This window comes from Thermobia domestica, chromosome 11 (assembly GCF_964235325.1).
Source record: "Thermobia domestica chromosome 11, izTheDome1.hap1.1, whole genome shotgun sequence".
NCBI classification, from domain to species: Eukaryota; Metazoa; Arthropoda; class Insecta; order Zygentoma; family Lepismatidae; genus Thermobia; species Thermobia domestica.
This window is the reverse complement of record NC_137464.1, coordinates 3,016,934-3,161,112: the sequence shown is the minus strand read 5'-3', so window position 1 is coordinate 3,161,112 and position 144,179 is coordinate 3,016,934. Positions and strand designations below refer to the sequence as shown.

Sequence of the window (144,179 nt, the reverse complement as noted above, 5' to 3'; positions counted from 1 at the left end):
AGACTCCATATTAATGTAACTAAATACTTTTAAAGTCGTAAATTTTTTCTTCGTATTAATTGGAAACATGCGTGACTTTGTCACTACGCTATAGAGCCGCCCTTGAATAACATATTATTTATTTTATTTTGTCTTGAACATAAGAAAAGTGGAGGATATTCCCCGCAAAATATTCCCACTCTGCCTTCGGTTCAGGTATAATTTCATGACCGCTATTCTCGATGTCGTTAACAAGGGCCTCCTTCTCTCTACCTACGAAGGTGAAGAACGCTAATGTTTTCGGTTACCATTAAGAAACACTAGCCAGCAACTACATTGCGTACGTTGTGTGATAACCTATTGCAAATGATGTTCTCAGTGCTCATGTGACACTATTGGGAGTAAATTTAAAAGCGAACATAGAGTTCAAAAGTTTTTATAGCATCCTGTGACACTTCATAACATCCAGCTGTCTTCCCCATTATGGTTTATTATTTTCAATACTTTGTGAACAAATAGAGGAAAGGAAACTTTTACTGAACTATATGATTTTAACTTTATACCTGAAAATCTACAAATATTTTCTCCGAGTTTTTTTTTTTAATGCATCGAGAACGATCGTACTTTTAATATATAATGATATCCCATTATTTTGTTGGTGGCACGGTGGCTCAGTGGTAAAGCGCTTACTTCTGATGAGTGAGGTCCTTTGTTCGATCTACCGCAAAGTGAGTTTGTGGTGGACAACATCGTGTCCGTGGGTTTTCTCGGGGTACTCCTGCTTCCTCCTACTTTCTCATTCCATCATTTCTTCCATCATCGTTCACTTGCCTTAATCGTAGGACGTTAAACTGACAGATTTCATTTTTCAACAAAGGAAATACTAACCAAAGCTTCAACACGCACTGTATTTTAAACTATAATGTATTACAGTTTCGGATATCTATCATTTCCTTCATCAGACACTATATAGGCACTACAGAACATAAATGAAGATACAGACATAGTCACCCTAATGAAAAAGTCTAAATTCCGTAGGTCCCGTGTCTATTTTCCAACCAATCACGTGCCGTCATTTTTGGTACTTATAAGGACCTTTTTCAATTTCGTCTTCCTGTTTATGCTATCCAAAATTCTGTGCCATAATTCATTAATAGGTAAGCTCCCTGTCCAGTTCATCAGCTTATCTCTTCCTACCTTCTTTATCCAATCTGCTTCTTTCCACTTTCTTATTATCATCCTCTTCTCTATCTCCAATACTTCCGTCTTATCCCAGTTAATTTCGTGATTAATGTCCTTAACATGTTTGTATACCGCATTGGTATTTTTCTTCCTCCTCACATGATCTTTATGTTGTTTATCCTTTCTTTCATTCTCTTTCCCGTTCTCATACATATGACATATCGCAGTCCCCACACCATTTCCTATAGATGACTCCTTCTTCCTCAACACTAATCGTCTTGATGGATTTTCTATTCTTCTTCATTATTGAACTCAACAAGTTTTAGCACTCCCTCTATAAGCTTTAACCCTCCTTTCTTCAATAACTTCTTCAGTTTCTTCTCCCATGCTTTCTATACCATTCCATCTTCTACTATCATTCTCTTCCTTCTTCTTTCTCCCTCTCTTCGTATTCCTGCGTTATCTTTCATCTTTAACTCCTTCCTGCTATAACCGTTCTTCTCTGTCTGTAGAATTTCTCTGTGCTCTCCTTCCTTCCACCCTCTTCGCCCTCCAGCATTTATATTCTTCTTATCATATTCGTTATGAAATTCCTCTTCGTACTCCTATCCACATCGCTCCTCTTGTAGCAGAACATCCCCCCTGAACACTCCTTCTGATACCACTTCGTAACCAGCCCATTTCCTTGTTTCATTATGGTCATGTCTAGAAAATTTATTCTACCATTTTCTTCCAGCTCCATGTCAAAGCTTATAACTTTCTCTTTATCTTTCACTCTATCCTTGAACTTCTCTAATTGTTTCCTAGTCCTTTTTCACAAGCCTAGGCAGTCATCTGCATACCTACAGAACATGGTCAAGTTCTTCCCCTTTCTTCTCTCACCTTTTTCTTCCATTTGTTTATAAATATTTCTGTCAGTACTGAATTCAGCCTCGAACCTATACTCACAAGGAGTCTTACGGAAGTGTCGCTCACCGATTTGGATGAAACTTTGCACACTTCTAGAACATCGAAAAATAAACGACACGTATTTTTTTTATTTCGGCAATAGTGCGGGTTTAAGGCTAGAAACCAACCTTTGAATGTAACGGGTAGTCTCGAAGCATATACAGAAACCAATCATTTAATGTAGAAGAAAACATAATGCCAGGGATTCTTTAGAACAACTGATTCAGAATTTGATGTCAAATTTACAAAATATAAAATGACGGATCCAATATGGCGATTACAATTACAAAAAAAAAATTCTGATTTGAAATGCTGTGCAGTTAGCCAAGGACAAGCATAGTTAGCAGGGGTTACTGCGAGAAGTTTGCAAACCGATATGAAACCCCTTTCTGTACTTATTTTAACATGATACTTGATTAAAGTAAATCTCTGCCCCTCTCACTATTCGGGGTGCTTATGTATAGTGAGTCCCTTCGCCTCTCACTTTGTCAGAACTCCATAGTCTGCCCTCAATTGTGATAATTATGAATTTATTGAGAAAAAGTTTTGCAGTAATGGTGTTAAGTATAAAAAAGTGTGTGATGCACAAACATTGTTTACACCACACATACCTTACTACGGCAATAACTGCCCAAATCGCAGAATGCAGCACAATCTTTGAAACAAAATGTTATGTGATTTTGAAATGCAGGTGGTTTTTCTTCTAAATAACCGCTTTTGTACCACGCATACCTAATAAGCTATGTAAATCTGGGAGAAGAATACTGATTATCAATCAGTGATTGGATCTTAGTTATATTTTACGGAGATGTATATTAATGTTATAGTTGTAGAGAAGGACAATGTCTTAAGTAGTTTTTCTATCGCCTAAACAACAATACATCAAGAGGCTGAATCCTACTAGTCTTTCCTGCAGAATGGTTTTTATTTTGAATTACTCTTATGTTCTTAAAATAGTTTCAAAAGTTGATTAATTGTGACCACTCCACGAAACTAATAACAAAATAGACTTTGCATTAGTCGCTGGAATAAGCACCCGGAATAGTAAGAGGAGAGGGGACTAACTTTAAACATGGACCGCGACCAGTGAAGGTGCAGAGACGCACTTTAATCAAGTGTCCCATTAACTTGAGTACAGAAAGGGGTTTCAAATCGGTCTGCACCTCCTCACAGTAATCCCTGCTAACTATGATTGTTCATGGTTAAATGTACATTTCAAACTAGAATACTTTTTGTAATTGTAATCGCCGTATTGGATCCACCATTCTGAATGTTGTAATTTTGACGTCAGTTTCTGAATCAGTTGTCGTAAAACCTCCATGGTAATATGTTTTCTTCTACATTAATTGATTGTTTTCTGTCTATGCTTCGATATCACCCCTTAACGTTCAAAGAGTGATTTCTACCCTTAAACCTGTACCATTACTGAAATAAAAAAATACATATCAATTAATTTTTTATGCTTATAAGCATGCAAAGTTTCATTCAAATCGGTGAGTGATACTTCCGTAAGTCTCCTTGTCAGTCCTTGTCTCATTTTTCCCCCTTTCCTCCTATTATACAATAACTCTTCTCTTTTGTTCATCCTTTGATACTACTTTCCATCTCTTCCTCTATGATGATTTGATGAGAGGAAGTGGAGACACGGCGACTGCGATATGTCATATGTAAAAGAGACAAGGAAGAGAATGAAAAATAAGATAAAACAACATAGAGATGACGTGAGGAGGAAGAAAGATACCAATGCGGTATAAAAACATGATAAGGAAACTAATCACGAAATTAACTGGGATAAGACGGAAGTATTGGAGATAGAGAAGAGAATGATAATAAGAGAGTGAAAAGAAGCAGATTGGATAAAGAAGGTAGGAAGAGATAAATTGATGAACTGGACAAGGGGCTTACCTATTAATGAATTATGGCACATAATTTTGGATAGCATAGACAGAAAGAGGAAATTGAAAAAGGTCCCTATAAGGACTAAAAATGGCGGCACGTGATTGGTTGGAAAATAGACACGGGGACCTACGGAGTTGGCGAAGACTTCAGCCAATATAATTTAGACTTTTTCATAAGGATGATTATGTCATTTGTTGCCGATAGTTTTTATTCCTGTCTACATTTTGTATATTTATTAATATGTAAAAGAAAATAAAGGACACTGTTAAACGACATATTTGTATATGTATTGTTTTTTCGTCTTCTTCCAATAGTGACACTCATACTCCTTGTAATAACTCTAATATTTCGTAGTCAAAAATTTGGAGAAAATATTTGATGTGAAATGAAAAGAAAAGAAATGAAATCTTTAAGTTTTACGTGCCACGTTTATGCCGGCTAGGCTAAAGAAGATGGTGATGATGAGAAATGAATGAAATGATGGAATGATGAAAGTGGAAGGACACGGGAGAACCCCCAAGAAACCCCACGAACACGGTGTTTACCCACCAGAAATTCACTTGGTGTGAGCGGGGATCGAACCACGAACCCCATGCATCAGAGGTGAACGCTCTACCACTGAGCCATCGCGATCCCTGATGTGAAAATAGATGAAGATTGGGTGACTGAAATATCTTTCCGTTTAACGTCCTACGATTACGTCCTTTAAGCTATGGAACACGGATGATTAAGGCAAATGAATGAAGAATTGGTGGAATGAGAATGTGGAAGAAAACCTACAGACACAGTGTTGTCCATCACAAACTCATTTGGACAGGCCTCGAACCAGGTATCCCACGCACCAGAGGAAAGCGCTATACCACTAAGGCACCGTTCTCCCCATAAGTGACGACGAAACACCAGAATTCTCAGCTTCTGAACAGCTACAAGTCATCAAATATCATCTCTATGTGCAGTTGGAGCGTCTTGAATGGTCGAGACACTTTACTCGGATGATTAATACTTGTGAGGTATATATAAAATTATAGTTATAAGAAGTTTAGAAAACATACCTTTGAATAGGCAAGGACGAAAGTTGTAAGATAATAGAAAACATGATCTCGGAAATGGATAATAGTGCAGATTGTATTGACTTGGCATAGATAGAATCCAATAACGTTGTGTTTCTGTGGCACTGAGTCTTACCTTTCTTTAATTCATAGAATGAGATAGTGTTAAAATGATAAATACAAGTAAATAAAACTAATAGAACAAATCGATAATTTTTAGTAATTTTACTGAAGATTAGAAATGTGAGCTGGAAGTAAAATCGAGAATAGGAATAACAAAGCAAACTTTTAGGAGGAAGAGAAGTTGATTTTGTGGATCGATGAAAAAGGAGCATCGGAAGGTTTTATGTGAAATATTGTACTATTCTGATCATGAACATAAATACAGGGTATTTAAAAAAACTCACATATTTCATTTGGGTCTACAATTTCTATCTGAATTCCGATTTTCATGCAGTTTGTGGCAAATTATCAAGAAAGAATGAAAGTTTTAACGGACTATGTTTACTGGTTTAAATTCATCGGGGGTAATATCGGCCACGCCTCAAGAAAAGCAGCAAATATTCTCCAGTTTACCTTACAATTGGAATGAGGTGCGGTGCTGTGCGGAAATTTAAGTTTTCCTCGTTATATGGCAATCTCGCAAAGGTCAGTATGAAACAGGAAACTGGGTCGTTGTAATGGGAATTGTGCTGTACAGTTCTGCGCTACCGTGTGAGTATGATTAGGACACAGTGAGAATAGTGTACTCTTTAGAGCAACATGAGTTTATCGTTAACAGTTTTTGGAGAATGGAATATGTTGTTGCTACGCAAAGAGGCATTTACAAAAAAATTACCTCACGTTCTGCCCTAGACAGGAAATATTTTTGGTCGCTAGTGAATAAACTGGAAGAAATAGGATCACTTCTGAGTAAGAGAGGGAAACATCGGACCCCGCAGGCGGGTGTTGTAGAAAATATCAGTTATCGACTCCTCAGATGAGGTCGCTTAAAAAAATCTCTCCGTTGTTTGTCGCAAGGAACCGATTATAGCTGTTCAACATTTGATTTATGGGCGTTACCATTAACACTTAATTTGCATTCTGCAATTTCGATTCAAAAATCCAAAACCTCATTCCAATTGTAAGATACACTGGCGAATATTTACTTTTTTCTTGAGGCACCGTCGATATTACCCCGGATGAATTTAAACCAGTAAACATAGTTCCATAAATCTTCCATATTTCCTTGATCATTTGCCACAAACCGCTAGAAATTCTAGACCCAAATGAATTCCGCGAGTTTTTTCAAATCACCCTGTATTATGAAACAGAAGTTCTACGTGTGGTTGTGAAAGATAATGCAGAAATATATCTAAGTCAAACGGAAAACGAATGAGAAAGTTCTAAGAATACTATATTTCACGCAGGAAATGGAGCAGGTTAGAATGCTGTTTGACAATAAATTGTATTCCGAAGGAGATAAAAGGTATGAAGGAAGGAAATGTGAGTGAGAAAAATATTTCAATTGATGGGGGGTGGAGTTTCTAGAGGCTAAATCCTTCTTTGGGATGAAAAGATTAACTGAAAATGGTGTGCAACAAGTGGTCTACCAGTGATACCTGAATGACTATGAAGAGAAAAAATAGTTTCGAAACGTCATCGCAGGTAATTAGTTCCCCTGATAGTTATAGAAACCCGTTACATACAGCTGTTAAGTGGGTTGCATAGTGTAAAGTTAAAAGCGATACCTGTTCATCCCAACCTCAGCAACTCTTTCATTGGTTAGTTAAAGCTTGGTAGGGACGTAAACATGGAGGCTATTTGTTTCCTCCACGAGCAGTTTTTTCGTCTTCTAATTATGAATAAATGCAATGTCTATGTTGACCATTCTAGGTTTCACTGACAACTGAACACAAAATCAAAATACTAATTAGTAATGAGCTTCTAACAACCTTGTTGAATAGCTGAGAAACACTTATCCGAAAACGAACATATCGACTTCACACAAACTTCAAGGCATCTCATAAATCAGAGGTTTATGCAAAACTTTGTTTTTATGAATGGAATATTTATTGGAGGTTCTTTTGTTTTTTATGCAATGTGCAGCAAATGCAAAAACACTTCGAACATTATCCATACCAGTCAAAGCCTGATTTTCGAAGAAAAGTGGACATATCACGTTTGTCCAGATAACCATCGATATAAACTCGGCCAGGTGTTTGAAGTCAGTAGGTGTCAGATCCTAATACGAATTTGCTGTTTTCATATTTGTAATGTCTTTTTCACACCATGTAATCATTCTTTGCAAAATTTAATATAAGGTTGCTCTTTCTGGTTCTAATCTTTCTGCTCTAGCCAAACTTTCAGAAAAAAATTTACAAGGCCCACCTACAACAGAATCATTAAAAACAACAATAAAAACGAAGTAGCAGGAAGTCTACTAGAGCCTTATCTTAAAGGTACTATCCTGGTTTTTGCCTAGTGCAACTGAGGAAAGACTTGGAAACCAAGAATCTCCCTACACCGAAGCAAGAACACTAAGGACCAGCCTAATTGGATAGTGAAAACACTATATCTGACATTACTTGATCAACATCTTCTATGCCTCGAGATCTACATACCTAATTACTATATATTTAAATCAATCTCTGTGATCAAAAATAAAATAAAATATATATTTTACATATCTTCACTTGACATGTCCAATTACTCATTCAGAGATCAGTACCTTACAACTGTTGATGACGTAGTGTAGAAATTTTATATTCATTTTTCACATTCATCTAAGAATAGCCCGCCATCATACCAATAGTCTATTCTAGAATTCTTTCATGACCTGTTCCAGTTTCTCCATGGAACACCCAGGAATCCGAAGAACATGGTATGACAAGCTCTCTTGATCTAAGATCAAACCAGATTCCTCCGAGCAAAGTTGAAAGCTAACTGATCCATCGTGTTGTTCTGAAAGATTATATACAGACATATGAATCATCAATAACAGTGGCGACACTCTATGATTAAGATTATGTATAGCTTTGACGAAAGGTGACCAAATGGAGAAAATTATAGGCTAAAACCGTTCAATCCGAACGAAGAGGGCTGCTGACTACAATACGAAACATTCGAGAAGTCAAAACAAAGTTAGAAATTTGCTTTTAAAATCGTGGAACAGCTTTAGGTTTATAATAGGCAGTGTTGTGATAAAGCAAAAATAAGGAAGAGATCAGAACTGCTATCTTTGGTTTTACGGAAATTGAAGAGCATCAGTTGAATAACGTTTCTCACATTGGATGGATGGAGTGAAGCGCATATCAGATATCTGACGTTCGAGAGCTGATCAGAAAGTAAAGTTACAAAGCCTGCAGTGAAATGTGTATATATTATTTCATACAACTAATACAGCCAATGGACAAGGGCACCGATTTCTCCGTAACTTTGTAGGAGGAGCATTCAGATGTGTGTTTGGTTGCAAAGAAGAGTCTGTCTAAGAAGGGATAAATGAGGATTTTAAGACAAATTGAATTCGAATTATGCAAAATACTGTATATTTATAAAAAAAACATATAACAATAAAAATACTAGGGAGCCAAAATCAGGTAAAATCACCATGTTTACAGGAGAAATGAGTTGATGTTACGTAAGCGTAATTACTAAGTACTAACATAACCTAACCTAGAATAAACCACCAAAAATAGAAAATATAGGAAGAAAATACGAATTTTAAGAAAAGAATTCTGGCTCCCCAAGTCCTAATATCCTAACCTACCTAAACCATCAAAAAATACAGAAAATACAGCAAGAAAGCTCGAAATTTAAGCAAAATATTCTGTCCCCCAGTTCCAAAACTAGGCCAAAATACATATAAAAATACATATTCATAAAAATACATGGGGACCCACATGAGCATTGGGGGCCGAGCACCCTCAGGATCGGCGCCCTTGCCAATAGATAGTACATTCGTTAGATTATCTTTCGACATAGTCTCCATATCGCTTGTAGCATCGTGGGATGAGTTTGAAGATTCCCTTCTGGCAAAAATCCTGTCCTTGCATGCTCAGCCATGTTATTATAACCGCTACCAGGTTATAGAAGGATTTTTTGTGGACACTCTGTATATTTCGTGAAGACAGTGATTATTATTTTCGATTTATACTTTATTCTGCAACGCATATAAGTTCTTTCTTTGGTGGGAATTGTTTCTTTCCCACACAATCGGACAAAGAAGTCTTTCGTCATTTTTTCATATATATATTTAAAACGTTGCTTTTGCTGAGAACATTTCAGTTAGTGACTAACCATTTCAGTGTTTCTCCCTGACTTATTATATGCACAGTATATATTCTGCAGTTATTTGGAACTGAATTAAGTGCTTTCTTTAATCGCTTATGGAAACATTATAATAGATTAGAGAAATATGGGCTGACCAGATGTCCCAGTAGCCGAAGTGGCGCCGACTGCGTTGTATTCCAGTTCGTTATCTGTACTTTCTCACGCCAGTGTTATCGCCGCGTCTAGTGCATTATAGGCAGTTGACTAAAATTAACATAAATTGTTTTCTATATTCTGTTTGTATGTGCATACAGGTGAGTAACTGAGTAATTTTTGAAATGAACTGCCAACACTATTCCGTTGACCATTGCAACCCGTAGCTTGAGCTTGGACGCTCGAAGAGTTTGACTCCAGGTCTGGAAGATGCAACCACGCATCTCGCGTTGAACTTCAAACATAAGTTGTGTTAAGGGGCACAAGCTATTTAGCCGGTGAAGGACGATTTCTTACGGCTAGCCCCAATCAGTGAAATCCCAGGTCCTCAGACCTTGTGCGTTTAAAATGTTATATACGCGCCCTCCAATATCTGTATTCCATTGTGGAGATCTTCTTTTGTGTGTTTGCTGAAGATTCACTTTTACGCTGCAGGACTGTTCAGCGTAACAACTGGGTTCATCGTGGGACGATCCAGACAACTTTTCCCCAGTGCGAATCCCCCAAGTGTGTTAATGGTGTGAGCAAAGTATTTATAGTGATATCTGAATTATAATCATATATATATAAAGGGCTATATTTCCCGTAAAGGGCAAAACGTAATTTCAGCGGCAAAATTTATTAGTGTCCAGTGTTGTATTCATTTCTCTTCGTTATTTTTTTTTCAAAATAGTGTTCTAATAAATAAGTATAGTGTCAATTAATCCAGTGTGTTTTCGTTGTTTGTATGAGTGATGTTTGTGTGCGTTATGGTCTGGATGACCGTCTGATCGTCCGTGAGGTTTTCGAGACGAGACACCCGAACCTCTCGGCGCCTAATGCTCATCTCATTATTGAGACCGACGAGCTTTTTGGGAAACAGTTTGTAACCTTTCTTGGAGAGGTCTTCGTCGTCCTGTCCAGGTAAGTTAAAGTATCAGGAGTATACTTATTGGTAATACCACGAGCCGAGGACAGCGACCAGATTAACCAGGCGGTTACAAATAAATAGCTGCCCGAACATGGACCACGAACTTGAGATTGGTTACATTATCACGAAGAGTTTCACCTCCTTTTCTGCTTCTAGATGCTGCTTTAAGTGCATAAACAGGTGAACGTTGCTTGGAGCAAAGTCCAGGTTGTAGGAAGGGGTCGATGATGTCCCAGCGAAACTGTTTCAACAGCTTGGTGGTCCTCTGGGCTGTATGCGGGCGTTTTCACAACCAGCCGTAAACTTTCGGCGTCATTCTGGTACATACTGACGAGACATTACAGTATCTCCGTAAACCTCTACCAATTGCCAGTGAATTTCAGCTGCGGTTACGTGTTTCGCCCACAGAAATAGAATAATTGAGCGGACTCTTTCACGAGACCAATTTTCCAAACGAGTCACCATTTGTGTTTACCTGCAACTAGCGCCATAGGTGGCTGAAAGTCTGCACAGTTGCCAACTCCATGTATTAAAATTACTACACACTCCTCATTCCTATACAACAGACGAAAATCCAGAAATATCGGCATTGTAACCTGAGTTTCTGATACTCCCTCGTATATGTTATGAGGATAAGTGCTCTGGATGATCTCTAGGGAACGATAAGCACTGCAGCGGATTTTCTATATCCCCACATTTTAAAGAGAACTTAACGAAACATGATAGAACGTTTGAGGAAAATACATGCTGAGTAGCAAAGATTATATGACTAGTTTAATGACATGAGTTCCAGGCCAATTGATAACCTTCGAGAGCATGAGAGGACAATATGCTGTTCATAAGTTCCTCTGTTAGTCTCAGACTTCACAAAATTCCAGTTGAACGTAAGCATACGTAGTATAATTAGTGGTGCCGTTAACTAGTTTGCACTTTTTCGACTGAGCCGGTTGATAGACTTGTCTCTCCACGCCTACACTCAATACTTACAGAAAAAAGAATTAACTAGAACTATTTTTTAAAACCATTACACAAAATATCATTCTAGTCACAATTACTAATGCCATTGAAATAATAATAATAACACATAGTAATGAATACAGTCATCCCCACTTAGCTCAGATAATAATAACCATGTTAGCATGGGAACAATTAGAGTGTAATCTCATAACAAACATAACCATTTATTTTTGGTAGAGTAATCATTTATTAAGATGGTAATGTCTTAATTGAATAAATGAAATTAGAGACATCAGATTTAGACAATTACCCAAAACTGATGCTGTGGCTATATAACAAAATTAATAATAACAGTCATACTGAAATAGAAATAGAATTTTTGATACAAGTGGAATTAGTAATTAAGTCAAATGAAAGAAGTGTCTTACCAATTGGTAACCAACATGTACACTCATGTCCAAAATGATTGTCGCATATCTACAACAGTCTTCTTGTAAAAATATAATTTGATATTGATTTTTCAGGGTACTTTTAATACTGATACTATGTGGATAATCGGGAAATGTATATTTGTGGTAAATTTCATAGGAAAAGAATTATAAATACGAATATTAGAATGAGTAAAACAAAATGTTTCTAAAAGGACAAGAAAGTTTTATTTTCGTTTTATTGTTCTTATTTACTGTTCTTTTGACATGAAATTTTCCACATACATGTCTTTGCTGATTATACACATAGTAACATTATAAGAAATACCGGGAGAATTCGTTATCAAATTATATTCCTACAACACATTTATAGACATGCGACAATAATTTTGAACATGAGTGTACCTAGATTAATCGGAGAGGACAACGAAGACGAACTTCGTACCTTTGTGGTCACTTCAACACTTTCTCGAATTCATTCCTCCATTTCTCTACCTATCTTCTCTTCCTCGTTTCGGGTAACGTCATTCTCTTCCGCTTATCTTGACATTTTCAAGAATCTCCTCATGACTCGAAGTAGGAAGTGTTTGTTATTAAGTTGACACATTGCTACATAACGTAAGTTATATTTCCTATTGAAAGGAATGTTTCATCTGGACATAGTTTTAAGTTGTTACAAGACTTCCTTGTTTGCTCTAAAAAAAATGTGAACTACCTAACAGCACCAGATTGGGAATTGAATTTTATTTCCATTTAAAATATGCAAAATTCACAAAGTATTAAGATCATTAGTTAATAAAATATCCTTCACCCTTATCAAAGAATTTCTGTCACATCACAATATTAATAATAATTAAACTTATAAACTAACCATAGAATCGGCTGTTAAATGACGTCACTGAGTACAACCAATGGGAACAGCCAGTTTACAAAAACAAATGACTGTAATTTCATGTTGTAAACAACTATAGACTATAGGTATCCAAATTATTCCAAACTGTACGAAAGAAATTTTCAAACCAGACGACAGTATGTAATGTTGGAACATGAAGTGACAGTCTCCTACTTCCGACTCCAATAGCGGAGAAGGATAAAGATGAAACACCTATTCTTTGCAACATGACGGACAGTTGAAGCGTTCTAGAACACTTTCCATACTTGAACTTAGCATAGATTGGATGTTTAAAACAGAAACGAATAGTTGCATTTCCAAGCAATTTGCAATTTTTTTTTTTTTAAGTTTTGTTATTAAGAACTGACAACTTCTTGGAGATATTAAAATGTTATTTGTAAAGAAAAATAATGATTGCGAGTCTTAAGATACCTTCTGTAGAGCAGACATGAGATATGTAAATTCTCTTTTCACTTTTCCATTCCCTATTCTTCACGATATTTTATTCATTCTCTCATCCGTCTCCTTCCATTCCACGCTTCATTATACAAGCATTCTAAGAATACAGGATTCATTGTTTCTTTTGTTTTAAGTAACAGAACATTTAATTAATTTCATTAGGCGCTGTGTTTCTCTTTTGTTTCAGTTTAGAAGAAACAATATGAACATTAATTTGAGCGAAAGAATTTTGAAAAAAAAAATCTCCCTTGTTTCTCTCTTTTTCATTTATCCACCTGGGTGTGGCTGCTATAATGCAGCGCCTCTTCAGTATTTCGTCTCTTTTTATTTAGAGGAAATTTTCCTTAAATTAGTGACACAGATTGGCAATAAATCTGGCGTCTGGCGAATTGTGGCAGCTAGAAATTCGCAATTTTAAGAGGCCTAATCTCTGCGAAATTAAAGTACCGCTAATTTTACAGTAATTATGTGATATCTTCAAATAGATAAAAGATAATCAAAATGTGTAACAAGAGCACGCTAAACAAAATTATTTTGCTTGAGGTACCGTTATCAGGAGTCACTAGTAGGTTTCCGTTTGCAGCCATTTAAAAACGCGAAAATAAATGCCGATTATCTTAATGGCTTGAAATCGAAAGCAGATAAGTGAGTCCTGATAACAGTATCTCATGTAAAATAATATTGTTTAGGGTGCTCTTGTTTCACTTTACGATTATCTTTTATCAGTGTTTGAGTACACGGCTTATGTTTTTAAGAACCCTACACTGAGAATTGAAAGAACCTTATCTGTGTCCAGCGTTATTCTTTCCAGAGGGATAACAATGTTGTATGGAGGGCTCCCGCTCTCTAATTGTGCTGATGGTGGTTAATTGTTTTATTTGTTTGTTGAACTTTAGCACCTCGTTTCAGAATCAAGAGTATGTGAGACGTGGACCTACAGTTTACAGTGAAGTTAGAACCAGTACAATGCTTTCAAATTTTAGTCCTGTCGTACTGAGAATCAAACCCTGAAGCACGTGCACCAATGATGTGCTAGCCCCTATACCAGCGGGAAGGGCTGGTTATTGTTATATATTGACATATTTACGTATATATTACTGCAATATTGTGAAGTAAATTGTTGTTCGTAAAAGTGTATGATTCATCCGTAATCTTTCATTATCCCTCAACATTACCATCGATTTTTATGTTTAAATTTTGTCTGCTACAAAACTATATTAATGGTGTTAGACTTAGTGATATATCTTACTAGAACTTATGTCTGCACTTGATGATACGAGAGCGATTTTTTTTAACTTTCTTTAAAGCACCGGAGAAGAGAAAGGGAGATAAGACCGTTTGTTATTGTGAAGTAGAAGCCTGAAAACATCGAATGCAATGGAAGCGCTCACCAAGTGTGAACTACGTGACATAATTTGATTTCTCCAGGCAGAGGGCATAATGCAGATGCAATACATTGCCATAAGAGAAAGGTTTACGGCGAAAACTTTATAAGTGATGACTGTGTGCACAAGTGCTGAAAACAGTTTAAAGGAGAATTTACCGTCGTACACGACCATAATAGAAGAGGGTGGAAATGTGTGGTGGCAGATTACATTGATGAAGGAGTAAATTGTATGGTTCGTGAAACGCATATATTATGATTTTTGAACTGTCTGATCTTGGAATTTCATGGAACTCCGCAACCTCCTGAAGAAATCGTATTAAATTACGCAGTTCACACTTGGCTGGCGCTTCGATTGCAATCGATGTATTTTCACACTTGCTACTCTACAATGATTGAATGAAAATCTGTCTATCGGTGTGCGGAATGCGCGTGTCCAATGAACAATCTGTCCAATTCCCGTTTCGTTCTCTCATGTTCTCCCCTGGTAGCTTAACGGAAGTTGAAAAAATAGTAACTCCTCGTATAAAGCCTGAACTGAGGTTATGGAAGAAGAAGCGCATAATCGATGTACACTGTAGTAATAATCGCATATCCGTCGATTTCATATAGCGTATGTTTAAATAAATGTGGGTAGTTCATAATAATCATAATTAAAAACGATTGTTACTAATTTATTAGTAGAGATATTGATGAATTTGTTTGAGTGCAATAGTTGCAGATATAACAATTTGCACTAAACGTTTAAGCAACTTGACAGAACACCTAATAGTTTCGTTCTTTTAACGTTTTCAAGGATGGTTCACGCCAGGCGCCATGATTCGTGCAGAAATGGACATTTTAGTCTAAGTTTTATGTTTTAAAATGTTTATCTTTTGGAAAACACTTATTAATTTCTTTACCGAATTTAGTAACGAGGCTAGGTGTGGGGATTTTGGTTAGGCAATCCCCCAGACATGTGTTGTAATTCAAGTTGAATTATATAAAACTCTTATTTTCGATATACAAAAAAAAAGGTGTCCCTTAAAAATGGTCTCTGGCCCTCTGCCTATCCCTCCCCTCCTCGCCCCGAAATTAAAACTGGCGTTGTCACTGACTAGATTTCATTTTCGTGACCACAGAGCAGATGATGATAATACTTAGAATCAATGATGATTTCAGGTAGTACCCAAGGGGCTTATCTCCCCGAGCTATACAGGGTGTTTCAAAACAACACCGACAACATTTGGGAGGTGATTCCTGACACCAAGATAAGACAAAAAGTATAGACCAACCTGGGTGCGCAAATGCTTTCTTTCGGAGTCAGGCTGCCAAACACATGAAAAAATTAATTTTAAGGTAAATAGCTCCAAAACTATGGGACCTAGCGTAGTCGGGTCAAGACTTTACTAAGGAACTAATATTTGCTCTATCCAAAAAAAAAAAAAAAAAAAAATACATGTTTCAGAATCCTGCAGTACTTCCGCAACAATTTTTATAGAGGTAGTTAGTGAGTACTTCAGATTATATGCCCGTACCCAAACTGCCTGTACAAAAACTGTTGCGTAAGTATCTTAGGATTCTGAAACATTGGATAGACCATATATTAGTTCCTAATTGAAGTCTTGACCCGACTACGGTAGGTCCCATAGTTTTGGAGCTATGGACCTTTAAAATTCATTTTTTCATTCATTTTAAAGTTCGCAACCTATAACTCCGAAAAGAAGCATTTGTGCACCCAGGTTGGTCTATACTTTTAGTCTTATATTGGTGTTAGGAATCACCTCCCAAACGTTGTAGGTGTTGTTTTGAAACACTCTGTATAACGCCGTTCATGCTCAGTGTGCATTACTAATATATTCACACTACTACTTTCACCCTGTGAAGTGAATTGAAATGAAATTAAATCTTTCAGTTTAACGTCCCACGCTTATACTCTTTAGGCTAAGGGAGACGGATCATTAAGGAAGTGAATGATTATGGAAGAATTGGTGGAATAGAATGTGGAAGGAAACGAGAGAATCCGAGAAAACCCATGGATGTGATCATGTCCATCAAAACCTTGTGATCATGTCCATCATCTTACCTTTCCGGGATCGAGCCAGGGACCCCACGCACCAGAAGTAAGCGCTCTACCACTGAGTCATCGTGCCCTCCCCCCATGAAGTGAAAGCTACCCCTCGGAACCTTCTGAAATCACCTGTGTTTCGAATTGTTATTGTACCTTCTTAAGAAGGAAAATTGTTTCAGAAGAAAACTTGAGTACTAATTCTCATTTTACATAGTTTTCAAAAGAAATTCTGAATAAATATTTCCACTTCTAGATATTGAGAGAAACTGATACAACACACAAACAGCTGGCAGTAATTGTGAATTGCAGAAAAAAAGATTAATTTCAAAGTCAACCTTTCGAGAGATGATTTTTATATCAAAGCGAGTGACTTTATTTATTTATTTTTCTTTCGTTGAAACAAAGAATCCTTCACATGAAAGGAAAACATTACATATTAAGCATAAAAGAGAAAGAGTAAGGTATTTTGTTTCATGAGAGATTTCTTCCAAGATTCCTTGTTCTTTCAACTTTTCCCGTTGTCCTTTGTCTTGAGGAAAAAGAAAGGAATTGCTCGCAAGAGCTGCCTTCCGATTGAATTTCCAGTCTCTCACCGAGTTTTAAAAGATTGAGGAAGGAAAGAGGAAGAGGTCACAGGCCACATCACCCCTCTTCTCTTCATCAGTGTAGCCAACAGGTTACCTCGTTTCCCCACTAGATCAAGCACTCAAAACCACTAGAGTACCATTTAAAAAGTATTGAAAGCCACTAGAAATCCCACCAGACAGGAAATAATGAACAGAAGCCGCACATTTATTTACACAAGAACCTTTCGGTTTACTATACAGGGTGTCCCAAAAGTAATGGCGAAAAATGAAACCACAGTTTACTGGCACCAAAACAAGAAAGTTTATATGACATATAGTCCGGAAGTGGACAGTGGCGGAGCTAGACAGCTTTGAATGCGGAGGAAAAGGAACTTCACAGTTAGGGAAAGGAATTTGCCAATTTACAAAACCGCTTTGAAGATGAGTGTAAATAGTTACGTAACACATCGGGAATGATGGAATGGAGAATCTCTGTCGCATGCGTTTAAAATGTCAAGTCGATATGATTCCTTTCCCCCACGTTTGAAGCTGTTTAGCTTCGCACCTCTCTATTTCTGGACTATATGTCATACAATCATTTGTTTCTTGTTTTGTTGCCAGAAATCTGTGGTTTCATTTTTCGCCATTACTTTTGGGTAATTATATATACTGTAAATATAGTTTCAAGTAATTCCAAGTGAATTACTTAGGTTTACTTGAAAATCAACAAGTAGATCTTATAATGATCACGGCTTGACTTCACTTCCGATTGTCTCTACAGTTTAAGACAAGAATGTTGATGTAAAAGATGTTCCTCTGCGATGCATTTGCTGGATGTGCGTACCAATTATTTCCAGAACATCTAAGGTGATTTTGCAGTTGTGGAAATATTGTTTCTTCCCGCAGAGTGCAGCACGCTGAAGCCATGCTGATTCTCGTTTTCGTTTATGTGAAAGACATTTGAATCAAAATCCGTTCGATTTCTGTATACTATTTGAGCAACAAGGTATTAATAGAGACATTACAAAACATATTAATTTATTGAAAAGATGATCGTTGAGTATCTGAATACTTCACACCAAAAACTTGGTGTCCAGGGGCGTATTTACGCGGGGAGTGCACCAGATATGGACCACTCAAAACATTTCGCAACTCAATATACAGTTGTACAATTTCTTAACAAAACTATACTTTTTTGGCGGAGGAATGAATATTAAAGCCTGAAGATTTTATTTTACATTTCATCTGTATTCCCTGCCCCCACCAAGTGAACTTTGTGGTGCACAAACACCGTGTGCATGGGTTTTCTCGGGGTTCTCCCGTTTCCTCCCACTTTCTTCATTCCACCATTTCATTCATTACTCATCATCACTGTCTCCTTTAGACTAACCGGAATAACCGTGGGACGTAAAACTCAAAGATTTCATTTTTTATCTGTATTCTTTCTTTTCTTACCAAAGCAATCAGGTGGTGTTGTCATTTTTTCTGAAAATATAGGTGACATTAACAATTACCTATCATCTTTTCGAATGCAGAATAACACCGCAACTATACTATATAGACGCAGTGCCTTGTAATATTGGATCACGCCCCCCTCCCCCTTCCGAATAATAATTTCTGGTTGTGCACCTGTTGGCACACAACCTCTAAATTTGCACTATATGCATTTTCTTTAATTTGATAGCTTTGTTATGTAAATTATTTTTGTATTGACGTAGTAAGTTTTTGTTGTTTACATATGTACGAAAAATCAGTCTGCAGTCTTATTGTTATATTTTATTTATAGCATAGTAACGTTTGAGTAGTTAAGATTCTCAGAGCAAATTAATAAGGTACACTAAAAAAAACTGAAAGGAAAGAAAGAAGAAATCGAACTCTTGAACTGCTAAACTCAAGCAATTACTTTCTACATACAAGCATATAATAAGCATTCAAATGTCAGTATTCAATATCGTTTGTTGCTTTTCCTTCTTCTTCTCCTCCTCCTCCTTCTCATTATTATTATTATTATTATTATTATTATTATTATTATTATTATTATTATTATTATTATTATTATTATTATTATTATTATTGGTGGTGGTGGTGTTGTTGTTATTTATGAACTGAAGTTTGTAGTTACATTCTAAAGGTATAAACTGCAATTAGGCGCGGACTCTGAAATTTTTGCGTAGGGTGTCGAAAGTTGGAAGGAGTACAATATTGCAAGACACAGACATGACGTTATTCCGCATCCAATCTGAGTAAACGATAAATAATTTCCAAGTAGCGGAACTTGTGCACTCCAGGAATCCTTTTAAATTTTGCTTAGGAACTAATATGCGCCCTATTCAGAAACACATGTTTCAGAATCCTAAGATACTCATACTCACGTAGCAATTTTTGCAGATGGAGTTTGGCTACGGGCGTATAACTTTAAGTACTCACCAACTACCTCTATAAAAATTGTTGCGGAAGTACCGCAAAACTCTGAAACATGGATATTTGGATAGGGCACATATTAATTCCTAAGTGAAGTCTTGATCCACTACGGTAGGTCTCATAGTTTTGGAGCTATCAACCTTTAAGTTCAATCTGTCATGTTTTCGGCAGCTTATAACTCCGAAAGGAAGCATTTGTGCACCCAGGTTGGTCTATACTTTTTGTCTTATCTTGGTGTCAGGAATCTTGGTGTTTTGAAACACCCTATATATAACGTGGGTTCCTGTCACCACGGCATGGCGCGTCCTCAGGTTGCGGATCGAGGAGAAGGCCTCTAGATATAGAGGTTAGCTGCGAATATACTGAATAAGCAGTCGCGGACAGACGACTAGGAGTGGTCCTCCAGCTTGGGGGTTTGGGTAAGGCTAACACCCTCATCCTGTAAAAAAAAGGTACTTGTTCAGAAACATTCACAAAAGCCTCGGACAAGGACTGATAACTGGGCACGACCTCGGCAAAACAAAATGGACATGGGATTTGGAACATGGAATATTAGAAGTTTTTATAGGGCAGGCGCGTTAAAATCTATTACGAGTGAGTTAGAGAAATACAGGATGGACCTAGTAGGAGTTCAGGAAGTTAGGTGGGAAGGAAATGGATCTGAGAATTCCGGAAATTTTACGTTCTTTTACGGAGAAGGAAATAAAAATCACCAGTTAGGAACAGGGTTTTTCGTTCACAAACGAATATTACCAGCAATTAAAAGGGTTGAATTTGTTACTGACAGACTTTCTTTTATTACTCTCAAGGGACGGTGGTGTGATATTATTGTTTTAAATGTACATGCTCCAACTGAAGATAAGGGTGACGATATAAAAGATAGTTTTTACGAAGAACTGGAGCGGATATTTGACCAACTCCCGCGATACCATATGAAGATTCTATTAGGGGATTTCAATGCGAAGGTAGGACGAGAGGATATTTTCAAACCGATTATAGGGAACGAAAGTCTACATAAGGAAAGTAATGACAACGGTGTTAGACTCGTGAACTTTGCAACATCCAAAAACCTAATCGTGAAGAGTACAAAATTCCCACATCGCGACGTTCATAAATACACTTGGACATCACCAGACGGAAAAACACATAATCAAATTGATCACGTTTTAATAGATAGAAGAAGGCAATCTAGCATAATTGACGTCCGGTCGTTTAGAGGGGCTGATTGTGACACTGATCACTACGTGGTAGTAGCGATAATACGGGAGAGATTATCGTTCAATAAAGGTAATATTCAATGTCCGAAAACAGAGAGATTTAATTTAAAGAAATTAGAAGAGAGCCATGTAAGAAAGGAATACCAGATTGAAGTTTCGAATAGATTCTCGGTTTTAGAAGACTCGGAATGCACTAGTGTTGAGGATACTTGGATTGAAATTAGAGATAGCATTAAAAGTTCAGCAATAGAAAAATTGGGACACGCGGAAATACGTAGGAACAAACCATGGTTCGACCAAGAATGCATTAAACTAGCAGAGAAGAGAAAACAGGCAAAATTACGGTGGCTACAAAATCCGAATGAAATAACTACACAAAATTTCGCAGATATCAGGCGGGAAACTTCCAAAACTTTTAGAACAAAGAAACGAGATTTTTTGAAAGCTAAAATTACGCTACTTGAAGATAATAGTAAAAATAAAAATATTCGGGACATGTATAAGGGGATAAGCGAATTTAAGAAAGGCTATCAACCTCGTGCTTATATATTAAAGAAAGCTGACGGAACAGTTCTCACTGATACGGATAGCCTCTTAAACAGATGGAAAGATTTCTTTGACGATTTGCTGAACACGCAGCCAAAAACTAATGCGCGTGGAGAAAAGGAGATACACACCGAAGAACCGTATATTCCAGAACCCAATCGAATAGAAGTAGAAGCCGCTATAAAGAAATTAAAGAAACACAAATCTCCGGGTGTGGATGAAATTCCGGCTGAGTTAATTTTAGCTCGAGGCGAAAAATTGTGGAACAAGATACACAAACTCATTCTCCTTATCTGGAACAAGGAAGAATTGCCGCAAGAGTGGAAAGAATGAATCATTGTTCCAATTCACAAGAAAGGCGACAAAACTGACTGTAATAATTATCGAGGCATTTCTCTTCTGTCAACATCCTATAAAATCCTTTCAAATATTCTATTAGCAAGACTGACCCCATACGCAGATGAAATTATCGGAGATTATCAGTGCGGATTTAGACGAAATCGATCAACTATCGACCAAGTATTTACCATTCGCCAAATACTCGAAAAGAAGTGGGAATACAATATCCCGGTACATCAACTATTTATTGATTTTAGAAAGGCTTACGACTCGGTTATTAGAGAAACATTGTACAACGTTCTTACAGAACTTGGAATACCGAGAAAGCTAATTGGATTAATTAAGATATGCTTAAGTGAATCCCAAAGTAAAGTCCGGGTAGGAAAATTTTTGTCCACGAGCTTTCACGTCCAAAATGGCCTGAAACAAGGAGATGCGTTGTCGCCATTATTATTTAACTTTGTGCTGGAATACGCTATAAGGAAAATCAAAGATAGCAACCAGTGCCTACAGTTGAACGGTATTCACCAGGTGATGGCATATGCTGATGATGTAAATTTAATAGGGGATGATAGGAGAACAGTAGAAATAAATGCAGAGATCTTATTAAATGCTTGCAGGGACATGGGTTTAGAAGTAAATGCAAAGAAAACTAAATACATGGAAGTGCGTCGGGACCGTAATACGGCAAATTGTGGGGGCGTTAAAATATTAAATAATACTTTTGATAAAGTGGATACTTTCAAATATTTAGGATCAATATTAACAGACGAAAACCATATTCACGAAGAAATTAAATGTCGACTAAAAGCAGGGAATTCGTGTTACTATTCGGTTCAAACCTCTTGTCGTCGCGAATTCTGTCGAAGAATTTGAAGCTTAAAATATACAAAACGATAATCATGCCTGTTGTTCTGTATGCTTGCGAAACATGGTCACTTACTCTGAGGGAAGAACATAGACTGAAAGTATTTGAGAACAGGATCCTGAGAAGAATATTCGGACCCAAGAGGAACGAGAATGGGGAATGGCGGAAACTTCATAACGAGGAACTACATAGTTTATACGGTTTACCCAGCATTGTTAGGGTCGTCAAGTCTAGGAGGCTTAGGTGGGCAGGTCATGTAGCTAGAATGGAGGAAAATAGAAACGCTTTCAAAGTCTTGACTGGAAGACCCATAGGAAAACGACCATTAGGAAGACCTAGGCGCAGATGGGAGGATAATATTAAGATGGATCTCGCAGAGATCGGAATACAAAGTAGAAAATGGATGCAATTAGCTAAGGATAGAAGTCAGTGGAGAGCTTTTGTGAACGCGGCACTGAACCTCCGGGTTCCATAGGCCATAGAGTTATATATATATATATATATATATATATATATATATATATATATATATATATATATATATATATATATATGTATATATATATATATATATATATATATATATATATATATATATATATATATATATATATATATATATATATATATATATATAAGCAAATTACGTGAGACTCTGGAATACAAACATATTAATACAAAGGAAACTTAAGCACGACTATCAAAAAGATATATTACCATCAGAAATATAAGAAGACATCAATCTTAAAACTAGTGAGATATTTCTCTCTGGCGGCTTTTGCAAAGCATATCAATGCGTGGACGAACTCTTTGAGAGACACACTCTCATGTCCAGTGTTTCTTTCCATAGAAAAATGAACAGCGTTAAAAGCAAACTTTCCAGCTTTAAACTTGGAAGACAAGTGTGAAATAAAGTCGATTGGCGATATTTTTTTATTTTCTTTTAAAGATAATTTCTTTGCGGAAGATCTTAGAAGGCTTTAAAAATCTCGAGACACACCTGACATGTATTCGCGACACACTGATGTGTCACGACACAGCGGTTGAGAAACACTGCACTAGACCCCCATCTAACACGATTTACGACCCACTAGATTCTTCTACTAGCCACTACACGGAAAGTTAACTCACTAAACTAGCATCCAACATCACCAGATTTGATGGGAAAACCACTAAATTGTCAACGCTGCTCCTCACACAAATGCACTTATACATAAGAAGTGTTGCCACTTCTACACAAAAGAAACAAAATGCAACAGCCACATTCACAAGCGCAGACAGAGCTTTGTTCTGGGGATGGATAAGATAAATTCTGTGCTATTGTATCACTATGTCTTTAATTCACAAAGAATTCAAATTAAGCCAATTTTTTGTAATTTGTCAGCTAATTTTTAATATAAATAACATTTTGTAAATTATATATAGTTGAGAGGAATATAAAATACAAATATGATTATTGATAATTATTGTTATTCTTTCAGAGTTAATAGTCTTTTATTTCAGCACTAAAGCTGTATGAGATATCACTCTGCCTTATTTACTCATTTCGCCATTGCCGTTGCTCCTAAGTGATGGTTTCGCATTTCATGGACCACTTCAAGACGGCATTTCTTTCTTCAAATGTTGTCCTTGCAGCTATATTACTTCACTCACGCCACCTACACAAAAGAACAAAATGAAACCATTATCAGGTTGTAAGCTAATAACAGAACATTAAAATACCGTATAACACGTTTCCGTCAATTCAATTCAGGGTTATTCACAATTACACAGAGCATACATTTTCTTGATCAGTCTGTATTGCATGTTATATGTTTATTTTTGTTCATTTGAGTTAATCTGTAGATGATTCTATTCGCTGGCGCAAATCATGAGGGATGAGGGGGACATTCCCTCCCCCCAATAATCCGACTTCAAATGTGATTTTCATCTACATTGTGGATGCCTAGTAGAAACATACCAATTATAAATATACATGTACGAGGTGCTATCCAAAATATTCGGGACTGGTGCTGCCATCTGGAAAGTAGTAGTAGTAGAGCTTTGTACCGATAGGTGGCAAGACTAGCATATCTAATGAGTGAGAGTGCACATTTTCATGTAGCTAGGTCGATGTGTTGAGTTTTCACAGTGCTTTTCATGATACTCTGTGTATGGTGTGTGGCGATTTTATGATGGATCCGAGAATACAACAGCGCTTGCTTTTAGTATATTGTTATATATTATTATATATAATATTATATATAACAATATATATATATTGTTATATAAATTATTGCTTTTAGTATATTGTTTATGTACTTAAGTAGTTATTTTTAAAATATGTAAATTGCGTTCTTAATGTGTGTGCTTTTGAACTAATCAAGATGGTGAATATTATGGAATTGTATGTACTTACATTACGAAATTCTGATTACTCTGTAATTCTTTAATCATTGTTTCTAGTTTTGGAATAAATACACGAACAAAGTGAAAATGATTTAAAACTAACCAAATGTTGCAATATGTTTGTAGGTGTTAGGAATATAAGTGTCATAACTAGTAGTGTCTATATTACTATTAGAAGCACGATCCAATATTTGACACTATATTTTTATATATAACTACATAACTAAAACTATAAATTACCTGTTTCAACAGAAGTAACTAGCTCACTCAATGGTCTGTGGAACCCACAGGTTCAATGCCACGTTCTCAGAAGCGCTCCATTAATTTCTGTCCTTAGCCAACTGAATTCAGTTTCTACTTCCTATTCCAATCTCTGCGAGATCCATCTTAATATTGTCCTCCCATCTGCGCCTACGTCTTTCTAATAGTCATTTTCCGATTGTTCTACCAGGTAAGACTTTGAAAGCGTTCTTACTTTCTTCTATTCTGGCTAAATGACCTGCCTATCTGAGCCTCCTGGACTTGATGACCCCTAACAATGAATTATACAGTCCCTCCTTATGAAGTTTCCGCCATTCGCCATTCTCGTTTGTCTGGGCCCGAATATTCGTCTCTGGATCTTGTTCTCAAATACTTTCAGTCTACTTTCTTCCCTCAGAGTAAGTGACCATGTTTCGCAACCATACAGAACAACAGGCATGATTATCGTTTTATATATTTTAAGCTTCAAATTTATCGACAACACGAATTCCCTGCCTTTAGTCGATATTTAATTTCTTCGTGGATATGATTTTGGTCTGTTAATATTGATCCTAGAAATTTGAAAGTAGGCACTTTATCAAAAGTATTATTTCATATTTTAACGCATCCAATATTTGCTATATTACGATCCTCACGAACTTCTATATATTTAGTTTATCAAATTATTTCTTTATGATAATAAATTTCGACAACATGATACTTATCGGAACAAGAATTTGTGTAATTAAAGTTTAAATCGCGACATTTTCTGTACCCAAACAAAGTAACCACAACTTCAGATCGCTATCGTATTGCAAGATCATCATGCTCTATGCTTTCTAATCAAATTACCCGTAATTAGTATACAGTGCCTTGATGACTGTATGTTAGGTCAGTTGGAGCTAGCAACAAGCGACGTAGCTACATTTTAGCGTAATGAAAGTTCGTTTTCTCGGAACCTATGCATCAGATTTTACACTATTATTTTATTAAGCTTCGTGTGATTTAACAACTTTAGACAATATAGTGCTTAAATAAAAATTAAAATTCAGAGTTTATCGTAATTTAGGGCTATACTTCATTAACCATACAATATACTGTCATCTTGTAAATGCCATGACGAAGAGCTTGATGAGAATAGTCTCATATTAATGGCTGAGAGCTATTACACTGATGCACGTAATTTTGTTCTGCTTAATGAGTTCTATCGATTACTATATATATCTGACATTTTTTTCCGTTGAACGCTAAGAGTATTCTGGAATTTTCACATTTCACTTAAATATAGTAGTAATAGTAGTAGTAGTAGTGGTGGTGGTGGTAGTAGTAGCAGCAGCAGTAGTAGTAGTACCAATGTAGGTCTTAAAACAGTGGAGTGCCGAAGTGAAACAAATTTATTAATTAACGACTTAGACATAATTAACAGACAAGGTAGTTAAATGTTTAATCATAAACATTATCAGTGCTTTTTGTAGAAACAGACAAGCGTTCTGTACTTTTCATACTTGAAAAAATACCTCATTTAAGGTTTTAGATATACAAATAGATGGTTATTTGAGTATTTAATGGTATGTAATGAGAGCAATTTTATTTATTGCTACTATGATGCAAGTGGTTTAAGCTGTAGAGTTCGTGCGGAGATACTTGAAGTTAACCTGATAGTGAATATTAGTTAATGGATGATAATTACAGTTAGTAATAGAAGATGTTGTTGTATTTTTCTGGTGAGTCCATCTTAAATTTTAGGTAACTAAACATATTTCTGTCTGATATTCAATGAAAAACTTTTTTTAAGAAGAAAGGAAGAAATAAACTAAATATTATATCATACGGAGACATGAAAGCTCTAATTTATCCCAGTGATCACAGAACACTGCTGATAACGATGATGAGATTTTTTTTTGTCCTCTGCTGGTTCGAAACTAGAAAACTAAGCAAGTGGAATGACCGGTCTCTTGGTTGCCAATTCTGATGACGTCATCTGTGCTTTTGTAGAAACAACAAGAAGCACACGTGAAGAACATTTTCAAGTGTTTCATCTGTGACGTCACAGTTCGATGCTATAATTCTCAGTAATACATACGGAGAGAGCAAGGAGCAAAGAAATATTTGTTTATAAAGACGTGAGAACATGCAAAGAAGACCACCGATGCTTTTCCAGATCCAGGACTGCTGGTGCACTTGCAACCCTTCTCAAGTTCATTGTTCTGCCTTTTCCTCTCCTCCTCCTTGCTCTATTTAACTCTCTCTGTCTTTCTTCAGAATACGAGGGTATTTCCAAATCTTACCTGCCTGACACTGCAATATCGTGGCACTGCTAATAAATCGTTCGTAGCATGTAATGATATCTGAGGAAGAAATAATGTATTAGTTTCAACTGTCGAACTGCGTCAGTTCGTCGGAGGCTGTCATTTGAAACCATTGTATATTGTGTCACAACGCTCCCCAAGTAGTATTTTGGGTTGCCAAATGGTTGGGCCAACCGACCATAGTTGGTTGGGCAACGGTGATTTTGGCGGTACTCTAAATCGTTATGCCAACAATTATTTGCAACTTTGGGCCAACAGAAGATTGTGTATAGTTGGCCAACCTACCAATGGGTGACAGTGTGCCAACCATGGAGGAGTTGGGCCGACGAAATTCCAACAAAATGCCAACGAGAAAATCACATTTGGCCAACGATCGTTATCCTACAATCTACCAACTATGGTATGGTTGGGCCAATGGAATGCCAACAAAACACCAATGTGGAAAAAACAGTTGGCCTACGATCGTTATCCAACGGAACGCCAACATGGTGACAACAAAATAGAACATCGTCTTTCGATGCGTTGCCGAAACAACGATGCACCTACGTTGAATCACTGTTTTGTTTTCGCTTGTTGGCATCGATGGTTGATGGATTGTCGAATTTGCCGTTGGCATTTTGGTAGTGGCTTTGCCAACGATGGCTACAAATAGACAACGGTTGGCACACCGTTTGACAACGAAAATGTTACTTGGGTCCAGTCTATACGGAGTTGTTGCCAAGGCTGCAATGTTAAATGGGGGTAGTGGTTTGGACACTGAATTTCCTTGAAGCCGCACTCTTTCACTAATACCTCGTCAACAACAGCCGTGTGAACTGAAACATTGTTATGCACTATGCGACCTCAACGTACAGCAAATGATTGAAACAACTACTTCCATCCAACTGACGAGCTACGCTTGAAACTGATACATTATTTGTTCCATAGATGTCACTACATAACACGAACGATTTATTAGCAGTTGCATAATATTTCAGTATGAGACCTGAAACTTTTGGAAATGCCCTTGTAAAAGAATGCTCTTATGTCATAAATTGGCCAGTCGGAGGTGACTGGTGTACACTACGTTCTTTAACCTTTCATATTTTTAACTTTAAATTATCAACAATGAAATAAATTCGAGTTTTCCTCTTGATCTTAGATTTAGCTATGTATTTCTGTCGTTGAAGTTTATGTGCATATGAAGTGCACGCTCTGTCAATGTCAGATAGCAACCATATATAAAAATATTGTACTTTCGAATTGCACGCAAACATCTTGTAAAGGATCTATAAGACGTCTAGCATATATACATTTAACAGTTGATAACGAACAGTACGACTAGCGTGTATACAATTCAAGCATAGAAAAAGTTTTTATGGAAATGTTAACAGATCTCGTACCACATATAATCAGGGATCTGGTTTTAATTTACATAGAAATGACTCAACAAGTTGTTTTAAAAGGTACAACTAACTCTCTTAGACTCCCAAACTGCGCTATGCATAAATGTTGGAAGTTTCATAGAACGGTTCTGTCCGTCTGTCTGTCTGTGGACAACTATCAGTCCAAAAACGATAAAAGATATCGTGAAGCAGTGGCGGATCTGGGGGGGCGATCGGGGCGATTCCCCCCCCAGAAGAGGAAACTTTCTTATTTTATATATAAATAAAACAGAGTTTGGAGCTCTTAGAAGTAGCTCTAAGTAGCAGTATTACAACCCACCGCCCCCCCAGAAGTCCATCCTGGATCCGCCCCTGTCGTGAAGTGATTTATTGCAATCGATTAACCCTAGGAAGTCCAAGGGGGGGTTTCTCAAACCCACTCGTTTGTATTTCTTTAAAAAAAAACCGTCGTAAGTCTTGATTAAAATAATGAGAATTTTATTTATTTTCTATTGTTACTTCTTTGATAAATCCACATCATTAATGTGAATTTTTATTTAGTAACTTGTAAGTTAAAAATTATTTCAAAGTAGTAGGCTCATCGAACCCCCTCCTTGGACTTCCATGTGACATATTTTCTACAACTATATTTCCTGAAGTTAGATTTTTATCGTGTGTATTTAACAAGGATTGTGTTCTTATGTTGGGAAACAACATATCAGCCACGAGTAAGTTCTGAATGCTTATTCTATATTCATTTCTTGTTAGATGGCGTTATGTGAGTTATAGTATGTTATACTGTGGGTTCGAAGAGCTTCCTTCCCCCCCCCCTTGGACCTACTTGAGCCAAAAAAATATATATATATATATATATTGGACTTCCTACGGTTAAGCGTCCCAAGAATATAAGGTTTCATTTCCTTCACTAACTCTTCTTTTCAAATCGAAAGTGGCAAGAATCAACCCTTTCCGGTTTCAATGTTGAGCGCCATACAACAAAAATAGTAATGGATAATGATAAACGATTTTCTGGATTCTATTCGTCGTTCAAAAAAAAAAAAAAAAAAAAAAAATACCATACTACCTGTAACCTACTGAAAATTGAAGTGGTTCAAATTTATATTATTTTTGGTTTCAATATTGACTTCGATAGACGAATAACAAGGGATAACGAGAACCGGTTTTATGAAATTGATTCGGCGTTCCAAAAGCAGGCTCATCTCCTGTGATAACCCTATATTAAAACCAGAAATGGTAGAAGCGAACTTTTTCCGGCTTCAACGTTGATAACTATAAAACAAAAATTGTAATATATAGCAACAAACGGTTTTTAGGAATCCATTCAACGTCCCGAGGAAGGATACCATTCCTACTCGTATTACTGTACTAAAAACATGATCTACAATATAGAATTTTCCTTTCCTCTACCAAATTGAAAAACAGTAATGCACCTACGTTTTCTTGAAAAAATGTTTTACGTAGCTTCTCATTTCTATTTCGTTATCAATCCCATTTTATCATGCTAGCTACCATACGTCTACTCAGATACATGATTGGGGCCGCGGTGGCTCAGTGGTAGAGCGTTCACCTCTGGTGCATGGGGTCCTGGGTGCAAAGCCTGCTCCCTCCAAGTGAACTTTGTGGTGGACAAACACCGTGTGCGTGGGTTTTCTCAGGATTCTCCCACTTTCTTCATTCCATCATTTCATTTATTGCTCATCATCACCGTCTCGTTTAGCCTAGCCGGCATAACCGTGGGACGTAAAACTCAAAAATTCCATTTCATTTTCAGATACATGATTGGTTGGAGTTTAGTGTCCCGTGCAGCACCAAGGGTACATGAGACATCGACCAATAGCTTAATGTGGTATTTAAACCACATGATCTCTCCTATGAGAATAGAACTTGGGTCTCCGGCGGCAACCATAGAGCCAAGAGGGAATTCAGGCACTTGTTTTCTATCCTTGTGTTGTATTTTGCTCTTGTAAATCCATGTGTTTCAAGTCTTTCCGCTTGCTACGATTACTGGCATTCAACTCTACTGGTTGCATTTATTCTATAATGTCAGTCAGGAATTACCAAGAAATGTATGTAAACCATTGATTGAAAATGTTTATACTCTCCCGTCTGTCACTTGTTCCTAGCAACAGTTATGTTAATTATATACTCTAATTTTATTCTAATTTAATCTAATTATATATAATATAATCGGTTGTTATAAAATTAGAATAACAGATATACAGGGAGACTGACCTACACCGCATCTTAATACAAGCTAGTATGACGAAGTTAGGTACACCACTGGAAATATCTTGGAAACGAATTATCCAAGATAGATGCTTGTCAAAAAGAATTGGAAAGACCTTAATACAGCGATGGATCGACAATTGTTGATCATGGAATATATACGTTTAAAATATAAAAAACCCTCTCCACTACACTCATGTGATCTCAGTTCTCATTCTTAATATCTGAGCATTTGCGATTTAGAAATAAACGTTTATACCTTGTTCTGAGAGATCGTGTGTTTAACCCTGTAGCTGTAAGAATTTCTAAAAATAAAGATAACTAAACTCAAATGTACTGATTCTGGGTAAAATTTACTGTTATATCTGGTTATAACAAACGGTTCTGCAAACTCGAAATATTTTAACAACCGATTCTAGCGAACCGGCTGAATAGCACCACTGGCTGTTTTTCATGAAATGAAATGGATTAAGATTTCCAGTTTAACGTCCTACGATTATATACCGAGCCTAAGGGAGATGGTGATAATGATAATGAACGTAATATGAAGAAGGTAGGAGAAAATTTGAGAACTTTTCCATACATACGGTATACAGTGGGTCAAATAAGTTTCCGTACAGCAGTGATTAGTAATTTCAAAATGTTATAATATCTTAAAATAAATAAATAATAAATCGCAATTACATTAGCTGAATTTGTTCGTGTCTTTTTATAATGTGTACACATTATAGTGATGGTATTGAATATACCGATAGTATAACTAACAATTTAAGTTAAGTTGCTGAAAATTGAGGTCAAAAAAGTTTTCGTACACGGCACAAATATACAAAAAAGGAAGCAAAACACACACCAAACAGTGTCTGCAGTGGTTACAGATGACAGTAGCGTGCTCTACTAGTGATAAGGTACTTCTGCAGTTAAATTTGGGCAAGGAAGACCTACAGGGGCAGTAAAACGACTCGTCAAAATGGAAGTGCTAATTCCAATACGTGAACTAATAGTAAAATTAAGACAAGAAGGTAAATTTCTTAGAAACATAGCAGAGACAGAAAAGAAATCACATTCTATAGTACAATATATTCTAAATAGGTGTATTGCAACAAATAGTTGCAAAGTTCGACGGCGCAGTGGCCGTCCAACAAAGCTAAAGGATAATCATGAACGTGTTATTCTAAGAACTATCCGAAATGAACCCAAAACAAGTACTCCAAAACTAGCTAGTATGGTTGAAACTGACTATGGTGTAAAAATGGTTCCTAAAACAGTTCGCACTGTCATCAGAAAAGCGGGCTACAACTGTCACATAGCCAGAAATAAACCATATGTTATTAAAGCAAACGCCAAGAAATGTGTAGAGTTCCCAAAAGCTCATGTGGACATGCCAATTAGTTTCTGGAACTGTTTTATTTAGTGAGGAGAGCAAATTCAACATTCATGGATTCTGCGTAAGAGTTATTGTGCGGAGGAAACCAAATACCGAAGTATCTGTGTCCTATGAAGCATGGAGGTAGTGGTGTGCTCTTCTGGGGGTGTATGAGTGCAGTTGGAGTAGGAAATTTAGATTTTATCAAAGGTACAATGGGCCAACATGTTTACCTAAACATTCTGAAACAGAATCTCCACAACAGTGCAAAGAAACAATATGGGAGCCTCTTTTATATTTCAGCAAGATAACGACCCTAAACATACTGCACGAAAGTAAAAGACTGGTTGTTGTATAATGTGCCGAAACAACTTCATACTCCTCCATAATCCCCTGATTGTAATCCTTTTGAGCATCTGAGGGATGAATTAGGGATGTACACTAGGAAACATAATATTAGAAACAAGGGCCAGTTGAAAAATGCATTACGTGAAGAATGGAGGAGCATCTCCCCTGTAACTACATCAAAATTGGTCACTGCAAAATTGGTACAAGAAACGAATGCCAGAAGTACTTAAGGCCAAAGGTGGCCAAATTGATCACTAACTGCGGTCGAAACGCAAAGTGATGCCCTTATTTATGTGCATTTCTTTATGTGTACGGAAACTTTTTTGATTTGTAATATGGTCAGTATTTCGTGTATATTTGATTTTCTTCTGAATTAAAAATTCCAAATATTTTATTTTCTTATGTATATGTTTATTATGGAGTTCCTTAAAGAAAACTCATAGAAACTGTCATTTTCATTCTGTACTTTGTAAGATATATTACGATACATCACCGAAAAACTTCTGTACGGAAACTTTTTTGACCTACTGTATATTAATCACAAAGTCTATTTATCTTAAAGTAGGATTGAACCAGGGACCACACATATCAGAGGTGAGCGCTCCATCACTGACCTACCGACCGTGCCCCCTAATTGTTTTCTGTATTTATTCTTGTCATATTTTGTTAAAGGGGTTAAAATCAATTTAAAATAAAGAGACTCTTACAAATATTCAAACTGTAGTTTTGTGTTAATGAAATAAAATGAAAAATTTTCCAGTTTAACGTCCCACGTTTATGTTCTTGAGACTAAGGGAGACAATGATTAAAACAAGTGAATCATGATGGAAGAATTGGTGGAATGAGAAAGTGGGAGAAAACGGGAGCACCCCGAGAAAACCCACTACGACTTACTTCGCCGGAGATCGAACCAAGGACCCTACGCACCAAAGTTAAGCGTTCTACTGTACCACTGAGCCATCGTGGCCCCTTTTTGTATTAATCTAACACATAATGACATCTACTCTTGGGAGCCACAGTAAATCTCAAGAGGACAAGCCTTCCCTCCCCTCCTCTTGATTGTGGGAATGGTTAACAATGATATGACCTTGCCCTTTAGAGGGATTCGAATGATCCATAGCCAAGGTCCCGAAACCATTTGAGCAGGGCCGGATCTAGGGGGTGGCAATTCGGGGCATTTGCCCTGGGGCGCAGCTGATTGAGAGTATGCAGGGGGCGCCATTTCGATGCAAAATTGGGAGGAAGGGGAAAGACATACGTCTTTGCCCCGAGCGCAATATTTCGTAGATCCAGCCCTGCATTTGAGTATTGTCATCGGAACCAGCAGGGAAATTGTTTTCGAGCACAACTGTCAGATAAGACAATTTGTTTTCCTCCTGAAAAGAATATCTTAGTTCCCTTGTTCACCTGATGATTCAATTACTGAGCTTTCAAAAGTCAAGGTTCTGCATAGAAGCTTTTCTTAAAACTACAATGAAGTTGATACGTTCACTTCGAGTACTGGATTCAACTCAGACCCAAATTTCCGTATATGTTTTAGGTACAAGTGAGTGAAGTAAATACTCTGTACTACAACATACAGAGGAAAGTTAAATTCCTTTGGCAACACTGCAAAGAAAGCAATGAAAGTGGAAGAATAAAGAAACCAAGAAATGTCTCCCAGCGAGAGACAAACACTTGTAATTCTGAAAAGAGCGTTTCAATAATGAACGAAACCATAAAAAATGTTTCGTTGAAACAATGGGAGTTGCGTCACCCGCACACTCATAAATAGCAGACATTTGGAACGAAGCCAAACTTCTACTCAACAAATTGAGTTGCAATTGCATCATCAAACAAATTAAATTTCCCAATAGATATCAACCTGTTTACTTTTTCTCATTACCACCATCATCGCTGCGCCCAGCTTTTTTTTTTCTTTTTTTTACAAATTCTCGTCTACACTCTAAGATAAAGAGAGAGACAAATGCCATCACAGCTATTCTTTCATTCAAGTTTAAAATTGGTATTAAATTATCAGGTTTTGTGGGAATGATAACCTTCACAAGTCTGCTTGAAACCCTAGATTTCATGTAAGGTTTTCTAATAACTTTTTCACTTTTTCTTGCATTATTTTTTTCTTACAAGAAGTCGATATCATGAAGACAGTAGATATTGTATATCCTCAGTAGAAGCCATCCCATCTTTATCACACGTAACATAGTGGTAGACATTCACCTGCTTAGTACGCATACGAAACACACTGCTTGCAATTGAAAATGAAACACTAAGATTTAGACATCGTCCTCTCGTCGTATCCAATCGCTTAACTCTCAACGTCTCGCCACGTTGTAGCCGTTCTCACCGCACAGGATGGGTCCGCAGCAGTGATGCCAGCCTGAAACGTTATAAAATCCCACCCCGAGAGGCAGAAATTCCCATTTCGCTCTTGAATTTCCTACGCAATACAAATAACAAAATTTTCTAAACTTAGAAAACATAAAGAGTGAAATTAGTGTACATCAGGGGTAAAAGTGAAGGGGAACGCGGGGAGACGCCGTCCCCCCACTTTCAGAAAATATCTGTGGCGTCCCCCAGGTTTTAAAAAAATACAATGGGTAAAGATAGGCACGGGGGACGGCGTGCCGTCATGCGTCCCCCTACCTTTTCAGATCCCCTTTTACCCTTTTTGTGGCAGTTTTGAAGGACTGTCCAAATTTTGTGATAACCATGTTCTGGAGAATTTATGATAGGTACACCTCCTGCTACTGTTTTTGAGTTATCTTGTTTTGGGACGAGTTTATTAAAGCCACTCCACGAGAAGCAAATCTGGTCTTCAGAGTCTTCTAGTCTGCATAAAATCCAGAAGAGATCCTGGTTAGCTGAATGCTTAATTTGATTTGTGTCTGCTTCAAAGTGTTCTAGTGCCACTTGGCTTAGAAGTTCGGAAGTTGGTTTCTTCTTCATTTTAGCATCCCTTAGCTCGAACATCCTTGGCCAAATAAGTAGAGATTTTAGACTGAAACTCAATAATAGAGGTTTCTTCATGTGGTATACTCCGTCTAATAGCAGCAGTCTGAGAGACATGGAAAGTACCTTTGCCATCAAGAGTTTCTTCATTATTGTTAATGTCGTCATTTGAATACGTGATGTATCCAGGAAGTTTAGCCCCTATAAAGTTGTGTGGTACAAAAATTTCACCATTGTTATAATAGCGCTTAATTGCTTCATTCGCTATTTTTGAATCTATCCTTAAGACTGACTCGTAGCTTATGCTGTGTCCAGCTGCATGAAGTACCTGCAGTAAGTCTTTTGAGTGTGTGGCCTAATGTACAGCAACTCCATTTCCAACATATTTCGGTGTTGGTTTGTGACCACCAGAACTGAAAAACACTATATCTTGCTAAACTCAAAAACAATGCTAAAAACAATGCTAAAAAGCTTTTTGTTGAAGGTTTTCATCACATACTGTACATCCTCAAGTTCACCATACGTCTCTCCGAGACAAAGAAGTCGCAAAAGCAGAAAAAGACTATTAGAAATAATGGATTCGACATTTTCTTGATTAATACCACCAATGATATTATGGCTTGGAGACTCTCGTATGTCGGACTTGATCTTCAGAGCAACCCACTAGAGCCAACTAAGTCTCTATGTCCTTATCGTCCCGATCTTCGCAATTACTTTTAATCATATCATTCCATTGAGTATCATCTTATGAATCTTCAACTGTTTTTTTTTCTAAGATTAAAAGTTTCATACGTCATTTCAGAGAATATTAGTAACTGATCTGTTCGATTCAGTGAATGTACAAATGTAGCTTTTCCTTGTAGCAGTTTTCGAATTTTTGTTTTGAAGTGCTGACTTCTATAAACACCCTCCGTGGCTAACCGGTTAGCGTACGCGCCTTTGGCGCAGGGAGACGTGGGTTCTATTCCCGGCGGGAGCTCATGTGGTTCGGATTCCACGTTAATCAGTAGGTCCACGTCTCACATAGCCTCGCTGCTGAAAGGGACGCTAAACTGAAATCCACTCCACTCTATAAACACCTGCTTCTGTACCAAAGTCTTCAAGGATTTCACAATATCTATCCTACACGCTTTTTAAAGAGTGAAATTTTCCTCTAGCAAGCCCCATTGTGAGTTCATCAGCCACATTCTGAAGGCACATACTGTGAGGTACAATGTCATTGGATGTCGATGCAGTATTTTCATATTTTGTATTGAATCCTGTATAGCAACCAAAAATGATGTTTGTCTTCTGCAGCTATCAAATCACTTCTGCCTCCAAGACAGTATCCAGTTTAGCGAGATGAAGGATCTTGTCAGAATTGCCAAGGCTTGAATATTATGAAGTTTTTCTTTAGACTTGTCTTCTTAACAAAATATGCATTTCTTCCAAGTTATTGGAGTCAAAGTATTTCTTGAGGAGGAATGACAAGTTCTAGGTTCTTGCACGTTCTTCTCTCTTGTGTCATATGCGTTTTTTCTGGTATTCTCAAAACATTTCTTGAGATGGTTGATAGCAGTAACATTTGTAAAAGTAGCATAACATGTTTTATGTCATTTGACCTTCTTTGATATTCTTCAATTCTATCAAAATCATCCGCCTACTCCATATCTTTGTATTTCAATCATTCATTTGCCTTTAGCTTCAAACACTTAAGTCCATCTTCAGAGGACCTTCTCAAACGTTTATCTTGCTTGTTTTTACTGTAATCATTTTGACAGATGAAACATTTTCTCAAGTTGATATCAATTGCTCTTGGGGTCGCGGTGGCTCAGTGGTAGAGCGTTCACCTCTGATGCTTGGGGTCTGGGTTCGATCCCAGCCCCCGCCAAGTGAACTTTGTGGTGGATAAACACCGTGCTCGTAGGTTCTCCCGTTTTCTCCCACTTTCTTCATTCCACCATTTCATTCATTACTCATCATTACCGTCTCCTTTAGCCTAACCGGCATAACCGTGGGACGTAAAACTCAAAGATTTCATTTCAATTTTTCAATTGCTCTTTCTCTCTTCCTACCAATAGCCACTGCTCCCATTGGCTCCATCCTAAACTGTACAGAAAAACGACGATTTCATTTAGTATGACTACTGCAAGTACTGTTAAATATAAATGCAAGACATAGGAAAAAATATATATACATCTGTGGTATGAAGTTTATCAATACAGATTATATCTCATTTTACTAAAAGAATAATTTAACAAGAACTGATTTACCATCGAAACTTACAATCATTATACCGCAATTAGAAACATGCTTTCTTTTCTCAACTCTTCCGGGTGAAACGCAATTCACGCATGGAACATATAGTTTGATTTTTAAAAAATAATAAAATCATAAAGATCAGAAAGTAAACTCGGGTGACTGTTACTCATTACACATACTATCTGGCATGTTACCCGTTTGTCCAATTATACTGATGTAGGGTGAATCGGGGATCGCATATGACGCAAAAAGGTAATTTTTTGAAGGAATTTTCTGCCAAAGTACAGCATTTTTCCACGTGTGACGTCACACCTCTATAAGAATGATATTATTCAAAAGCTTGTTGAATAAAAAGGTGTATGAACCATAAGCCTACATTAATTCTGAGAGGAATAACAGCCATTTATATTAGAGTCCGACTTTTCCCGAAATTGGTTCACCATTAAAGAACTGATATTGAAGATACAATTTAGGAGTTTGATCCAATAAGGTCGTGTCTGAAACATACAGTTGGAGAAAAACGATGTTGACAATTTAAGTACTATTGTTTTTTCTTACATAAAACAATGTAATATGCAGCATTTTATTCCGATATTGAATTGAAATGTTACCAAGAGGCTAAACAAGCATAGCAAAAGCCAAAAAGGGTGTAAACTCGCTTATGCTATTATCACTGGCGCAAATCCCGGGGGGGACGAGGGGGACATGTCCCCCCAATCTTGGACCTGGGGGGGACTGTCCCCCCCAATAATCTGATTTAAAAAGTGCTTTTTCGGATAAGTGTCATTATTTATGTCCGACTGCTCCAAAGGAATGTAAGATGAAATTGATTTCTCTTGGCTTTTCCATTTTTTTTTTCTAAAAAAGAATCGTATTCTGTAGTATTTCAAACTGAACGTCGTGCTGTAGTGAGTTTAGTAGTCTCATCAATATGTATTAATTCCGCTTCCGCTATTTGGGCACAAATTGCAATAAATGCCAGAGGAGGATATGCCCCTCTCCTCATGCTGGAAAGTTGTCTCAGCTGTAGGTACGGGCACACATTCCGGGGAAATGGGGAGACATGTCCCCCCCAACATTGGAACTGGAGGCTCTCCCAATAATCCGATTTGAAAAGTGCTTTTTGCAGATAACTGTGATGAGTTGTGTCCGACTGGCACAAAGGAAAGTGAGATGAAATTTGTTTCTCTTGGCTTTTCCATTTTTAATGAAAATGAAGGCGTGCGACTGTGCGTGACGTAACCTGATATGAAATCTTATCTCCTCCTCTCCCCTAGGCCCTAGCACACGAAGAGTATATAGACTATCCAACGTCAGTAGAACCCATCTTTTCAGTAAATGCGCATTTAATCTATTTGTAGTATCAGCCTAGGCATCTACTCATGCTTCGTAAGCTAACTAACTCTATAGCCTATGGAATCCGGAGGTTCAATGCCGCGTTCACAAAAGCTCTCCACTGACTTCTATTTTTAGCCAACTGGATCCAGTTTCTAGTTTGTATTCCTATCTCTGCGAGATCCATCTTAATATTGTCTTCCCATCTGCGCCTAGATCTTCTTAAAAGTCGTTTTCCGATTGGTCTTACCACTAACACTTTGAAAGCGTTCCTACTTTCTTCCATCCTGGCTACATGTCCTGCCCACCTAAGCCTCCTAGACTTGATGACCTTAACAATGTTTGGTAAGCCGTATAATTTACGTAGTTCGTCGTTATGAAGTTTCCACCATTCCCCATTCCCGTTCCTCTTGGTCCGAATATTTCTCTCGGGATCTTGTTCTCAAATACTTTCAGTCTATGCTCTGCACTCAGTAAGCGACCATGTTTCGAAACCATACAGAACAACAGGTATGATTATCGTTTTATACATTTTAAGCTTCAAATCCCTCGACAGAATTCGCGACGACAAGAGGTTTTGAACTGAATAATAACACGAATTCCCTGTTTTTAGTCGACATTTAATTTCTTCGTGAATATGATTTTCGTCTGTTAATATTGATCCTAGATATTTGAAAGAATCCACTTTATCAAAAGTATTATTTAAAATTTTAACACATACATGAATTGCCGTATTACGGTCCCGACGCACTTCCATGTATTTAGTTTTCTCTGCATTTATTTCTAAACCCATGTCCATGCAAGCGCGTCTAATAAGACCTTTGCATTTCTTTCTATTTTTCTCCTATCATCCCCTACTAAGTTTACATAATCAGCGTACGCATAACCTGGTGAACACTGTTCAGCTCTAGGCCCTGGTTGCTATCTTTGATTTTTCTTATAGCGTATTCCAGGACAAAGTTGAATAATAATGGCGACAACGCATCTTCTTGTTTCAGGCCATTGTTAACGTGAAAGCTCGTGGCCAAAAATTTTCCTACCCGGACTTTACTTTGGGATTCATTTAAACATGCCTTAATTGATCTAATTAGCTTTATCGGTATTCCAAATTCTGTAAGAACGTTGTACAATGTTTCTCTCCTAACCGAGTTATAAGCCTTTCTAAAATCAATAAATAGTTGATGTACCGGACTACTGTATTCCCGCTTGTTTTCAAGTATTTGGCGAATGGTAAATATTTGGTCGATAGTTGATCGATTTCGTCTAAATCCACACTGATAATTTCCAAACATTTCATCTGCGTATGGGGTCAATATTGCTAATAGAATGTTTGAAAGGATTTTATAGGATATTAACAGAAGAGAGATGCCTCGATAATTATTGCAGCCAGTTTTGTCGCCTTTCTTGTGGATTGGAACAATGATTGATTCTTCCCACTCTTGTGGCAATTCTTCCTTGTTGTAGATAAGGAGAATGAGTTTGTGTATCTTGTTCCACAATTTTTTGCCTCCAGCTAAAATTAACTCAGCCGGAATTTCGTGTACACCCGAGATTTGTGTTTCTTTAATTTCTTTATAGCGATTTTTACTTCTATTCGATTGGGTTCTGGAATATATGGTTCTGCGGTGTGTATCTTCCTTTCTCCACGCACATTAGTTTTTGGCTGCGTGTTAAGCAAATCGTCAAAGAAATCTTTCCATCTATTTAAAATGCTGTCTGTATCAGTGAGAACTGTTCCATCAGCTTTCTTTCATATATAAGAACGAGGTTCATAGCCTTTCTTAAATTCGTTGATCCCTTTATACATGTCCCGAATGTTTTTATTTTTACTATTATCTTCAAGTTCCAAAATTTTAGCTTTCAAAATATCGCGTTTCTTTGTTCTAAGAGTTTTGGAAGTTCCTCGCCTGATGTCTACGAAATTTTGTGTAGTTATTTCATTCGGATTTTGTAGCCAACGTAATTTTGCCTGTTTTCTCTTCTCTGCTAGTTCGAACCATGGTTTGTTCCTACGTATTTCCGCGTGTCCCAATTTTTCTTTTGAGAGAGGATGTTTCGTAAGCAAAGAAAAGAATTCAATTGCTGGAACATTTTTCTCTATAATCTTAAGGTTACATCTGTTAAGTAAAGAGTATAACATGCGTCAGATTTCCGAAACGATTCCTGTAATGTTATTGAGATTATAATCATTTTGCTCAAAGAGTATTGTTGCGTCATACATAATTGATATTCTTTCTTCATGGTTTTGGGGAAGGCGTCATTTATATTATTATATTACTATAAAACAATTTTAACGTGGATCTTTGTGGATGCCTAATTAGAAACATACCAATTATAAATATGCGTGTATTCAGATTTCAGAATGTTTTCACATCAGTGATTTGTAATACTGATATGTACTACTACTTCATCTACATCACCTAATATATAATATACTCTACAACAGTTGATCAGATTCATCTACCGTAATATGAGTTTCATCTCCCTTATCTAGAATAAGCCTCAAATCTGCCCACCTTCCAATGTTGAAGACAACCAATGGCGTATTTAGGATTTTCTTTCAAGGGCTATGCCCAACACAAGGAAAGAAGTGGGCAATTGCCCACCTGAGTTTGAGAATTAAATATATTTTAATTTATGCATTTTGAAGTTATAATGGCAAGAATTACAGATCGATAAATCCTATATGATATGATACAAAAATTTAGAGGTGAATCTAACCCTTTATTCTATTCATACAAGAAAAAGAAAACATCCTCTTGGCCGTCCTAATTTCCCGGGCTAATTATTCCCCCGTTTTGATTTTCTTTAATGCAAACATTTCCTTCATTTAAAAATAACTAAACGATATAATTGTTCCTTTGTTATAATAACTAAAGTCCTGTCATGTTGATATCCGCGCATGTTGGTGTGGTACATTAGTTTCGCTTATCAACTCTTCTTAGTTTTGGTGTTACTGTTGACGGCCAACTTGAATCACAACTGACAACGGTCGATAAAGTATGATAGGCGAAATGAAAGTAGTAACGTCAAGAAAAAGAAACAGAAAAATAGAAAGGATGACAGAAAGAACTATTAAGGACGCAGTTCTTATATGGAATGAAATTTGACAAATACAGTATTATTTCTGAACAAAAAGCATAAGAAAATGGAAAGTCAATGACATTCTTAAAAATGGTAAGAAGGATTATTGTTGTACGTGGAATGCGTAAAACTAACAAATTATTTCGAGGGGAGAATGAGCCCGATAGCCTCCTAAATACGTCACTGAAAACAATTCTGCTCCCCTGATCCGTCAGAGCATTGTTTTTCAACTTCATAAATATTTTGAACATCGTATATATATATATATATATATATATATATATATATATATATATATATATATATATATATATATGGGAACGTCTTACCTGTCCCCCCCAATGTTGAAGACAGATTTGCGCCTTTGGCTATTATTACATCAAACTCCTCAATTGTTAAACGTATACCTGTATTTAAACCGAGCAGTTTGCAACCATAACATTTATGTATATTTGGTTGTAAAAATGAAATGAAATCTTTGAGTTTTACGTCCCACGGTTATGCCGGTTAGGCTAAACCAGACGGTGATGATGAGTAATGAATGAAAAGGTGGAATGAAGAAAGTGAGAGGAAACGGGAGAACCCCGAGAAAACCCACGAGCACGGTGTTTATATATTTGGTTGTAGGACAACGAGGCCATAGACTACGTTCGATTAAAAAAGCGGGTCCAAGAAAAATGGAAGAATCGACTCTTAGTCCCCGGCTACTTGTAGCGTTTGCAAAGCGTTTTATTACTCATACGTATGCTATGAGTACGCTGACCATGTATTTAAATGTGGATGGCTAATCACAAACGCGAAAGCAATAAAAACGTGGAGAAAACTTCAGCTCGGGCATATTTGGTGCGTTTCGGAACAATAGACCGCCTGCTGTTTAAAAAAGATGTCAAAAGGAAGGAAAAAAACGAAAGACGTCTTGCCAGGCAAAGGGTTTTTAGCAAGAAACAGCTGCTTTGAGGATGTTTTGTGCAGAGCACTGGAACTCTGCTATTATAGACCAGGACTTGGCAAAAAAGACCTGGAAACCCTGACTGGCTCACAGTATGATTTATAACTCTGGCGAAAGTGAAGTTACCAAATAGCCACCTTGGTCGCGTTCGCTCTAGGGGGTAACGCTTCGAAAACGCATTCTCAAATAGCCACAGACTTATAGGTGAAATAGGCCTATCAGTACAATATTTAACTATAACAAATTAGTTTTGCAGGCCCCATAATTTCGTCATTCTGCTCATTTACAATATAATAGACTAATATTCTATTTATAATTTAATTAAAACTTGGTTTTTCTAAACTTAACTAATACTGTACAAATCATTAGGAATCATATCAAAAAGAAGCTATGTATATTCTCCGGAAACATAAGTAAAGTTCAGTGCAAAATTCGACCATCAACGGAAAACCTGTCTGGAACGTCAGAAGAGAAAAACATTTCTAATTAGTTGCCAGAACAATTGACAAAGTTTTAATCAGTTGCAAAACGCAGTCAGCATCCAACAATTAACGCTTATTCAATATTTCGTGATATTCACTACCTTACACCAAATGATATAATAATTGTCTGGAACTTTTAAGCGAAAAACATCAGAAGCAGAGAGTTTTGGTATCTCTCATGATCTATTCTGGTTATTTATATATTGGTGTAGGCGTTGGTAAGGTTGCCAGATTTTTATGAGAAAAGTCTTTTGGCGATACGTGCTATTCAAAATTTAGAAATAAAGAACACATGCGTCTATATAATTTCACATAGCAGAATAATTTTAACTGCTAACTGGAGTATTTTCATTAAAAAAAAAATAGTAACACCTAAAACACAAAGAAATTACATTACACAAATATGTTTGCCTTTAAATTGTATTTTAATGAAGACTGCATGTCTTAACAATCCAACGTCCTTTCTTGTAACTAAACTAGAACTCGGCTCCTATCGTTAACAACTTTTAGGGAGGAACAGTTATGGCACTTATGCCTTTGGGGTGGTGTGTGATCAGCACATTGCCTCCTCACGCGTATAATACTGTTATTCTAGACCGAAGTCCGCTACTTCTTTCGTTTAAGTTACTCCCCAATTGTCCTCACGATGCTGTGTGAACGCCGCAATCCCAGCACTATCTGGTGAAAATGAAAAGAAATTTTTAAGTTTTACGTCCCACGATTATGCCGGTTAGGCTAAAGAAGACGGTGATGATGAGAGATGAGTAAAATGGTGGAATGAATAAAATGGGAGAACCCCGAGAAAACCCACGAGCACAGTGTTTGTCCACCACAAAGTCCACAAGGCGCGAGCTGGGATCGAACCAGGGACCACAAGCACCGGAGGTGAACGCTCTACCACTGAGCCACCACGCACCCTCACACCATCTGATCAGTACGAATGATCACCCATCATCATCTTTCCTGTGCCCAGATCCTCACTGCTTCACTTTACTGATCTTATGATCTTATGAATTAAAGCAAAACTAGAGATGAATTGATACCGGTACTTCGAAACCATGTGGATGTTGAGAAGTGAAATCTACGTAAGGGATCTGAAAGAAGAGCCAATCATAAACGTCGTAGAGCAGTTACAAATGAGGGTTTCCTATACAAAGGGACAATAACATTACAATGTTGCCGAATTGTAATACGTGTCAAGAACTAATTTATGAACCGAGGTGGTAGGGACACAGTGGACGCCTCAGGGAAATACTCACAGTGTTACAACAGGGTAACACGTGTCCTTCCAAATGACAATTGGTTCTTATTTTGGTCCGACTATAAAGAAAATAACGTGCTGTTTGTTTTTTCTTAACTTATTGTATTATAACTTTCATCCTGCAGCTTGTACGTATAAAACCTAGTATATATTATTCAATTTTGCTTAGAATTATTTTATTACGGCGTTTATTAATTTATTTATTTTAAATATATGTCTGGCCAGTTTGAAAGAATTTATTAACAATTACTTTTGTGCCGAGATATATCGTCACAGGAAACCGTCTTGAATAATTCTTGTAATGTTTCGCACAAGTTAGACCTTCGACCTTGGAAGCTTTATAAATCTTGATTGTTGCGCAAAAGGGTGGAAGAATCTTCTATAGATATTATTAACTAAATTTGTAGTAACAATACCCTGAGAGATTATTGATCTAATATACTGACAAAAAAATTACTCTTATCTGTTCGTATCCTTGAAATAACATAAAAAGAATTATATTTTTCCTCGAGTAGGAGGCGCGTACCCCCTTTTCGATCCGTCACTGAATGAGACATTAGATGTCCTCCTTGTGTACGGCCATCCATGCGTCTGTGACACGTTGCCAAAGCTAGTTTCGAGGAGTCTGATAAAGGAAGGGTTTCGAACCATGTCCTACAAATGTTCAATCTTCCATATTTATAGGAGGCGGTTGCAAAGTCATCCAACCAAACCCAAGACCAGCGCCAGATTGATATTATAAAAAGATTAATGAAATTGCTTCGAAAAGTTAATACATTTCAATATTAACGAGAAATGCCAGCAATAATATAGAAATGAAGTATGCAAAGGAACAGTTATAAATATTAATATATAACTATGCAGTAATTAATTAGTTTCACGTATTTACGGGGTGTTTCAGTCAATTATCTCCTTTCTCATTTTATTGCTATGACCAAACGAAATATGATGAAACTCAGTTAATGCTATTGCCATGTACACTGGACTTCAAATTTTTGTTTTGACATCTGGCATCACTTGAAACCTATACTGTACATACTTCAAAATGGTGCCGCCCTTAAAATGTTCAGAAAGGAGTATAAGTGTTCATGTGCTCCAGATAAAACTGCAATCAAAAGGTTTGTGAAGCAATTCCGTGCCACGGGAAACGTGACAGGAAAGAAAAAAAGGCGGGAGCAAACTTCACGTTAGCCCATCTGGAAACATCGAGACCTTTCATCGCATTATTGTGGATTCTTCAACAACAACAACAACAAATCGTTGAGACGTTTGTCTATGGAAAATAATGTATCGTTGTCCAGCACCTTGCGTATTCTTCCACAAGATCAACAAATGTTACCCTACAGAAGCCATGTATTTCAAGTGCTAACGAACACTAACCGTGTTAAAAGGGAGACGTTCGCACTGAATTTAGTAATCACATGGAAGAAAGTCCTGATGTGTTGGATAAACTGTGGATGACAGAAGAAGCGTACTTCCACCTACAGGAGACGTAAACAGACTAAATGTCCGTTTCTACGGACTGCAAAATCCACACGTGGTTGAGGAGCCCAGTCTTTAACCGATTAAAATTTAGTGTGGTGTAGCTACATTGTCAACGAACGGGTTGATTGGTCCCTTGTTCGAAGGACAAGCCACTGTGGAAAATTACCAAAAAATGCTGGCGACCTTTTTTCTTCCTGAATTGCGACCGAAAAGATTCTCATTACATCCACAGTGGTTACAACAGGACGGGGCTAGACAACACACAACTGCAGAAGTGCTCACTTATTTCCATTCCAAATTCCAGGATCGAGTGTATCAAATCAATCTCCGACCCTCTTTGGTTGCGGATTTTCCTGGCCTCCCACCAGCCCTGATTTGAACCCCTACGATATTTTCCTATGAGGATTCCTGAAGGAGAAAGTGTTCGCTAGGACTCCTCGTACACTGCTAGATTTGCGGGTGGCAATCATTGATTGTTACACACTTGTCGATAGAGATATCTGTAGACGGGCTTTCAAGAGCTTCACTATTTGCGTGTGGGAGGTTCTCTGAAACTCTGTAACAAAGAATGGGTAAAAAGAAGTTGAGGACAGTGTCTAGCTTGGAAAAATGTGTCGAACAATCCATAGATCAAGTGCGCGAACAGTAAATGTCAAGGCTTTATAATAAGTAGCTAGCATCATCAAATTTTGAATTCCTATAAATCTGTACCACGTTCCTAACATTCGCTTTTTTTGGGGGGGGGGGGTGACAGTGGCAATAAGTTCATCGAAAGAATGCTTGTCATCAAATACAGTATAACACCAAGGTCATTATGAGCCTCTATATTTTGAACAATTCTATTACCAATAGTGTAGTATTGTTAAATACAATTTTTCATAAGAGAAATGATAAGAGGAGAGCCTTTAATAGAATTTAACTTGAAACGCCAAGTTTCCTACCAAGAAGCAAGCCTCTAAGAAATCAGTTTGATGATTAATGGAATCTTGGTGTGTAGTGATTTCTCTTAAGAGTTTGCAATCATCATCAAACAAAAGATATAGTTTGAAGATGATCGAAAAAGCCACTTGTGAGTAAGAGGAAAAGGACAGTCTCATGTGAAACACCAGCTTTAACTGTAGGAAAGGTGGATGTATTCTCGTTGTTGTCTCTCAGAAAAATAATGTTAGCTTGCAATGATCTTTAATAATATAACATGTATATTAAAGCTGTTGGTTAATTAGTGTGTGCAAAAGAAGTGAGTATAATTTACGGAATCAATCTAATTATATTGGGTCTTATGCAGAGTCGTTTTCACGTATGATTAGCGTCATACTAAAGGCCTGACTAGACTACTGCAAGAAATATGTGTTAATCGAACTCTTTAGTATGGCACTAATCACGCGTCAGAACGACTCTGCATAAGGCTCATTATGCCTAATTCGGTATTATTTGATGTACAATTCATAACGTGAGAAAGTACAAGTGCCAAGTTTGTTAAGCAAGAACTCCTAGAAAGAAGACCATGTTGCACTGAGTTAATAGATGAATTTGAAAATTCTATCTTTAATATTTTTGTCACAGATAATTAACAGAGGTGACACTATCGATATTGGTCTATATGAAAAGATATTTTTTTGTATTGCCAGATTTATGTATAGGAGTTATGTTCACTTTCTTCCATGAAAATGGAAAAAATCCTTTAGTAGCTACGATAATGGACAAGACAAAGAGGCGGCAACTCTGAAAAGTATTGTGTATATACGCTGTCCAGAGATAATTCCCTATGAACAGGTAAGAATAAGAAAAACTTTCATCTGATGTGGTAGCAATGCATGAAAGAAGATCTGAGCAAGTAGGTTTGACACAAAGAAGGAGGTGTATGGAAATGGAGAGGCAAAGAAACTACTAAAGAACTCATGAAAAGCTGCGATCTACTTCACAAACTGCAGTTCTATTGTTATAAATAACCATAGATGGAATGCGAAATGTTTTCCTTCTATAGTTTATCAATGACCAGAAGCGTCGCGGAGTTTCTTGTCTCAGCTGTAAGCAATGCAATACACGGTATATTTGACACTTATACCAAGTAACGAACAAAGTATTATATTTCACGTTAACAGTTTTATAAGTTTATAAATGTTCTGGCAGGATTTACATTACACAATTGCTGCCATTCGTTTTCCATGTTCTGACACTGTTCTCGGTGTATTTCAACACATAAAGATAATGTCAGGTAATTGATTTAACGACTACCATTTTAACAATTTACTCCAAAATCAGGTGGAATTGAAGTAGCACCAGGCATGAGTCAAATTTAACCCAAGTCGTGTAACACAGGACAATTTCTATTAGGTGCTGTAGAAACAGAGAATAGGTAGTATCTTTACGCGACAATCTAGACATTTCTATGGATTCTCAATAATTATTAGCACACATAAAATAAAGAAAATGACACACTAAGCCAACAACAACAACAACAAAAATAGTTCCACTACTCGCTGGAAATAATGTGGACTTTATCTAAATGCTATTTTCTGTCCCAGAGATTGCTAACAGAATTTTAAAACAACGAGATGAGGTTATGTACATAGATGGCAATATTGTTTCTAAGAGAAGAGTGCTGCGCTGTTAATGGTCTCCACTGAAGCCTTCAACCGCACGAATAATCTAATTTCTGACAAGACTTAGTGGGAAATGGAGAGCCAAAGGTAGCCGATTTACTTAATGGAGTTACATATCAAGGAACGTTACACAGTCAATGCATTCGAAATGATTAGCAAATACCTTTGCAGAACTCGGTTTTCGAATTAGGATAGTTTACATTCAATAGAATCCATCTTACAAACCGTTGATAGACGATTGCAATTTGTTCTCGCTGCAAATTGCTGTCTGTCTCACGTACGGTGGCTTAGTGGTAGAACACTCTACCCTGATGCAACAGGTCCATGGTTCGATTCCACTTCACGTGAGTTAGTGATGGACATCATCGTCCATCCCGTTTCTTTACACATTTTCATTCCAATAATTCTTCTGTAGGCATTCCAGTGTTGCCACATTAGGCTATAGGTTAAAGATTGGGCAATTTTTGAACTCTCCTAGCTACCAAAATTTCAAATTAGGCGACACACTATTTTTTGGGTTACTTTTAATTATCTGCAGGCTATAACTCTTAAGAATGCACTACTTTCGTATTTTCAAATATATAATTCTAGGACGGATCCAGGGGGGCGATCCCCCCCTCCCCCCAGAAGAGGAAACCGCCCTTGATATAATTACAAGCAATTGCGCGTAGTTTTATAAAACACAACTTGTCTTGTTTGTTGAGTATCCTATTTACAACAAACAATAGTTATACTAAAACTAACATATTCGATACTAGTCCAATTCCTGTTTCAGTACTTTTTAATCTCCAGATTGCACAACACTAGACTGCACTGTTGCAGTGTCACTGACCGTGTTACTATCTCAGTTAATGCCTAAGCCTAATAGTTGCGACGAGCTGTGTAAACGTGAACATCACATTTAGTTGTGTTATTGTATTACCAATATTAACATGATGAATAAGTGGAGTTGCAATTTTGGATTTTTTTCAAAATTGTAACTCCACTTATTCATCATGTTAGTATTGGCTCCTAAATAAAAAAATTAGCAAATAAATGAAAGAAGTGGGAAATAACAGTGAAAAGGAATACTGTAAACCTTGTAAAGTGTATTTCAGGGCCCACAAAACTGACGTAAATAAACATATTTCCTTGGAAATCAGAAAGATCACTCGTTTTATACTAATCACCGTCTGCTCCGTTCAATTAACATTGCAATTCTACTGCTCCTGATGTAGTACGCGTATAGAGATTGCCCTAACACATCACACCCTAACTGCTTTCGCCGCCTGACCATTGTGCCTGACGTTTGACGTGCTTCCAACTTCTGGTGTTTCCATTATATCGATTATGTAGGTATGTACAGAGTGCCCCAAAAGTAGGTATACAGAACTACATATATAAAACATACAGGACTGTATATCTACTTTTGGGCCACTCTGTATATCTGCAAAATAATTCATTTTTATCTTTGGCCTACAAATAGTTCAAATCAGCTACTTTTAGAGCACAACTACGCTACTTTTTTAATCTTCAAATCTGGCAACACTAAGCCACACTGTGCCACTTTTTTTTAAAAAAATCATTTGTCTCCTTCAGTTAAAAGAATATTACGAGATGTAAATTTGGATGTTTAATTTAATTTCAAGAACTCTACGATTATTAAACTAACTTATTTAATATAAGGCACATTGGAGATTCCATTTGTCTCATCTTTGAGTGATCTTCTCCTTTCGTATACGGGCACTTACATGGAAATCAATGAACAGAATACAAAGTTTGGATCTAGTTGCTAGCGCGCGTATCTTAGTGCACGTAGTCCTGGGTTCAATTCATATCTTAAAATTTGAAAACATTATAGTGCTTTGTGTTCCACCTTAAAATTCATATATCACATAGCCTTTGTTACTGAAAGCTATGCTGGTAGCTGAAATCTAATTCAACCACTAAAAGTTATAAATATCGAATGTATATTATTTGGTTGTGTAAAACTGCTCTGTTGATTAGTAATTTACAGATAACGAAAAAATATGTATAGAAACTTGAAATAAAAATCTCAAAGACGTGCAGGGTTGTTGGATTTTCCCCTATATATATAGGGAGTGTTCTAAAAATGGCGCCCACTACAACGAGCACTATTCTACAGGCCAAAATAAAGCGAAAATATTATATGGTGGTATGTCCTCGGGGGCTTCCTTTAGCAGCTATGGAGAATCAAAATTTCACAGTGGTGGCTCAGTGGTAGAGCGTTCACCTCCGGTGCTTGAGGTCCCTGGTTCGATCCCACCTCGCGGCGTGTGGACTTTGTGGTGGACAAACACCGTGTTCGTGGGTTTTCTCGGGGTACTGCCGTTTCCCCCAACTTTCTTCATTCCACCATTTCATTCATTTCTCATCATCACCGTCTCCTTTAGCCTCACCGGCATAACCGTTGGACGTAAAACTCAAAAATTTCATTTTTCATTTTCGATTCATCCAAACGTGGCCTTTACTTGTCAGTCTACACTTTGTGTGTAGGCTAGTGGCAATGAAACAAAATGTTGTGTTACGAGTGCTATTTATTGCTTCGAAGTGTAAAGGTGATTCCGATTGTGCCAAAAGATATTCACCAAATTATTATCATTGTTGTTTAACGTTTCAATAGCTCTGATCAGAATAACCATAGCTTCGACAATGCTTTCAATAATTAACTTTGTTCTTAATTTATCGTTTGGCGTCAAAGACTGTTTTTTATGACTTTCCGCCGTCAGCCACGTTGTCATCATTCGTGTGCAATCTGTTCTCTGTTACAGAGCTATAGAGGTGCCTTTACTGAGAATCATGCAATATCCTCATAATTCAGCATTGTCTCAAGTTACTATCATTAATTTTGGCTGATCAGTCTTTGAGCTACAATCCTGAAGCACCGCCCAATGTATTAAACATCGTATTCTTCCTCTGCCAAATCTATCTATTGTAATCTATCTTTTGCACCTATAGTTACATTAACCTTTCTTGTACAACGGTCTGTTGACATAAAACTTTTAAATAAATTCCTTTGCAATTAAATCGTTCTGGTATCGCCTACCTCATTGAACATTAACAGACCGTCTATCAAAATTCCAAACCTTCCTTTACTATCCTATCTGGCGAAGCCTCCGATGTCGCAAAGTTTACACTGTGAGTCTATCGAGATGCAGCATGCCTTGTTTAAGGTACCAAGATGGCATTCCAATCCTGAGTGCCGCATCTACGAATCTGCTTGTCTATCTTCGTGACTGAGGTTAGTTCTGGAAAAGAATTCGTTTAGATATCTCGCTCTACCGTTCGCTGACGCCACCTTACCACCTTTACCACTGAGCCATCAAGAAGCCATCAAGACCTCCAGGTAAGACACGTCACAGAATTGATTGTTGTCTTCCGCTTGGCATACAAGCTGTTTTCCATCATTAGTCGTCTCTCTTCGAGTGCTTACAGGACATGCCAGTTATTTCTTTGAGTGTGTACTACCGTTGTGTCAGTGAAATGTGTCATAGTTTTTGCGAAATTGACCCAAATGAATCTAAGATCAACTGATTGGTAGGAAGACATCTCACTGAAAAGGGTCATTTTATCACCACCATTATTCTATTGTTGTCTTATTCTTTCGTTCGTAACCTACTTAATATATTTGTTTATTAATAGAATCTGTTTCGAGTTCCCTTGTTTTGTTAAAGACCGTTCTCTGAGTGCCACGTCAGTGGTCTGGATGAACTGTCTAGTGATACTATTATAATGTGCACTGGACTCCCAAGGGATATGTAAATTGATATATTAGTGGAAAAGGGACAAGCTACATCTAAGTATCTTAAAAATGTCACCTTACGTATAATCTGTGTCGGGGTTCGATAATTTATTACGCCATTATTGATTGTTTTTGTATTTCAAACATCTAGATATTAATCTCTAATATTAAAAGGATATATCACATCGTTTCATTATAACTCCTATCTCTCTGGTATAAATTCTAGTAAATTAATCATGACTTTAGATTTGTCATACTTGGTCAGTCTTCAGGACATTGTGGCCAGTTGTCAATTTAAGGAAATGATTATTCATAAGAGCTATTTTTTCAGAACACAAGGAACAGAAACAGTGTATCAAAATTATAAACACTGAAATTCCTACCAGTAGATTACGATCGAACACGTCCTCTTAGAGACTCGCCGAACGTCAATTACGCTCGGATATATATATATATATATATATATAAACAAGTGTCAATTATGTTATATAGATTTCAGTTACGTGGGCAGCATTAGTATGTCAAAGTCTGAGATCTCAAACACTGTTTCTTTGTGGTGGACAAACACCGTGTCGGTAAGCTTTCTCGAGGTTCTTCCGTTCCCTCTTACTTTGTTCATTCCACCCTTTCATTCATTTCTCATCCTCACCGTCTCCTTTAGCCTAGCCGGCATAACCGTGGGACGTAAAACTGAAACATTTCATTTCAAACAGTGTTTTAGTGATACATGAGTCATAGTATAAATTGATAAAGTGAGCGTACGAACAAAATGAAGAAGATTTATCAACTTTTACAAATAGCAAGTCATTACACAATATACTCCAATAATTCATATGGTTTAAATGTTGTTATATCAAATTCTTTGTAAACCTCTCGTGATGCAGAAGAATTTTGATAACTTCTAGATTAAATAAAGTAAAAACTCAGAGCATAAATTTTGCACACAAGACGAGAAACTTTCGAAAGGGACAAGAGAAAATTCTTCAAGAATTGAGACGAGACGGGACAAGAAAGTCTTATTTCTCGTCTCGTAAAGCAACGTACTTATAAAAACTTCAAAAAAAAGTTAACTACAAGGATTATTGCGCCACGAACGCTTTAGCAACAATTAGTACACTAAGTAAACTTTCTTCCCTTACCTTCTAGCAATAAATTTTAAGTTTTATGACTTCCCTCAAGATCCGCCTCTGGATAAAATGTAAACAAGGAGAGCTCTCTCTCTTTGCTTCCCCTCTGTAGTAGCGAGGACATATCGTTGTTTTAGGGCAGCCGTCAATTCCAATCAGGGTTTGGACTGACTCCGCTGCAAATGAAATTACTTCCTCTGACCCAACCGCAAATGACTTTGTAAGTGCGGCAGAACGAGACCCGACAGACTACGGCGAAATCTCGTTTTAGTAGCTTCCATTCGAGTAACACGGATTTCAGAGAAACACAGCATTCAAATACAAAGTAAGACGCTTCAAACATTTTTTCCCATCGCCGAATGCATAAATTACTCTCACAATCAGTTTCAGCTACTAAAAGAAATTTCATTTATCTTTCACTTTCACAGTTCAAGCCAGCGACGGAAATATTTTATTTGATTTTAGCTCAAAACTTCTTTCCCTTTCTTTTTCTTTCCGGAACAAAATACTCTTTACGATCTTCACCATACTTTCCTTACTTCTTGTTTTCTCAATAATCTAAAGCTCGTCGTTATATGGTCAGCGTAGGCTTCCTCGGCGTCGAGAATCGAGTTCGATCCCTGGCGGGAGCAGTGTTTCTTTCAGAAACTATGTTCCGGGCAGCACACTTCGTATTCCAGGGGGCATTGCTGGTACTATTCTATTTATTATTATAATATAGACGTATTGTTTTCGTCTCTTCCGGAGGGGCACTGTCAGAGCTCCGAGGGGCAGTGCCCCCCTGTCTGGAAGAAACACTGGGTGGGAGATAAGATGCATCGGATCCCAAGTTAAACCGTAGGCCCACGTCTCATATAGCCTCGGTGCTGATAGGGACGGCAAACTCCAGGCTAAGCAAGCACCCAGAAATTTTTGAATTGAGTTGAGTTGCTTTAGAGTTTAACGTCCCTTTCAGCAGCGAGGCTATATGACACGTTGACATACTGATTAACGTGAAATCCGAATCACATAAGCTCCCGCCGAGAATCGAATCCGTGTCTCCCACGCCAAAGGCGCTTACGCTAACCGGTTAGCCACTAAGGAGCTGCCGTAAATTTTTGTTAGGGATCCTAGCTTTGGAGGAGTCCAATCGTACAAGCCACTAAGTCTGTGTAGTATTGAACGAATACAGGGGCGGATCCAGGACCGACTTCTGGGGGGCGGTGGGTTCTCATACTGCTACTTTTAAGGGCTCCAAACTTTGGGATGGGTTTTATTTATATATATAAAATAAGAAAGTTTCCTCTTCTGGGAGGCAATCGTCCCGATCGGCCCCCCTGGATCCGCCCCTGAACGAATATTATTCTGGACCCGAAAAGACGGTAAGTAATTGTAAAATACTTCCATCTATATTGTTAGGAAATAATGATAGAACTAGATTGTTTTTATAAGAGAAAGAGTACAGATGAAGTGTAAGATCAAATTTTCATGCTATATCAATCATTTCCCTGTTAAACAAGTATAGTTTTATTATAGTATTATAGTATAGGTTATACTTCCATCTATATTGTTAGGAAATAATGATAGAACTAGATTGTTTTTATAAGAGAAAGAGTACAGATGAAGGGTAAGATCAAATTTTCATCCTACATCAATCATTTCCCTGTTAAACAAGTATAGTTTTATTATAGTATTATAGTATAGGTTATACTTCCATCTATATTTTTAGGAAATAATGATAGAACTAGATTGTTTTTATAAGAGAAAGAGTACACATGAAGTGTAAGATCAAATTTTCATGTTACATCAATCATTTCCCTGTTAAACAAGTATAGTTTTATTATAGTATTATAGTATAGGTTATACTTCCATCTATATTTTTAGGAAATAATGATAGAACTAGATTGTTTTTATAAGAGAAAGAGTACACATGAAGTGTAAGATCAAATTTTCATGTTACATCAATCATTTCCCTGTTAAACAAGTATAGTTTTATTATAGTATTATAGTATAGGTTATACTTCCATCTATATTTTTAGGAAATAATGATAGAACTAGATTGTTTTTATAAGAGAAAGAGTACACATGAAGTGTAAGATCAAATTTTCATGTTACATCAATCATTTCCCTGTTAAACAAGTATAGTTTTATTATAGTATTATAGTATAGGTTATACTTCCATCTATATTTTTAGGAAATAATGATAGAACTAGATTGTTTTTATAAGAGAAAGAGTACACATGAAGTGTAAGATCAAATTTTCATGTTACATCAATCATTTCCCTGTTAAACAAGTATAGTTTTATTATAGTATTATAGTATAGGTTATACTTCCATCTATATTTTTAGGAAATAATGATAGAACTAGATTGTTTTTATAAGAGAAAGAGTACACATGAAGTGTAAGATCAAATTTTCATGTTACATCAATCATTTCCCTGTTAAACAAGTATAGTTTTATTATAGTATTATAGTATAGGTTATACTTCCATCTATATTTTTAGGAAATAATGATAGAACTAGATTGTTTTTATAAGAGAAAGAGTACAGATGAAGTGTAAGACCAAATTTTCATGTTATATCAATCATTTCCCTGTTAAACAAGTATAGTTTTATTATAGTATTATAGTATAGGTTATACTTCCATCTATATTTTTAGGAAATAATGATAGAACTAGATTGTTTTTATAAGAGAAAGAGTACAGATGAAGTGTAAGATCAAATTTTCATGTTATATCAATCATTTCCCTGTTAAACAAGTATAGTTTTATTATAGTATTATAGTATAGGTTATACTTCCATCTATATTTTTAGGAAATAATGATAGAACTAGATTGTTTTTATAAGAGAAAGAGTACAGATGAAGTGTAAGATCAAATTTTCATGTTATATCAATCATTTCCCTGTTAAACAAGTATAGTTTTATCATAGTATTATAGTATAGGTTATACTTCCATCTATATTTTTAGGAAATAATGATAGAACTAGATTGTTTTTATAAGAGAAAGAGTACAGATGAAGTGTAAGATCAAATTTTCATGTTATATCAATCATTTCCCTGTTAAACAAGTATAGTTTTATTATAGTATTATAGTATAGGTTATACTTCCATCTATATTTTTAGGAAATAATGATAGAACTAGATTGTTTTTATAAGAGAAAGAGTACACATGAAGTGTAAGATCAAATTTTCATGTTATATCAATCATTTCCCTGTTAAACAAGTATAGTTTTATTATAGTATTATAGTATAGGTTATACTTCCATCTATATTTTTAGGAAATAATGATAGAACTAGATTGTTTTTATAAGAGAAAAGTACAGATGAAGTGTAAGATCAAATTTTCATGTTATATCAATCATTTCCCTGTTAAACAAGTATAGTTTTATTATAGTATTATAGTATAGGTTATACTTCCATCTATATTTTTAGGAAATAATGATAGAACTAGATTGTTTTTATAAGAGAAAGAGTACAGATAAAGTGTAAGACCAAATTTTCATACTACATCAATCATTTCCCTGTTAAACAAGTATAGTTTTATTATAGTATTATAGTATAGGTTATACTTCCATTTATATTTTTAGGAAATAATGATAGAACTAGATTGTTTTTATAAGAGAAAGAGTACACATGAAGTGTAAAATCAAATTTTCATGCTACATCAATCATTTCCCTGTTAAACAAGTATAGTTTTATTATAGTATTATAGTATAGGTTATACTTCCATTTATATTTTTAGGAAATAATGATAGAACTAGATTGTTTTTATAAGAGAAAGAGTACACATGAAGTGTAAAATCAAATTTTCATGCTACATCAATCATTTCCCTGTTAAACAAGTATAGTTTTATTATAGTATTATAGTATAGGTTATACTTCCATTTATATTTTTAGGAAATAATGATAGAACTAGATTGTTTTTATAAGAGAAAGAGTACAGATGAAGTGTAAGATCAAATTTTCATGCTATATCAATCATTTCCCTGTTAAACAAGTATAGTTTTATTATAGTATTATAGTATAGGTTATACTTCCATTTATATTTTTAGGAAATAATGATAGAACTAGATTGTTTTTATAAGAGAAAGAGTACACCAGAAGTGTAAAATCAAATTTTCATGCTACATCAATCATTTCCCTGTTAAACAAGTATAGTTTTATTATAGTATTATAGTATAGGTTATACTTCCATTTATATTTTTAGGAAATAATGATAGAACTAGATTGTTTTTATAAGAGAAAGAGTACACATGAAGTGTAAAATCAAATTTTCATGCTACATCAATCATTTCCCTGTTAAACAAGTATAGTTTTATTATAGTATTATAGTATAGGTTATACTTCCATTTATATTTTTAGGAAATAATGATAGAACTAGATTGTTTTTATAAGAGAAAGAGTACACATGAAGTGTAAAATCAAATTTTCATGCTACATCAATCATTTCCCTGTTAAACAAGTATAGTTTTATTATAGTATTATAGTATAGGTTATACTTCCATTTATATTTTTAGGAAATAATGATAGAACTAGATTGTTTTTATAAGAGAAAGAGTACACATGAAGTGTAAAATCAAATTTTCATGCTACATCAATCATTTCCCTGTTAAACAAGTATAGTTTTATTATAGTATTATAGTATAGGTTATACTTCCATTTATATTTTTAGGAAATAATGATAGAACTAGATTGTTTTTATAAGAGAAAGAGTACACATGAAGTGTAAAATCAAATTTTCATGCTACATCAATCATTTCCCTGTTAAACAAGTATAGTTTTATTATAGTATTATAGTATAGGTTATACTTCCATTTATATTTTTAGGAAATAATGATAGAACTAGATTGTTTTTATAAGAGAAAGAGTACACATGAAGTGTAAAATCAAATTTTCATGCTACATCAATCATTTCCCTGTTAAACAAGTATAGTTTTATTATAGTATTATAGTATAGGTTATACTTCCATTTATATTTTTAGGAAATAATGATAGAACTAGATTGTTTTTATAAGAGAAAGAGTACACATGAAGTGTAAAATCAAATTTTCATGCTACATCAATCATTTCCCTGTTAAACAAGTATAGTTTTATTATAGTATTATAGTATAGGTTATACTTCCATTTATATTTTTAGGAAATAATGATAGAACTAGATTGTTTTTATAAGAGAAAGAGTACACATGAAGTGTAAAATCAAATTTTCATGCTACATCAATCATTTCCCTGTTAAACAAGTATAGTTTTATTATAGTATTATAGTATAGGTTATACTTCCATTTATATTTTTAGGAAATAATGATAGAACTAGATTGTTTTTATAAGAGAAAGAGTACACATGAAGTGTAAAATCAAATTTTCATGCTACATCAATCATTTCCCTGTTAAACAAGTATAGTTTTATTATAGTATTATAGTATAGGTTATACTTCCATTTATATTTTTAGGAAATAATGATAGAACTAGATTGTTTTTATAAGAGAAAGAGTACACATGAAGTGTAAAATCAAATTTTCATGCTACATCAATCATTTCCCTGTTAAACAAGTATAGTTTTATTATAGTATTATAGTATAGGTTATACTTCCATTTATATTTTTAGGAAATAATGATAGAACTAGATTGTTTTTATAAGAGAAAGAGTACACATGAAGTGTAAAATCAAATTTTCATGCTACATCAATCATTTCCCTGTTAAACAAGTATAGTTTTATTATAGTATTATAGTATAGGTTATACTTCCATTTATATTTTTAGGAAATAATGATAGAACTAGATTGTTTTTATAAGAGAAAGAGTACACATGAAGTGTAAAATCAAATTTTCATGCTACATCAATCATTTCCCTGTTAAACAAGTATAGTTTTATTATAGTATTATAGTATAGGTTATACTTCCATTTATATTTTTAGGAAATAATGATAGAACTAGATTGTTTTTATAAGAGAAAGAGTACACATGAAGTGTAAAATCAAATTTTCATGCTACATCAATCATTTCCCTGTTAAACAAGTATAGTTTTATTATAGTATTATAGTATAGGTTATATTTCCATCTATATTTTTAGGAAATAATGATAGAACTAGATTGTTTTTATAAGAGAAAGAGTACACATGAAGTGTAAAATCAAATTTTCATGCTACATCAATCATTTCCCTGTTAAACAAGTATAGTTTTATTATAGTATTATAGTATAGGTTATACTTCCATCTATATTTTTAGGAAATAATGATAGAACTAGATTGTTTTTATAAGAGAAAGAGTACACATGAAGTGTAAAATCAAATTTTCATGCTACATCAATCATTTCCCTGTTAAACAAGTATAGTTTTATTATAGTATTATAGTATAGGTTATACTTCCATCTATATTTTTAGGAAATAATGATAGAACTAGATTGTTTTTATAAGAGAAAGAGTACACATGAAGTGTAAAATCAAATTTTCATGCTACATCAATCATTTCCCTGTTAAACAAGTATAGTTTTATTGAGAAAGTGTACAAATGTATTTTGAGATAGGAAGTTTTGGGAGATGCAGACCCTTTGGACCCTCCGTAGGTGAGCCTCTGCTCCAACTCAAACGATCTCAGTAATTTAGGAAAAAGTGGACGGTGGGGTGCACAAGGGGATTAGGGGTTTAAACTCACCCTTCAGTAAGGTATAATGGGAAAATAAAAATTTACTATATATAGTATATAGAGAAATCACTCATATCCTGAAAGGATAGACGAATTGAGAGCATAACTCGCCCTTGATGAAATTCTGCGACACCACTGCAATGAGTATTGTGACAGCAGTCTTCAATTTGTTAGGTATGGATATTTATATGGATTAAGCACGGTATGGTTCATAACAAACTCCTAAGCCAAGTCAGTTTGTGGTTGACACAGATCCGTAGCCTGGGAGGGGTGGTTGTCCCGGGTGCTGATGGCAAGAAGACGCCGAACGAGCGAGAAGAAAGTAAAAGTGTTGGAAAAGAGTAAAAGATGCGTCACCCCGAAAAACTATTGGTACCCTATTAAATCAATATTATTATCGGTTTCAAAGAAATAGATTTGTTAAAAATTTCTCTTGCTCGCTGCGCTCGCAATCCCAACGTTTCAATCATAGTCAGTACAAGTTTTTACTTATTACTTAAAGGAAACCGCCAAGCAATGACTTATAGTATACGTAGAAGCGCTTTCAAAATCAGAAACGGTCAAAGTCTGAAATATGTGTTCGGCGTTTTGATGGTGATGATGATGAGTTCATCTTTTTCAAAGACTAATCACTATCAATGATTTCTTTCCAATTTGAAGGAATTTATTGGGATCATTTCTCCATCTACTAATTCTATCGGCAGGATTATTTTGTGTATGTGTGATATTTTTATCTATATGCACACAAAAGTTATACACACATTATATATATAAGTGGATGATATACGTGTGTGTATATGAGTTAGTACAGGGCGCAAAATTTAGACCTGTTGACCATACCAGTGTTCATTAGAATGGTTTCTGCCTAAACTTACAGGGCTGCACAGTTTCTGTTTCGCACGAAAATAATTGTCACTGAGTGAGAGAAAACACGGAATGTGAAGTCTTTCTTTATGAAACCGAAGGCCAAGCGGTGAAGGCTCTCATAATTTGTACGTGAGAGATACTGGCAACCATCATTTTTGGGTTGGCGAGTGCGTCTGACTGAAATTTTGCGCCTTGAGTTAGTGTATTTTTAATATGTTAATTAATAATAAGTAACCTTAAATTCAGAATTTTCATTCATTAAGAAATTAAGTAATTACTATAGTTTCAAACATGCAGTAGCCAAACTACATTTTGGATTTTAGATAAAAATATTTAACTCTTCACCTCCATTGATCAATATTAAGAAATTCACAAAGAAGACTCCTTCTGAGCTTCAGTTACATTTCACAAAACATATTTTTACTTAAAAGTGTCAAAATTAAAATTATAAAGTTTTTATACCGTAAAGAATCGAATCCTATTTGTATGGCCACATACAGAATTAAATTACAAGAGTTTACAATTATTACTGGAAATTGATGCTGTCACCCATTTCCTATTGAAATTTCATTTCTTATCGATAGTATGAAACGTTGTAAATAGTTGTAAATTTCCATAACTTTTCTCCAAATGAATTTGTATACAACGGAAGGTAGTTTTGTCAAGTTTTAACAAAATATCCAAATTAAGCCTCTTGAAAACAGCTGAACACATATATATAAGGTAAGGTGATTGTAGGGGGCGCCGAAATCTCTAGCTACGGCTCTGGGTGGATAATATTGTGATGATCAACATAGTGAGTTATTACCTTTCCTCCCACATTATCATTCTATCAGTTCTTTTATAATCGTTGACTTTCATAAATCATTATTCTCCTTTAGCCTAAAGGTCGTAAAACATTTAATTAAAGATTTAATCTTCTTTACTTTAATACCGAAGAACACGAATTATTTTTCGAAATATTTATTGCGAGATATGATCACAAACAAATGGAATTTACTTTATACAGCCTTATTGTGTTATGGTTGAGAAACATAGTCGCTTACTCTGACAAGTAAAGGTTCTCTCCCAAGAATCGGGGATCCGGAAACTGCACATATATTTAGATAGAGGAGGGCCACGAAGCAATACTGGTGAAATATGCCGGGCCGACAGCAAAGGATAAATCCAATATATCCGCCCGAAGGTCATGCCAATCGACTTTTGCCAGCAATCTCTCATCCACTTGTCATGGGCAGATTGAATTAATCTTTTGAAGATTGATATATGTGTGAACACTACACATCTTTTGGTTTGAAATTTCGCGGACATTGACGTATTGAACCCAATATGGCCGATCAAAATGTCAGTGTGTCAACGACTCGTGTAATGTTGCATAGTTTTGCAATTTTTGCAATTCGTTCTTGTACCCAGAATTTTGCATAGACTGGTACGAAATGCCACCCCAAGAAAACAGGAGCGAAAACAGGAGGAAATAGGAAGTTAATACAAATATCTCTCCACTCGAAATACGAAGAACACTCAAATTATTGGATTAGAAAGTGAGAAAACAACTATTCTTTAAGAAAATGATGTTTTTAAAAATATGACAGCTCACGCACCCATCCACCTGTGAAATATCTAGGTTCGCCCATGCAAGTACAATTCTCAAGGCCTACCACAAAAATTCTACGGGGAGCTTTCCCGGATTTGATTCCCGGTGGAGGCACTCGGTCGAAAAAGTGTAAAATGCTTTTTCAGGTCAGCCACCCTGAATGAGGTTTTCCTGGGTTTTCTTCATTCACACCAGGAAAATGCCGGGGTGGTACCTAACTTATAGTCCCAGGACGCTTCTTTCCTTCCCTTTCCCCGGATTGTGTGCTTGCCGAGGGACGTCATCCCTCAAAACGTGACGGGCTAAATGGCCTTAGATGTCGAAAGCCCAGAAATCTAAATCTTAAATCCCTAATAATTTTACATTTGCGCTGTTTTACCTGAATATATGAATATGAAAATATTGTATATTCAGTAAAAAAAAAAAAGAAAAAAAGAAAAAAAAAGAAAAAAGAAAGCATCAATTAAATTAGAGACCAAACTACAATTAACCAAGTTAGCAATCTGATTCTTACTACGGACATGAATTTCAATTATACGAAGATGAATTTTCTCCCTTTCAGTCAAAAGAGTGGTTGATTTTGTTTACAATTTAATACTATTCCATAGTTTCAATTGAAATTTGTACCTTGTTATTTGTGAATGCAAAATTAAACAAAATTGCCTCAAACTGTTACAACTTGTCACTCAACATCGCTGTCTAATAAAAAAATCAATGACCCTATTACAAAAAAGCAACGTAATAAGAATATAGTTAATGAGATAGTAAATTAAAATATAGGTATACAGACAGGTGCGCACCAACAGCAACTTTTCTAGTAGTTCTATTTCTGTTTCAAGTTTTAATGCAGTAGTTTATCCACCAAACCATATTTAACACCGTAGAAGAAATTAAACCGTGATATGAGGCATGACTAGGCTTGCCAACATTGGAAAATAAAATGGTGATTAAAGGCCATATATAAGGCCCTAGAGGGAGTTCAATATTTCTGCCAAAAATATAATATCTCATGAGTCCGTCAAGTTAGGAAGATGAAACTCGGTTTATAAAGTCTTCATTACTAATGAGGAGAGACGTGTTTCACGAAATAGGGTATTTGCCCAACCTTCTAGTTTTTCGTGTCTCTAAACCAGAGACATTTCCTACAGTGGTTATCTTTTTTTTCTTAATCTGATTATCATCAACCGAAACAGAAGGGACACCTGCTGCATTCTTAGCAACACCAAAAAGGGGGTGGGTAGTATTTCGATGCACGCTATTATGAAATGTCTCCGATAGACAGGGTTGCAGAGTGTTAGATAAAATTGTGTTGTTTTTAAAAATATGGTAAACTAAGCATAGTTGAACTAGTTCAACTGGAAAAGAAGCATAAACTAAGACTTTAAATGTAAAATGTCTGTTTTACAATAATTTTAAAGAGAAATCACAATCTAAAAGTACTGAATGATCTAGGCGATGATGAGCGAATCACTTCCACTCTTTTATATAATAGTACTATATAGATTATGGTATTAGTGTTATCCAACATAATGTCAAGATAGAATTTTCGAGATGACACCGAACTCTTCCAATAAACACGTTTTTAAAGACAACACTTCCATGCCTCCTTTTCAAGACGAAGCAGTCTTAAATCTCGTCTCTTGGTTAACACTATTCTTAATCTTTGTTATACTCTACGTATAAAACATTTTGTTTCAAACAATGGGAAATTTAATACAATTTCCTTCAATACAGCCTATCTGAATTATACTGTACATAACCTAAGAAGAGGGCCGCGGTGGCTCAGTGGTAGAGCGTTCACCTCTGGTGCTTGGGGTCCCGGGTTCGATCCCAGACCCGCCAAGTGAACTTTGTGGTGGACAAACACCGTGTGCGTGGGTTTTCTCGGGGTTCTCCCGTTTCCTCCCACTTTCTTCATTCCACCATTTCATTCATTTCTCATTATCACCGTCTCCTTTAGCCTAACCGGCATAACCGTGGGACGTAAAACTCAAAGATTTCATTTCATTTCATAACCTAAGAAATTAATGTGATTTATTGAAGAATCCGTACATCCGGTGTATTGTCTGTAATTAATTATTCTCTTTTTCTTAACTCTTTTAAGCAATGAAAGAAATCCAGTTTGTACCTTGAATTGCTCAGATACAGTATTTTGCCTTCGTAATATGAAAAATATAATACTGAGAATATGATGACTGCTAGGATTGAGTCCTAAATTGCAAGCGCATGCCACATACTTCAGGAATATTTAGATCTTCTTCGACATAAATGATTCATGAAAAACATTCAATCTTATTAATAATAAAAAAAAAATCATAGTTAAATTTTATTTAACTTGTGGCAACCCTGCTTATTTTATTATGAAAATCTCAACCCCCCGTTCTGGTCATTAGCCAAAATTTTCCCGTCTGTCATGGATTTCCAGTTCATGATCAATAGCAAGATAAGTTACTTGAGCAAATGTCCCACATTTTAATGGTTGGGCAAAATATACTTGAGCATCTGACCCGATCCCGTATTTCCTATTTTTGGAACTTTCCGTTTTAACGGCAGAAAAGCGGCATTTTCTGTTATTTCCTTCACATTGAAATCGAAGTTGGCTGTAACGGTTGACCCGAATAAAAATGAATTTTTGACCATAGTTAGTGCCCCCCCCCCTCAAGCTGGTATTTTATCATATCACATTAAAAAGTGTATCCTAAGAAAGTAGGAGTTCAAAATTTCTGCAAAAATAGGCCTAAAGTATCTCATGTTTTTTTTTTTAAAATATATAATTACGCTTTCATTCAAAAGTGTGTCCTAAGGATGGTTCAAATGTTTTCCATAAACTTATTCTCCCCGTGCGAAGAACGGACATTTCAGCTAGCGCAGGGTCTAATTATAAAATTTATGATCTCTATTATTTACTTCACATTTCCGGAATGTTTCAGTAATTCGTTAAAATTTACTACACGTAAAACTCTCACTGTACCTAAAGGGCCGCGGTGGCTCAGTGGTAGAGCGTTCACCTCTGGTGCTTGGGGTCCTGGGTTCGATCCCAGCCCCCGCCAAGTGAACTTTGTGGTGGACAAACACCGTGTGCGTGGGTTTCCTTGGGGTTCTCCCGTTTCCTCCCACTTTCTTCATTCCACCATTTCATTCATCGCTCATCATCATCGTCTCCTTTAGTCTAACCGGCATAACCGTGGGACGTAAAACTCAAAGATTTCATTTCATTTTTTCTCACTGTACCTAAGCCAAATAGCATGTTATCTATCGTAAGCAAAACTCTATCGAAGCATCAATAATACGAGTAATGCATTAAGCCTAGCTAAACAACCTCAGAAGCGGAAATAACAAGAATGTATATGTAAATAATAATCCATTTTGAAAGAATACCATATATGGAAATGAACTCTTTGATGATTTGCTCACAAATTAAGTTAGAAGCTATCTCTTTACGTGTATCGATCTATTCCCAACAGATGCCCTAATTTCTGGTTACCCAAACAAGAAATACATTTATATTCAAGGTACATTATTCGATTGGATTCATACAGATTGGAAGAGTAAGACAGAGCTTGTGACTTAATTCTGAAATCAAGCCTCCCCCTTCCACAAATAGTGCGATCGTGTAGTCATGAGCCGTTCCAAAACTCTCCCCCCCTTCTTCCTTCTTCTAGCCTTTCATGGAATACGTAAAACTCTTTCCCTCCAGCAGCCGAATACTAATCACAGAATGCTTGCTTCGGAGCTTAAAAACAGTTTTGCTTTACTCTCATCCCTCTGTCCTTACATGCTTCACATGAATGAGTTTCCAATAATTTTATGCAAGGGTGAGTATGGAAATCACATAAAACAGACTAGAAACTACATTAATTACAATTCGATTGGGTTTTGGCGCATAAATCCAAACATTCTGACTTGAAACTTGCATTTTAATTATATGCGTAAAATTGCACAAAAATTGAATCATATTACGAAGCGTTTGCAGGGTTCATTATTTTTTTTTAAATTTATTTCAAATATTCTCTGATAACGAAATATTTATTAGTTATTTTATTATTTATAACTGTTCATTCTAATTATGGACTACACATTAACAGCGGAGGTTCTTGATGGAAATAACTTCGAAAAAAAAACGCTACAAAACTAAGGGAAGAAAATTCACCTAACACACTAATTGTTGTATATAAGGATTGCTAAGGTTCCGCTCGTGTGTTCTCTTGACTATATTGATATGAGCCTGTTTTCAACGTTATAATCTTAACTAGTTGTGGTTATTTAAGACTAGCTGAAATGCCCATTCTTTGCACGGGAAGAATAAGTTTATGTAAAATATTCGAACCCCTTCATTCCCTTAGGATACGCATAGGGAATGAATTTGAACTTAAAGGGCAACAGGAGTGTCACTATTCATCGCATGCATCTCGTTTTCTACTATGATGTGGGGACTTTCGTCCATATATATACTAATAAAAAACGTGAAACTTCTTGGAGAACCTTGTCACCACCCCCCCTCCCCCAAAGCAAAATCTGAGATGACTTTATGTTGGATTGGCAACAGTGCGAACTTAGTGGTATCATAGAGTATGCCAATGTCCCCTCTATCGATATTTGCATAGTACAAAATTTCAGGAGCTTTTGTCCATTAGTATAAAAGTTACAAGGGCATTTCAAGATAAATGGTCCACCCTGTATACATACATAGAAGCTGAAATGCCCGTTCTTCGCACAGAGAAAGTAGGTTTATGTGAACTATTTCAATCCCATCCTTCCCTTAGTATAGACATACGTGGAATGAATTTAGATTTCAACGGCATTAGCAGTGTCACCATTCATATTATGGATTGGACACTTAATATAGGTTTCCGATTATTTTTGCATTTCATCATCTTCTGATCCCACCAAAATATACTAATGAAGGCCAAACTGGAACGGGAGCGGGCGGAACAACACCAAAAACTATAGATTGGACACTTAGTAGGGGTCGTTTTCTATTACTTTTTACATGTTATCCCCTTGAAACCTTAATCTTCTTCTTGCCGAAAATACGCGTATGCTAAGTTAGGCCAAGTTACAGTCAACCATCAGAAATTACCAAAATCGTCGCAGCGATCCACAATTTCGCAGATTGTTACATTCGTTTATATATATATCGGGTATTTTAAAATGGCCCACGGACCACAGAGCATTATTCTACAAGTCAAAATAAAGCAATATATATATATATATATATATATATATATATATATATATATATATATATATATATATATATATATATACTTGACCTTTCGAGTCATCGTCTGGAGACACAAATTGCACTATGTGGCAACGTCGCAAATAAAGAACCGTAGATTAGATGTACCAATGTATCAAATAGCTATATCGATTCTTTCCAGATGGTAACTAAAGTTGATATTGATTGATACTAGCATCATTTATTAGTGTAGCAATCGATTCAACTGCTTTGTTGAATTCGTAGAGTAACGCTAATGACTCCAAGTTAATCTGCGACGTTGCCACATTGTGAAATTATGATTCCTCATAGCGGCTGAAGGATGCCCCGGAGGGCATTTCATCACACAACATTTTCGCTTTATTTTGACCTGTAGAAGAGTGCCCTGTGTTCCGTGGGCGCCATTTTTAGAACACCCGATATATATATATATATATATATATATGTGTGTGTGTGTGTGTGTGTGTGTGTGTAAATTATTCATTGTAGCTTTGAAAATTCAAGATTGCTAATAAAAGTCCAACTGACCAAAGCAGTATATATATATAAACTTAAAATATATACACTGCTTTGGTCAGTTGGACTTTTATTAGTAATATATATATTACAGGCCCATATTTAGGTAAGTGCTATTCTGTGCTCGAGCACAGGGCGGCAGAATTTAGGAGGCGGCAAAATTTTCGATTTTTTAAAATTCACAATAAAGTAATATTGAACACTAGCAAGCCGTAGAGTCCCGCGCAAGCGCGAGAAAATATGTTCATGTGTTTAATTCGCACTATATTACAGTAGTTACTAAATAGCTAGCTTATCTGATTATTTTTAAAAAGTCATCCTCTCCCATCCCCACCCCAAGGGGTGAGAATGAACTTGAACATCATGAAAACTGATACTGTTAAACTCAGAGACCTCAAAAACTATGAATTCAACTGTCGTTTTCGATCACTTTTAAAATCTCGCTTCCCCGCTGCGGAGTGGAGTATTACCTTGAATTCATTAAAACTGTCACTATTTGTATCAACGACCCCAAAAATTGTGAATTCAATTCTAATATAGGTCGTTTTCGGCGAGGGAGGGGGGAATTTTGTGCGAGGGGCGGCAAATAATTTAGGGGACAGTGGCGCACAATATATATATAAGAACTGGCAGTACTGTGCCTTTTAGTGTTGCTAGAACTGGTAAGCATGTTTTCGTACGTGCTTTAAGAGTTGTTTATTGAATGAAGTTGTGTCGAGTAATACAGCTGTGAGATTCGTAAATTAACACAGAAATAGCGTGCTTTCATCAAGTCGCCTAGCTTATTGTATTTCTTCACATATTGGGGAAAGCAACTTCGTGCTTATCCTGATATATGTAAAATGCCCCTCCTTAAAACGGAAAGTCTCAAAAACGCTGGGACAGAGGTCCACTTGTTCTAAATAAAGAATTTATATACTAATGGATATGAAACCAGATAAACTGAAGTCACTAGTCATATACCTAGGTATTGACAATGTTCATAATTAATTGTTACATTTAAATTGTGCTATACTATTTCGGCACTGTCGCTTGATATCTTACAAAAGCATTTAAAGCGTGTTTCAAATAAGGGCACTTATTCAGAACTTCCACATATCTACATTATTCGCCCGAATATATGCCACACTTTATATAAATTTCAACTGTGGAAACTAGGATGCGACTTATATTCGCGACCTTACAAAAATTGCGACATTTAGTCATATCTAATGCACTTAGAAATTTGCTAATTGCTCATTTGAAATAACAATAATGCAACAATAGCATTATAGAAACCGCCTGCTATGTAAGTACCGTATTGTTATCTAGTAATAGAATTATTGAATCTGTGCCTTGATAACATATTCTTTGATGTTACCTTTAAGCTTATACTGGTATTCATTTCTACTTAAGTGGCTCTAATGGTTTGTTGCCAATTTGAGCGGTTGTGTAGAGAACGGAGAATCATCATAAAGGCTAAGGATATAGCATAGTTACGTAAATTTCCCTCATTCTGCTGGTAAATGATTGATTCCCAGCATTTTCTTTTCTTCCCTTGGCTTATATTCGGGTATAGTCTTTCTTTTGCGCTCCTTCAAACGGTAGGATGTGCCTTATATTCGGGCCAATACGGTGAATAGAATCCTTTCCCACACTGATTTATTTTTGTAAGTGGGAAATTTGAAAGCGTAGTACCATAAACAAAAATTTTTCGCATCACTCTTATCGTTCCTGGGATATTGGCCAAAAAATGGCCGATTTCCGGAGATTTAAGGACCTATGTTTCGGGAACCGTAAGTCATAGAGAGATGATATTGGTGTTCATTAATACGTACAAGGATGGTGAATATTTTGGTACCGATATTAGCTGGTAGCCACTGGCCAAATCAGTGACCAGTTGGACAGTAACCATCGGTTACTATTTTATACCAAAATATTCATCCTCCTCTTAGGTATTGTTTAACACCAATATCATCTCTTTATGACTTACCGTTCCTCAGATATTGGCCAAAACAGTTCGAATCTCGGGAGATTTAAGGAGAAATATCTTGGGAACCGTAAATCATACAGAGATGATATTTTTGCGAGAAACAGAAGAAGGTGCGGATAAAAATATTTACTTTTAGATGTAGGAAGAATCACAGTTATCTTTCCCACTCCATCTCTCCATTCTTTTTAAGTGTGTTCTGGCAATGCTCTTGGGGCATTCTCAACTGGTTTTTATATGTAATTATTTTTTGGCGCCAAAATACTTTAACATGTCGCACTTCCTGACTGAACTTATACAGAGAAGTATTCTTAATGGTATCAAAATAAAACTCGGTGTATAAAAATAGGAATTTCATTTATTTATTTATTTATTTTTCAGGTACAGCGAAACAATGACCATCACATAGGAAATTGATATCACAGGATAGGATTCAAAATAAAACAAAAGATCAACGTTATAGTAGGAACTCACTCACAAGGTATGTCTTCGTCCTTGAAGTTTACAACCAACAACGAGGAAGAAAAACTTAATAAAATAACGTGACTGAATTAGTGAAAACCATAACGGTGTTAACGTATAAATCCTGTCTCCGAGAGAAATGGGTTTACAGCTGGCTGATCGAATTTCTTAACAAAACTGCGATTATACACAACTATACGTCTCTCAAATAACATCATTTTACTTAGCTATGTTTGGTATACAAACCGTCTTGTGTATAAATGTCATTTAAGAACCTGTCTCTATAGTAGAAGAACTATAGTTTGGGCCAAAATGTTAAGTTATACCATTATGGTTTTTATCCATTCAATTATGGATACAAATTGCGATTTATTAAAAAAAAAGAATAACCAAAGGTACTTCTCACTATTCGACATATGCATCGCATGTCTGTCGGTCTGTCTGTTTTACGGTAACTTTCGTAAACATTTTAACCTTTTTGTTTTAGTAGTTTTGATAGTAAGTACATTAAATACATAGTAGTTGAAAAATACCAGTAGAATATACAAATAATAGATCAATAAAAAAGAACAATTGTTGCATCTATTTTGCTTGAAGTATAGTTTTTTTTTTCAATATATAAAATGTGAATACAATACATAAATAAATAATAAATATATATAACAATCTCTTAAAAATCTTTCAATTTTACGTCTCACAGTTGTGCCCTTTATGCTAAGGGAGACGAATATATAACAATCATTCATCATATATATATATATATTTAAAAAAACTTGCTTTACCCGATGATAAACAACTCTAGTTCATACGTTATACAAAATTACGATATAAATATGGTACATGATGCCATCAGAAACAAGACTGCATTTATTTTTATTAATATACGAGGCGCTTTCGGAAAGTAACCTCCGATTGGTCACTGTACGTGAAGTAGTGGGGGCAGTGTTACAATCTTTGCACAGACGTGCGCGGTAGATCAGTCTACAACCAAACGTGGTAAAGTGAGGGTTGTCTGTTCACTAGTTCCACTTTTGTAGCGTCTCAAAATGTCTGCTGCAATAGAAAACCCCGACAAGTGCGAAGTGCAAGCTGTTATACGTTTTCTTACGGCAAAACAATATTCGGCAGCAGCTATTCATCGGAAACTTTGTGCCGTGTATAGACCAAGTGTGATGAGTGAAGATGATGTTCATAAAAGGGTTCGTTCATTTAAAAGTAGATGAACAAACGTTCATGACGAAGAGAGGAGTGGTATTGCCATCAATGGTCACTGATAAACTCGTTCAGAAAATTGATGGAAAAGTTCCTGAAAATAGACGTTTCACAATCTCAGCGCTTTAGTGATGATAAGGAGCTGAAAGATGCGGTCACAGGCTGGCTCAAGGCACATACGGGAGATTTTTATGCTGTTGGATTTCTAAGCTAGTGCAGAAATATGGTAAGTGTTTGAATGTTTATGGAAACAGTTTTCTGATGTATAAAATAAATTCTTCTAATTTACTTTTTTGGTGTTTCCTTTTTTAACCAATCGGAGGTTACTTTCCGAATGGCCCTCGCACAACAGATCTGGGGATTTAGTTGCAACTTTTTGAGTATCGTGTAAATGTTGTACACATTTCTTAGTGCTATCAAACTTCTGTTTGACTGACCATGCTTAAACTTGATAATATTTCAACTTTTCTCATTAAAATACCAAAATTAATTTTGTAGCGTTGAAAAATTCGTTAATCTTACAATATTTCTTTTATGAATGAATTCTAAGAAACTCCATATACATTGCATCACGCATTCTTAAGTTATTGAGAAGATAATATTTATCTCAAGGAAGGCATCTTCTGGATGCAACGGCATCAGTGAATCTGTTTCAGCAATCGTTTGGAAGTCTAAGTTTACAATTTAAATCTCAATATTCAATAATAAATCTCAATTTAAATCTTGAAATATCACATTTTGTGTCTTTTGCCTGACACATATTGGTTTTATTTACTTTTTATTACAGACCTTCATCGAAAACAGACTTCTAATCTAAGTGTAATGCAATATTCAAACAACGACGGCCTCCTCTAGCTCTGTAACAGCATCATATATTTGTTTAACACAACTATTCGCTTAAAACATATTTGTAGTCAGTATTTACAATTGCCATAGTCTGATGTGCATTGAATAATAATTTACTTCCAGCGAAGATAAAGCAATAGTTAAACAGAATGTTTACAAACAACACCGACAAGTTTGGTAGGTGATTCGTAACTCCAAGATAAGGCAAAGTATAGATCAACTTCGGTGCAGAAATCCGTCATTTCGTAATTATAGGCTGCCGAAAACATGAAAAGATGGAACTTTAAGGTCCATAGCTCCAATCTACCGGGTCAAGACTTGCCCTATCCAAATATCCAAGTTCAGAATCCTGTAGTATTTTCGCAACAATTTTTATAGAGGTAGTTGGTCAGTACTTCGAATTATATGCCCATAGCCTAACTTTCTCTATAAAAACGGTTGCGTGAGTACTTAGGATTCTGAAACATACATTTCTGGATAGCGTACATACGAGTTCCTAGGTGAAGTCTTGACCCGACTACGGTAGGTCCCATAGTTTTGGAGCTATGGACCTTTAAAGTTCATATTTTCATGTTTTCGGCAGGCTATAACTCTGAAAGGAAGCATTTGTTCACCCAGGTTGGTCTATACTTTGTCTTATATTGGTGTCAGGAATCACCTCCCAAACGTTGTCGGTGTTGTTTTAAAAACCCTGTATATTTCAATAAATAATATTGACAATCATATAATTGAAAACATAACTACCTTAGGAAAAGCAAAAATTTAATTCCGTATAGATCTATTATTTTCAAATTATATATTTTTAAAAAAAAAAAAAGTATTTACAATCTAAACAGTACAACATCGTGCTGTTAAATTATTTCGTTTTTGATTATCTTAAAATTTCAAAGATAATTTGGGATTCGCTTCAAATACAATGTAAAACCGGAAATAATCAATGAAGGTATTTGACTTAAATAGATTCAAAACTTAGCCTACTCCTCACCCGCAATGTGAGTCATAGGATATTCTCTTATTATTAATAATACTGTCTACATAACATTGGCTTGAAACTGTACACCTTTAGTTTCATTATATTGGGTCTTGTAGAACATTCCTGTCACACATTTTAAGGCTTATTGTGTTGCTTACAAATAGGATAAAACCAACTTACAATATTTTTATTCCACTAAGCTTTTTGTCTTAGGTAATCGCGGTACGCAACTACTATTTTCTCTTGTTCATACGTTTCTACAGACCCTGGTCTCATTAAACGAATATTGATAACGGCTCGTTCTGGTGACAGGTCATAGAACCGAACGAGATAGCAAGCGGCCATCACTCCTGTCCTGCCTCTGCCCATTCGACAGTGGATTCCTACTGGCTGCAACAAAAGATTGAAACAAAATGTACATATAACATGATGAAAAGATATATTAAGGTATTAACTGTCCTACCTCTTTAATAGAGAACAAACTACTGATCTTTATTAATCTCGGTTAATTCCCTCCGAGATATGTAGAATAAGAAAAGTTTATTGGTTAAAAATAATAAATAAAAACTTATTCTCTGAATATTTAAATAAAAGAAGCAAAATATTTATTTCTGGTTCATAAATTTTGTATTTACAAATCAAAAGGTGAATCAAGTGTTGTCAGATGTATTGACATTTTTATTGCCAATATTTATTCTTAAAATTATTTTCTTTAAAAATATACTTATTATGCGTGAGACGGTTATGTAATGATCTTTGATAAATCTTTGTAACCAACTCAAGTTCGTGGTCCATGTTCGGGCAGCTATTTATTTGTAACCGCCTGTAGTTCTGTTCGCTGTCCTCGGCTCGTGGTATTACCAATAAGTATACTCCTGATACTTTAACTTACCTGGACAGGACGACGAAGACCTCTCCAAGAAAGGTTACAAACTGTTTCCCAAAAAGCTCGTCGGTCTCAATAATGAGATGAGCATTAGGCGCCGAGAGGTTCGGGTGTCTCGTCTCGAAAACCTCACGGACGATCAGACGGTCATCCAGACCATAACGCACACAAACATCACTCATACAAACAACGAAAACACACTGGATTAATTGACACTATACTTATTTATTAGAACACTATTTTGAAAAAAAAAATAACGAAGAGAAATGAATACAACACTGGACACTAATAAATTTTGCCGCGGAAATTACGTTTTGCCCTATTCGGGAAATATAGCCCTTTCTATATAAATGATTATAATTCAGGTATCACTATAAATACTTTGCTCACACCATTAACACACTTGGGGGATTAGCACTGGGGAAAAGTTGTCTGGATCGTCCCACGATGAATCCAGTTGTTACGCTGAACAGTCCTGCAGCGTAAAGGTGAATCTTCGAAAAAAAGATCTGCCCAGTGGGATACTGATATTGGTGGGCGCGTATATAACTTTTTAAACGCACAAGGTCTGAGGACCTGGGATTTCACTGATTGGGGCTAGCCGTAAGAAATCGTCCTTCACCGGCTAAATAGCTTGTGCCCCTTAACACAACTTATGTTTGAAGTTCAACGCGAGATGCGTGGTTGCATCTTCCAGACCTGGAGTCAAACTCCCTGAGCATCCAAGCTCAAGCTACGGGTTGCAATGGTCAACAGAAAAGTGTTGGCAGTTCATTTCAAAAATCACTCGGTTAACTCACCTGTATGCACATACGAACAGAATACGGAAAACAATTTATGTTAATTTTAGTCAACTGCCTATAATGCACTAGACACGGCGATAACACTGGCGTGAGAAAGTACAGATAACGAACTACGAAAATTGTGAGGCTGGTGCCACTTTGGCTACTGGGACATCTGGTCAGCCCGTATTTCTCTAATCTATTGTAATGTTTCCATAAGCGATTAACGAAAGCACTTAATTCAGTTCCAAATAACTGCAGAATAAATACTGTGCATATAATGAGTCAGGGAGAAACACTTAAATGGTTAGTCACTAACTGAAATGTTCTCAGCAAAAGCAATGTTTTAAATATATATATGAAAAAACGATGAAAGACTTCTTTGTCCAATTGTGTGGGAAAGAAGCAATTCCCACCAAAGAAAGAACTTATGTGCGTTGCAGAATAAAGTATAAATTGAAAATAATGATCACTGTCTTTACGAAATATACAGTGTGTCCACAAAAAATCCTTCTATAACCTGGTAGCGGTTATATATGGTGTCCGAAAGTGGAACGACCTGTCAAGTGCACACGTAGACAGGTTGAGAACCCTTGGCCGTCTGCCGAGGTACGAATAAAATTAGGTTTTTCACCTGAAAATTTAAAATAAGTTAGTTGGCAACACTGTCATATGGTGTGAGACTTACGTGTATGAACGTTGAATGGTTTTTCACCTGAAAAAGGGCTATTTAAAATAGTTAAATAACTAGTCCACTCACTACAACATGATGAGGTTCCTGCATGAGCAATGTCCAATCCAAACGTTCCATGAAGTAATAAGATCCTCTTGAACAATTGGTGCAGTTGGGTTTCCTTATCTTCCGTTTCTTCACATGTTGAAACCATGCTGTCTTCCTGTGTAAGTATCCTCCATGATTCTCCAACGATGAGTTGATGAGGGGAGAAGGGGAGTTTTTTTTTTTTTTTTTTAACACTGGTGTGAGAAACGAGATATGGTTATAACACCTGTATGATAACTTTTTTTTTTTTAAGTTCGCAGAAAGCGTTTATAGGGCTATTAAAATTCTTATTAAAAAAAAAACACACACACACAAATACTTTTTGTAAAATGTTTAAGTGTTCCGTTTCGATCACTTTATTTGATATAATATGAAGTAAATACGTTATAGGGCTATTTAAATGCTTTTTTTTTGTTTTTTTAACACTAATAAATTCTTTTCATAAAATGTTTAAGTGTTCCGTTTCGATCACTTTATTTTGTGTAATATGAAATAAATATACACACACGATAACTATTCATGAAAACATCGACTTGAAGAATTATCAAATATCTCAATAAAAATTAGTAAATATACTGATATCTGTATTTAAAATATAATAATATGAATGAATAAGCAAATAGCAAAACATGTTAAAGGTACTAAAATATTAAAATTATTGTTAAAGTTTTGATATCACTCTAATATATTTGAAAAATATGAAAATCATTGAAAAAGTAAAATGAATGGAAATGTAAACACATGATAAACTGACAATATATAAACAAAATAAGATTTTCACCTGTATGTCCCTTTTTTTTTTTAACTGTGCCTCGTGTTGTTTGGTAGAAAAGAACGAAAAATCGTTTTTCAAAAAATAAATAAATAAATAAACTTAAGTGTCAAAATTGACGTTCATAGTAATTCCAAGAAATAAGCATGATTCTGCATATCAAAGAAAAGATCGTGATTTCGTTGACATGTATGAAGAAAATTTGGCACGCCATAAGATCAAATGCCATCTGCTCGTCGTGAAAATCGAGACTTTAATTTAGTAATGCTCAATACAACAAATGGTTTCGTTCTGAAACAAAGTTATTATTAGCGTAGGCCTAGAATAATGGTTTTTGTTTACTTCCATAAACGTAAACATTGTAGGGTTACCAAAATAGATGGGTATTATCTGCAAAAAATTTATTAATTAAAATGTTGAAAACTATTCAATATTGATCCAAGTTTTTCAAAGGTCTGAATCAAGGAAGTTGACTCGCTAGTCCAAACATTCCTGAAAATAAATGGTCATTATGCCATGAATTGACCAAAACCATAGGTGGGAAAAATGTGTAATACTACACGTACTTACACACACAATATGCCATCGACACCTGCGAGGGAAAACTAGAAACGTGGAAAGGCCTGCGACCATAGGCACTTACAAAATGTTTCTATACATAACTGAAATATCAACACTAATATTCAGTAAAATACACGTATGTTCCCTGGAACATAACGTACATCATCCACCTGGAAAAAGATGTGTAAACACACGAAATACAAATGCTCTCCTAGCATCGTAAAGATATGTCTCTATAAGACAAAATACATGAGACCGGTGAAAAGAAAAACATGGGATACAAACAAGAATATAGTCAACGACATTACAACTTTCTGGTCAATCTAAAACATCAAGATTAAATTCCATACAAGACAGTTATGTCACTCCATGACAGTTAAACTTTCTTAGGCATCTTCGCTACAAAATTTTCAAAATGGTCTTATTAACATATTAAAATTCAGTCATCGAGCATATGAAATAATTAACAAAGTAATTTTCAAAAAATCGTTATGGCTTCATGCTGTTGGAAAGAAAGTAAGTTTATCATTCGGGATCTATATCAATATCTGTAAGACGGCTGAAACCTCATAAATAATGGGCCATGTCGATTTTTGAAGAAAATCATCCGTCATTGGCAGTATGGCTGAAACCTAAAGATTTATATTCTAAAACCTTTGGCCATGTTGATTTCTAAAATCCTCCATACTGTTTGTTATGGCTGAAACCTAAAGGTTCGTTATCCAAAACCTTTGGCCATGTTGATTTTTTTTTTAAATCCTCCATAACAAAAATAATTTTACTAAAAAAAATTCCAAATAGTTTTGGGACATACTGTGATTAAAATATAGCTTTCAGAAAATTAATAAAAAAAATTACAACACCTTAACATACAAGTACACAATATAGTTACGATTCATAAACATTAAAATATTCACTAGAATATTACTAGACGTATAAATATACTAAAAAAATTAAACTAAGAATACACATATCTAGTTACAGGTTACTATTAAAATGAAAACGAAAATCTAAGATTAACACTGAAAAGAAATTTAACATTGATTATAAATGTAAAGTTTCATATTCTACGCATGAGATTACATACTAAGTTTCATTTACAAATACAGAAATATATACGTAACTAACAACTAAAATTTTTCTTATCTATATATTCTCCTTTTCTTAAAAGGAAATCAAACTAATTGTAAATCATACGTATGATAACATGTAATAGCATATTTAAGAATTTCAAAAGTGGGAAGGGATCCTGAAAGAATTTTTAAAATTTTAAAACACAATAAAAATATATATTATAACGCCAAAATATCTTCCCACTGGCTGAGGGTACGGAAATCTCGCCAAGATTTCAAATTGCTTTTAAAATGCAATTCCCCTACGTATGTGATACGTTAATTATTTATTAAGAAATCTAAATTCAAACATCTGAAATAAAACAAGAAAAAATTAATAACATTAAACTAATAGTAAGTCAGTGATAAAGTTTGCAACACAAATGCACAGCTGACTGAGGCATGAAGTGCTACACGGAGCAAAGACAAAAAGAGGAAAAGAATTAATCAGCTGTATATCATCCGTTATTCGTAACCATAAGCACAGGTGGTCGAGAATGCAGCGACTATCTTATCAAAATAAAGAAAGAAAAACGTGTTATCTGCTCATTGCCGAACAGTTAAAAGCTGGAAGCAAAAAGGAGCATTAAAAGAAATGCGTAATTCTTCTTTTCGTATCCAGGTGTTCTATCAAAAACTAAAAGCAAAAGAAAGAAAATGAATACATGTTTATCGCTTAGAAATGCGTCGCTCTCCTAGGAGAAAAATTTGTATCAACACACAAAGTCTTGGTTACTTTTTTTTTTTTTTTTTCTATGATTACTGTTTCTGCTTTGATAATTACGGTTTGTTCGTCTATTTCTACGATGTTTACCTCTCCGTACAAATCTATGTTTAATGTCACACAAATTGCGGTTCCTGTCTAGTATGTGATAACTCATATTACGTGGTCGTGATTTACAACTCCTTCTCTTTCTGTTACTACCTTTTCGAGTGCGGTCTTGGTTCTGATTCCCTTTAAATTTCGTATTGTTTACGCTCCGGTTTGTGTATCTTAGCTTATTACAATAACTGTAACCTCGTTTGCGCTTTTTTACTCTGTGGTTAGTGGTAGTTATTTTTGTGCGTTTACGACCTCTGTCGTGCATAATCATATGTTCGTAATTTTCACTAGATTCTGAATGAATAAAATCATTGTCAGATTTCTTACGAGGTTGGTTTGGACTACCTGTCTCTGGTTGGAGTTCAGATTCCTGCGTTTCCTTTTCATTAGCAATGTTAGTCTCTAGCTCAGGTTTCAATTCCAATGTTTTGTTTACGCTAGGGATATCAGTCACTAATTGAGGTTCAAATTCCGGTGTTTCGTATCCAGTAGGAACATCTAACTGTAACTGGGGTTCGCATTCCGGTGTTTTGTTTTCAGCATTTACTATTTCCTGGTCGTTTTCACAACATTCTTTCGGTACAGTGTCTAAACTCTGACCTGATTCATTATTAGGCTCGACAAAATTATCTTTATTTTCATTCCTAACTTCTATCAACTGATTATGGTTCTTTCGCCCTTCTTCTACTAATTTGTTAATATCCTCATTAGTTAAACCCATTTTATGTAAGAGTAAATCTAGTTTCTCATTAAATAAAGCTAGTTCTTCTTGTGTGTATGGCATCTTGAACAAGAATAAACTTAAAACGTACCATAAAATATACTATCACTAAAGAATATGATTAAAATCACCTGAAAGAGATTTTTTTTTTTTTTTAATTCCTGGTACTGAGCTGAAAGAGAAATGGTATATTAAAATATTGATCTTATGAGTATTCGAGCACCAACGGTCTCGATTCGGGTCGGTAGTTCGGGCGTCATTTATTTGTAACCAACAGGAGTTCGAGTCGCTGTTCGGGCGTCCATTTATTTGTAATCGATTGAGTGTTCAAGTCCTCTGTTCGGGCAGCTATTTATTTGTAACCAATCTCAAGTTCGGGGTCCACGGCTCGTGGTATTACCAATAAGTATACTCCTGATACTTTAACTTACCTGGACAGGACGACGAAGACCTCTCCAAGAAAGGTTACAAACTGTTTCCCAAAAAGCTCGTCGGTCTCAATAATGAGATGAGCATTAGGCGCCGAGAGATTCGGGTGTCTCGTCTCGAAAACCTCACGGACGATCAGACGGTCATCCAGACCATAACGCACACAAACATCACTCATACAAACAACGAAAACACACTGGATTAATTGACACTATACTTATTTATTAGAACACTATTTTGAAAAAAAAAATAACGAAGAGAAATGAATACAACACTGGACACTAATAAATTTTGCCGCGGAAATTACGTTTTGCCCTATTCGGGAAATATAGCCCTTTCTATATAAATGATTATAATTCAGGTATCACTATAAATACTTTGCTCACACCATTAACACACTTGGGGGATTAGCACTGGGGAAAAGTTGTCTGGATCGTCCCACGATGAATCCAGTTGTTACGCTGAACAGTCCTGCAGCGTAAAGGTGAATCTTCGAAAAAAAGATCTGCCCAGTGGGATACTGATATTGGTGGGCGCGTATATAACTTTTTAAACGCACAAGGTCTGAGGACCTGGGATTTCACTGATTGGGGCTAGCCGTAAGAAATCGTCCTTCACCGGCTAAATAGCTTGTGCCCCTTAACACAACTTATGTTTGAAGTTCAACGCGAGATGCGTGGTTGCATCTTCCAGACCTGGAGTCAAACTCCCTGAGCATCCAAGCTCAAGCTACGGGTTGCAATGGTCAACAGAAAAGTGTTGGCAGTTCATTTCAAAAATCACTCGGTTAACTCACCTGTATGCACATACGAACAGAATACGGAAAACAATTTATGTTAATTTTAGTCAACTGCCTATAATGCACTAGACACGGCGATAACACTGGCGTGAGAAAGTACAGATAACGAACTACGAAAATTGTGAGGCTGGTGCCACTTTGGCTACTGGGACATCTGGTCAGCCCGTATTTCTCTAATCTATTGTAATGTTTCCATAAGCGATTAACGAAAGCACTTAATTCAGTTCCAAATAACTGCAGAATAAATACTGTGCATATAATGAGTCAGGGAGAAACACTTAAATGGTTAGTCACTAACTGAAATGTTCTCAGCAAAAGCAATGTTTTAAATATATATATGAAAAAACGATGAAATACTTCTTTGTCCAATTGTGTGGGAAAGAAGCAATTCCCACCAAAGAAAGAACTTATGTGCGTTGCAGAATAAAGTATAAATTGAAAATAATGATCACTGTCTTTACGAAATATACAGAGTGTCCACAAAAAATCCTTCTATAACCTGGTAGCGGTTATATCTTCAATGAATAATCCTTTATTTACCTAAATTTAGAAATTTATCTAATCACTTTTGAAGAAGTTTAGTCGTGCTGAATGTATGCATAAAGCAATAGTTTGCTACCGACAATACACATACGAACAATACTACAACCAGTGGCGTATTTACGATTTTATTTCGGGAGGGGCTTTGCTAACTTTCGGGGGGGGGCTTTGCCTGAAAATGTGAAAATTTTGCAAGATATTTCATATAGTTGACTATAGTAAGTAAGATTTCGGGGGGGCTTAAGCCCGGAAGCCCCCCCCCTAAATACGCCACTGACTACAATATACATGAAACAATTTCTTACAATTTACATACATAAATAAAACAATTAGACATTTAATTACTCAAGAGTTGCTATAATAATTTGTAGTAGATTTTATCACTTAATTGTCTATCCACTTCATGAAAACAAATAAGTAAGCTGTGATTAAATTGACTTTGTAATACTATACTTGATACTGATAAATATGTGCAGGCCCGTATTTAGGTACTATTCTGTGCTCGAGCACAGGGTGGCAGAATTTAGGGAGTGGCTTGCTTTTTTCTTTTTTTTTTTTGTGTGTGTGTGTGTGTGTGTGTGTGTTAAGATTCACAATAAAGTAATATTTAAAACTAGCAACCCGCAGTGTCCCGCGCAAACGCGAGAAATATGTTAATGTGTTTAATTTGCTCTAATTACAGTAGTTACTAATTTGCTAGCTTATCTGATTATTTTTAAAAAGTAATCCTCTCCCACCCCACCCCAAGGGGTAAGGATGAACTTGAACATCATAAAAAAAAAAATGATACCGTTAAACTCAGCAACTTCGAAAACTATGAATTCAGCACTAATATCTGTCGCTTTCGATTACTTTTAAAATCTCGCCTCCCTCCCTGGAAAGTGGAGTATGACCTTGAAATCGAATTGGATTAAGACTGTCTCTATTCATCTCAGCGACACCAAAAAATGTGAACTGAACTCTAATATTGGTCGTTTTCAGATGGGGGAGCGGAAAAATTTTGTGCGGGGGGCGGCAAATTATTTAGAGCACAGGGGCGAACAATATATAAATACGGGCCTGAATATGTATGTTTTTTACTTGACTGTTTCTTCACTATTTGTTCGCTTTTGTCACAATTATTTTGTTTATTGGACTAAGTGTTTTATGTGCGTGTAAACCGAGATTTACTTTTTGGTTATGATGTATTAAATTACTGATATTTATTTTAAAAGATGGCTGCCATGTACCAAATGCTGAAATCCGTCGAGTTTTCACCACAACATGGGCACGGTGTAGTGTGCATAAATAGATTGAGATGTTCTGAAATGGACGGACAAGTACCGCAAACACGAGGAAGGAGCTAGACTCTAATCACAGCCATTATAGCTGCTGGCGAACTTGAATGAATGCGTGCTATGATCTACCGACGAGTAACCATCAATGATGTGCACAAGCAACTGCAAATTGATCATGGTTCTGAATATGAGATTATTTATACATATTTGTAGAGGTGGATCTTTGAAACAGCCAAATGAACACTACAAATGCAGGAATGTGGCTGTCAACATCTGTTGTTTGGTATGGTGTCAGGAGAGGATGCATAGCCATCGTAGCGAAACAAGAAGTACCATCAATAGTAGTATTGGTGGTAAGGGTAACAGTAATGTTAGTAGTATTTGTATTTTACTGCAGCATTCTATCATTAATAATTATCGCTCATATGTCTGACGTAGAAATGCATGATATGCCATAATTGTATAATTAGCATTTATTTTAACAATGTAAGTGTAGAAGATATTTTATGCTATTTCAATTACTGTAACTGCTTGCATTAGTTTTGCTTTATTATTTGCCTACGCACATAAACGAAGTCAACTTGTTCCATAAATATTTCATTGTCATTACATACGCGTAGCCAAAACCTTTCCTTTTAATTTAATGTTATCTGCGCTTCCTTTCGAGATGCGGATGTCGCATAGCACTCGAGGAGGAAAAAAAAAAAAAAAAAAAAAAAAAGGCGCTTACATGGGTGTTCAATAAAGACGTTAACAAATATTATAGTGGTAACTATACTCCTTTCTGTTTACTGTAAAACTAATACTCTTTAACTGAGAATTACAAGTACACAATACCATTTCTAAAGTTCGGATAGAATTTGGATGAATCCTTGTCAAATTAATAAAGAGAGATCTTAACATATTGTATTTTATATTGGATTTCATTTGTGTGACTTTATGAAGAAGATTTTCTTTCTAGTCCTGAACGATTATAATGCATGATAAAAACAATGCAATAATTTAGGTGAAAACATTCAAACTGACGTTTGCTTGTTGTTAATTAATTTTCACTGTTATTTCTAATTAAATTAATAATATTCCGGCCTTCTGATAAGATAAATACTCTTCAACGACGGATCGGAAACTGAATTCAATAATATTTCCGTCGTTTTTTACTTAAACTTTACCAGAGATTAAATATTTGCAAACAAACTTCATATGTATTGATGCAGTATATCTTCTGTTTTCATTTTTCTTTTTTCCTTTCAGATATGGCTTGTGTGTGAAAATCTTAATTATTTTACACCCATATCAGCAAATTGCAAAACTTCAATTAATCAACGTTGACAACAACAAAACAACAAATAAACTGGAAATATTTGTTTAAAATACAATAAATAACTTTGGCATCATCTTAAATTAAATATACAGCTCACAGATGACGAGAAGAACCCTAAAACAGGGGAAGCGGGGAATGGTCAACGACACGGACAAGTCCCTTTTCGGTTATTGAGGTGTGGTCTATACTTAGATGTCGTCTGCTACTCTGGTTAGTTATCTGTGTGCTATTCCGTGGTGTCATTTGAAACCCCCGTGCGAAAAGTGGGCGAGCCCATACCTACGCCACACTACTTCTGCTAGAGTTCTTCTCGTCATCTGTGAGCTTTAACTTGTAGTGCGTTCCCGAAGGTGAGGTGGGAACTCACTACAACATCTCCAAGGGAACTCTTACCAACGAAATAATATTTATATGAAGTGAGAAAGACTTTTCTGCTTATTAAATTGTTTCAGGCCAAATCTTAAGTTATATTTACTAGAAGTTTATTCTGCCTCTGGAATAAACATGAAAACAGGGGGGGGGGGAAAGAAACTTATTCTGAAAGGCTAAAGTTTTCGATTTCAGATAATATGTGAAAGGCTAAAGTTTTCGATTTCAGATAATATGCCAACACGTTCAGGAATTTTAAGCATAATTTTACTTGCTTGTAATTGCAATTTCTGAAAATATATTGAACTTCTTTGCTTTCGGCTCTTCTTTAGAGCCTTGTTCACGGGGGATAAAGACAGGAGAAAAACAAAACGTTGAGTATAAAATACAAAGGAATGGACTCCCCGAGTACAGCAGTACGAAAAGTACCTTGTATTAGCTGCTAGTCACGCGTCGAATAATCGTGCACAACACTGTGGAATGGCGGGCTCAGTTTCAGCATTCAATCCCCGAATCGTGACATTATTCAGCCTCTATAAGGTTTGTTAGAGGAAACGTTTCCCTCCACCATGAGCGCGCCCTGAACTTGTCACTGCGCTTCAACAGGAATGGCTGAAAAATCCCTCCGCAAACTGTGAGGACCTCTATCAATCCTTCTCAAGTCGTGTTGCTGTTGTACTGGCTGCCACAGGCGCTCCAATGCCTTATCAAATACAAATTATGGCTTTCTACCAGATGCTTCTACCTGTATCAGTACTTTGTGTAATATAAAGTCCTATAATTGCGATAAGACTTCTAATGCACCGAATTCTTCGTCAGAAATGATTTGCCGGAAAGTAAAACTAACTACTCTGTGAGGTTGAGAGTAATTAAGCTTTTCGGAAACGAAAACTTTTTTAATAGATATAAAAGGCGAAGAAGCAAAATTGGGGACCTTACAATGCCTCTATATATTAAAAATAAAAAATAAACAAAACACATTCAAGTATAACGTGCATATTATTTAAATGTGTGATGCCCACTAACATTTGAAATATAACAATTAACACACGTGTATGACAATACTGCGATAGCTGTGACAGAAAGAGAAATTACTATGTGCTGAGAAAAAATATCCCGGAAACAGAAGTTTCAAGCAAAGGAAAATGTTAGAAGTAAAAATAGGTATTTTATGGGATTGGCTTGAAGTACTACTGAAGGTGAACGTGACCAGAAGAGAACGTAATTAAAATAAAACAATGTAAAAAAAACATCTTTTTGTATTTATTTTGTTAGATTATTATTTCGCCTCCTTGCTTATTGCTAGAACCTTCATCAGACCCTCCTTCTTTCCTTGTAGTAGAAAAAGTGTTTTACCTACATATTTTGTTGTTACTCTTCATATATGCAAATTCCCAATATTCATTTTGGCATATTTATTCACCAACAAAACTATACCAATTCATGTCTTGGTATGGGGCCGCGGTGGCTCTGTGGTACAGCGTTCACCTTTGGTGTATGCGGGTCCTTGGTTGGATCCCAGCTCGCGCCAAATGAACTTTGTGCTGGACAAACATCGTGCGCGTGGATTTTCTCGGGATTCTCCCGTTTCCTCCCACTTTCTTCATTCCACCATTTCATGCATCCCTCATCATCAGCGTCTCCTTTGGCCTAGCCGGCATAACCGTGGGACGTAAAACTTAAAGATTTCATTTCATTTCATTTCATGGCTTGGTAGCATTGTCCTGGTAATGCAAAGGAAATAAAACAATGCTCAGCAAACCACATAAGGCCATTTCAATTCATTTCAAAATCTTAATTAATTTTAGTGCATTATTTACCCTATTAATCAAGTTTGTGAATAAATATTGCAGGAGCCAAAGTAAATATTGGAAAGTTCAAGATATGAAGAACAAAGACATAAGTTCCAACGAAAAAACGGAATCAATCAATCAACAAAATAAAATAAATACGCATACGCAAAGATATGCTTTTAAATTCTTTTATTATTAACAAAAGTGCATTAAGTAAAAATGAAGTGTTTAACTATTTAATATAATTAGAAGTTAGATTGTTCTAACAGCTATCGTTATCAACTTAAAGTCCGTTCAGAAAAATGTTTCGAAAATTTATGAGCTATCTATTCAAATGTGTAGTAATCAACTGAAATTGATATGTAATGTACAGATGAAGTTTATAATTATTATTCCCACTACGCACCGAGGCAAATAGATAGATAGATGGATGATAATAGATAGATATATAGATGATAGATGGAAAAAATGAAATCTGTAAGTTTTACGTCCCACGGTTATGCCGGTTAGGCTAAAGGAGACGGTGATGATGAGAGATGAGTGAAAATGGTGGAATGAAGAAAGTGGGAGGAAACGGGAGAACCCCGAGAAAATCCACGAGCACGGTGTTTGTTCACCACAAAGTTCATACGGCGTGAGCTGGGATCGAACCAGGGACCCCAAGCACCAGAGGTGAACGCTCTACCACTGAGCCACCGCGCCTCCCATAGATAGATGGATGTACAGATGAAGTTTATTATTATTATTCCCACTATGCACCGAGACAAATAGATAAATGGATGATAATAGATAGATGATAACTGTGGCCTGACGAAAGCGAGAGAAAATGGGAGAATCCCTGGAAAACGCAAGCACATAGTGTTTGTTCGCCACAAAGCCCACTTGGCGCGGGCAGATGAGTTCAAGCAGTAATATGTATAGGATGCACCATTTATAATGTCCAACCGAGATAACAAAGAAACCAAAAGAGAGAGAAAAGCAAAACTTTGCACGAAGCAACTATAAGGAGGGGGATCTTTGCATGTATTAAACAGAAACAGCCAACGGTGTAGCCAAACTTAACATAAAGTTATATTTTTTTTTTCAAATATCATTACGTCAGATTATCAACATATCGCACAAAAACTAAAAACATTTATTATTCAGTGTTACAGTATCTGAACTAAGGATGTTACAGTATCACAAACATCCAAAGTTTAGAAGCTTCTAACTCAGGACAGTACAACGAAGATGCATAAGATAATGCACATCGAAAGTACCTTAGCGCTGGATACCCTGGGTCATGGTATGACTTGTTTCGAATAAATAGGAACGAAGTTACCTTTTTTTTTTTTTTTTTTTTTTTGATAGGCTTTATTTTTAAACAAATGCTTAGATAAGTATCATACCTAGTTACTTGTATGGTTTGCAATTGACAAACAAATTATTTTTCCGTTTACAACACTTCGATACCTCAAACCGTTCCGGAGATATAATAAACATTGCTGAAGTTTGCAACATGTTTAACCTTTAACTTACCGCCGGCCAGCAGGCTAGCCAGAAGGCATACCAAGGGTCATATCCTTTTAGGATCTTGGGTTTTTGGGGTATTTTTTAGACTTTCAGTCAAGCAGATACTGCATCGTCACTATTTATCCTAGGATCATGGTTTATACCTCATTCTCTTCAGAATGGAGCAGGCTTTCAAATGGTACCACTTACATACCCATACCATATACCAGGAGAGGGGAAAGTGATGTCAAAGGGATTTTTTTTTTCACTTTGGGCGCCTCTGGAACGGCCCTGTGTGAACGTAGAGATCTTAAAAAAAATCTGATAAATACTACTCGGTAGACTGAATGTGTGTGCCAAATTTCAAGTTTTTATCTTGAATAGTAAGGGCGGGAAAAATTTTTTTCAAGAATCCCCATAATGCCCCAAATTACCGCAAAAGACCCTGATCTCAGGTAAAAAAAAAAAAAATCCTGAGACATCTCTGTTTACCCTAGGATTATCATCCGCCAATCACTCTCTTCAAAATAGAACTGCCTTTCAGGCGGTACCATTCACATGTTTCCATCATGTATCTAAGGTGGAAATATGCCGAAGAAAGGAATTTTTTGGTAAAAATATACCTTTTTTCAACTTTATTCTCCCTCTGGACCTTCCCCCTCCCTGTTTTAACGCAGAGATATGTTAAATACTACTCGGTGGACTGAATGTTCGTGCACAATTTCAATCTTCTAGGTGTAAAAGTAAGCCCGCCAAATATATATATATATATATACTGACAATGTCCCATATTCCCGTATACAGAAGGATATTTTGTAAAAATTCCCGGAGACATCCCTAATTACACTAGGATCATGGTTTGCACATCATTCTCTTCAGAATAGAACTGCCTTTCGGACGGTAGTATTTACGTGTCTCCATCATGCATCTGAGGCGTAAAAGTAGTGAAAAAGAGATTTTTTGGTAATTTTTTTTACCTTTTTGCTCCCCTGGACCCCCCTTCTGCTAACGCAGAAATCTGATAAATACTACTCGGTGGACTGAATGTTTGTAAAAAATTTCAATCTTCTACGTGCAAAAATAAGGCCCGCCAAAAAATTATGAACATAGGCTTAATAAAAGAAAATATATTTTTTAAAGTTATGACGTCATCAACTCTTATGTCTCGACGCAGGAAGGTGTGAAACCATACGTAACGTCTTCTACAATGCCTCTGGACTTGAAAGAAAAAAAAAGACGAAAAAGCTCAAATAGGCGAGTTATAACGCAATGTACCATGAAACACCCGTATGGTACATAAGATCCCATCGCGTGTGTCACCAACGAATATACTCTTTTGGTACAATCGTGTCACGCGGTAAGTTAAAGGTTAATACATGCAAAGATGTGTCCCTCCTTATAGTGCTTTTCGTGCAAAGTTTTGTTTTTCTCCCTCTTTTGGTTTCTTCGTTATCACGGTTGGACATTATAAATGGTCCACCCTACGACTTTTAAATGATAAATTTAGTATGGCTGAATTTTGTGCTGAACAGACACAAGATACATCCGATAGTGAACATTGAAACATAAGTATTTCTGTACAATGGCTATTTATAATCTTCGGTCACTACATTGCAAACAAAAAACATGCAAAGGTAGGCTTATATATATTTTTAATTATTTTGTACTTTTCTACCTGCAAAACATTACTTACTTGATTCTGAATTCTTGATCGCTCACATAGTTCGATGAATTTATTGATCTGAGCAATAGTCGGAGACTCGAATTCCTTCACCTTGATTTCAGACCATTTTAGATCAGGGAACGCTTGGATTGGAGGCCTTTTCTCTGGAGAGAGCGTAATTAGGTGTTTGATTCCTTGTTCCACCAAGTAACGAAGATTACCCACAGAGCTTGGGCACGACATGGCAGCCAATTCATCACGAACGACCCACGAGAAGTTCCATGGAGGATAGCTCTCTGAAGACGCCATTGTCTATGAAAATCAGTAAAATAATAATAGATATAGTTAGAGCAAGTGTTCGTCCTGAATATCTTATTCAACTTCATATGGCTTAAAACTATTATAAGCAACAGTGTTGCCACTTCTAGAAACTAGTAATATACAGGGTTAGCATAAATGATTCATTCGTTTTGAGGACGCTATATTTTCAAAAGTATTACACGTACACACATGAAAGATATAAGAAAAAGAAAGATATATGAACTCAACAAGCTTGTACTGTGTGGCAGCACGAATCCATTATCTTTCCGATCGAGTGTAGCACTGTGGCAGTACGAGGTTGGTACCTATCGAAAATGGAGGGAAAACAAGGAAAGAGACGTTGTCTGGACTAGGGATGGCCACGAAGTTCCGGTTCCGGCGGAACCGGTTCTCGGAGATCCTGATTTCAGAACCGGTTTCGGACCTGGATCCGAAAACCCGGTTCCAGAACCGAATTTTGGGAACCGGTTCCAGATCTGGATCTGAAAACCCGGTTCCAGAACCGGATCTTAAGAACCGGTTCCAGATCTGGATCCGAAAGCCCCCAAAGACCCGTAAAGGAGGCACAAAGTTCACCTTTAAAAAATGCAAAGAGGACCATGCGCTTGTGCCCTCCCCGCCCAAACCCGCTTGTGACCCCAGAAAAAAAATTTTAGTCCACCAGTGGGTGTTTAGCCAAATGAGTTGGCAAGTTTGCCTGTTTAGCCAATGAGTTTGCCAGTTACCATTTATTTAGCCAAATGGTACAAGCGGCCGCCGCCTGGGCGCCTACCTGTCGCTTCCACCATTTCATCTAGCATACTGTTCACAGCCTGCCAGAAGCTCGGGTTTAGCGTAGGGATGGTAACAAAGTTTCGGTTCCATTGGAGATCCGGTTTTCAGAACCGGTTCCAGACCTGGATCCGAAAAACCGGTTCCGGATCCGTTCAGACCCGAAAACCGGTTCCACTAGGAACCGGTTCTGGCCATCCCTAGTCTGGACGTGGGTCGTATCACAAAAGGGCACATATTCAACATTTATAGAGGGTGTATAAACTTCGTGAGTTTGTTGTTCTTTTCATAGTACGTGTACTACTTTTGAAAATATAGCCTTTTCAAAACGAATGAATCGTTTATGGTAACTGTACTTAAATTAAAAAAATAACGTTTACTAGGTACAGTTCAAGATAAATGTCACTTCTTTCAGTATTTTCTTCTGGAAATTATCAATACTTCTAGCTAAAACACTACTTCAGGAAAAAATAGATACATACGTTAATATTTAATTTCTTTCTGATCTAATGAGATGAATATTCAGTATTCCTTAAAAAGTACTTACCCCAAAATTGACTAATTGTGAATCTCGGCAAAAATATTATTCCCTTCAACGCAAAAATATTGATTATTTCCATATATCTTTTCAGAAAACAATGTTGTCAGTGGAACCACATTTCGTTGATCTTACTTCCAGTAGTTCTTCCCTTGTATCTAACCGATATCTTATATAATATTTTTTTAAAAAATGCTTCTGGTTCTCACTCTACTAATAATGTAATTGATCGAAGAAAAATGATAGAATTGGAACCGTATGTAGAGAACTTTGTTATTATCTGGCCTACATATTGGAAATGTGTGCTCTTACTCCAATAACTCCCTTACTTCGGTTGACAAAAAATTACTTGAAACGTGTTACGTAATTAATCACCAAGCTTTCAATTATGCCTTGGGAGTATTTAAACAGAAAAAAAAGAAGAGGACTGCTGGAAGTAGAAAACGAATTACATTCGAAAGATAATCAGCGAGAAGTAGCTCCACAAACTATATTAGTTTTCTAGAAGTATATGAGCTGATGAAGACAATAACTTTTCTGCCGAAACATTTACAGTTAATTAATTATAAGTGTTTTTGGAGTAAGTACTTGTAATGAATATATAACTCCATGATACGATATTATCTGATTAACCTTCAGAGATACATGTTATTTGGTAGATTGACATAGGCTATCACATTGTTTCCAGATTTTATATAGAATATAAGCAGTTTTAAAAGGCACCTTTTCGTTCTTCTAAAATTTCAATGATACACTTGGGTCTTACACGCGCGAAGGCATTTCTGGTGTACCCAACTCTTATGCAGTAAATGCTAAGATTACCAAATGTGTTGTATAATGAAATTATCTTAGTAATACAAAATGAAGTTGAAAGGCCTCCCAGAATTAACTGAAAAGCAAAAATTGGGTCATCTTAAACTATACTCTATATCAGTTTCTTATTTTGTTCAAATATTATTTTCGTTTTGATTTTACGCTAAAGGCAATACGGTAATCTTAATAAGAAATTTGTACCCGTCACCGGCTTTAATCAAATACAGCAATATATCCGGCCAGTTGGTAACCCTACGTACTAACATGGTAAAGAGCACACTTTCCATTTCGTAAATGAAATGGTCTTTGACTTTTACGTCCTACGGTTATGCCGGCTAGGGAGACAGTGATGATGAGAAATGACTGAAATGGTGGAATGAAGAAAGTGGGAGGAAAGGGAGAACCCTGAGGAAACTCACGCATACGGTGTTTATCCATCACAAAGTTCACTTGGCGAACGAGGGACCCCATGCACCAGAGGTGAACGCTCTACCACTGAGCCACCGCGGCCCCATTTTCCATTTCGTATTTCTATCTAATAATACATGTACGAGGTATGATTCCGATATATTTTCATTACTTGTGAAGTCAAGTAACTTTTCTTCCGTGAATTTTACAAATTTATGCCCCTATAAAATAGGATAGCACCAAAAATTCCGCTCCATTTCATCATATATAGTTTAGAAGCAACTTCGCTCTTATTAATTTCCGACATACATTTATGTATTTTCCTTAATTACTGCAACATACACGTTCTAGGTTAGTTAATAAGACAGTGGGTTTGAAACACTGCCATATTTTCTCTATTGCTTGTTTACTTAATATCGCATCAATACGCCAACTCATATAGACCAGAGTTTAACCTCGCTTTTCTCCCTAAGTAATAACCTTACATTGATGAATTTAATAACTTTTTTTTATTACTCTCTCGTTGACATTTCGTCTGATTCTGTTAATTTCTCTGTAAATGCTGTATATCGGGGCCGCCATCTGCGGCAGTTAATCCGGTGAAAAACACAAACCCCACCTTGAATTACGTAACCATTAAAAGAGTGAATGTTATACTGTATAACTGAATCAGGGTAAGATCACAAGAGGGGCTCATGCGGGTGCAGGCGCGTTACCGACGGAGCATGTGCATAAATGAGAATAGTGAAACGAACATTTGATAAAGCACGGACTCATTTCAACCCTACTACACCCCTTGTAATGATTTGACACAGTAATATTAGAGGGTTTAGGATATTAGATTTCTGGACTTTCGACATTATGACCATGTTACCCCGTCACGTATGAGGGATGATGTCGCTGGGAAAGGGAAGGAAGGAAGCGGCCTGGGACCTATAACTTAGGTACCACCCCGGCATTTGCCTGGTGTGAATGAGGAAAACCCAGGAAAACCTCATTCAGGGTTGCTGGCCTGAAAAAGCGAGTTACACTTTTTCGATCGAGTGATCCCACCGGGTCAGTAATATTAGACTTGCAAACATAAAATACCGAATTCCTACCTTGTGCCGAAATGCTAGAACAGTGGAAATTAATATCCTAGACAATTCTTTTTCCCATGCACTCATTTTACCGATAAAATTACAATTTTCATGACGGACTCTTTTTAACCAGTACCAACAAATTTACCATAGTGATCGTCATTGTTTTAGGAATACACGTACTTTCTATTTACATATTTCACTTTTGACAGGAGGTGCATTCAGATTCTGGCGTGGCCTACGCGCTTTTGCTGGTCAATTCCTTGAGGGATCTCATGTGGTTGGGATTCCACGTTAAGCTGTAAGTCCACGTCTGATATACCTTCGCTACTGAAAGCGATGCTAATTCAAATCAACTTAGATTTTGGCGATTGAGGGGAGCCCCCAACATCAAAAAGGCCGAAAACCCGTTTTACGAAAGCATTTAGTAAGTAAAGTAAAGTTTTTTTTTTTTTTTCAATTTTTCCGTTAACCCCCTGCCAAATTTTCAACATACCAAGAATGACTTATGAATGAAATGGGTTACTTTAGCCTATATTGGGCTAGGATAGATTAGATTTCCTTCACTTACATTACCCCACATTGGTTTGGTTCACCAGGCGTTGTCGGAACCATTTTTTTTCTTTCCTTTTGATGGGTTATTCTAATGCTGCAAGATAAATAAACGGTGCTGGTCAAGTTTATTCATCCACATGTTGGAAAATTTACAGGTAAAATTCAATACTGTGCCTGGACAGACATGTTTATAAGGAACAAATTTCTGCAGGTAGCACAATTAAATAGTGAGTATTAGAGCTGTTTTATCTTTACAAGTTATCATTACAAGTGCTTTACGGTGGAAAAAATCTAGATAGCCCCTATTATTTTCCGACAGAGAAGTATTTCTCCAATGTATAAAAGCTGTAGCTCATGTTTAGAAGTGCAACGTTACTAATCTGAAATCGTTACAAATGTTCCTGCCGTTTTACTATACGGATCTATAGCATCAGTAGTAGTAGAAGAAGGAACGAGCTAGAAGCCCCGCAGAGTTTGGTTGGGTTCTGTTCTCGACATAAAATAGGCAAACTAAAGACCTGCTTAAATTTTTCTGTACATTTTACACATGGATCCATACAGTAAAACTGCACCTACATGTTATAGGTACTTGTTATCACAGTGAAAACCCACGTGTTCTCACAAATTATGATTACGCAAATACCCACCATCGTTGACCGCCAGCTCTATTCGGACATACCTCGAGATACCACGCGGGCCCAGTAGCTACCCCCTGCCCTGACTAGTGTTGTAAAAGAATGGGGGGGGGGAGGGAAAAATTGGGAAAATTTGAAATTTTCTAATATTTTACTACATTAAGCTTTTAAAATGAAAACTATTTTGTATTTACTAGTTTACAGTTAAGATCACTGAGTAGTTATGTTTCTTATATTAGAATAGGGGAATTTTGTGGCAAAAAATATATTTGTATCACTCCTTCAAAGTTAGCACTGTGCGTGATAGAATGGTGTTAATGGCTACAAAAGATAATAAAATATAATCCTAGTTAGACTAATTAATATAGACGCATTTAAATTATCTTAAGTAATCATATAAAGTTATCGTTGTATGGCAGGAAGTGTTAAAATAACAGGGCCAGAATCATTTTAGTTAATACCAGTATGTTAAAACCAAATTATATTTTATGGAGATGCGGATCTTCCTTGTGCTGTGTAAAATTTCCGAAAATTTTGAACTCATTAGAAACAATCTTCTGTTCGGAAATATTGGCAAAACTCGGAAAATATCATTCAAAAACTATTTCTTCGCCCGATACTAATCTTTTGTGCTGTAACGTGTTTGCAGCATATATATAACGTATTTCGCTAGCAGGAAAAATACTTAAAGCAAGAGCTTTTAATTTTACTTTTTAGTTTTCTGATAAAAATCCCTCTTTATTATTTGTAATTATATTTTTCGGACAACTCAAAAAGAGATATTATTTTATTTACATACACACACACACACCGCACAAGTGCGTAAATTTAAGCAGCGACAAATATATTAAAGAATTTAACATATGAAACTGCCGTTCGTTATTATTAAAGACTAGTAGGATACCCGTTCTTCGCACGGGGAGAATACATTTCATTTTGGGTATAAAAGGCACCAAAACTGTCACCAATGAACTTAGAGACCCCAAAAGCTATGAATTCGACACTAGTATAGTCATTTTCAATTTCTTTTACCTGTCACTATCCCCCTTTAGGAGTAACTAATGGGGGCTGAATTTGGATTTAAACGGCATCAGAAGTGACACTGTTCATCTCAGCCACCCCGAAAACTATGTATTCGACACTAATATTGTCCATTTTCTATCACTTTTATATATCCACCCCTTCTCCCGCCCCCAAATTGCGGCGTTGAATTTAAATTTAAATGGCATCGAAAGTTAATGTTCATCTCAGGACCCCCAAAACCATAGATTCAAGAGTAATATCAGTCATTTTCGATCATATTCATATATTTATATTTTCCCGCTTTCAAGGTGCAAGGATGAATTTTGATCTAAACAGAATCGGAAATTTCACTGCTCATCTCAGCGACCTCGAAAACTATGGATTTGACACTAACATCGGCCACTATACTACTTTATGTCTCTCTTCCTACCCAAATTGCGGGCCTGAATTTGGATTTAAATGGCATCGTAAGTGTTACCCAAAAAACTATGGATTCGACACTAATATTGGTCATTTTTGATCATATGTGTATCTCCCCTTCCTCCGCCTCCAGGTCACGACGCTGAATTTCAATTTAAACTTCATTAGAAGTGTCACTGTTCATCTCAGCGACCCCGAAAACTTTGGATTCGACACTAATATCAGTCATTTTCAACCATTTTATATATATATATATCACCCCTTCCCCCTCCCTAAAGTTTCGGCGTTGAATTTGGATTTAAACTGCATCGGAAATGTCACTGTTCATCTCAGCTGCCCTGAAAACTATGGATTCACACTAAATCGATCATTTGTATATATTTCCCTCTTCCTCCAGTTTGCGGGGATAAATTTGGATTTAAAAGGTATCGAAAGTGTCATTGTTCAACCCACCGACCCCGAAAACTATGGTTTCGACACTGATATCAGCTATTTTCATTTTTATGTATCTCCCCTTCCCCTCCCCTGAGTTGCGGACCTGAAGTTTTATTTAAACAGCATCGGAAGTGTTACTGTTCATCTCAACAACCATGAAAACTATGGATTTGATACTAATATCGCACATTTATGATAATTTTATGTAACTCCACTCCCCCAACTTGCAGTGCTGAATTTGGATTTAAACTGCATCGGAAATGTCACTGTTCATCTCAGCTGCCCTGAATACTATGGATTCACACTAATATCGATCATTTTACATCATTTTTATATATCTCCTTCCTCCCCCACTTTGCGGGAAGCAAAATGGTAAGATCCATCCCAGGCCCGAACCTCATCTGTTGAAAATTTTTATCGGGATCAGTCTGATGATTCAAGAGTTGTTAAGTTACAAATATAGTCAGTTTCATTTTTATATATGTAGATAATTTGTCGCATTAGAAAACAGGTATTTGTTTACATACATAATTTTGTACATAAAGTTTTTATTAAAGTCTGTATTTGAATATTAAATAATAGTAATTGTACGTCTTAGTGCATCAGTATTAGTGAAATTTGCCTACTGCTTTTTCCTTTTAAATGTAATTTGGTTAAAATTAACAAAATTTTACCAGATCAAAGAGTACATTAAGAACTCAGTTTCATTCAAGAGATCTTTTTGTTGCAACAGTAACGCTTCATGATGGTAAATGTGCATCCAATTGTAAAAGTTTTGTAATTAATGCACAACCAGAAGTAAACGACTAAAAGGCACATAAAGGAAATGAGTGCAGACTATTAATTTTCAAGAATAATTACAACAGTTTTATTTTCGAATGCTTCCTTTCTAAATATTCACAATATTGAAATTTCTCAATTTACATTTTTCACGCGCCTGAAAAAAAAAAAACGGTTCCATTACTAGTAAAACTAACCCAACACGAAGATTTCTGTTATTTTCCCGATTTTTCCGGAAATTTTACACTAGCCCTGACTCGTTTAGCATTCGTGCTTTATAGTGACTACCTAGCACAAGTTCGTTTGTATCCTCTGCGCTATATTTCTTTTTGTCCGGACGCTGTATTTATACGCAAATCGTAAAAGAATTGTGAAGTTCACTAATTACTTTTGGTGGTTCCAAGGTGACCAGACATCCCGTTTTAGCCGGGACAGTCCCTTATTTTTAACCGTTGTCCCGTTTTTTCTAATTCTCAAACGGGACGCCTAAATGTCCTGTTTTTATGCAAACATGACCCAGGTGTCCCGTAATTATTATTCAAAATATAAATGGAAAATGCTAATTCTACACTTTTCCGTACCAATACTCATTGCGAAGGTTTAGCCGTGCCTAGAACTTCTGAATATTCAAATGAGAATTGAGTGTTCTGTGGTTCAAGTGGGTATTGAGTGGGAATTCTGAGTGTTGAAGTAGTTAAAAGTACTTGTACTTTGGGTAGTACTTAAGTTAGAAATGCTGTTATCACTCTTACTTCTGTATTTTGTAAAATTGAAAACTGCTGAGTCCCAAAATGCAATGTGGAAGTCACTCCCCCTTCCCCGTCCACGATTCGTATGCGTCCCGTTTTTGAAAGTAAAAGTTCTGGTCACCTTGGTGGTCCTCTTATTCATATTGTCTAGTCACCCAGCGCAAATACTTTGGAGAACATTAAGAAAGAAATTAGTGAAAGAATCATAATTTTCAACATTTCTAATGGTGTGCCTAAACTAGACGTACACGAAGCATACATAAATTACAACAAATCATGCAATCACATATGAACTCACATATAAAAACAGGCTGAGGAAAACTACGAAGGCTACCTCGCATTAACAATATGTCAACTATTCTGTGGTGATTTCTCGAGACAACTGTAGTACAGACAGGGATACGTTTCTTATAAATATGACAGCAAGGAACTTATATTTCATCACGTTATATTATTTGCAACTCTCTGTGATTATGCGGTGCTGCCTGTACCCTTCCATCCTTGTCATAGACCATTATCGGTCAAATATGTAGGTGCATCAGCTATATAGTCATGTGTACTACAATTCAAAAATGTCTTATGTGCACCTCACACGGAGGATGTGTGATTCAGGAACAAAATTGAATAAAATACACGACACAATTGGGAAATAGGTCAAAATCAGGAAAATTCCGCCAGGCTCGCAATAGAAACGGCCGTTTTAAAAAAAGCGCCAATACTTTTAATTGATTACGATGTTTAAATTTGACACATAATTAAATATTAAAACAAAACATTAATATACAACTATGGCCTCTAGCGGCTGACGTATTCTGTTGGGCCCCAAATCCTCAATCTCCCCTGCCACTTCCATTAGCCAAATTGCCCATTGCTTTCCTACGGCAAAAGCACACTAGCATCTTGCATGAACACATAGGTATATTTCTTCAGTAGCCACATCGAACATTATACGATCATAACACGAAGATCATAATATAGAATCAAGCTATGTGTTATGTAACAACCTTTATGAGAGCAACATAGACAGTAATCATTAGCATAATATATATATTTTTTTTTCATCTTGGGATGGCTGAGATTCGTAATTTGTTGATAAAGAACTACGGACGAATTAATTTAAAGTCAGCGCTGATGGATTCAGTACTCGTGAACAAGGGATATAAGAAGCTGCAAAACAGCGCCCTCTGCACGTAACCCGAACTATTTTTTCAGGGAGGATATACCCTCCGGAACGAGCAAGACAAAAAACACAAGGTAAAGGCGTGAATATCAGCAAGCTCTTGTACGAACTAGTATGTCAAGTACAGTGTATGTAAGTCAAGAACTAGCACTGAATGTCAAGTACCCAGATTGAGTGTAGTTATGCGAATCGTGTGCACATATAAGCCAACAGAGTTGTTGTAATGGAATTGCCTACTATAGTTCCAATATGATATCAGGAAATCAGAAAAGGAATTATCAATAGTAAATCTTAACATTACTACCAGAAAGTGGTTAATGAATTTTCATTTCGATTGACGTAATTTTATTCCAAATTTATGTGTATAACTAATTCTTACTTTAATAGCAAGTGAAGTATATGAATAGTAATGACAACTGTGAAACCGGATTCAACAGCTGCCACAGCTTTATTTAAGAGAAACACCTACATTCAAAGAATTTACTAATTTTTCACTTATCAATGCTGTAGATTCAAGAATCCACTCATTATAATAGCAATAACCTCCGTTCCCACGGTCAGTTTCGAAACGGCACGATAAGGACATACACTACATCATAGTAATACACTTTGAATAACTGATCGCCGTTCCACTACTTGGCTGATAAAATCGGCGACTACTGAAAAATGAAAGCAAACACTCATGAGTGATTTCATTGAACCTCTGCGGTAATTTTACCCGCAATAAGGTAATTTTTATATTCCTCTATGGTCTTTGCGATCTTATATATTTCCAACCCTGATACTGTTGAAGAGAAAGATAAGTATAAGTTATATATACTGTGTATCAATGTGAGTTATATAAAACTGTAAATCCCCGTAAATATATTGTAATAAAGCTCCATTTTTCACTTAATATGTGGAACATCGAACTACTAATTCATCGAAATCAAAATTAGTGTTAAATGTCTTGCACTAAGTTTAGACAAGTAGAAATTCGTTAATTATTAACATCTTTCTGTGAGTTTGTTGATTACAAAATTTTGGTACAGATTGTTCTTGGTTCTTGTACCTTTCGATACTTGCATAAAGAAAAGGAAGAAGAAAAATGGCGGCTTGCAGGTGTTGGTGTGTGTTAAGGAGGAATTTTTTAAGAAAAAGCTTTCCACAGTTATTAAGAAATGAAGCTATTATTTTAGGAGCAAGTCAAAACTACATTTACACACACTTTACATCTAAAGAAAGTCTGGCTAGTAAAATTTCTCATTCATATTACTCGACAAAAACTGATGCCAGTGCTGGTACAGTGAAAGGGTTAGCTGAAGAAATCTTGAAAACTAAAGTGCAAGTAGATACTTCAACAAAAGAACAGAGCGGAAAAAGTGAGAATGACTCAGAAGAAGAACGAAAGAAGCGTGAAGCCTCGTGGAAAGCAATGAAGTACAGCTTTATAGCGTTTGGTGCGAGTTTTGGAACTCTAGGAGTATATATTCTAGTGGATTGGGGTAAGTTCTGTGTATATTGTGACTTGCACTTAATCATAGTAATTTAAGCTCCATGGTATAAGACTATAATTTTGTGCTACTGAAGTGTACCTTTTTTGTGCAGATAAATTCATTAACTGCCGCAGATGGCAGCAACCAAAAGACAAAATTTACTGAGAAATTAATAAAATGAGACGAAATGTCAGTATAAGAGGGTACTAAAGGTAGCAAAGGTCATCACTGTAGGCTGATTGATTGGGAGAAAAACTATGTTAAATTCTAGCCAATACTAGTACGAGTAGTCTCAACTGCCGCGGGTTAACTGCTGTATCGCCGGACCAGTTTTAGGAAATATACCGGGTCAATTGGAGAATTTATTTAAGTTTGTGATAAAAATTGAGTAAAAGTCAGGTAAGGGGAATAGTAAAAGTTAAGAAAGTGGTTGTATTTGCTGATTGTTTTTGATGTAAGCGGCACTGTATGTGGAGGCGGATGGGCTATTTCGCGGAGAGGTACACTTGTTTTATTATACAGATCCATAGATTGTAAAAGGCACAGAAAAATTTGGGCAAGTCTTTAACTTGCCCATTTCATGTCGAGAACAGAACCCAACCTAGCATAATGTAAGTAGTTAATCTAATCTAACCAAATGTACTACATTTTACTTTTTTCTTTATTTTCGTATGATTCGGCGATACAGCACAAATACTCTTATTTTCAACGTTGTATTACTACTTCTCTGTTCTTTCTCTATTACACCTTACCCCTGTTTCATTTCAGGCCTTCCGTATTCACTGTTAATCCCAAATATTTCTAATTTTCATCCTTCCATTGATCTTCCTACATCTGTATGCATCCACATAGTACTTCTGCGAAAAATTAGTACTCTCGAATTGTTAAGTCTTGTTAAAAACTACGCACTACTCAGAAATTACTAAGTATTACGTAAACATTTTCAGGGGCGTTTGCGGGTGCAGTCCCCTGTCAAAGACATTACTAGGATTAATAGTTATAAAATGCATACGGAAATACTTCTTTTCTGCATGCTAACCATTCATTCCTACATGAAAAAGTGGACTTCTTTCAGCATCACGTCATGTACTCGTACTGCCTTAGAAACTGTTTTTTAAAGGAGGATCTTCATTAATAGATGCAGATTGACTTCATAAGGGTTGAGTATAAATAAAGTGTGTGAATGAATTGCATAAGAACGAACCAATTTGTGCTAGGTAGCTACTAAAAAGCAGGAATGCTATATAACCGAGTCAGAGCAGGAGACCCGAGCTGTAGCGAGGGATGTGTCCGTAGGGAGCATTCGCGTCAACGACGGTGAATGTACGCATGAATGAGGATTGTAGAAGAACACTTCGTAGGGCATAATACAAATGAATTATATGTTGCAAAGCTTTGAGACACTTGCATTATCAGTTTCCACACTGCCTTCAATAGCATTCCTTTCTTCATGTCTTTCTTACGGAGTATTATGTGATACTAGCACACTTTCCATTCCCTACTTATATCTTATACATTTATTGTGAAACATTCCGATATTTTTCTTCTTTATTCCTAATGATAAATGAAGTACAAAACCTCTGCCATGTACTTTCAGCATTTATGCCCTCATAACATGAGATATCACCCAACGTTTTGTCCCATTTCACTGCACTTATCTCAGATGCAAATCCACTCTTACTAGTTTCCGCTGTAAATTTATGTATTTCCCTCCATTACAACAGCATACACATTCTACCTTAGTTAATAACATAGTGGATTTGAAACTATCATATTATACTCTACTGCCTGTTCACCTCATATTGTATCATTTTGCGAATTGCTACAATCCAGATTTTTAACTTCCGTTCTCTCGCTTATTACTCACCTACACTAATGACTATTAACTTTTTTGTTACTCTCATTTCATCGATTTGGTTCATTTGTTCCTAAATTTTGCATTTCGCGGCCGCCATTTGCGGCAGTTAACCCGTTCTCGTATTGATGTGATATTAGGTAAACAAGCAATAGAGCATAGTGTTAGTGTTTCAAACCCACTGTTTTATTAACTAACCTAGTACATGTATGTTGCAGTAATAGAGGGAAGTACGTTAATATAGAACGGAAATTATTAAGAGAGAAGTTTCATCTGAATCAAATGTGATGAACGGGGGGCGCGGTGGCTCAGTGAAAGAGCGTTCACCTCCGGTGCTTGGGGTCCCTGGTTCGATTCCAGCTCGCGCCGTGTGAACTTTATGGTGGACAAACAGCGTGCTCGTGGGTTTTCTCAGGGTTCTCCCGTTTCCTCCCACTTTCATCATTCCACCATTTCACTCATTTCTAATTATCACCGTCTCCTTTAGCCTTACCGGCATAACCGTGGGACGTTAAACTTAGAGATTTCATTTATTTTTTTTTCAAATGTGATGAAATGGGGGGGAAATTTCGAGTGCCATCCTATTTTATGGAGGAATAAATTTGTAAAATCCACGGGGAAAAAAATATTACTTGATTTCATAATAAGATTGAACAAGTAATCAAAATAGATCGGCAATCTTACATATTACTTGTATTATAAGATGGAAATGCGAAATGGAATATGTGTTCTTTACTACAAAGTTCTATGACCCGATAGTCTCGGAGATCTGAATAACAGGAGCAGGACTCTTTTACCCCTTTAGAGGTTGCATCTTGGAAAATCCCGACTTATCTGCAGCCTAGGATACAAGGATATTATTTCTACAGAATTTCAATGAACTGCTCTTAATAGTTCCGTACACCTGGAGAACCCCAAAAGAAAGTTTCAAGCTCTTTTTTTTTTTTTTTTTTTTTTTGTTCTCTGTAGGAGTTGAATCTTGTGAACTCCCATCTTACTTGCAACCTAGTATGCGAGGATATTATTTCTACAAAATTCCTATGTTCTACTCCCAATAATTTCGGAGATCTGGAAAACGCCAGAAAATCTTACAAGTCTACCTTTTCACACTTTAGAAGTCACATCTCACAAACTCCTGTCTCATCTGTAATTTAGAGTAAAGGAGATTGTGTCTGCAAAATGTCAAGCTACACAATAAAAATTTTCGTAGATATCAGGCGGGAAACTTCCAAAACTTTTAGAACAAAGAAACGCGATTTTTTGAAAGCTAAAATTAAGAAACTGGAAGGTAATAGTAAAAATAAAAGCATTCGGGACATGTTTAAGGGGATCACCGAATTGAAGAAAGGCTGTCAACCTCGTGCTTATATATTAAAAAAAGCTGACGGTACAGTTCTCACTGACACGGATAGCATCTTAAATAGATGGAAAGATTTCTTTGACGATTTGCTTAACACGCAACCAAAACTAGTGTGCGTGGAGAAAAGGAGATACACACCGCAGAACCATATATTCCAGAACCCGGCCGAATAGAAGTAGAAATCGCTATAAAGAAATTAAAGAAACACAGATCTCCGGGTGTAGATGAAATTCCGGCTGAGTTAATTTTAGCTGGAGGCGAAAAATTGTGTAATAAGATACACAAACTCATTCTCCTCATCTGGATCAAGGAAGAATTACCACAAGGGTGGAAAGAATCAATCATTGTTCTAATTCACAAGAAAGGTGACAAAACTGACTGTGATAATTATGGAGGCATTTCTCTTCTGTAATCCTTAAAATCCTTTCAAACATTCTGTTAGCAAGATTGACCCCATACTTAGATGAAATTATTGGAGATTATCAGTGCGGATTTAGACGAAGTCGATCAACTATCGACCAAATATTTACCATTCGCCAAATACTCGAAAAAAACTGGGAATACAGTAGCCCGGTACATCAATTATTTATTGATTTTAGAAAGGCTTACAACTCGCTTAGAAGAGAAACATTGTACAACGTTCTTACAGAATTTGGAATACCGAAGAAGCTAATTAGATTAAGATATGTTTAAATGAATTCCAAAGTAAAGTCCGGATAGGAAAATTTTTGTCCACGAGCTTTCACGTCATAAATGTCCTGAAACAAGGAGATGCGTTTTCGCCATTATTTTCAACTTTTTTTCTTGGAATACGCTATAAGGAAAATCAAAAATAGCGCAGGGCCTAGAGTTGAATGGTGTTCGTCAGGTTATAGCGTATGCTGATTATGTAAATTTACTAGAAGAAGATACGAGAACAATAGAAGGAAATGCTGAGCTCTTATTAAACATTTGCAGGGACATGGGTTTAGAAGTAAATGCAGAGAAAACTAAATATGAAAGTGCGCCGGGACCGAAATACGGCAAATTATAGATACGTTAAAATATTAAATAATACTTTTGATAAAGTGTATACTTTTAAATTTTTAGAATCAATATTAACAGACGAAAATCATATTCACGAAGAAATTAAATATCGATTAAAAGGGTGGTGAATGGCGGAAACTTCATAATGAGGAACTACATAATTTACCGGACATTGTTAGGGTCTTCAAGTCTAGGAGGCTTAGGTGGGCAGGTCATGTAGCTAGGATGAAACGCCTTCAAAGTCAGACTGGAAGACCAATCGGAAAACGACCATTAGAAAGACCTAGGTGCAGATGGGAGGACAATATTAAGATGGATCTGGCAGAAATAGGAATACAAAGTAGAAACTGGATCCAGTTGGCTAAGGATAGAAGTCAGTGGAGAGCTTTTGGAACGTGACGTTGAACCTCCGGGTTCCATAGACCATAGAGTTTGTCAGTTAGTTAAAATGTCAAGCTTTTGCTCGTATTAGTGTTGACTGAGTCAGTCAGAAGATTTACTCGTATGTATAGATCTGAAAGTTGAATCAAGATCTGTCTTTCTTCATTCAGTTTCAGTATTACTGGTTAGGAGCATTGTGTCTATGATAATTGTCTTGTTTGAAGCAGAGGTATTAACTTTTAAAGTCCATTAAAAGTAATGTATATTAAGAGAAATTATATACAAGGTGTAACAGCTCATTGTTTACATCTATCTTGAATCGGCTTACACTATCAACATCCATCGAAGCATGTCGTATACACTGCAGCAAGGTGTTACATTTCGCCTATTTTGGTCCATGTATCATTCTGAACGTTATTGAGAATCCTTCTCTTCTTCTGGGGAATCCTTTGCGCCCTCAGTGTATACAACCAATTACTGCACTTTTAAGTTCTCTGTGTACTGTTTCTTTGTGAACCGCCTGTGGCCGAAGTTCAATGACTCGTCGTTTTGTCACAATTCCATCTGGATGTTCATTTCTTCCCAGTTTCAGATGCCCCAAACTCCGGATAGATGCGGTATTCGACTTTGTGTTACATAGCTCCTTTTCCTTGTTCTCATGTCTAGAATCTCCTTCTAAGTGCTGTAAACAGCGAGCTATTACACTCTGTATGAATGAAACTTTTTTTTTTTTTATTTCCAATTTTCTCGGAAATGTTACAACACTAACTGTGATTCCTAAAACTTCGTTGCACTTTCAAGCTTTCAGCTCTTCTCTAGACCCTTGTGTAAAAATAGGAGTAAAAGTGGAAATAAAAAGAAATGGATTCACCAGATAGAGCAGAGCAGTAACACTTTGTAAAGTGACCTGCGTCTTCATTCCTGGGCGTGTTCTTGTACTTCTAGGAATGAGCCGAAAGCTTCAATGTACAAGGATCATTCAGGAATCAAAGGTAAAGTAGGGGAGATCAATTCAATCAATCCATAATTAAACTAGTTTTTATAAGGTGTGTAGTAGATTTCATAAATGTTTCATTTTTTTTTCAGGTTCTCCTAAGAAAGACGAACACGGTAACATCATTGAAGATGAGTTCTCGCACATGCCACTAATTCAACAGTATTTCCTGCGAACGTGGAGAGAAATAAATTACTACAAAAAGGTGAGGTACAAGTATGCAAAACAACTACTATAAATGTTTTGAGATGTGAATTATTATGTCGTGATGTGCATTCAAGAAAATAGACTGTTGTGATATATCAAGTAGAATAGAATATTTTTATTGTCGTTAAACAACATTTGTTGCAATAGACAACGTTAAGAGAGTATACAAAATATATACATTGAATATATAGGTACATAACTAGTCATTTTTTATTTTTTAATTCTTTCTCAAATTCTAAAACGCTATACACAGCTGTTTTAATGAGCCAAGATTTACAGTGTTTCTCAAAGTTTCTATTACACATACCACGAATTTCTGTAGGTAGAAGATTATACATCTTCATCGCTGTGTATTTATAACTCTTTTGTGTTTTGCTTAACCTGAAATATGGTGTATCGAGGTCGTCTCCATATCTTGTTATAGCAATGAATTTTATTTCGGGTACTGATATTTTCCAAGTTTTCTTTAATATACATGAGACAGCTATAGATATACATTGAGGGTGTCATGATTTGCACCTCTTTAAAGAAAGGTCTGCAAGAGTCATTATCACGTAGTCCCTTTAACACTCTTATTGCCTTTTTTTGCCATTTAAAGACGGTTTGAGTACCAGTTGAATTACCCCATAATAATGTACCGTAGAGTAATAGAGAATGAAAGAAAGCATAATAAGCTGACAGAATTATTTTTTCACTAACAACAGTTTTTAGTTTACGTAATAAATATATAACTCTAGATAGTCTTCTACATAATTTTCAGTATGTATGTTCCAGTTTAACTTTGGATCCAAGTGGATTCCTGTCTATTGAGTTGATTGTGAGTTTAATGTCACGTTCAGCAGCGAGGCTATGTGAGACGTGGACCTACTGATTAACGTGGAATCCGAATCGAATGAGCTTCAGCCAAGAATCGAACCCGGATCTCCCATGCCAAAGGCACTTACACTAACCGCTTAGCCACGAAGGAGCTCAGGGTTAACAAAGCTTAAATCGTGTTACATAACTGGCAATTACATACTGAGACACGGATCTTCAGTGGTAATAATTATAAAAGTTGATCCCGGTAATTGAATAAGCAACAGAAAACTCTCTATCGAGAGTGTTATATTACTTATTTTAGGAATTAGGATTTAGATTTCCCGGCTTTCGGCATCTATGGCCATGTTAGCCCGTCACGCATGACGTCCCTGGGAAAGGGAAGGAAAGAAGCACCCTGGGACCTATATGTTAGGTACCAGCCCGGCATTTGCCTGGTGTGAATGAGGAATGGCTGACCTGGGAAAGCTTTTTATACTTTTTCGACCTACTGCTCCCACCGGAAATCGAACCCGAGACCACTTGCCCCGAAGACGAGAGCTTTAACGATTACACTACGCGGGGCCACTACTTATTTTAAACCCCAGTTATTCTATAAACGAAGACATTTTGTGAATACTGCATTGAGCTTAGGGTTTCATAGGTCGTAGAGTTAGTTTGGGGAACATTACTTCAACTATTGCCTGCAAATTTCTAAATAATTAAATGAAGTATTTAAAAACAACATTCTGGGCAATCTTATGTGGTTCTGGAAAATTCTCGGGCACCAAGTTGCCATGGTGACTAGAAATACTAGTCTGCCGCATAGCTTTTATAGACGTACTATTCCCAGTTTTTATCTGCCAGTAGTTCTAACTCATATATTCTTGGATGGATTGAAAACAAATTATAATAAATTCATTTAAAATTTCCAATTTATTGTGAGTCTCAAATGTATTTAATTCCATTTAATTAAGAGTATTACCTATTACGTCCTTCTGTTGAATCTGTGTGCCTGTGTTTTGCTTTAGAATATTTACTTTCAGATTAACCATGATAAGTGTTACATCAAATACTCAAAACACAGGATTTAAATTAATTTCAACTGACAAATTATTTTAATATGTCGATGGGAAAGAAAGATTCGTGTTCAAGTGTTTGTGGAAACAATTTGACGCAAGGAGTGAAATATCAGAATAGAACAACGTTACTATTTCAATTGTACTATAATTTAAGGCCCATGCATCAAATTGAATTCGTATTGTTGTGGTGCTTAGTTTCTAGAACTGACAACTTAGATGGAAAATTTTTTTTGAACCCTGCTCTTAAGGAATAACTTTGTAGTTACAGATAATAAAGTAAATAAATTAATTACACGTTCAGAGTCACTGCAAGATGTTTTAGTGGAATATATTGATAGCGATAAGAAACATGTAAATATAAACTCGATTCATATTCAAAGATAAAGTTTTTCCTAAAGAATTTATAAAGTCTGTTTCTGTTTCTGGGCATTCGATATCTGCGACATTTTAAAGCCCGTCACATAAGAGGGATAACGTCCCTCGGTAATCACACTACTCGGAGAGGTTGTGAAGGAAATAAGTATTCTGGTGCATTTGCCTAGTGTCCCCTCCAGGAATCGAACCCAGAACATCTCGCACCAAAAGCAAGAACGTTAGCGACTACACTATACGGAACCACTCTCCATGACAGAGATACCAGTACAAGTCTTTCTATAGTACTGGTATATCCTTATTAACAGATCAAAACCATATTCACCAAACCGTGGAAAGCATGAAAGTAATTAATTTCTGAAACAAAGAAGAAGGCATCGTTGTTAAAAAATGAGAAAGGAATTCTAAACTTTGAAATTACGAACCAAAGACTATCAGAGAGCTCGCCAATGTAGCCGAAAATTCATTTTCTTTTAGAGTAAAGAGATGAATAATAGATCCCTGTAATTTTCATATTGTGATGTAATTTGTATCATAATGTACCACTACATTCTTATTTGTTAATTTAGATCGTTACATGTTTACCATTAGATAATATAGCATGCACTTTAATGTTTAAAAGACAAAGATATCTTACTTTAATGTACCTGTATTCATTTTTTTTAACACACATTGTTTTAATTCTCCTCTCGTCCTTCTTCGACGTGTATTATTCCACTACAATGTTAAACTTATAATATGATGCATGGATTTTTCAGTCCCACTCAATAACTCAAATAAAACACATTTTTAAATTAAAACTTATACTACAGCTCCCTCGAGGTTATATGATTAGAGTGCGCGCCTTTGGTAGAGAACACTTGGGATCGATTCCTTAAAGGAGTTGTAATTGAACTGCAGGTCCATGTCTGATAGTATTCAACTGTATTTCTTTAAGAGTTTTATTTATCTAATCTGGTGGGCATGCAAGTTCTTTGCAAATTAAGCTAGTTTTACCATGTTGACCTTAGTAATATATTTTTGAGATAATTTTAATGAAAAAGTTACCAATTTAAAGTTCTTTTAAATATTTAAATCCGTCTTTATTACACCGTCTTCTGATGGTTATCACGCCTTGTCTTCACTATCATCATCTACTTCTCTTACTGGAATGGAACTGAATTCTTTTTCAGATAGATTACAATTAGTCACATTAATTTTAGGTGTCAGTGTAATCGAACATCATCACGCATTATCTTTACCTATTTACTGTGTACATGTGGCTCTGACGATCGCGGAACAGTTTTTACACTTAAAATATTCTATATTTGGGCAATATAGTTCGAAAGTTATTTTTCCCTAGTTCTTCTGTGTGTGTTCCGTTTAAAGTAATTCTTCTTACTCCTGAGCAAGAAGAGAAAAGTGACAGGTGATTTTGTATATATGTGTGTGTCAGTCAGGAGAATTGTCTAGTTAGTGGAGCTGAGATTCGAGAAATGACACAATTATTTTCAAATCCACCGTCTAGCTTTTCTGTATACGAGTTTTTTTTTTTTTTCAGGTACATTCTTCAATATGAATTACTGTGTGTATGATGTAATATTTAATAATACGATATTGGTTGATTTCTCAACAGATGATTCGAGATCCATCGCGGGATAAACTTCTGCCAGATCCTGTTCAAGAGCCCTATTACCAGCCGCCATACACATTAGTCCTTGAAATGACAGGAGTTCTCGTACATCCAGATTGGACTGTAAGTAGCGTTATATGTATATATATTAATATATATATATATTTAAAGTGAAAAATTAAGTATAACTTGAGGTTTAAATATTGATATCACACTTCGACTTGATAGTCTCGGGAAGGATTCCTCACGAAGGAAGTTGCGTGAGAATGGGTAGGACACTCACTCAATAATCTACTGCAAGCAGCTTGTGGTTAGGAGTACCGACAAAGCTCCACTGTAAGCTAAGAGGTTGTTGTGATAAGAAATCTCCGAATGCTGCACTGCAAGCTAAGAAAGGCAATTTGACCAGCCAAAATTGATATCAGTCGTTGAAATTAGGGATGGCCACAAAGATCCGGTTCCACGAGGAACCGGTTCCCGGAGATCCGGTTTTCAAAACCGGTTCCGGACTTGGATCCGAAAACCCGGTTCCAGAATCGGATCTTAGGAACCGGTTCCAGACCTGGATCCGAAACCCGGTTCCAGAACCGGATCTTAGGAACCGATTCCAGACCTGGATACGAAAGCCCCCAAAGACCCGTAAAGGAGGCACAAAGTTCATCTTCAAAACACTGCAAAGAGGACCATGCGCTTGTGCCTCCAGAAAAAAAATTGGTCCACCAGTGGGTGTTTAGCCAAATGAGTTGGCCAGTTTGCCTGTTTAGCGAAATGAGACAAGCGGCCGCCGCCTGGGCGCCTGCCTGTCGCTGCCACCATTTCATCTAGCACACTGTTCACAGTCTGCCAGCATCTCGGGTTTAGCGTAGGGATGGTCACATAGTTTCGGTTCCACCGGAACCGGTTCCAGACCTGGATCCTAAAACCCGGTTCCAGAACTGGATCCCAAGAACCGGATCCGTTCAGACCCGAAAACCGGTTCCGCCAGGAACCGGTTCTGGCCATCCCTAGTTGAAATGCTCTCGGTTATATTGGTGCTCCAAGTGAGGAGATGGCGCTCTTGTTCCTACGTCGTCACTGTTGTCTTCGTCGTCTGTAGTACGATGCACATGGTTGATGTTTGTAAATAGAAGCACATGTCTCGTGTTTGTAAACACAACCATGTGGGATATTACAATATAGTAGCGGCAACAATATGTGGCCATCATCTCCGTTTACTGGTGACATTGTAGCTTAATATACGTCCAAAGACGTTACCATATTTTTACTCCTCTTTTAACCATGATGAATGACTTACACAAGGGGCTTAAGAGATCACTTTCTTTTACATGGCTTTTCTCATACATTTGCTTCCTTATTTTACTAAGAACACTTCATTCAGCATTTCAGTAGATGATTAGAGAAAAAATCACCATTGAATACTAGAATTGTCGTATAGGATGACAGCTTAATATTTCATACAGAAATCTTGCCTTTATTATGAGAAAAATAGTTTCAAAACGATGTTACATTAATGAAACTCTACTTCTGTTTTATGAGATCGCAATTAGAATATGCGACTCAGTCTTGGTTATCAAAAACACTAAAACACACAATTTGATTGAAAGGTTACAATCAGAATTCATGAAATTATTTGCTTATAGAAAAACTGGTATGTATCAAAAATGTGAGTCATATTCAGAAATAGTACAAAACTTTGAAACAACGGAGAGAACATACGGATCTTTTTATTTTTACACAAATTACTATATGGTAAAATTGACTATTCCAATCTTAATTCGAAGGTTCAATTGCATATCCCGTCAGGTAAAACTCGCGTAGGAAATAACAGTACATTTTACTGCAAAAAGACAAGAACAAGTATCCTGCTGAGTCTCTTGTATGCAGGATGAATGCTTCTACAATGCAATTGAAAGGATATCAGCTGTAGATGTTTTTTTGGAATGTTACAGACAGTATATAAGAATAGACTTAAAACTATATGTGATAATGAAAATGTATAAATGTTAAAAAACTATATATATAACTATAGGTAAATGTATTTCTAAGGAACAACACTGTAACTGTGCCTAAAGACTGTTGTGTTGAATAAATAAATAAGATAATAATAATAATAATAATAATAATAATAATAATAATAATAATAATAATAATAATAATAATAATAATAATAATAACTATCGAAACTGTATGGGACAATTCTAGTAAGATGCACTCAAGCTAAGATTTTTTTGTAATTATTTTTAAACGTACTTTCAATTTCTGGCATTAATTGTTCATTAAATGATATTATTAGTGTTTGATTTAATAACTGTCTTCTTTTACGGTTTGCATCGTAAATAATAGTTTATCGTAATATTAAATAATTTGTATTTTATTTTCAGTACAAAACTGGTTGGAGATTTAAGAAGAGGCCAGGAGTAGACTTCTTCCTGTCACAAATTGGACCACCTTTATTCGAAGTAGTTGTCTATACTGCAGAGCAAGGTTTCGTAAGTACAAAGTGAAAACCATCACTCTAACAATGAAGAGCAGAAAAATTGTCCTCTACCCTCACCCCCTTCTCCAAAGAAATGCGTTCTTGACTTTATTTCAATTCCAATAATTTAAAAAATAAAATAAAATAAACCGTGCTTTGAATCCAGGCTGCATCTTTTACTGCTTAGAGTATGAATTTGTTTAAATTTGATCCGTACATTGATGCCGCGTGTTCCAAAGCTGTTGTCTCAATAATTTCAACAACGTGGGTGATGTTTTGTACTGAAGATGATGCTGCTTATTAACTTAATTCTTGTATGTACTGTCATTATTTGATTAAATAAGGTGTTTTTTTAACGGATTAAGCATTATAATTACAGTACTTGTAATTGTGTTTGGCTTGCACTTCTTCTACGTAATTCACATATTGTGATTTGGTCTTTAACTGTATTCTATTTACAAGTAATGATTCTCCGAAAACACTAACAACTACAGATTCAAACATGTATTTGAAACTATCGTTATGTTGTTTCCTGTTCTTTGTTTTTATATATTTTCAGTACGTATAGGGAACCAATACATCTTATAAACAAATTATTAAAGTAACATTTACCTTTGCCTATCTCTTAAACTGAGAGTGCTAAAATTTGATTTTAGTTTATAACCCAGTTCTTATCTATGTTCTGTTGGGAGTTGTTTCTATATATGGTCTAACAAGGAAACGGATTCAAGTGTGACACGAAATTGTGGACGAGGTTATGAGCAAACGAAATGTTTTTGTGTACAATTAAACTCATTGGAGAGAAAAACCCTCGATCTCAACCGTTCCGGAGGTACGGAGGGGTAAGGAAAAAGCTGAGGCTCTGATATTTTGTGGATGTTCGGCTGTGTTGCGAGTGAATATGTTTGAAAATTGCAATTAGATGTTAAGAAAGATGCACCAGAATGAATAAAAATGATGTTGAATGTTGAGGTGAGTGGCGTAGCTTTTACCCGGGGCCGAAAAAAAAAGGGGGGGGGGGCTATAAGGAATAATCAATGTAATTGACACGAAGAACAAAATTGTATGATATTACATGCTAGAAAATGAGAAAAGGTGATATGAAAATGTATTAATTATATTGCCAAAGAAACAGAGACGTTATTATGTGAATAAAAATACAGGGTCATATCTGTGCAAAAGCGCTATAGAAAAACAAATCAAATAATATGAAACATAAAGACATATTGTTGCAAACGTAAGTACGACAGTGTGTAGTTGTGTGACATACGTATATTAAAAGGCAAAATATAAATCAGTAAACAAAAATAGTATCTTCCAATTAAAAAACGAAAACCTGTACGCCTTATATACTGTACATCAAATACAGTTCCGATCGGTTAAAAATTGTAGAAATTATAAATGTTTGGAAAGTTCGGATGGCCACCTTTTTTTACATTTTTTATTTTATTTGATTGATGGTGCTTTTATTCGATTCAGCGTACCAAGAAACCTACTCATAGACACCTTACACGCCTATTTTAGGCAACAATGGAACTCCGGTATTTTCGCCTTCCCCCTCCAAAACATTGGTCCCTTAGAATTTTTATGGACTTTTCGGTTTTGTAACCCTCATGTCTAAGGCGACTTACTACTACAGTTTCGTGGATGAAGGAATTCTTCATTTTAAAAAGTCTCTTTTACTTGAACTATCGCTACTAATAAAAAAAAATTGCAAAATATCGGAACACTAGCCTTCCCCTTATTCCTGTATATCTTCGGAACGGTTTAGATCGAGGGTTTTTTTCCTCTAATGGATTTAATTGTATACAAAAACACTTCGTTCGCGCATAAACTCGTCCACAATTTCGTGTCACACTTCAATCAGTTTCCTCGTAAGTATGTTTTGCTGTTGTGCATATGTTTTGTTAGATAGACAAGATATACATATATATTCTGTGTAAACAGATTTGGTAAGATTCAGAATTGCAATATTTGATGTAGTTTTGAGATATTAAATACATTTTGAAGGTAATGGACTCAGTTAGAGGAGATATAAGCATGTAAGGATCAAAGTGAGATTCTATCGAAAAATGTCGGATTCTATCGAAGAAATATATATACACAGGGTTTTCAAAACAACACCGACAACGTTTGGGAGGTGATTCCTGACACCAAAATAAGACAAAGAAAAGAAAAAAGACCAACATGGGTGCATAAATGGTTCCTTTCAAAGTTATAGGCTGCCGAAAACTTAAAAAAAAAAAAAAAATGAACTTTAAACGTCCATAGCTCCAAAACTATGCGACCTACCGTAGTCGGGTCAAGACTTCACGTAGGTACTAATACGTGCATTATCCAAAAAAATACATGTTTCAGAATCCTAATTTTTATAGAAAGAGTTTGGCTACTAGCATATATTTTGAAGTTATCACCAACTACCTCTTACATAGACACTAATTTGCTGAGCAAAACCATGTATTTTCATTAAAAATTAAATGTGTGTTACAGTTTCACCAGCTAATCCTTTGGCTTCATCAGATACTATGAGATACAGGATAACTGTACAATCTTATATATTTACTTATGGAAAATATTAAAACTGCCTCTATAAAAATTGTTGCAGAAGTACCGCAGGATTTTGAAACTTGATATTTGGATACTAGTTCCTAACTCAAGTCTTGATCCGACTACGCTAGGTCCCATGGACCTTAAAAATTCATTTTTTTCATGTTTTCGGCAGCCAATAACTCCGAAAGAAAGCATTTGTGCACCCATGTTGGTCTACACTTTTTGTCTTATCTTGGTGTCAGGAATCATCTCCCAAACGTTGTCGGTGTTGTTTTGAAACAGGCTGCATATATATGGGGGGATGGTCTGCAATTAAGTTTGGTGATAGCCGTGACCGTTGTCATGCAGGATGATGACGCCATCCTTCACTGTCTGTGGCTGTTTTCTTCCCAAAGCCTCGTTGACTTTGGTCCGGAAGAGGTTGCTGTAGTACACCGCATTGATTGTGGTTTCGCGTTTCAGGAAATCAGTGCATATCATCCCGTTTTTGTCCCAGCATACCATCAGCATCACTGCCAGCAGACGCTTGTGCCTTGATCCGCGGAGGCGAGTCTGGATGCCTCCACTCCATGTTGGAGCTCTTTGAATCTGGAGTGTACTGATACACCCAGCTGTCATTGCAGGTGATTATGTTTCCGAGGAACCCTTCGCCTTCTTTCTGAAATCGCTGCAGATGCTGAGACGAGACGTTTTCCTTCGCTGCTTCTGGTAGAATGTTGGCATTTTTAGGACCCATCTGGCTGTGATTTTCCGGTAGTGCAGGTGTTCGTGGATGATCGTTTCCACACTTTCGATGTTTGTTTTCACACTGAAATCTCTCACACTAATGCGTCGATTACTCAGAATGAGCTGCTCCACCTGACAAATGTTGGTTTCGATGACTGCAGTAACTCGTCGTGGAGTACCGGCCACGTTGAGAAGGGATTCTCTTCCTGTCTTGAATTTTGACTGCCTGCACCACACTGCCAGGCTTGTTGCTGTCGTCCATCACCGCTGCCCGTTCTCGCAGAAAATTGTCAGGACTTTCCTATCACAGGATGGGACACGGCGCCAACTGTGCACAGCAACGCCTGAAGAAAAAAAAAAAAAAAGTTGACATCTTCGGTTGTGGTCACTCGGATGGTTAAACCATTTTTCCGACTGTGTTACATTCTGTTTAACGAAAAATGTGCGTGGGAAAGAGCATGGTGGTTCTTTCCCAATAACGGTGGCATTTCACTAGCAGCCGACACTTTGATACTTGGAATCTGAGACTGCACTGACAACGACGCCGGTTTCGTGGCTCTAGCGTAATTACACACGTGACAACAGTGTTGTCAAATTGGTCGGATATAAATCGATCGACTTTCTGTATATGTATTATTACCATGACGTTTGACTTCATAAGCGGTCCCGGGTTCAATTCTCGGCGGGAGCACTCAGTCGAAAAAGTGTTAGAAGCTTTATCAGGCTAGCCATCCTGAATGAGCTTCTTCCTGGGTTTTCCTCATTCACACCAGGCAAATGTTGGCGTTGTACCTAACTTATAGGCCCCAGGCCGCTTCCCTTTCCCCGGATAATGTAATCGCCGAGGGATAATCGGCGGGCTCATACGTGACGTGCTAAATGGCCTTAGATGCCGAAAGCCCAGAAATCTAGTTCCTAAATCCTAAATCCAGTTTGACCTTATGAAAACCAGAACGAAAACTTCTTTCTAACAAGCTCTTACCGTATTAATGGACTGTTTTTTAAGGACGGCCGCTTTATTCTACGTATTATTTAAAATTCCACCCGTAGTGCTATTTTTCATATTACGAATTGTCTTATGTTTCTTGTTTACCTTGTCAGACAATAGACTGAAACAGCTGTTGCCAAAGATTTCTTCCTCTTTCACAACATAATGATTATAAGTGTATACGTGACAACGTTTTCATTGTTTTTCTTGCGGCACAGAGTGGTGGTGGCTAAACTCCTCGCTACTATTTCGTTACACTAATTAGCTCGCCGATTAGAAACGTTGTGAGCGCAGCTATTATACGTAGAATAAGTAAAGAATAGACAAAAGAAAGGCATGGAGTAGTTATTATAATTATTTATTTTCAGACAGCATTTCCTATTCTTGATGCCCTAGACCCCAATGGTTTCATCACCTATAGACTGGTCCGAGATGCCACGCGCTATGTGGATGGACACCATGTTAAGGACTTAGACTGCTTGAATAGAGATCTCAGCAAGGTTAGTAGAAAGTCTTCTAATGCTTTAGTCTGTTTTCAGATTCTTCCTGCCTAAAAATTTGTAAATAGAGATTTTCTGGTGGCTGCTATAAGATGCATATTTAACATTTAAAGACACCTTAACACAAATGGTTAAATGGCTTCTCTCGCCTCTTCTTTGGTTTGTGTTATTCCGTTGCCCTGCTAAGCTTATGGCATGACATGCGGTAAGCAGCGCAGCGAAATAATAAACACTGAAGAAGATGCGAGAGAAATCTTGAAACTGTTATTTAATCCAGGAATGTTTAAGATAAGGTGTCTTTGTCTTCAAGAATTGAAAATGATTGAATTGTTAAGTACATGAAGAGAGGTACTTAACGTGAAATAATATCTTATGAAAGAAATACACATAAATAGAGGAAACAGCCGTAGAGTGAAGATATTATGACTGAACTGAGAATCGAAGCCTGATCCCGAGCTTACTATGTCGCTGCACTTTTGAAAATATTCCATTTTAAACATGAGACGGAAAGATTCTTCATTGAGAACAATGGAACAAAAGACATTTTGAGACAATGTTACCATATCTATACATATTCAATATGTCTATCAGCTGATAACCTAATCTTATATGTAAAAAGCTGAATTTATGTTTATCCGTTATATAAATTCACAGCATGGGCTTGGTATATTTGTAAGTAATTATGGAAGAGACCGTAGCCTATTTTTAGAATTTTTAAAATGTAAGGGGAAACAGTCAAAATTTGTCAAAAAATACAGTATGTTACGAGACCCTCAAGTTAGGCAAATGAAACTTTTGGTATATAAACTTCCTGTTGGAAATAAATTCACACGTTTTCGAAAATTCTGCTTCTAATGGGAGAAGAGAGCAATTTCTATAGTGCTTAAATTTGTTAGTTTATCACTTTTCGTGTACGGTAGGTTTTTTGTGTGTCCACCGAAATTAGCACTTCGGTGGACGTGGCTTTTATGATTAAACTTTGATTGAAATGCGTATTCTAATGGGGAAAGTAGCTTTTAGATTTTTGAAAAGAACAAGGACTGTGCCGCTTTAAATGAATTTTTGATTATAGCACTTGGGTCGTTCTGAAGTTTTATCGTTTTATTTCGATTCAGGAACACATAACACATCCTAAGGGAAGAAAAGAAGTTGAAATATTTTTTATAAATTGTATTTTTTCTTTCCTGGCAACGCTAAATTACTCTATAGACACAAACTTGTTTACTTTGAATTGTATAAGGTTTTAGTAAATTATTCTGGGATTTCAACAGAATTTATTCCAGGAATTTATAGAATGACAGTAATTATGTCATCATTTGACAAACATGTTAAATAATATGTACGGTATCTCTCTTTTTTGCGACGTTTTGTAGAAAGGTTCTTTGCTTAATTGTTAGTAATAAAAACTAGTCGCACTCCATGGTGTAAGATGACCCTTTGCTCCTGCAGTTTAATGTGAGGTCCTCTATAGCTTTTTTGGAACTTAAACAGCCTTCTTGGATAATAATCCAAGTGCTCTACCGCAAAAATGCATGTCAATGTTATAAAGTGTTGTAGGAAACGTGTGACAATGATGCATTGCAGTATCGGACAGCTGCACGACGGGTAAAGGCATTTCGTTCAAGCCGGGAGAAGTTATCAGTTTGGACTCGTAATGGTGATCATCCGTTACAGAGGAACGGGTTCAGTTAGTGAGAGGTCTTTTTGAAGCGATCGTCACTGGACTGCAGGGAAGTATCCGGCTTAGGCATCAAACTGTGAAACTCATCTTGAATAAGGGCCCGCGCGGCTCAGTGGTAGAGCGTTCACCTCTGGTGCATGGAGTCCTTGGTTCGATCCCAACTCGCACCAAGTGAGCTTTATGGTGAACAAACACCGTGTGCGTGGGTTTTCTCGGGATTCTCCCCTTTCCTCTGACTTTCTTCATTCCGCCATTTCATTCGTTTCTCATTATCTCGTCTCCTTTAGGTTAGCTGGCATAAACGTGGGACGTAAAACTTACAAGATTTCATTTCATTTTTCATTACTTTCGATGAGAAACTCCAACACTCTTTGTCACATGACAAGTGCAGTGACCTAACTGTTGGCCAGGTCTCACCAAGTGTTGGCCTGTTACCGCAGTAACCCCTCCACTGTGTCTTGTAGAATTGTCTCCAGCAGACGAGGGCCACCACGAAGGGCAAGGAGATTATATCGGTCCCCTGTAATGTGATTGTTAATTTTACGTTCAATAACATGTATGTACTACATTGTCAATACTATATTTATAGCCCTCGTGTATGATAAGTGGAGGATTTAACTTATTGTGTATCATTGAATTGGCACGTGTAGAGTAATTGGTGTGATATAAAATTGGTTCCTTCATTTATCATATATAACTATTGCACCTAATTAAACAAGTTCTGTACAGAACACAGTTCGATATATTATAGATTCTATAAGAGGTTATAACAATGTTATTGAAACCGAAAATTTCCTTGGTTGTGTTTTTATTTCAGAGAGTAAAAAAGGTATTAATGAAATATGTGCAATCTGTAATAACCTTTTGATTTTTATTGTAAGCAATATATAGAAGTATTTGATTTTGTGAATGTTATTACCATCTTTTCTTTCCGTACGTTACAGGTAATCGTAGTGGATTGTAGTTCTCATTCAGTGAAATTCCACGACCGGAATGCGATTGTGCTTCCCAAATGGACTGGAAATGACGACGATCATACGCTTATTGATTTAGCATTCTTTCTAAGAAGTAAGTTCTCTAATGGATGAGTGAAGGAATTTCGTCACCGCCGGTTCCAAACAATACCAAGACTAGGCTGGATGTGTTTACATATTGTATTTTTCATCCAAACACGTTTCCTCATCTTTCATCCATCTTCTTTAGATGAAAATTAGAATGTTCTCCTTCACTCTGGTATACTAGTATATAAGTAATTACAAAGACATAACTAATTGAAATTCCAGATATTGTAAGCTTTTCACAGGTCACTGAAAACAAGTTGTGGCGATGATACGTCATACTTGACCCGTCTATATTTGTATGTTTTCTTTACATTCATTTTCAACTGGCCAATATATGACGTAGAAGCATGGTTTGGCCGTCGGAGAATCAGTTGAGAGAAGCGGGTAGAGCAAAGGAGGGGAAGAGAACGGAATAAGCAAGGTTGGCGGTGTACGAGTACTCATAGATTCACAAGTAGCGTATCTTCAAAACCACCGATGATGTTTGTTTGTTACCACTGTCTTTTATGAACACCAGGTTTCCCCTGCCTGTTCCTTGTTTTCTCTGTGCGGTTTACTAAGAATAGGATTAGCAATTTCTAACGTTACAGAGCATCCAGTTGGAAATGATTGCTGTAAGATATCTAAACACACTCGGGCGCCCTGGGCTGTCCTTCAACAACCACCCTTCCCCATTCCCTAAAAAGTGCAGTTCGTGTGTTATAAGTGCCGACAGTGGATCCAGGATTTAGTCGCTGCTACACAAAATATCATTGTTGGTTACACTCTTTTGTAGCATGTGGGGCAGCTTTGGATTAGTGGTAGAGTGTTCACTTCTGGTGCATGGGGTTCTTGGTTCGATCTCTGCTCGCGACAAGTGAGCTTTGTGGTGGGCAAACACCCATGTGTGTGTGGGGGTTTTCTCGGGGTTCTCCCGGTTCCTCCCACTTCTTCATTCCACCATTTCATTCATTTCTCATATCAGCGTCTTTTTTACCGACGCCGGCATAACCGTGGGACATACAACTTAAAGATTTCACTTCATTTTCTTTTATAACAGGATCACTCGAAAAGGGATAAGCATATTATAATATCTAATACGGAAACCTAATATTACTTTCATCAACAGATTTTGTGCAGAATAGGTTCTGTTTGCTGTTTGAAAAGCTCTTTATTTGTTGAGAAACAAATAATAATTTGTGTTTGTAAGCTAACGAATCGAGAATATCGAACCTTCATGTCTGTTCTATAAATTCCTTTGTAGTAATTTTCCTTTAAGTTTTTAAGCTTCTTAATGAATTTGACAGAAGATACAAACTTCTAAGAATTTTAAATTATCTAAAATGTAACGAAATAAGAACACTAAAGTTTTCAAATGACTATTGCTGCCAGAAAAAAAAAGAAGAAGAAGAAGAAGAGCTATCAGTCTTTGAAATATATCGAAAATGATTATTCACAAAAAATTGTCCTCACAGAACATAGAACTGGGTGTTTAAAATTTTCACTAGACTAGTCCATGATGAGCAAAAAGGTAAGATAAAATTGTTGTGAAGGTTGTACGTGAAAGAGATGATTAATAAAGAGTTTTAAACCTGTGTGTAAAAATTTTGCCTATCCAGATGAGACAAGCCTCCTTTATTAAATTAACGATTAGGTATTTAGGATTTGTAACTACTGAGTTTATATATATATATATATATATATATATATATATATATATATATATATCGGGTGTTCTGAAAATGGCGCCCACGGACCACAAAGCACTATTCTACAAGTCAAAATAAAACAATACATACTATAATATATATATATACTGTATATTTGTGTACCTTCCGGGTCATGATCTAAAGACACGAATTGCACTATGTGGCAACGTCGCAGATAAATAACCATAGACTAGATCTACTAATCTGTTAAATGGTTACGTCGGGTCTTTTCACTTAAGTTCATATAGATTGACACTAGCAGCATTTATTGGCGTAGCAATCGATGTAACTGCTTCGTGGATTCGTAGATTAATCCTAATGGTTCGAAGTAAATTGCGACGTTGCCACATAGTGAAAATTGATTCTCCGTAGCAACTGAAGGAGGCCTCGGCTTTATTTTGACCTGTAGAATAATGATCAGCGGTCCGTGGGCCCCATTTTTAGAACACCCAATATATAAATTGTAGTTATGGAACATATAGTATGCATATTTTATCTGAATTCCCTTGGTCGGAGTTTAACTTTGAAATTTTTATTTTATTGAAAATTGATTCGAAACTTCCCTTTTAGATATTATTTTATTGAAGAATGTAGAATTCTGACAAATACAAGATTGTGGTTTGTTGGACTCAAATGGTGTAGAAAGCCCTGGTATTGAGATACATGTTTTTTGACATTCCTAATGTGTTCACGATCCTGGTTTTATTCTTGCATTTTCTTACATCAATATAACTCATATTTAAAGTTGCTGATAAAGATAAAGCACTACAGAGTAGTGTAATAGCTTGCTGCTAATATACACGCTATACGATACATATTCTAAATTAAGTGACCCCGCATATCGTAGTCGCTAACGCTCTCGCCTTCGGTGCGAGCGGTCCCAAGTTCGATTCCCGGTGGGGCCAGTGGGTCGAAAAAGTGTAACAAGCTTTTTTAGGCCAACCATCCTGAATGATTTTTTTCTCATTCACACCAGGCAAATGCCGGGATGGTACCTAACATATAGCTTCCTTCCTTCCCTTTCCTCAGATAGTGTGATTGCCAAGGACGGGCTAAATGCCCATCTAAATCCTATATTCTAAATTAAAACTAAGTACTAATCTTGTATCCCAAATAATATATTATATTAAAATTATTTCAACCCTCTCTGGAGTTTTCTTCAGTAACCTTCCGTAGTCTGCTATGCGTATTGTTGAATGTTGATTCACATGGGAAACATTCTTGAACGACCAAAATTATGATTTTTTTAAGAGTTTCTAGAACTTCGCATACCTTCACTTCAGGGCTTGTATTCTTGAAAAAGAATGGTAGGCGATTAAATTGAGCCAAGTTTTCGCAGGAAGAACAAATGTGTTTGTTACAGCCTGAGTCTTCGAACTGTCACAATTTCGGTTTGTTTTGTTGAAAGTACTTAAAAATTTTCATTTATTTATTCCGAATCCTAAAATGAAAGGTTAGATCGAATTTGTATATAATTTGTTATTGTTTATTTATTTCACACACACACACACATATAGCTATCTATATGTATCTATGTATATCTATCTATCTATCTATCTATCTATCTATCTATATATATATATATATATATATATATATATATATATATAATACGGATGTACATATTGTTAACTGAGTGGAACTTTGACAACTCCTTATGTTTACATTTCCTGAATGTTATGTTATTGTTCTTTCTAAAACATGTAGAGATACCTTAGATTTTGTTTCTGTATTTTTAAGTTCAATTGTTTTGATAAAGTAAAGTCTACGCTAATTTATTGTGATTTTAAAAGATAGGTTAGGTTTTCCTTGGAATTGATAATAATCAGATGCATAGTACTTTAATTAATAATGCATTAATTATTAAGTGTTAGTAATGTGATTAGTGTGCATTGCTAAAATACATAGATGTCAACATACAGGCCTTTCTAAATAACTGAGCACAGCAAGCCATAAACAGACTGTCTCCTCAGCATCATTTTTAACTACTATATACAGTAATAAGGTAGAAACATTATAGTATTATCTTTTGATTTTCGTAATATTTTGAACAATGGGATTTGGACTAATAATAATCATTCTTAAGTAGAGCTTAAGTGACTTTAAACCACGTTTTCTTACTTGCAGCAATAGCAACGTCTGAAGTAGCGGATGTAAGAGAAGTACTAGACTTCTACCATCAGTTTGATAATCCAGTCGAAGCCTTTAAGGAAAATCAAAGGAAATTGCAGGTAAGGATATAGTTACTTTTTCCCCCTCAGGAAAGTTAAATATACGTAACTATATCAATGCTAGGACAAAACTTGGCTAAATGGCGCTAGAGTTGGTGAATCACAGTTGAGTTTTATATCTAAAAAAAATAATTTTGTTATGTGTTGATTAACAACCACATAATGCTGTGTTACATAACACAGACGAAATGGGCAGTTATGAAAATACATTGTAGCTGAGTGTAACTCACAAGGTTGGAAATCACCACACGAGATTTTCCAAACTTGGGGAAGGTGCATGTAGTAGAGCGTTTATGTACGGACTGTTCAGAAAGTCACAAAGACTGAAACGATCGATGACCACCCAAACGCTAGTAGTCTACGAAATGTAAGGACATCATAGCTTATGGAAACAGTGGTGGCGAGAGATGGTCGAAATCTCATAAAGTTTAAAAAAAAAAAAATCTTAGAGTTTTACGTCCCACGGTTATGCCGGTTAGGCTAAAGGAGACGGTGATAATGAGAAATGAGTGAAATGGTGGAATGAAGAAAGTGGGAGGAAACGGGAGTACCCCGAGAAAACCCACGAGCACAGTGTTTGTCCACCACAAAGTTCACTTGGCGGGGTCTGGGATCGAACCCGGGACCCCAAGCACCAGAGGTGAACGCTCTACCACTGAGCCACCGCGCCCCCCTCATAAAGTTTTAGTCGGTAATGGCATCGCACATGGAGGTTCCAAAAATATTAATTTCCCATGTGCTTCGTAGCAATTTGCGACTAGCGGCTTAAAGGAGGGACCACAGATCACTTTCTCAGTCCTCAATCCAGTGGGAGCAAGGGCGTCATGAAATACAAGTCCCTTTTGAAACAGTGTTATGCTGAAAGTCAACATAGCCAAACCATCTTCGCGAAAGAGTGTTTTTTTGATAATCGAACCAAGTTTTAAGCAGTAAAATGTCAGGGATTATGCATTAAACTTTCGCATTCCTCTTTAGAAAGATCGTGTTTCAATCATGGGGCATGTAGTATGACGGCGCTACTTAGCTGCGTTCTTTGTAACCATTACAGTGGTTCAGGTCTCATTTTAAATTGTGTTTGTCATATATAATTTTATTGCTGACAAAGGACATAATTACAGGGTGAGTCAAAAGTCCTTGGATATCCTTTTATTTTGAAACCCAAAGGGGAAAATGTGAAAACTGTTAGTGGGAGATGATAGTAGAGGGAATGGAGCGCAACTTCTTGGGTACATGGGGATCATGGCCACCATCTTGAATGTAAATTCAAAATTTTAAGTGGGAGGCGAAGGGATATCGCATGTTAAGAAACTTATGAGCTCAGAGATCCAAGGGTGTAATTGTTTCTTTGATATCTTGTATGGTTTGTTCGTTATGAACACTAAAAGTTTGAAAAGTCATATTTACTGACAGAATCGCGTATTGTTGCAGGTGACCTAAAATGTCTCTGACAAAGGAAGCGAAGATAAAAAGCATCCTAGTATCTGGGAAATGCAATTCCAGAGACATTGCAGAGGACTACAACAGACAGCACTCAAACTGACATCCAGTATCGCAAAGCATGATCACGTATGTAATCGCCAAATTTCAAGAAACTGGCACTCTGAAGATAGGGCAGTAATGGACAACCAAAGACTGGCACCATTGAGGAAATGATTCTAGCATCGTTTGTGGAGAGTCCCAACCGTTATCTCTCACTGGAAAGTGGAATCAACTAGTCCTCCATTGTGTGGATTTTGCATGCCAATCGCTGGCATTCTTCTAAGCTGCTTGATTCAGAATGACGGGTAGAGTTGTGCACATGGGCTATAAACCTTACGAATTAGATTCCTTGTTTACTGTTTTATCTACGAGACTCATTTCTATTTCAATGGGGGAGGTCAGTCAGTATAATTATTGGTACTGGTGTGAAAGCAATCCGAACTGACTCGATCCTAGTTAAAGAACATAGCTCTGCAAACGTAATGGTGTGATGTGATATATGGGACACTTGCATTATTCTTCCATTTTCCTTCACTACGTTAACGGCGCTTCTTCAAGGACATGTTTCTTTCCCTTTTCAACCCAGACGACAAGTTTTCTTTTTGTTTTCAACACGATGGAGCCCCTCCATATTATGACATTGATATACATCAATAACGAAGTATAACTCCCGGGGAAGTGTTATTGCTCGACGTAATGCGTGGAATTGCCAGCCAGATCATTTGACCTCACACTTTGTGATTTTTATTTTGGGGCATGTGAAGCAGAGTGTGTATCCTGAGAAACCCCGCGATATAAGGCAGCTACAGCAACGCCTTGATCATGCGTATGACCACATTTCGCTGGACATTCTCTTGCGCGTGCATTCGGAGTGGACACAGCGACTGCTATTGTGCTTAGACGGGGAGTCTACCACATAGAACATGTGCTGTAACTCCGTTGGTAAGTGGTTTTCAATTTTTTTGTCAACAACATGCAAACCATACAAGATAAGAAAGAAACAGTTACATCTTTGAATTCCCGAAATCACGCCGGTGGTACTTGATATGCGACAAACTCCCTCTTCCAATTTGAAAGTTTGAGCTTAAGATGGCGTCCCTGGTTACATCTCTTGCTTTCTGCTATCGCCTCCCATTAACACATTTTACATTTTCTCCTCAAGTTTCAAAATAATCCAAAAGCTCTTGACTCACTCTACAGAAATCAATTAATAAAACGGAACTTTCTGTAAGCTGTTACATTAGTGCAGTGATGGCCAAAGGGCAGTCCATGAATAAGAGTAAAAACATCTATCATTTGTTTATATTTTAAATTTTATTTCGATGCACAATAGAAAGAATATATCTACCCATCATAATATGCCTGAATCGAGACTTGACAATTACCTTAAAAATATTTTCTTTAATCGTTTAGTTACCTAACCATTTGGAACGCTGTTCTGTTGTGGACCCTGCCAGTGATTATGTCGCTCTTTTAGGAAACCATGTACATCGTATGGTCAGATGTTGTTTTCAGGCAATGAAGCCATATTCCACTATGATAATGAGCCCATAGTGAAGCTGAAGCTTTTGCGACGTGGTATGAGGAACATCAGAATGAACTTGCACATTTGCGGTCCTTTTTGGAAACATGTACCTGAAGGATTTACGCCCCTGTTCTCTCTCTCTTTCACGGAACTGAATGATACACTGCATGCGAAATGGTGTAATATTGCCCTTGCTACCATTCATGACCTCGATGACTTCATTCCACGTCGCATCAATGCTGTTCGGAGGGCGAAAGATAGTCAAACGCCATATTGGTCTGGTTACATGTACTTTTTCTCTGTTTCCAGTAGCATATATATATATATATATATATATATATACATTTCACACGCTACCCTAGCCAAGTGTTTTTAAGTTGGTCACAAGGAAGCGAGTGAGGTTAGATTTACATCGAAGTTGCGCCATCCGAGTGTGACGTAATGTCACGTAGTATTATCATGGGGGCAAAGATGGAATAAAATGAGTCCTGTGGGGCTTCTAACTCCCTTCGCTCGCTGACAGGACCGACAACATCTGGCATTTGATTTCTGCTATATGCATCCAACGTGGCGAGAAACGGATAACTCCAACCAATCAGATAGCTAGGGTCGAGTGTGATTACAATATATGCTTTCCCGTAAATTGATAAGTACCTGTATGTTCTTAATACAATTTTTGAAGAAAGCCTTGATTTCGTAATTGTGAATTGGTATAATTACTAATAGAAGCTGTCGGATACATATATAATGAAAAATACTGGATTCACCTTTGTACCGCCGTGTTTTTCCTGAAGTAAATTGATCGCGATGATCCCCGTGAGGATTGAAATATTGGTTTATTAAAGAATAAGTAAGAGAAACACAAGAGTGAAAAGACGAAGGCGGCAAAGGTGAATACAGTATTTAGGTGAGTTCGTGTTTAAAATTCGAGCACTAGTAGCTCTGAAGTGTAGAAGTGATAATTTAATAGAACAATTTTTTTTTTTTTTTTTTCGCCTGCAGGAGCAAGAAGAGCAGCTGCAGAAGTTACAGAAGGAACGACAGGAAAAGCAGTCGTCATTAACCGGAGGCTGGGCTCCCAATTTCCTCCATAGAAGATAAACCATCAGCTTTTAGTTGGGGGGAGGGGAATATTTACTATAAGAAACACTTCTTTATTGAGGCCTATTCGTCTCACATCCATATCTTGTCAATAATAATATCTGTCTATATGTGTGTACATGTGTATTTACAGTACTTGCATTTAATTATTTTTTTCTTGAAATAATCTCGACTACACGCAGTGCAATTTTTAGAGTAAGTACTGTGCGAAAGCGTATGTAGTGTATAAAAGCAAAACGGAAAGAATTAATTGTCGGATGTTCGAAGAGACAAGAAATGTTATTTTTTTTCTTTTTGTTAAATATTAATTTGTATCTAAAAACATTTCTTGTTGATTGCAATTGTATGGCTTCTTGATTGTGTATATCGACCACTAAAAATGTTCCCAATTATTAAAAAACAATAGAAATAACAGGTGGAGTCATTAGCAATTCCTTCATTAACACCTTCAAACGGCACTAACGGGAAAAATTAAAGAATTTCATTTTACTAATGGTAGATGTAGGGTACATGTTGGCTACTTGGAGATAGAAAGACCCTCTATACTGACAAGGGACGTATGCGAACCGTGACAGCTAGATATTTATGAAAATTGGTACTCTAACCAACTGTGAATTGTTAATCATCGTAGTGATAGTCACTCGGTGCGGAAATGGATTGTTTACCCGCTACGTATAATACATATACCAACAGTGATCAGGTGAGACTGTGCCGAGTTATGCCCCATAAACGCCGGAAAAATGCAGAAAATGAAAAATATATGTAGATAACCTGATACCTACGGGAGGGGGACACATGATCAAAAACACGGCAGTAGTGTCACACAAGAAGTGTTGCCACCCCAACACAAACTTATTGTTTTTCAAATAGAACGTATATTATTTTATGGCATTAAAACAAATTGGCATAAAACTTAAAAGAAAATAAGCAAAGGGTGGGTTATCAGTATTGCCAAATAAGGGTGCTCTAAATTTGAGAAATTATGGGGTCCGTACAGAGAAGCGAATAAATGTACAATAACAAGACCGCAGAATCAAATGTATAGTAAAGAGTAAACTACAGCATCCAGTGACTAACGGGCTTGATAAGAGATTTAAACCCCCCCTCCCCCCAAAAAAAAGCACATTTAGAGAGTAGCCGTAGAAAGAAGTCCCTGTGACATAGTGCAGAAATGTGAACAGCAAGGCTTCCTATAGCGTAGCAATTCCAATGGCGTTTGTGTGGAATCGATATTTTTAACCGTTTCCGAGAGCTATAAAACGAACTGTGTTTGGGTTGCAACACTCCATAAAATCCTGCATACCTCCCAAACCACAGAAACGACGGCGTAGAGCCTGAAATGAGTACAGAAAAGCTACAGCACGAAAGGTAACAAATCTGTGACGAGAAAGTACGTCAGAATCGATTCGCAAATATTAATGACCTGTGATAGGTGTTCGATGAGAGTATAGTAAACGTTAGCATGTGAGACAATGATGAAGACAAAATAACTGCATTCAGGTTACTAGTAATATAACGCGCCAAATATTCTAACATAATACACTAATACATAAAACAGAAAAGCCATACATAGTATAACAAAATACGTACATTTCTCGCTGTAGCCGCACACTCGATGTGACGTATCAAGCCCGTTAGTCACTGGATGCTGTATATGCTGTAGTTTACTTCCTATTGTATATTTGTTCCTTCTGCAGTCTTGTTGTTGTTGTACATTTATTCGTTTCATTGTACGGACCACATAATTTCTCAGCTTTAGAGCCTCATATCTCACTTATTTGGCAACACTGATAGCTCACTTTTCGTTTATTTTCTTTCATGTTTTACGCCAATTGTTTTAATACCATAAAATGATATAATGCCACTTGAAAAACTAAGTTTGAATTAGGATGGCAACACTGCTTGTGTGACACTACTGCCATGTTCATGGTCACGTGTTTCCTCCCGTAGGTATCAGGTTACCTGCATAAATTTTTCATTTTCTGCAGTTTTCCGGCGTTTATGGGGTATAACTCCGCACTCCGTCACTGCTGGTATATGTATACGTAGCGGGTAAACAATGCATTTCCGCACCGAGTGACTATCACCACGGTGATTAACAATCCACAGTTAGTCAGGGTGCCAATTTTCATAAATATCTAGCTATCACGGTTCGCATACATCACTTGTGAGAGAAAACCTTTCCATTTGATTTTGTTGCTTTCTGGCAACTTTATCAATGCCAATAACTGTACTGCTAGTTGGGTGGGTTCTTCCCTTTCCATGGAGTCTCTTTCCTTTAAGAGAAATAAGTACATTTAATCCTCACTTCAAACATTGTGTAATTGTGGCCTCGTGAAAGAAAATATATAAAAGGTGGAAGGACGAGCAGTGCGCTGTTTTTCAGTTTATGGCCATGATTAATAATGTTTGAAGTGAGAATGAAATGTACTTATTTCTCTTAAAGAAAAGGGACTCCATGGAAAGGGAGGAACCCACCCACCTAACAGCGCAGTTAATGACTTCAATAAAGTTGTCAGAGCAACGGAACTGTAGGGATATTTTTTTTCTCAAGGAATACAAGGTAGAAACTTTTTATGTCTTAAGTAAGAATTTCATTTATTCTGGGAAAGATGTGCGTTCAAAATAAAAATGAAATCATTAAGTTTTACGTCTCACGCTTATGCTGGTTAGGATAAATGAGACTGTGATGATGAGAAATGAATGAAATGCTGGAATTAAGAAAGTGGGAGGAAACGGGAGAACCCCGAGAAAATACACGCCCACGATGTATGTCCACCACAAAACTCACTTGGCGTGAGCTGGGATCGAACCAAGGACCCCATGCACTAGACGTGAACGCTCTACCACTGAGTCACCGCGGCCCAGATGTGCGTTCAGTTCCTGAAGAAAGCTATTTATTAAAATTCAGTATTCAAATAAGAGACTGAACTGCCCAGCAGTATCATACTTAGTTAGTTAAAATTTAACCAAGGTTAGTCTAAGTTAATATTGAAATTTTGTTAAAAGTTGAAATTTTGTTAAAAACACTATCACAAAACGTAACAAATACTAAGTTGTTTGCGCTGCGTCAGATATGAAGGGCAAGAAGTAGGAGGGCACTTCTCAGAAAACAGTCAGAGTAATGTCATAGCTTCCATCATAATCAGTTAGAAGTTAAAGGATATATTTGTTTTAACATTTGACTGCATTCTAACATGACACACACCTTGACGCCTCTCAGTTTTTACTTCGTTTTCTCTCTGATTAAGCATTGTAGAGAAAGATCTTTAGTGTGTGATTGTTCTCCACTCCTTTCTGGTAATTAATTCATTATTTTTGTACACATTATAATTATTAAAAATGTCTTGGACCAGGAATAGAACTTCACTACCCTTCCAAAAAATAGAAAGAGAGGAGGCTCCGTGAGCCATAGGCGGAATGAAGGCCACTGACACGTCACAACCTGAATGAGCAAATGGAGGATGAAATGGGATGAATAAAACATGGAGTAATAGAAAAAATAATGGCAAAAAAAGGAACAATTCACAATGGAAAGTATATAGGAATAATAATTTTTAAAAAATGGTAAAAATAGGTATATGGGAAGTGAAAATAATATAGTAAGGTGGGGTATTTATTAAAGGTAGTTATGACCAAAGATGGCAATGTGCCTTTGCAACTCCTTTAGAAAGGCATAGAAGAATCTGCAGGAAGAACATTGAGGATACGTAGCGGTCGAATGGATTGGTGTGATGAATTACGTGATTTCTTCGGCATAGAAAGCTGGATACAATGGTGGAACGTGTTACTCAGACTGAGTTCAAAGATGATTGAAGGGTGAGTTCTTGTAACCAAGTCCAAGATTTAAGTTTCGATACTTAATTGTGTTTGAATGTGTTTCAGATGAGGTGGTGAGCATGGTTGTCGACCCTAGAGGCCATTTCTCGCCCTTTACCCTGTGAAGATTTTTTAGGGACGACGTAGTATAAGATCAGCAAGGTTCGTAGGTTCTGTTGGGAGTAGAGGCGGAAATGGTATTGAGTAGGGAAGTTCGGAATGAAGAGTTACAGAATGAAGTTTTTTTTTTCTTTTCTTTCTTTCTTCGGTGGCATTTTTAGGAGATAAAGCTGAATGAGGGGAATGGGAGTACCCTGGTTGCAGAGTGATGAGAGTATTTTGAGGTAGTTATAAAGAACGATGTCTTGAAACAAATATAAGATCTCCGAGAGCTCACTTGCATTTATATTGTGAGCGTACACACCTTAGGGGATGGGAGGATAAAGTATCGAATGAAACTGTATTAAGAAATAGGAGAAATATTTCGAAAAGAAGGTGGAAAGACAACGATTGAAATATTCAGACCAAATAATAGAAGAAGTAAGGAAGAAAATCTATATGGGAATGGGAAACGTGCCTTAGCATAGGCAGTGGTGGAAAGTTGCGTCAAACCAATCAAACAACTGCTGACCTGAGGTGTAGATGTCTATGTCAGTATCATACGTCGATTCTGAAATCTGATGTTCACATTAGGGGAAATAAGGTTGGGGAAGAATCGGGTACTTGTTTAGTTTGGCTTGTAAGGATAGCTCAAGCTGTGGTTGCTCCTGCGTTCATATTAGGAAAAGTAATTGTTGCACCCAAGTCTTCAGCGGCCCGTACACCAAAGGTTAAATTCGTACTTGGTTAAACTCTAATTATTTACATTCAATACAATATTTTTATTTACTTATTTAAGGATTTAATTATACACAACAATTAGGTAGCGACATATATTAGCGTCGAGCAGGCAAGTGATAGCGCACGAAGTGATATATTAGCGTAACTGGGTATAATTAGGAATTATCGTCACGGACTGAGACGTTTTCTGTTCATTATATGGAATTCCCATTATGCCCCTTATTTTTCTACAGCCAGCATTACAAACATTATGCACGGTTGTATAACATTCTAGGATAGGGCGACGCACAGACTGGCATGCCCTGGGTGACTTGAATCGAAGCCAGAGAAGTGGTTATGACCGAAGAACAGTTAGTCGAGTCGCGTGTAAGGAAGCCATAGCAGGGTCATTCATTTGAACACAGGATTATTTTCAAATCAGAAGATATTCATGGTTAGGACAAGCTAAGCTAGCCACTTGGATTGAGGGTTTGTGTGTGATGTTTTTCAGTTTTGGAACGTCTGTTTAGGACTGTAGTGTAATTAGGTGACACCCATGGAGGCTAGGGTGATTTTAGCTACAAGTTCGGTGATGAAGCATATAATGGATAGATGGAAAGACCTGGATGTAGGATTAGAGGTAGTAGTGAAAGCAAATGGAGATGTGTTCGACGGGGCGGCCAATAATAGAAACAATAGGTTTTCTTTGCTTGCTCTGAATTATGATTTTTCAAAATTCCTTGCACTTCCAGGCTTTCAGCTCTTTTCTGGAGCCTTGCTCATAGAAATGTAAAGAAATGAGGTCACCGGGGAAGAGCAGTGAAGATACATATTGTCAATTGCTGCTGGTTGCACATCAAAATATTTTGCTTTTGTTCATTTATTAATTCAGTACCTTTGCATTAATACTGCAATAGGATTCTGGTTTTGCCGCTTCTTTTCAAATATTTGCAAGTTTAAGTGCACACTTCGCCATACTGATTTTCTGTAATGTAACAGTCGCTTTCTATTGTATGATATGCTCTACAATTAATGGCAAAAAGATCTTTGACTTACATCTTTACGTATTTCACTATCATTTCTATATTACCAGCTATTCTATTGTTTAATCCTAATGTTGTAGAAACTGAGTACTTCTCACCCGCAAACAAAATCATTTACATCCAGTTAGATAAGCTATCACCATGTCTTGATTTTAAGGATCACATTGATTACAGTTTCATCGTTTTCACTTGAGTGGTTTTCACTGTTTACAAACGTACAACATACATAGCTTCATATATTTTGACACTCCGTTATAAGGAAGCATGAATGACAATTGGCCTCAATAGCAAAGTATTTTTCAAGTTACCAGTTCATAAATTGTTTCTTCAGTCACTTAATAATAATAATAATAATAATAATAATAATAATAATAATAATAATAATAATAATAATAATAATAATAATAATAATACTTGTACTTTTATGAGTATAACAGGACGTATTTAAAGCACGCAAGAATACCCTGATTATAAAAGTGAAACGTCTCAGTCTGTGTGTTACGCTACTTCCTAATAATAAACGGTCACTTTAATAGGTGCATGCCTGACGCCAATAGATAGCGATAGTGTGCAAGCAATTTGCAAATTGAAAACTATCGTGAAGATTTTAAACCGTTTTGTTTCAATGTAATTATTTCAAAGTAGGGCAATTAGATTTGAGGGGGAACGGTGGCTCAGTGGTAGAGCACTTACTTCTGGTGCGTGGGGTCCGTGGTTCGATCCACGCCCAAGTAAGCTTGTGGTGGACAACATAGTTTCCGTGAGTTTTCTCCCATTGCCTCGTAGATTTTCATTCCACCGATTCTTCTATTATCACTTATTTTCCTTAGCCTAAAGGGCATAATTGTGGGGTAGATCTGAGCATTAATATTTATGTAACCGCATATTGGTTGGGGGACAAATACAAAAGGGCTTTTATTTGACCATGCTTGTGACCTATACTGTAAAACAATCTGAAGGCTCTGGCGTAATAACGTAAAGAAAAAATATATGTATATATTCGCCTCTTTCGTAAAACAAAAGATATGTGATTATCCCAATAAAGATATGTGATTATCAAAGAAATCAAACAATAGGCAAGATTTCGCATTTAAGGAATAATATATAAGGTAGTCTAGAAAGTATTGAGTCTTTTGTGAACGAGAAGGCATTAGTGTCCGAAATCGCTGGATATATGAGTCGCAGGGGAGGGGGAAGGGGTCAGGTGTAACTCATTTGACTGCCGACAGTTGAAGCTACTAAATGTGCAAAAGGTGTTGTTGGAATTCTTATCGTCAGACGTAATGTATTGTTTATTGTGAAGATGGACAAATGGAACATTTCGTTCTGGAAATTCCGATGTCCAAGATGCTCGTAGCAGTGGGCGATCAATCAAGCAAAAGTCCTGCGAGACCGTCATGTAAGCAGCCATGACATCGCCAATGAATTAAATATCCATAACCAGTTTTAAATCATTTGGAGAAAGCTATTTGCAAAAAGAATCTCGACGTTTGGAGGATAAAATGATCTGACCCAAAACATTTACTCGATCGAATCTCTACTGAAACGTAACGAACCATAGCTATTTCTGAAGCAGTTGATCATAAATGATAAAAAAATAGATAATGTATTACAACAATATGCGAAAAAGATCGTGATCGAAGCGAAAACAAACTTCACAATCTATTGCAAAACCCATGCTGACGCCCAGGAAGAATATACTGAGCGTTTGGTTGGATTGGAAGGGCATGGTGCATCACAAGCTGCTGCCTCCGAGCAGAATGATAAACTTGGATTTATACGATCGGTAATTAGCGCGAGTGCACCTCGCAACGCAAAAGAAATTACCCAACTGGTAGTTTGTCGTACAGCACCAGACCGCGTACATCTTGAACGACTCATCGGAGACTGAAGGAGCTTGGCTCGGAGATTTTATTGCATCCACCGTATGGCTCAGACCTGACATCGTCAAACTATTCGGTCTATGCAGGACTCCCTGAATGTTGTAGACGTTAATTTCAAAAGGGGCGTGGGATTTTTTTTTTTTTTGACCGGAGTTCAATACAGACGGGATTATGGTATTGGCGGAAAGATCATGTTGCAAAATACTAATCTATCCGTGGAATACAACGCTAAAATGAAACTACTAAATCATTTTGTACTCGACAAATCTAAAGTCTTAAGTATTTTCTATTTTCAGATAATCATTCAACTTAAAGTAAACCAAACTCCTTCACGTGGTGTACACTCTAACACTGTTCCGTGTTTTTATTACATATCTAACATTAAGGAATAGGCAATTTGCCTAACATCAGGTCCTAATTATCAGACTATCCGAGTCCGTTATTCAACTGTATCCTGATTATTAACTGACATCTGTTGTAGTTCGACAGTTTTTCATTGAATACTTCAATGTAGATAACAACCGATATTTTCCAACTGTACAATGCGCGGCAAAAAAACCTGCAACATGAGGATGTAAGTTTATTGTGAAACAACGCCTAATAGTACAGGGAATGAACATAACGTCTAAGTGGAACGAATCACGCCAGGATAAACCTCGGCTTCCTCCCGTGCACACTTATTTTGGAGCAAAAGACTTGGTCATTTCACAATAAACTTATGTGCTCATGTTGCAGGTTTTTTGCCGCGGATTGTACAAGGATACTACGAAAGTTTTGTTTATTTATTTATTTATTTTTCAAAATAATTTCCACTACATTCAACACCTCTCTCCATCCTCCGATATCAATCGTTAAACCAGATCTGTCAAGCTTTACTAGGAAATGAGTCACACTCGTTGTCCCAAGCTCTCCAGAAGATCCTCATCACTGGGAAACCGCATCCATTTCAGCTTCATTTTCACATATGGGAACAGTGCAAAGTCGCAAGATGCAAGGTCTGGACTATAAGGAGGGTGCTCAAGAAGTTTCAGTCCTGTAGCATTCAAATAGTCGGTGCAGGCTTTTGCGCGGTGAGCTGGAGCATTGTCACGATGGAAGAACCAGACATCCATTTTTGAATTTTGGTCATAGGTTCTTCATAGATTCGATGACTTTAGGCAAGGGCTGTTCAGTGTACAACTTAGCTGTGACTGTCTTGTGTCTTCAAAACGACACGCTTCATAATTCCAATTTATTTGAGAAGTACAGTTCTCATTTTCTTTTTTACTGATCAGGATTTTCTGACAGTTACAGACGTATCCTCACCATCAAAGACCCAAACTTTGTTCTGAGTTTTGGTCGGCACATTATAATAGTACAACCAAATCTTGTCAACTGTCACAATGTTGTTCACACATCGAGATTGACCCTTATCAAACATTCGCAGCATCTCCCAGCACCATGTCACATGTCGTGTCATTGCTCTTCAGTCAGACTATGCGGCACCCAGAGACAACGAAGTTTCTTCATGTGCAAATGATTGTGCAGAGTCGAGCGAATTGCTGGTGCATTCAAGCCTAAGATACCTCAATCTTCTGGTAGGTCACTCGTTTGTCTTCGTCAAGCATTTTCCTAACAACAGTAATGTTTTCCTCCGTAACTGACGTTCGTGGACTTCCCGCTCTGTCAGCGTCCACCAGAGTGAAATTTCCCCTACCACCTGAATGTAGTCGCACGATGTGGACAGACATCATCCAGTGCAAGATTTCTTCTAAGCACTGGTCTACGTTTACAGCACGCGCGAGGCTATACCGCAAAACTGCTCGTATCTCATTTCGTGACCAAGATGCCATAGCAAACACTTTAGATTATTACTGGTGATGAGTAACTCAGCCCATTGGCTTGGTGCAGTGATTACTGCGTAAGTATGAACATGTCTCAGCATGCACCAAGAAGCAGACATGGTTGCGTCGTATTGAGAAACTTTCCTAGTACTCTTTGTATTTACTAGAGATAAATCGAATGTCTATTTACTTTGTCTAATATTTTGGAAATCCAAATGGCTTACGGTCTAATTTCTGATATCAATCCTTGATCGCCTTTGCATTATCCACTAAAGCCTAAAGAAGAAGAATGTTGGTAATAATAAACAGTTTAGAGCGATCCGCCTCTGACGTGACAAAGGAGGAGGCTGTGACAGAACAATGTGCCTTGGATTTATTTATTGCCTGACTAATTGTTTAAACCCTAGTCCAAAGAAATATAATTATTACGAAATATGAGTTGATTTTCTTACTAATAAATGAATGAGCAAACAAAATAAGTTGACAATTTGTTTATTTTAAAAGTAATACAAATTATTTTTTCTTCTTTTAAGAGTAATAAGGTACGTTATTTCATTTAACTCTACATACTTAATGTTACGTACATATAACTTTACATATTTACACATGTGAGTCAAACCTATAATTCACTCTTTATTATGCATGATGGAGAAACAAAGTAACTCAGGACAACAAAATGATGGTCCCGTTTACTTTTATAACAAACATTTCCCATTCATCTATAGAGAAGGACTTCTTGCACAGCCTGTAGAATTCATCATACAAACTAATACTTCAAGTTCTCAGTTATTTATTTATTTTATTTGTTACTTTTCATGTAATAACTACAAGTAAGTCCTTCAACTGAGATTTTCTCGGAAAAATCCTTGACAAGAGACTCGTACACGCCTTCAGAGATTCATATGCTCTTGACTAAACACCTGCAGGATATCCTGATTTCCTTAATACAAACATGGCGTAATGGAAAGCAAACTCTTTCGGTTATGAGGATTCAAATATGAATTTTGTATTTTAAAAGGAATAGAATAAATCGTACGCTCCTTTCAGATGGTTATCCGATGTTGACTAAATCTGCTGTGTATGTAGACGATCACCGTAGAACCTACATGAAATAACACTACAGATGAGTCGTAAGTTTTGTGATGTTGGCATACGTACAATCATGTTCAAAATTATTGTCGTATGTCTATAAATATGTTGTTGTATTAATATAATCTGATAACGAATTCTCCCGGTATTTCTTATATTGTTAGTATGTATATAACCGGCAAAGATATATGTTGCAAATTTCATGTCAAAAGAGCAGTAAAGAAGAACAATAAAACTAAAATAATACTTTCTTTCCATTTAGCAACATTTTGTTTTACTCATTCTAATTTTCGTATTTATAATTGTTTTCCTATGAAATTTACCATAAATATACATTTCCCGATTATACACACAGTATCAGTATTAAAAGTACCCTGCAAAATCATTATCAAATTATATTCTTACAAGAAGACACTTATAGATATGCGACAAACATTTTGGACATGAGTGTACATCGTTTCTGGCGTGACCGAAGCAGTACAAGCCATCAAAAGTGTTTATTAGCATCGGTATACATAGCACTAGTTTGTGCTTAAGAAGTTGGGCAGTGCTGCATTCCATATATGATTTGACAGCCGCAAAGATGAAGATTCAACAAGGTCTAACTCGGGAAATTTTGCTTTCCGAGTTCACAGCACAGCAACCAGATGGTTCCAGAAATTTCACGCGAGTTGCAAGAACCTCACAAATCAGCCGAAAACAGTTGATTTTGAGGTTTGCACCACGTCGCAGAGAAAAATCCGATAACTAGTAATCGAATGTTATCGGACGAGCTCAGTATTTCAATTCAGAGTGTTTCATACGGCCTCGGCAAAAGCATCCAGCTGGCGAATTGCTCCTACTTCACGCATCGAGACGAGTGAATGTATGCAAGAAGCTCTTGACAAACTCACGTGATCTGTTTCGTGAAGAGAATAATATGCGACGAAAAGAAGTTCTAACGTGCATAAGGAGTTGTTAAATAAGGAAAAAAGCCAGAACCTGCCGTCAAACACAGATGTTTCGAACACAAGCTGACACTTTGCGTCTGGTGGAATTATGAGGGAATAAGTTAGTTCGTTCCTGAAGGACGAACTATCATTCTCAACCTGTATTTTGAACAGTAGAGCGGATTATACTATTGTGTTCCTAAAATAACATTGCATTGGTGAACAGAAAGAGAAATCTTCTACCTCAAGACAACGTAAAACCTCCGACCTAGAATAAACTCCAGGAACTTGCAGGAAACCACATTCAGCACATATAGTCTGGACCTCACACAATGCAATGCTTCAACAACCAAAAATGGAAACTGTGGTGCAGAAGTTCGCTTCAAAGGACGAATTGGTAACAGCGTGAGGTCGAAGAACTGGCCACAAGATAGCTTCAAATGGTGCAACTGCAACATGGTGACCTCTGAGTGCTAGTCAGGTTTCATTGTAACTTGATGCATAAAGTAAGTGACTGAAAAATTGCAATACTTTTGATTTATTCTTTATTTTGGTTCCGAAGCTACAAGGAACGAAATTCGGGTTAGAGTCGGAAATTCTATACCAAACCGCTTTTACATACATCCATGCTTAGTTTGAATTAAGTGTTCACATTTTTTTCTAAGATATTGTAGCAATGAAAGAATAAAAATTAAACTTTCTGTGCATAACTTTCTAGAAAATACAAAATACTTATCAACAAACTGCTCAAGGTTTTGTCCTGTTCATCGTCTACACCTACGACCTCACAATTCGTTTGAAGACATTCTTTGATAAAGAGGAAAATTATACAATACATATTGTGTCTCTAAGTATTTTCTAAATACTACGTAACTACTCAAAGGACTTTTGGATTATCCCACAAAATTTTGAAAAATAAAAAATGCGAGCGGCTGTAATGATGAGCACCCGTCAGAAAATCAATTGAAGGACACCTTTCTCATATGTTACTTGCTATACATAGATTATTAAAGTAAATAATTTCTATTTTCATTTGTATACATTAATCCATTTAAATTTTACTCGTATTATAACTTTGTTCTACAGAGTACCTGATCATATACTTTGTAGCGCTGTTATTGTCTATATAACCCAATCACTTTCCATTTGAAAATTAAAAAACTTTCACAGATATGTATACAAAATATTATGCTGTTGTTTGCGAAAATTGCAATACCAAGAAAGAATGCGTCCAAATCCACATAATTTGGACAAACTATTACAATTTCAGCGGTATGACGCATGCGTTTGCCCAACAGCGACCTCGCTTCGGTGCTCGGGGAAGTACCGGGAGTGAGTGGTTTACTCAGCACTCTAATTATGAAGCGTAATGAAGGGAACAGGGGACGACAGCAAAGGATGCAATATAAACAGACGACTGCATTCAAATGGGATCACATGATTGCTTACGGGAAGGCGACTTCTCGTACCACAACATTGGTTTGCGTACAGTGCAAAGTCAGGACAGTGATGTAACTGTGGAAGCAACGGACATGAGAAATTGTACGCAGCAACTATCGGACACAGGACCGCGTAATATGACCACAAACGGAATGGAAGACGTTTACAAGGCCATGATAAACTGTACAGCGTCGTCCACAGTAGTACATTGACCCTGGTGCATAATAAGATGTGAGGATTTGTCTGCGTCGCTGAACGCTAGACTGACGGCACGTATCCCCTTTCGTTAGCTTTCATTGGCCTAGTACTTATATCCGTACAAGACAATCCGCAGCCACATATATATCCAGGGAGTCCAAGAATTCTTTTAGGAACGAAGCATAGCGCCGCTTCCCTGGTTTGCATGGTCTCCTGACATGTCGCCCATTGAACATGGCTAGTGAACACCTTGTTCGTCAGGATTCTCCAATAATGTCCAAGACTCGCATAGAAGCAGCGTGGCATGCGATATCTCAGGAACATATCCAGCACCTGTTTGATTCGATGCCAAAACGTATAGTCTTAGATTGTAAATACTTTACGCCACACTGTTAGAGGTGTATAGTTCTGAAATTTTAATCATTTCTATCTAGTAATACAACGAATCTGTGGTATAAACACCATTTGACTCACACATCTTTTTGGTATTGTAATTTTCACAAACAGCAGTGTCCATGTCAAGCACTTACATCCTGCTCTTATTTTGTGGCCTTTCAGATTCTATTGTACACAATTATACGAGAGCGTATTGAAAAAATAGGTTTTCCTGGCCATACAATTTTAGTAGTAGTAGGAAAACCCTATCAAAAGTGTTTTGGACTTCATCTAGGTTCGTGGTTCACGATTTCCACTTAAAGCAGCCGGTCTTATGTTTGAAAAGCCATTCACATATGTATGATTGCAGGTAACATGAAAAGGTAATTACATCATTACATAGAAGACTTTAAGCTCTTTGCGAAGTATGCATTATTTATCAATACGACCTCGTGATGACAATACGTATTGTGACAAAGATTAGATAGCTAGCCAGATACGACAGGTGATTCTTGAAATTATCATATACATAAAAATAAAGATGAAATAATGCTTATTACATACAAAGAAATCCATTTCTTGTTTTATTAAACATAATTACTAAAATTAGTTGTAATATTAAGATCACCTAAAAATTGAAGTGGGTTTCCATCATTCGAATCAAAAGGCATTTGTGAGTCTGTTTAATTTATCTTTCGTAAAATTTATTACATTTTAATGAAACTTTGCATGTGTCTTCCTCCAACCTTAGGAAAATTGGGATTGTTTGGGATTGAAATCCATTACGAAGAAGGAAAATAACATGAATCTCATGTTACACGTTTGCTTGTACAGATTATATACGTAGGCTGACCAATAAAGACTGATCATCAGTGTTTATGAGGTGAATACAACAGCAAGGTACAGAAAACTAAACACGTCTGTGTAGTGGGAGAAGTGACGAATAGATCGAGCAGTTTGAAGACCATGACGTCAGGAATATGACCTTGGCAGCCGTTCAAGCACAAGTAGTTTCAGTTTCGCATAAGGCAACATGGAAGCGACATTGGAAGAACAGTACAGAAATTCTGTTGACTATCTTGCAAAGACCAACGTTCCGTCTGTACCCCATTCTCCATATAGCCCTGATTTAGCCCCTTCTGATTTTTTTTTTCAACTTTTAACAAACGCCTCCAGGAACGGCGTTTCGCATCTTCAGGGGCAGTGGCGATTTTGAAGGGTCTGTCCACAAATGGCTTCCAGCATGTGTTTGATGACTGGCAAAACCGTTGGGACAAGTGTATTACATGTAATGGGTAGTATTTTGAAAAAGACCATCACCATTTGGAGGATTAGTACAGGTAATTATGTTTTTTTCATTTATGATCATTCTTTATTGCGCAGCCCTCGTAATAACCAGTTTTTCAGTAGAATGT

At 36.5% G+C, this 144,179-nt stretch overlaps 2 protein-coding genes across 4 annotated transcripts; one reads left to right on the top strand and one right to left on the bottom strand.

Annotated features, from left to right (window-relative positions):
• Window positions 1–23,851: 23,851 nt before the first annotated feature.
• LOC145663826 (dual specificity protein phosphatase 23-like) lies at window positions 23,852–99,503 on the bottom strand. Of its 3 annotated transcripts, none has more exons than XM_081729923.1 (3): window positions 99,300–99,503; window positions 90,505–90,786; window positions 23,852–24,216 (listed from the first exon to the last, which is right to left on the bottom strand). In XM_081729923.1, exons 2-3 carry the CDS (start codon window positions 90,781–90,783, stop codon window positions 24,208–24,210), a joined length of 288 nt encoding a protein of 95 aa, XP_081586049.1. In that variant the 5' UTR covers window positions 90,784–90,786; window positions 99,300–99,503; the 3' UTR covers window positions 23,852–24,207. The 3 variants fall into 3 exon arrangements, with proteins under 3 accessions (XP_081586049.1, XP_081586046.1, XP_081586048.1); XM_081729920.1 differs by lacking the exon at window positions 23,852–24,216 and adding an exon at window positions 71,202–74,744; XM_081729922.1 differs by lacking the exon at window positions 23,852–24,216 and adding an exon at window positions 71,202–74,744 and having other exon boundaries at window positions 99,336–99,503.
• A 1,506-nt stretch (window positions 99,504–101,009) lies between these two features.
• Window positions 101,010–129,758, top strand: LOC145663825 (mitochondrial import inner membrane translocase subunit TIM50-C-like). Its single transcript, XM_081729919.1, has 8 exons — window positions 101,010–101,665; window positions 107,365–107,477; window positions 111,344–111,463; window positions 113,722–113,829; window positions 118,449–118,580; window positions 121,206–121,329; window positions 125,138–125,241; window positions 129,248–129,758. The coding sequence occupies exons 1-8, from the start codon at window positions 101,269–101,271 to the stop codon at window positions 129,344–129,346; spliced, it is 1,197 nt and encodes a 398-aa protein (XP_081586045.1). The 5' UTR covers window positions 101,010–101,268; the 3' UTR covers window positions 129,347–129,758.
• Window positions 129,759–144,179: the final 14,421 nt, after the last annotated feature.

What these genes read in the sequence shown, in the direction of transcription:
- LOC145663825 (XM_081729919.1), top strand. Translation starts at nt 101,269, where the DNA reads ATGGCGGCTTGCAGGTGTTGGTGTGTGTTAAGGAGGAATTTTTTAAGA. An exon ending in AAATAAATTACTACAAAAAG is followed by an intron (nt 107,478 to 111,343) that starts GTGAGGTACAAG and finishes ATTTCTCAACAG; the next exon opens with ATGATTCGAGATCCATCGCG. An exon ending in TGAATAGAGATCTCAGCAAG is followed by an intron (nt 118,581 to 121,205) that starts GTTAGTAGAAAG and finishes CGTACGTTACAG; the next exon opens with GTAATCGTAGTGGATTGTAG.
- LOC145663826 (XM_081729920.1), bottom strand. Translation starts at nt 90,783, where the DNA reads ATGGCGTCTTCAGAGAGCTATCCTCCATGGAACTTCTCGTGGGTCGTT. An exon ending in GATCAAGAATTCAGAATCAA is followed by an intron (nt 74,745 to 90,504) that starts GTAAGTAATGTT and finishes CTTTTGTTGCAG; the next exon opens with CCAGTAGGAATCCACTGTCG.